The sequence below is a fragment of the Barbus barbus genome, assembly GCF_936440315.1.
Source record: "Barbus barbus genome assembly, chromosome: 1".
Taxonomy (NCBI): Eukaryota; Metazoa; Chordata; class Actinopteri; order Cypriniformes; family Cyprinidae; genus Barbus; species Barbus barbus.
Genome location: NC_136729.1, coordinates 11,176,640 through 11,320,818, shown reverse-complemented (window position 1 = coordinate 11,320,818; position 144,179 = coordinate 11,176,640). Strand labels below are relative to the sequence as shown.

The 144,179-nt window shown below is 38.9% G+C and overlaps 5 protein-coding genes across 5 annotated transcripts; all 5 read left to right on the top strand.

The window, feature by feature from the left end:
* Positions 1-24,031: 24,031 nt before the first annotated feature.
* LOC306861182 (E3 ubiquitin-protein ligase DTX4-like) lies at positions 24,032-45,986 on the top strand. Its single transcript, XM_079403317.1, has 8 exons — positions 24,032-24,324; positions 26,065-26,126; positions 26,273-26,434; positions 26,871-26,932; positions 27,038-27,358; positions 27,535-27,624; positions 28,358-30,139; positions 45,899-45,986. Exons 1-7 carry the CDS (start codon positions 24,302-24,304, stop codon positions 28,583-28,585), a joined length of 948 nt encoding a protein of 315 aa, XP_079259443.1. The 5' UTR covers positions 24,032-24,301; the 3' UTR covers positions 28,586-30,139; positions 45,899-45,986.
* A 1,423-nt stretch (positions 45,987-47,409) lies between these two features.
* On the top strand, positions 47,410-51,707 carry LOC306869159 (myb/SANT-like DNA-binding domain-containing protein 1). Its single transcript, XM_079415788.1, has 3 exons — positions 47,410-48,083; positions 50,212-50,490; positions 50,570-51,707. Exons 1-3 carry the CDS (start codon positions 47,827-47,829, stop codon positions 50,856-50,858), a joined length of 825 nt encoding a protein of 274 aa, XP_079271914.1. The 5' UTR covers positions 47,410-47,826; the 3' UTR covers positions 50,859-51,707.
* A 1,989-nt stretch (positions 51,708-53,696) lies between these two features.
* LOC306861105 (regulator of G-protein signaling 12-like) lies at positions 53,697-98,572 on the top strand (the record flags this gene model as incomplete). The annotated part of the gene is made up of 17 exons (XM_079403196.1): positions 53,697-55,532; positions 56,692-56,793; positions 78,681-78,699; positions 80,940-81,109; positions 81,319-81,411; positions 82,317-82,460; positions 82,560-82,742; positions 83,289-83,433; positions 84,008-84,096; positions 85,963-86,169; positions 86,257-86,330; positions 86,602-86,728; positions 91,674-91,764; positions 92,156-92,214; positions 92,593-92,704; positions 94,897-95,343; positions 97,901-98,572. The coding sequence occupies 17 exons, from the start codon at positions 53,697-53,699 to the stop codon at positions 98,140-98,142; spliced, it is 4,140 nt and encodes a 1,379-aa protein (XP_079259322.1). The 3' UTR covers positions 98,143-98,572.
* A 971-nt stretch (positions 98,573-99,543) lies between these two features.
* LOC306861022 (zinc finger protein 16-like) lies at positions 99,544-105,036 on the top strand. Its single transcript, XM_079403079.1, has 3 exons — positions 99,544-100,318; positions 101,862-102,026; positions 102,683-105,036. Exons 1-3 carry the CDS (start codon positions 99,637-99,639, stop codon positions 103,390-103,392), a joined length of 1,557 nt encoding a protein of 518 aa, XP_079259205.1. The 5' UTR covers positions 99,544-99,636; the 3' UTR covers positions 103,393-105,036.
* Positions 105,037-123,531: 18,495 nt separating this feature from the next.
* Positions 123,532-124,647, top strand: LOC306860942 (somatostatin receptor type 1-like; the record flags this gene model as incomplete). Its single annotated transcript, XM_079402969.1, has 1 exon — positions 123,532-124,647. One exon carries the CDS (start codon positions 123,532-123,534, stop codon positions 124,645-124,647), a length of 1,116 nt encoding a protein of 371 aa, XP_079259095.1.
* Between the last annotated feature and the right edge of the window lie 19,532 nt (positions 124,648-144,179).

Sequence of the window (144,179 nt, the reverse complement as noted above, 5' to 3'; positions counted from 1 at the left end):
AGTTCATAAATTTAATCCAAGTCTTCTAAAGAGAGAAAAATGCTTTATATTATGAACAGATTTAATTTAGGCTATTCATATACACTGAAAACAGTTTGCTTGTGCAACAATTTTCACAGAAATTGCTAGTGAATTTCACAGATAATTACAAACAAAAGACAAGGAGCATGTTATTAAATGTGAAACTATGTATTTTATTGTAAAGCGTACTCCAATAATGTTTTTATTTACAGATTTTAAAAAAAATCACTATGTATAAACACTGCTCAATGGACATACATAGAAATTAAAATATAAACATTAAATTGTAATCTAAGCTTATAATAAAATATAGATCATCTGTGTTCCAAAGGTGAGCAGTATGGGTTTGATACAAAACGAGGGTGCCTGAATGATGACAGAATTAAAAGTTTTGGGTGAACCAATCCTTTTGCCTTCATGTCCAATATCCTGTTTTAAGGAAATACATTAAGGCAGGAATAGAAACTGTACTCATCAAACAACTTTATATCTCTGCTCTTCCTTACAGGTACGCTAAGACCCGTGCGGCGAAGCTTCTACGACCCACGGTCGGCTCCGGGTCAGGGATGGGTGTGGGAATGGGAGAACGACTCGGGCTCATGGACGCCGTACGACACCGAGGTCAGCATCGCCATCCAGGCGGCTCGGGACCGGCAACAGCCCTGGCTGGACTTAACGCCGCTGGGCTTCTGCTACCTTATAGACCTGCAGAGTATGACGCAGATCAATGGACAGACGCAGCGGCGCCGGCGCATCCAGAGGCGCTCAGACCTGGCCTACCCGCTTGTCTCCGGCCCGCTGCCTAAACCGCACACGTGGTCGTCCGCTGGAAGCGGTGGACTCCTGGGGGTGGGAGTATCGGGGGTCAGTGGAGGGAACGGCAGTGCCTATCCCAGCGGAGCTCTCCCAGCTTCTGCTATTACTTCACTGGGTCAACCGTGCTCCTGCCAGCAGTGTATGCTAGTCTTAGGTGTCAAGACCCCTAGCATGGCACAAACTCTCGGGCGAAAGCCCCCACCCGTACCCAAGCCGCCGAGCCCAAAAGTGCCATCAAGAGGACACTCGTACTCGCTTACCCTGCCTCACCCTCCATCCCTGTCCCGAGTCCTCTCGCCACATAGGAACTCCACCTCGGGTGCTAGCGGGGGCTTCGGACACTCCCTCTCCCTGCTGGGCTCAGCCACTGCCGCCCTGTCGATATCCTCCAATCGTCCTCCTCCACCTAATGTGCCGCCACCCCCGCCGCCTTCTACCACACCCCACATGACCTCCGCGTCCAACCCTACTGCACCTACACCCTCCAACGTGCTTATATCTACAGTGACCACCTGCGCTCCCACGCCCTCTGCTCGCGTTCTGGGTCCTGTGTCGACGGCTTCAGCCGCTTGTGCCGCCCCGGTGCCGCCTCGCAGCAGTCTGGCTGGCCTTAGCCGCCCCGCCCTGCAGAGAATCGCCATGGCACAGTCACGGGCACTCATTGCATCAGGGTAAGTCATCAAGACTGGAGCTGTCTGTGATTGTAAATGAAATGATACTCTGTTGTTGTGGGGGATCACGGCCATTTCTAGATGGTAATGTTAACCATAACAGCTGCGATTGAGAGCTATATTATTTTCCAGTAATCTACACTAGCCTTCAAAAGTCTGGGATCAGCAAGATTTTTTTACTCGCTCTTATTAAGCAAGGACTCATCAAACTGATCAAAAATGATGGTAAAGGCTGTTAGAGTGTTACAGAAGATTTCGATTTCAAGTAAACGTTGCTCTTTTCAACTTTCTACTTCTTAAAGAGTCCTGAAAAAAATGTGCAGTGGTGGCCAAAATGATTAGAACACTAGTATTTTCACCAGCTAAAATATGGTTTTAAGTCAGTTATTTCTCTCTTTTGCTGTAGTGTGTCAGTAGGAAATATCAGTTTACATTACCAAACATTCATTTTGCAATTAATTGTAATAATCCAGTGAGATTTTTGTTTGCACAAGGAGTCTGATAACAGCCAGTGGTCAACACAGAGATCTGATCTAATCATCATCCAGTCTGTCTGGAATGACATGAAGAAACAGAACAAACTGAGACAGACTCAATCCAGATGAACTGTGGCGACGTCTCCAAGATGCTTCAATAGACCTGCCTGCAAAGCTACAGTACTGTTAAAAGTTTTAAGCACTTGTGTAAAAATGCTTTAAAATGAGGATGCTGTCAAAAATAATGTCATAAATTGATTTTCTTTATCAATTACCTTCTATTAACTAAATTAAATCAACATTTGGTGTGGCCATCCTTTGCGTTTAAAGCAGCATTTGCCCTTGGTTCACTTGTGCATAGCTTTTAGGTAGCTTTGCAGAAAGGTCTCTTGAAGCATCTTGGAGACGTCACCACAGTTCTTCTGGATTCAGTCTGTCATAAAGCTGAGTTTCGCGTGAGGCCAAAAATATCCCAATTTCACTCATGTTCAAGTTGCTTTTGCAGATTTGCTGAGTTGCACAACAGAAAGCCTTTGGTTTGAACGTTACTTCTAAACTGTACTTCATGGATCGTTACACTATTTACAATGGATAATTTGACCACATCTTGCTTGTGCTTGCATCTTGCAGCATACTTGTGAAGACCAAATTTTGTGCTTGCACCTCTTTGTGAAACAAGTGTGAGATTGTAAAATGTCTTGACTTGATTTCAACCTCTTTCACTTCAAATGCCAAAACCTTGAATATTTACAGAAAGACTGTCACTCTGGGATGTGTACACAGAGATAGTTTGCTCAGATTTATTGCTCTTTTCAGAACACATTTGACTTAAACTGCTGTAACATAAACATGCCATTGGAGAACTGGAATTCAATACGTCCCATGTATTAGTTTTTTTAGTGGTTATAAAGGGTTAGATTACTAGTACATTTGTTATCTTTGTATGTGGGACTGCTGTGATGTGAAACTGTTTCGCTTCTGTAATAGTTTTGTTTCGAAGAAAAGGAACTTGTGTTTCAAGAATACTTGAAATGTAGACACATTCAGGCCTGTTAAAAGAAAGTAAGTTTTATTTAGCACTGCTGGCCTGTAGTTGTTTAAGGCTGTTTTTCTTAGCGCTTGGTCAGAACCTTAACCTGAACCTCCCCTGCATCCACTCTCTTTTCTCATTTTATTTTTGGGATCAGACCTCGGTAACTTGGCACGGCAGAATTCTCCCACTTCCTACTTGAAATTTAACATTGGAATGGCGCTCAAAGTTGAACATCCAACTTTTAACATCAGAGCAGATCAATCAGTCCCAGCTTTAATTTGAAATAATTCCAAGACAACTAAAGCACAGGTTTATCGGTTATTTTCAAGTGGAAGTGGAAGTGAAAGTGGGAGAATTTGGTGTTAGAGGTTGTCTAGAATGCAGCACAACTGGAACACTTTGTGGTTGGAAATTGGAAATTTAAACTTGAGTTTTCCCACCTTTGTCTTCGTCTGGAACAGGGTAAAAGTTTCGAGGATCATAAGTAAAATTATGTTATTTTAAACTACTGTTCAAAACTTTGGGGTCAGTGGGATTTTTTAAAATGTTTTTGAAAGTAATGTTTTTCCCATTTATGCTCACCAAGGCTGCATTTATTTGATTAAGAATACAGTGAAACAGTAATATTGTAAAATATGATTGCATTTATAACTCCTTTTTTATATATCTATATTTTAAATAAAATGAATATGTGTCACGGGAAAGCTGAATTTTCAGCATCATTACTCCAGTCTTCAGTGTCACATGATCCTTCAGAAAAAAAATCTTAATATGTTGATTTGATGCTCAAGAAACATTACTTATTGTAATCAACATGGAAAACAGTTATACTGCTTAATAGTTTTGTGGAAAACATGACACATTTTTTTTTCAGAATTCTTTAGGGATAGAAAGTTTGAAAGAACATTTTAATTTCATTCTTTTTAAAGCAACTTCCAAATGAGGAATACAACAAGCAATTCAAAAAGATATAAATATTTGGAATTGAAATCTTTTGTAACATTATAAATGTCTTTGCTCTCACTTTTGATCAATTTTATGTGTCCTTGAGAATTAATTTCTTACAAAAAATAATAAAAAAACCCTGCCAACCCAAACTTTGGAACGATAATGTATGTCTCATTAAATACCATCACTTGAAAAGCTGTGTGGTCTGTGGGTTCCATGTGAAAAGGCAAGAGAATAGTTAATGAAAGGAAGCTTTCTAGACATAGCTGGTCGATGGGAGTCCACCACGAGTGTCAACAGGTCAGTCTCGTTCATTAGAGTCCCCCTCCTTCTTTCTGCCTGTTCTCCCTGTTCCCCGTTCCCAGGCCCCGTTCATTCCTGGGGGCCCCTTTAGCTCCATTGTGCGAGTGTTTTGGAGAGTGTGTCTGTGCGCTGAGTGTGTATCCAAGGCAACATTTGTTGGCAGTCGGCAGCTTGGGTTTTGTATTTGCAACACAATGCAGTTAAAGGGTGGAATGTCAGTGGAAAGACAGAGGAGGGGGATGAGATTTGGTAGTCTGTGTGAAGGAGGTTTGGGAATAGTTGCTTGATTGAGCAAGTGTTTGTTTTGAGTGTGTGTGTGTGTGTGTGTGTGAGAGAGACTCAGACGCTGTTCTATAGACACAAACGTCTGTCTCAGACACTGAAGGAGAGCCGGTTTAAGTATATGCGTAGTGGCATATGACTGGGATGAGGAATGAGCCATGAAAAGTGAAGTGAGCCAACAAACAACATATTCAGCCATGGCCTGGCATACTGATAAGTCACAGGATGAGGTTTAGATTTTTACAAGCATGCTGAATCATAAATACATTATTCAGCAGTTGCGCAAAAAATTCAATTAAATGCTTTTTTTGTGATTCTATCAAAGAATCCTGAAAAAAAAAATTCTTCTCATCAACATTGATGAGAAGAAATGTTATTTGAGCACCAAATCAACATATTAGAATAATTTCTGAAGGATCAAAGACTGGACTAATGATGCTGAAAAGTCAGCTTTGCATCACAGTTATGAATTAAAATTTAAAATATATGAAAATAGAAAATAGTTGTTTTAAATTGTAATAATATTTCTCAATTTTGCTGTTTTTACTGTATTTTTTTATCTAATAAATGCAGCCTTGGTGAGTGTAAGAGACTTTTCAAAAACATTAAATAATCTTACCGACCCCAACCTTTTGAACAGTAGTGTAGGCATACATTTGGAAATATCAGAAATATTTCAGATTGTGCACTATTTTTAGGTTAGTGTGGCACAAGTGCTTCTGTCGTTGAAATGAAAGCGCATAAACCAAATTCTACTTCTGGAATTCAGTACTTTTCATTTCAATTTATGCAAGCAAATATGTATGCTGTATCATTTTTATTCTGTTTTAAATTCAAAATAGAACCATTTTTGCCTGTGGACCCATTGTGTATATTTATATTATCATATAATTGAATGAGTGTTGATAGACCAGGTGTGCTCATTCTACGTTTAAAGGAATGCTCCAGGTTAAATACAAGTCAAGGTTCCTTACGGCATCTGTGCTATTTATTAAAACAGAAAATTATCTGTTTGTGCTAACAAGCAAAAATGATCTTTACAGTAATGCACCTACAAAGTCAAAGGACAGGAATAAATGCACAAATATATAAAGCGTACGTGAAGCTAGTGTCATAAAATAACTTACTAACATGGTAACTTTTGCATCTTATGGGTTTCTTTTGCCAGCCACTTCCTAAAAAAAGTAATGTGAATGCTAATGGCTTACAGATGTCCAAGACCTAAACCCTCCTAAATGTTGTTGCCTTACTGCACATATGTTTTCATGAGTTATTACAGATTGTTTTTGTGTTTTTGTGCCACAGATGCAGATCCATGAACATTCCTTAACAGGTCACAAGTGTGGATATATTTGATCCACTAGAGGGTGCTAGAAAGAAAATTCTCTCACTCTACAACTTAAAAACAGTGTAGAAAGCTATTTTACTTTAATTATATTGTGTATATGTTTTTCATTTTACCAAGTAAAGGTATGCAAAATGTATATTTGCTTTGTTCCTACATCAAGATAAGTGTGATTTCAGCCGGTCAGTTTACAGATGTTTAGCTGATGGTGAAAATGATGAGATGTTTGTGGTAATGACTGCACATTTATTTGTTCTTTTTTAATTCCGTTTCAGTTGTGTTTCTGCCACCACTGGATTGTGGCTTTTCTGACTGGCGCTGATTATCCCCTTGAGCAGTGTTTTTACTTCTTCTTTCAGTCATGCTTAGTTTTTTGAGGTGGGTTTCGTTCTGTCGTGGGTACCGTGTGAAAGCAGAGCTCCCATATGGCACCTGTAGCTGGACGCTAATTGAGCTTGACGTCACTGAGGAGAAATCTCTTTCTCTAATATGACCCTTCACCTTTAAACCGCCTTGATCTTTTCCAGGTACACTTGCAATGGATAGTATGCAATTGTTGATCGTATGCTCGTTTTCTTTGTTTAGCACATTAGAGTTAAGCATTACTCTTATGGTACTGGCTTGAATTATAGTTACAGAATATACACAAAATACACCAAAACCTGCCTTTTTCAGCACAGAATCACTGTTATTTTCATATTAGGGATGCAAATAGGCCAGTAAGCACCATGATTTTGCTGATATAGTAAATAATGAGAGGCTTGTGTGATTTGTTCGAACTCAGTTGGATTGTTTTATGGTAAAAACAAAATTGAATTGTTTTATGGTGTATAGAGAGAGAGGGTTAAAAGTTTTTTTTTTTTTTGTAAATGAAACCATGCTAATATTATGCTTTTGGGCAAATACTATAGGGCTGCAACTAACGATTATTTTGATAATCGATTAGTTGGCTGATTATTCTTTCGATTAATCGATTAATCGAATTAAAAAATATTGACCAAAAAAAACACTATTTCACATTCTGCCCAATGTCCTTCAAACAAACGTGACAACTGAATGCTATGAAAACATACAGTGCTTAATTTATTAGACCACTTATCATAATAAAGAGAAAACATATTTTAGAAATTTGTCAAAAATTTGTTTAAATTTAAAAATGTTATTGTCATTTATTGGACATAATAATAAAAAATGGCCTCATAACAGCTTGCATTCTTGCTGGTATTGTTTATGTACTTTTTGACTGCAATTGGGTATCGCGAAAAAAAAATACTCAAATAAAAAATACAAGAAAAAATAAGTGCTCTGGTTTTCTTTCATAGATAACAGCAATAATGATATTATAGCATTAAAAATAGCCTACTACTGTTACTAAAGAGCTTACACATATTGGAGTACTAACCAGTACAGAAAGCCGAAAAATGATTTTGGTTATCACCAATACTGTTACTTTAGAGCAGCAGTGGCACAAACCTTACATAAACACATTGTTAAAAAACTTACATAAATTTGTTAAGCATTGTAAAAATTGAATATAGTTTAAACCTCTATTAAAAAGTAAAATAATAAAGATAATAATAAAGACGAATAAAAACACAAACTCAGTGTTAACCAACAGGTAAGAGTAATGTTCTGCAGGAACTACTTTGATCACAGTCACCTCGTCATTTCTTTATCCTGTAAAAGGCCGTTATTGAGCGTCTCATGTTTATATTCAGACAGACAATTACACGCTGTTATCCCTTTAAAGTTCCTACTCTCATAAAATATTTTAATTTATTTTAAACCTTAAATTAACTTTCAACAACAGATAATTCAGCACAGTGGATATGTTTGCGCTGAAAAGCCTATTAATTGTCTCCCTCTCTACTGTGTTCTGTCTAGGGATGGGTACCGAAACTCGGTATTAAATCGGTCTCGGGGCTAAATTATGAAAGACCGGAGTATCGATAAGCTCTGACGTTATCGGTACTTCTGTCGGTATTGGAGAAATTAAGAAAACACACATACATTTATTGTTGCTCTCTCTCTCTCTCTCTCTCTCTCTCTCTCTCTATATATATATATATATATATATATATATATATATATATAATGTCGCCAGCTGTTTTTATGTGCAATAATATTCAAACATTTGTCTATGATGCATTTTTGCTATGCGCAATTCAGAAGCGAGATCGCGCTCACGCGGAGCTTCAGCACACGCAACATGAAAGTCCTGTTAATTCATGATATCATGTCAATTATGATAGAGGAGAGAACCAACTATTCAAACATCTGCTCACACTTTAGGCCTGTGGCTGTTATATTAAGCTAAGTATTTTTTTTTTTTTTTCGATTTTGGCTTCCAAGGATTATAGCCGCATTTCTTCTAGCACAACTCCCTTCCCTTCATAGCGGCGCGGATTCGTTCCTCCGAACCGAAACTTAACATCTGAATCAGCTCAATCAGTGATTGTTATAAAATGCCGTCTTTACTGTTGCTACATTGCAGGACATATTTGATAGTAAAACGTTGAAAGTACAATCTGCTGTTCCCCAGGCTGAAATGTGTATGCGCGCGTGTGCCTGCGCGGCGGCGTGCTCCAAAACGGACAAGCACACATTGAGCTTCGGGCGCGTCGAAATAGCACACAAAAATATGCCAAATAATAAATGGCCGGTTATGAGAGTCTTCACTTTTGTTTTAAGTGGACGAGAACAGTTGGGAGAAAATCCGATGCGTGTCAGTATATTGTCTTAAAGTGTCAGACTGGAGCTTGAACCATCAATGTTAATCAAAGAACAAAATGCAAAGAGAAAATCACCCACGTGCTCTTAATCTGAACAACGTTATAGCTTTAATAAACATAAATCTATCAGTACATACAGTGAAAACTATGCAGTGCTCATTTACATCTGATTACTTTTGTAACTATTACTTACCTGAACATTAATATTAGTAGAGACCTTCATGGAAAAATGAAAGCACTGTTTATTTCATTTCGTTTGTGTGTTTGTTTTATTGTATTTGTCAGTTTGTTTTACTTTGTTTCTTTGTTCATGTTGTTACTGTATCTTATCTTATGTATATAAAACACTAAAAATACCTGCACACTGGTGCATTTACAAATTGATGAAGTGCAGGCATTTTTAGTGTTTTATATACATAAGATAAGATACTGTAAGAATATGAACAAAGAAACAAAGTAAAACAAAAAGTACCGATAAGAATACCGTTAAAGTACCGGATCGATAAGCAGTATCGATAAGAGTAGTAATACCGTTAAAACCTTAACGATACCCATCCCTAGTTCTGTCCGTCTGACGCGCGTGCTCATTCGGTATTTTAAACTTAACACAGACTGTCAGGACGGACCTTTATGCAAAAATGGATATGCTCGCGTGAATTTGTGGCATTTATAGATAAGGATATGACCGTAAACTGAACGTTTTTGCGCTGAGGACGCACACGCATCTGTCAAAGCGCCTGACAGGGCAAGCCATTACTCTTATGCATTAACTTAAAGCTTAAAATAAAGAATTATCATGTTTTGAGCAGCTTGGATCACGTGCTTCTCCGGCAGAATCTGATTCTGTTTCCTCCACTATTTTTAGATGCATTTTGTCCATAGAAATGCATTATTCAGTGCCGTAATTTGACTAACCAGCTGAAGTTGGACGTGCACTGTGGGCAGACCCGATTAATCGATAATGAGAATCGTTGTCAATGATTTTCATAATCGATAATAATCGATTTTATCGATTAGTTGTTGCAGCCCTAATATACTATGGTATTCTTTGAAGTACCATGCACATAATGTGGTACACTACTTTTCAGAAGTTTAAGTTCAAAAATATTTTAAAAATACATTAATGCTTTTCTTCTGCTAGGATGTGTTAAATTGATCAAAGGCGACAGTAAAGACATTTATTATTTTACAAAACATTTCTATTTCAAATAGTTGCTGTTCTTTTGTTCGTTCTATGCATTAAAAGAATCCTGAAAACGGGTATCATGGTTTCCACAAAAAATGTCATCAGTGCAACTGTTTTCAACATTTATAATAATCAGAAATGTTTCCCGAGGGAGCAGAAAATCAGCATATTAGAGCATATTAGAATGATTTCTAAAGGACCATGTGACACTGAAAACTGGAGTAATGATGCTGAAACAGAGAAACGGGAATAAATTACATTTAAAATATATTCAGATAGAAAATAAATGAGAATACTGTTCACAATATTACCGTTTTACTATCTTTGATAAAATAAATGCAACCTTGGTGAGCATAAACACAAAAAACATTCAAAAATTTCCCAACCCATTTCAGCATCATGATTTATAAAAAAAAAATAACATGGTATTACCATCTGATCCCACAGTATTTTAATAAAATGTGAAACTCAAAGAAATTAATCACAGTCTGCCTATAACAGAAACAAAAGTGCTGGCAAATGGGATTCAATCGACAGTGCCTCCTTCAAACAAGCTGAAAAGTTAAATGGATTGTGACCAGATCAAGGTCAAGGGTCGTGTCAGTGAGTTTTTTTCATCAAGCTAACAAAACCCCTTGACGTTAGAGATTCCCTGCCTCCTGCCCTCTCCACCTGCTCCCTGTTTCTCCTCCTTCATTGCTATCTTCATGCTCGTTAGTAAGTGACTACATCTGGCCGTGGTTTGATTAGGTGAGTTGTGCTTACGCCTGCGGCCATATGGGTTTTGTGTTAATACCGCTAGATTAGCCAGCAGCAAACGTGACTGAGATTTGCCGGTCTCCTCCTTTCACCCCCCACCCAGCACATCCGCGTCAGCTCCCTGTTCTTCCTCCTCTACTATTTTTTCATCTTGACGATGCCTTGATGGGGAAGTCGTGGCCTAATGGTTAGAGAATCGGACTCGTAATCCGAAGGTTGCGGGTTCGAGTCTCCGGCCGGCAGGGATTGTAGGTGGGGGGAGTGAATGTACAGCGCTCTCTCCACCCTCAATACCACGACTGAGGTGCCCTTGAGCAAGACACTGAACCCCCAACTGCTCCCCGGGCGCTGCAGCAATGGCTGCCCACTGCTCCGGGTGTGTGTTCACGGTGTGTGTGTGTGTGCATTTGTTCACTACTCACTGCTGTGTGTGTGCACTTGGATGGGTTAAACGCAGAGCACCAATTTCGAGTATGGGTCACCATACTTGACAATACGTCACGACTTTCACTTTCGCACCTTGCCGTGAACGCATAAGCTGATGTTGGCACACTGATCTGTGTCTCAGTGTTTCGCTTGTATAACCCTTAAACACACTCCTGCTAGCACGTACAGTCACAACGCCACACATTCACACTTCTCTCATTTATTCTGGAAGACTCCTCAGGCCGGTGTGTGGGCTGACAACACAGCTGTTCAGGACAGACGTAATGGTTAATGACTATTATGACATCATGGTGTATCCTCATTCCGTTATCAGCATCATAAAGATAAACTTTAGCACAGTGATAAAGATTTTCCCTCATCACTTTTGCTTTCCAAACATCTCGTACCAGGATTGGACAGTTACAAACCAGTGGTCTTGGAGTTTATATACTGAATGAGTAATTCTCATAAAAACATGTCCAGGTCACATTTCAGGATAAAAAATTAAACCAAACTGTCATTATTTTAAAGCATGCAGATGTTTTACCTGAAGTTCAAATGATTCTAATTATAAACTCATAAATTTAACTTAATAAATGTTTTTTTAATGCGAGTGATTTGTTTTTTTGTTTTTTTATGATTTAAAAATTATATACGTATATACACATACATACACACACACATATATATATATATGGGTCATTGACGTATAAGGATTTTCGACAGGCCAATTTTAAAATACAAAAAATAATAATATTGACTGTAATTGTTCAAACATTAAGAATGTTGTGTGTACACAAATTCATATTAAAATGTAAAATTAAGTGATTTTAGTGTTTTTTTCATCTAGATGAATTGGCCGTAGCCTTAAAAAATGTCATGTGGTGCGACCATGAGTTATATTAAAATTAAATGATTAACTTAACATGCTTAACATTTTAAAAAAATGTTCTCAGTAATTAAAGTGTTTAGAAACAAAATATTTGCATTTAATTTGAGTTTTTGTAAATAATGATCTCTTATTTTTGTTCTATAATTTCAGAGTTGCCTTCTTAAATGCAGTTAACATACTTATTTTTCCTGCAAATTGCATAAAACGGATAAAAATGTTTTAAAAGTACCATTCACCTATGCATACTCTAGCAGTGATTCATATTTCAACCACAGAAATATTTTTTTTATTTTAATACAGGTATTGCTATTATTGGCTGCACCACATGATGAGTGGTCGCTCCAAATGACAAAAATACCTTATATCATTAAAAATCTATTTAAAGAGAAATGTGTGAAATGTGTGTAACAGCAGGCATCTCTTTAGCTCCAGTTATTTCTGTACTTTGCCCAATATTGGCTGCTCAATTGACCCTTTCACCGGGAGTTTGATTAACAGGCAGTCTGACATATAACGCCGAAAAACAAACCAGACTGGAGAGTAAATTAACTTCGGTGGACTTGAACTTGAAAAATGGTGTGTATTGACATCTCTTCATGGTTGAAACAAAATACCTTCTGATGTTCATTTATGTTTATTTCATGCAATGACTAGTAAAGATGAAGATATGTTCGGTTCATGTGCCGCTTGAACTGAGGCGCTACAGCGATCTGTCACGACATGTTAAAGAGCCACAAAACAGTATTTGTTGTTTGAATTTCTTTTAAAAAAATGACAAAATTTGAACACTGAGACTTTGTTTCATACTAAAAGTAACCAGCTCTGTCTCCTCTCTGTGTCCTCTTTGCTCCATGATGTATTTTTCAACGCGCAAGAACATGATGTGTGGCATAAAAGTGCCATGGTTTGTCGGACGTAGCAACAGTAACTAAGGGGGGTGGGTCTTTGCAAAGGGTCAATTTAGACTAGGGGGAGGTTGCTGGCTCAGGTTCTGAGCTGACAACATGAACATCTTTCTTTATAGTAGAAAGTGACTTCTGGAGTTTGTGCTAGACTGCTAGACTAATACATGCATAATTACCAAAATAAAATGATATGCTCTGAATTATTATTATTATTATTATTTTTTGCATCTTTTCTCATATTGTACAAAGATTAAACACAAACAGTCTGAAATTAACCAAATTGCATAAAAATATATTCTAAACTATACTAAAATAAAGTATTTTATTTATATAAACCATCAATTGAATGTAAAAGCAAAAAAAAACTGCCAATCTGGGACATATATCTATAATGGAAAACACTCTGCAGTAGTCGCACCACATGGTATTTTCAAATTCAATCAAAATTTACAAGCACAGAATTGATCACCTAAACAAAACAAGCTAGCTTCCCACAAAAGGTCACTATGAAATTTATAATGAAAAAAAATAATTGCAGAAATAACTTATTATTCATTGTTTTTTTGAGGTCATACCACATGATATCCAAATGTGGTAACTACATACCAGCCGTTAAAAGGGTTATTTTTTTCCAAATTTGAAAGAGACTTACAAACCTGCCTGATGCTTTCATGGGTTTTTGGCAAATTGTTATATTATGTAAAGTCTTATCTTTGAATGGATTTCAACATAAAAGTCCCAAAATGGTTTCTTGATGGTCACACCACTTGATATTTCATAAAATGGAAATCATCGGACAAAGTTTGTTTGTATATTATGACAGAAATATTCATACAAATGCTTTGCAACTTTATACAGTTTTACAAAACACTTTGGAAATTATGCCAAATAGTGCAGAAAATTGATCTGAATAGATTTAGGGTAATTTCAAAGATGTTTACAAAAAAAAAGGTTATGGCCGGACGGTCGCACCACCTGATATTTTGAAATTTTGAATAACAGAAAAATTACAAATAACTAATGTTTTTGAAAATTTAAAGTGAGTTCATTCATGGGAGAGGCCCTTCATATATATGGCATCTTTTGTATGCATTTAAACCAATTTTTAACTGAAAAAATGCAATCGGGTGGAGTCACGTGACATGCTCATGAACCTAGTCGCACGCGCGTAGAGCTCTGTTCGTTTGGCCTCTTTTTGCTGATTTTTTTGTTTTGTTTTAAGTTTTATTCATTGGTGGTGCTTTACCTGATGGCATGCAGTCGTAAACAGCAGGAGTTGTCTCCATCGGCTTCTCCGATTAAGAAGAAATCCAAGTCACCGACCGCGAGCGATATGATGGACAAGATGGCGAACACTGTTACACACTTTGAGGACATTCAAAGAACCGAGTTGATGGCAATGCGGAACGAGTTCGCTTCTCACATGTCAGTTGTTCAGTCGCTATGCTCTAAACTGGATCTTCTTACAGGGGAGATGAGAGAACAAAAGAAAGTTGTTGCAGATCACGATAGGCGAGTAGCCTCGAGCAACAGGTTGCGGACTTGCAGGATTGCAATAGGCGCAGCAATCTGCATCTGGTCGGATTGCCTGAAGGTTCCGAAAAGGACGACCCTATGGGCTTTTTGAAAAGATCGCTACCGACATGGCTCCCATCTCTGAGATTGTAGTGGAGTGAGCACTTTGCGTGTACACAAGGCTGTCCTCAGATCGCGTTTAACCACGGGTTTTCATCTTTAAACTGCTGCGGGACACAGACAGGGAGCTCGTTCTGCAGGCCGCCAGACTTCATGCAAACTTCCGACAGGGAGCAACACTGTCTTTCTTTCCAGATTTTTCTCCGGTCACCGCAAAAAGAAGTGCATTTGCGCCAATTAGGAAGGAGATGAGAGATGCTGGCATCCAGAATTTTCTTCTTTATCCTGCAACGCTGAAGGTCATTCTCAATCAAGGTGAACCTAAAATGCTATACTCCCCAGAAGAAGCAAGAGTTTTTCTCAGATCCCATTCATCCACCAACTCTCAGTGAGCTTCAGCTGAACATTTGCTGTCTAATCGGAGAAGAGATGCTCTAAATGGTTGGGTGGCTGTGTCTTTCACTGTTCACTTTAATGTTCACTTCTTAATTCATAGTTCATTGTGCATACAGTATCGCTTACTGATTATATTTTATTTGTTTTAGTTGTATTCTTTATCTCTCTTCTCTTTTTTTTTGTTTTTAAATAGAGATACTACCTAGTCAATATGTGACTATGGGGCCAAATGTTGGTGCTACAGTAATATGCAGGTTTTTGTTGACGCCACGGATCATATTAAGGGGTGCTGGCAGATCAAAGTTTGTTCTTGGTTTGATCTGCCATAGTTCATGGGAATGTGCTTATGTTTTTGAATGGTAACGGGGAGGGTGGGGGGGGGGGGGGGGGGTTAATGGTAGTCTCAACTGGTTTTATTTTCAAACTTGTATTTTGTCTTATTATGCAGTAATTCTGTTTGATATCTATGACTGACCTTAATATTCTGAGTTGTAATATTAATGGGCTAAATGGCCCTCACAAACGCACAGGTTTTCTGGATTTTTTGCGAAGAAGAAAGATTGATATAGTGTTAGTTCAAGAATCCCATTTGAAAGAGGAGGATATACGCAGGTGGTGTAATAAGTTTTATGAAGTGGTATCTCACTCATCTTCAGATACTAAAACCAAGGGTGTCCTAATATTGGTGCGGAGGACTTTAAATATTACTATTTTAGATAAAGGTTGTGATACAGATGGTAGAATAACACATATAAAAACAATGTTGGAGAATAGAAATATTGTATTTCTCTCAGTTTATGCCCCTTGTACTCCTGACCCTACTTTTTTCTCTGTTTTGTCAACCTATCTCTTGAAGTTTTCAGATTTTGAAATTGTATTGGGTGCAGATACAAATTCTGTAATGTCGCATTTCCTAGATAGATCTCGACCAAAGGAATCACACTCTCAAGCTTTGTGTTCTGACAAACTTCGGCAATGTGTAACCTCATCCTCGTTGGTGGACAGTTGGCGTTTATTAAACCCTTCTGCTAAGTCTTTCACTTTATTTTCTGCTACTCATAAATCCTATTCGCGAATTGACTATATTTTCATTTCTACTTCTTTATCTTCAGCTGTTCGTGATGCCGACATCTATTCCTTGTCAGATCATGATGGAAATTTGTGCAGATTATCTTTGATCCCTCGGCCATCTCGTGCCACTAGATGGCGATTTAACCCTAAATTGTTACAGGATGAAAACTTTTGCATTCAATTCAGAAATAAATTTGCTGAGTTTTATTGAAATTCAGTGGATGATCCTCGAACACTTTGGAATGCAGTTAAAGGATTTATAAGGAATAACTCAATTTCATATGCCTCTTTCCTTCAGAAAAACCGACACAAAAAAATAGTTGAACTAGAATCACAGCTCAAGAATCTGACTAGAGATAATCAGCGTTGTTTCCCAGACAATACACTCAGTAAAAACATGGCGGTTAGGTCTGAACTCAGAGATCTAGGGCAGAATTCCTGATTCAAAGATCCAGGCAGAATTACTATTTTCAAGGGAGTAGACCAAGACACCTTTTAGCCCTAAGATTACGCAACAATGAAAATTTTGCTAATATTTCAGCTGTGAAATCCCAATCTGGGCTCATTATGACAGACCCAAAAGACATTAATATCACCTTTCACTCTTTTTACTCTAACCTCTATACTTCTTCCGCTGATGGCAGAGATGCTCACAAGTCTCTGAGCTAGAGTCCAAGTCAAGTCTCAAGTCTTTAAGCTAGAGTCCAAGTCAAGTCTCAAGTCTCTGAGCTAGAGTCCAAGTCAAGTCTCAAGTCTCTTTATTATATTAAGTCTCTGGTTATAATAAGTGTTGCATCACGTACAGCGACCCATCCAACACTGCATAGCTATATATAAAGAATTGAAAGCATGTGATATGTTATTATGACTCCTTTATCTATTAGCATACAGTATCAGCTTTGATTTTTATATATAATCAGTGTAAACAGGCTATTGCAACATGACAAAAACACCAAGAATGCTTTACTTTTAAGTTAATATTATCTGTATTTTGCCTTGTAGCATGAGAACACAGTACAGTACAGACCAAAAATTAAGAAAGACTTAATATGGTCAAACATCACATCGTAGCTAAATGCAAAACACTATTGCAACAAACCAAACGATGTGAAATATATGAAGAGTTCAGATGCAAAGCCATCTGAAATTTTCTTCAGAATCATTATTTTTATCAAGCTTGTATATTTAAGTTCAATAATTTCACTTAAATGGCAATGCAAATGCAACTAATCATAGTTTATAAACTACTGTAAGTCAACACATCCCAAACTCTCAAACCAGTGTAATGTTACATGATCAACAATAATCCTGTAACCTGTTTGCAGACAATGTTAATTAACGTGATGGAAGCCAGCGGCACGTAAATGATTACGTTAATCGACCACCACAAGTTTGGCAATTAACCCTTGTATAGTGTTCGGATCTGTAGGACCCGTTTTCATTTTTTATCAAGAGAAAAAATATACGATTAATTATTTTTTCAAACTCCGACTCATTGGCCTTGGCTCATTTTCTGTGAAGAATATATATCTGAACACATTTTCAATGACCACACTGGTCACACACTCTCTCACACGCAAGCACACGCGCGCACACACACACACACACACACACACACTCACTCACTCACTTGGATATGTGGTTTACGGGACTCTCCATGGGCGTAATGGTTTTACTAATGTACCAACTGTATAATCTATCCTTAAATCCAAAGCTAACGATGAATGGCACAGCAGTCGACATGTTTATTCGTTGTCCTCTAATGTATGGCGGCCGCGCCTAAAATAAAAAAAATAAAAAAAGTGTGGCCGCACCGCGCGCAGCAGATACGTAGTACGTCACGTGTTACATGGGCAGGTTATAGGTAACGGAGGGAGGGGAATAACAGCGAGCTCATCATCAGTTGTTTCCTAAAAATAAACATTGTTCACGAGTCCCGCAGCTCGAGTCCGAGTCGAGTCTGAAGTCTTTCGAGGACGAGTCTCAAGTCGAGTCTGAAGTCACTGTGTGTGCGACTTAAGTCGCACTCGAGTCCGAGTCTCAAACTCGAGTCCCCATCACTGGCTGATGGTGACCATGACTCTTTTGCATCTTTTCTGTCCAACCTTGATTTACCTAGGCTGTCAGATTCAGATTCAGAATACCTGGCTGAACTCTCTTCAGCAATTCGATCTATGAACAAGGGGAAATCCCCAGGCATAGAAGGCATTCCAATCTAATTGTAAACTACTTTTTGGTCGGATTTATGCCCCCTCATGTTAGATATGATAACTTTTTCAGTTATTCAAGGCTCATTTCACCCATCCATTAATATAGCTGTTATTTCTCTCTTGTTAAAAAAAGATAAAGATCCGACTTCCTGTTCTAGGTACCGGCCACTTTCTTCGATGGGGACTGATGTTAAATTATATGCTGAAGTACTATCTCGTCGTCTAGAGAAATATATGAATAGGCTAGTTCATCATGACCAAACAGGATTCATTAAATTTCACTCAGCTTCGGATAACTTGCGCAGGTTATATCATATTATTAATTCAAAGAATAGTTTGTCCTCTCCTTGCACAGTATTGTCTCTAGATGCGATGAAAGCTCTTGACCAGCTAGAATGGAACTATTTATGGGCGGTTCTACAGCATCTGGGTCTAGGATCAAGTTTCATAAATGATGTTTTATTAACAAAGTTCGGGAGGAGCACGTCAGATACTTAGCCTAATTAAACACAAGTGGCACACGCAATCAAGTCAATCAACCCACGGATATAAATATAGCTGACATACCTCCATTCATTCGACGGTCTATCAGCATTCGGTCCGCACCTCTTGCCATTACATCGCAGACTCAACTTCTCCCGTCCAAACCACGAGACCTATGCTGGGGATCTTTTTGGATCCTACGGCCAATCTGCCGGCCCCGGGATCGGTCTTTCTCTACCAGACACGGCCGCCGAGCCCCAGGCTTCGTCGCGGCCGCTGCTCTCTGCTCAACCAGCCACACGCTCTCCTCCACCGGCGTCTTATTCGGATGCACGGATTTCATCCGTGCCAACGATTCCTCCGATCGGAAAGTAGATCGTATTTAAGCCTGAGGCAAACACTGATTAATTCCGACGCACCGTCCTCACAGAGGGTAAACAAAGCAGATTTACAAGATTTTCCGTCACCCCGCAAACCAGCCAACCTCACTCCTAAATCCACTCCAGCCGCCAATAGATCGAGGAAACCCCCGAAATCGCCTCGCTCGACACCACCACTGTCCTGCTAAAGAGTCTCTGCAGCAGGCCTTCAACGAGCCTGGACCCTGCCCTAGTTCTCACCGCAGCAAAGCCTCACTCGCTTCCTGCTTCGGCTCAGCCTTCACCGCGGCTCTGCCAGCCGCAGTGCCGTATGCAGCCGGGTCTCTAGCTTCTGTTTCCAGATGCTAGCGCGAGGCGGCCTCCGCTAGCGGCGCAGCCACCAGTATTGCCAAATAATCCTCAGGTAAAATCGCTAAAGGCAGGTAATTTGTTGATAAAAGTTAAAGGACGTTGCGACATCATTGGATGTTAATCCCACTATGTAACCATGGTGCAAGTGCTTAGGATACACACTGGAATTACTCAAACTTTCCTTATTTTTCACCAGCATTTTTACCTGTAATTAATTTACACATTGCATTTCAATAAATGGATAGAAAAGATGGATAAGATTAATTTTTGTTTTGTGGATAGATAAAACCAATAGTGGAAGAGGAAAGTTTCACAGTTGATCACAGTGGACCAACAGTAAATGATTAGCAATCACAGGTAAAGAAGAAAAAAAATGAAGGCAACAAGTGCAAACTGCAACTTAATTCATATATGAAGTGAGTACTGCTAGGCACCTCTCCCAAAGTATCTAACGTTACCAGCCGATGTGCCACTTGGCTGGCTAGCTCTTTTAATAACTTTCTTCCTTGCATGATTTTAAAACAAAAACAAAATTCCTTTACCACTTTAATTGTTAAATCACATTTGCTGCTAGTTGCTTGAAAAACAAGTTACTAGGGTAGTGCAATAAATGGCTAAATCGGCAATGCTGCAGGCTAACTGGACATTCCAGCATGTCCAGCTAAATATCTCAAGCCACTTTTCCGTGGCCTACAGCAGCAGAAGCAAGCACAAGGCTGCCTCCGCTTGCAACACAACCCCACACATATCAGTCTTTTTCCTCCCGCTACTAATAACCCCCTTTGTCCTTTTCAGCAGCCTCCAGCTCCAGTGGCAGACATTAGCGTGAGGCTACCTCCGTTAGCAGAGCAGGCTACAAAAGTTTTTCCGGACTCCCTTCCTGTGGCCTACAGCCACAGCAAGCGAAGCAAGCGCGAGGCTGCCTCCGCTCGCAACACAGACCCGCACATCTTTTTCTCATACTCCCGTTTTCTCTAACGCTTCTATCAGTTTCCCAATAGGCCATAATCATTTGTATAAAGTATCAAAAGTAAGTAAATATGGTTTTGTCAAACTTAATGTATTAAACAATATCATGCACATACACATTACGCCAAAGCCTACAGAGGGCTCCAATAGTGTGTCTCTCTCACGGGCTGCGCCCATTTCAAGTCTTGCAGTCTCTACCAACGAGCTGATGAGTTGGATCGGGCGTGTTAAGTGGGGGGGGGCATGCAGAGTGTGCTGTGGCTTGGGGTCCCCGGGATGAGTTGGGAACCATTGGTCTATATGCCACCTTGCAATCTTATCCTCGTTCAGCTAAAACATCCATTCAAATGTACACCTAATCTCTAACATTTGGCCATTTTTTTACGACAGAAACGCCGCATCAATCGTAAATTATTGAATATGGACGTCAATAGTTGTCATTTTTTCAAATTCTTCATTACGTTCAGCTGTTTCACTGAAATAATCCGTTCAGCTTTCCCCTATAGGTGGTGCAAATTCAACGAGGGTTCATGATCAGCTCTTTCGTTGACCGCCGTCTCAGCATTAGCCCATTGGAGTGGCTGATAGGAAATTCTGGGGTAAGAAATACCTAATCGATTTGTCAGCTCCGCATAACTACCCGTTTCAGCATAAACACCTCGATTCCCCTCGACAAATTCTCTCCCAATAGTAGGACATTGATCATGCAATCCATATGATAAATCATGGGTCTTAGCACATGGATGGCAAAAGTCGACATCACCTCAGCTTCCAAGCCATGCCTATCCATCCAGATTCATGGCACTTATTTGGGGTACACTAGCACAGGGAATTCTATTTCATTGTACGTTTAACCTTTGGACGCAAGCATCACCAAGATTTTTGGATGTGTTATCAGAAACAGCGTATTGGATTTGTCTTGCAATCATGCAAGTAATCATCGTAGCATCTACCTCTTTTAGACGAGTCAAATTATACTGAGTATTGAACTCCCTGTCAGATGCTGCAAGAGCACTCCCGGTGGAGCAATATGTTTCTATGTCGACTACCGGCGAGACTCACCCATCCGATGCCGTGAGTAGTGAATCCTCGTCAGATGCAACCTCGCTTTGCCGTCCGACCACCGGCAAAGCTTACACGTCCGATGCCACAAGTGCGGAGCCCTTGTCAGATGCTGCGTGAACCTTCCCGGTTGAGTGAATCCGTTTCCCTTTCAACTACCGGCGAGGCTTACCCGTCTGCTGCCGTGAGTGTCAAACTCCTGTCAGTCGCTGCAAAAGCCTCCCAGCCCAGCAATCGTACCTTTTTGTCCTACGGTCCTCCCATCCCTTACCTTCTCCATTCTATGTTCGGCGAGGCTTACCCGTCCGACACAGCGAGTATTGATCTCCCATCGGATGCCGGCGAGAGCCTCCCAGTCGAGCAAACCTTGCCTTTCCATCTGACTACCAGCAAAGCTTATCCGTCTGATGCCGCAATTATTGAACTCGCGTCAAACGCTACAACAGCCCCTGGCCAAGCAAATCGTGGCCTTTCAGGTCGTCTACCGGTGAAGCGTAACCATCCGATGCAGTGAGTATTGAACTCCCGCCGGATGCTGCGACAGCCTCCCGGTCGAGCAAACCTTGCCTTTTTCTGTCCGACTGCCAGCAAAGCTTATCCGTCTGATGCTATTAGTATTGATCTCCCGTTGGACGCCGTTTTCATTTTAGCCTTTTTTTGGGTTACTGAGATGCTCAGAGCTCACCATCTCCTCTAAATTCGATCCGGACACCAACCCCACCATCTCAAACCTAAGAGTTCTCTATAGCGAAACCATTTCATATAAAAAAAAAAAAAAAAAAATGGTGCGAGCCTTCCAGCCTTTTTTACTTAGCTTTTAAAGTCTCACGCTTGGCGATGCTTACCCGTCCGACACAGTGAGTATTGTGCTCCCGTCGGCGAGAGCCTCCCAGCCAGACAACTCGCCTTTTCCATATCACGGCCGGCAAATTTCATCTCCAGACTGCGAGTTTCATCTCCAGTCGGATGCTAGGCAAGAGCCTCCCGACCACACAACTCTATCTTTTCCGTCTTTACCTGTCCGTCACAACGAATCTTGATCTCCCGACGGACGCCAGCGAGAGCCTCCCGGCCAGACAACTTTGCCTTTTCAAGTCTCACGCTTAGCAAGGAGTTCGCGTAATAACCCCCTTTGTCCTTTTCAGCAGCCTCCAGCTCCAGTGGCAGACATTAGCGTGAGGCTACCTCCGTTAGCAGAGCAGGCTACACAAGTTTTTCTGGACTCCCTGAACGCAAGCAGAGTCGGTCTACTTCATTGTGTGGTGCGCGAGAGCATGTCAGGGGAGGCGCGCAGAGTAGTAGAATAATAATTAATTATTGATTACTAATTTGTATCCGTACTTTATAAAGAAAATCATATCTTAAAATGAAAAGAAGCAGGCTTTAGCAATCACATAATTTTAAACCGTAAACTCCTTTATAATACATTATATATGTTAACAGTTTTGTTCAATAAAACCATATGATTTTTTGCTTTTGATACTTTATTTGAACTAATTATTATTGCATCATTGCTATTATATATGAACTTTAAGTCATTTTAAAAGCTATTGTTCACTTAAATCCATTTTTTATTACCACAATTTTTTTTTTAATAATTATAGGGCCCTATGAAATCCGTTTTATTTCCAAATTCAGTTTTTTAAATTTGATTAATCAAAAAGCCTGTCTAATTAATTGAGTTTTGCAGTTTTATCTGTACCAAATTCTGTTTTCCATTATTTTCTGGATTCCATTTGAATTGTTCCATTACATTTTAATCATAAAAAGCATCTCCAATTAATTGATTTTATATTTAAAAAAATATTTTTCAGAAATACTGCACATTTACATTTTTCACCTTCATTTGTTTATCTGTTAATATTAAGTAATATATATATATATATATATATATATATATATATATTTTATTTATTTATTTTTTTTTTTTAAGTCTACCAAGGGGTGAGATGGGTTGGGGTGGGATCTAAATTTGTACAGCTGCTTTTCGTTTTGTACTACTGTTCCACAGAATAAAATTCAATAAATTCAAAAAAAAAAAAATGCAATCGGACAGAAATGTAGGCGTCACGTCATTGACCCATATATATATATATATATTTGACGCACACACATATATTTATTTAATAGTAATAATATTAATTATATATAAAGTAATTTATGTATGAAGTAATAAATATAAATAATAAAATATATTCATATAAAATACAAACAATAATACTAATTATTATTAAAAATAAAAATAACAATAATACTAATTATTTAGCATATATTTATATTTGTGTGTGGTTGTGTATGTGTGTATCTGTCTGTCTATCTATCAGTATTTTTGCAAGTCATTTTTGCAATTTGGAGTGAAATAAGACCCCCGGCATGTTCTTGACAGATTTTGTGGGATTCATCCATATATATCCTTGTGTCTGTGTCAATATAGTCACTGTCTGTGCATGCCCATATACGACCAAAATGTTTGAACTCGTGCAGGACGCACACATGGTATGGTATGGATGTTTGTGTGTATGTGTGTGTGTAAGCAACTATCTTGCACTATGTGCCAGTGTGATGGAACCTAATGGCAGTGTGTCAGTGTGTGACGTTGAGTGGTAATCCCGGGTCTCTGTGACGTGGATCACCTCCTTTCCTAGCTGCTCGTCAACAGATGGAAACTCGAGGATTAGCACTATAAGAGCGACAGCTGACAGAGCGAGCCAAGACAACCTCATCCAGCAGAAGAACAACTCGCAGAAAGAGACAGGGGATATATGTGAACAAAACTACATTGATTCCAGGCCATCTAGAGGGGAAAACAAATCAATCTGACTACAGAGACTGCCAAACATTCGTTGAAGAAGTTTGAGAGCAGAACGCCAGGCAGAATCCAAACATTACTCTTGAGTGTTTCCTATTAGATTCCATTTTTTCTTTGGAGATCATCTGAATAGTTGAGGCATGACTGTTATCAAGGTCAAACAGTGAGTATCTTTGAACATGTTATTGTCTTGTTCATTCAGTAATTGGTAAGCTAATTAAAGCTTCTTTAATCGTTTTTAAAGGGGTCATATGATGCAATTTCAAGTTTTCCTTTCTCTTTGGAGTGTTACAAGTTGTTCTTGCATAGATGAGATTCCTAAAGTTGCAAAAACTAAAGTCTCAAACCCAAAGAAATATTCTTTATAAAAGTTAAGACTCGTCCATTCAAACACGCCCCCACATGTCTATGTCACGATGTGGAAATATTTGCGTAATGCCGCCCAAATGTTCACGCAAAGAAAGAATGCGTGGTTTCAGTAACCGCAGTAGTGTTGATGCAGCCATTTCCGGGAGACACTGTGTTTCAATGCCAAAGCAAAAGCACTTTATTTGGCCTTCCGAAAGTAGATGCATTTAGGAATCATTGGATAAGATTTGAACAGCAGCACAACCCAAATGTTCGAATTTGAGCAACTCATTTTATGAACGACAGTTTCGTGAACCTAGTATAGTACAAGGCTGGCTATGCATGAAAGCTATTTCAAAAAAAAAAAAAAAAAGGGTAAATTCTGACTTTGCTATGACAATCTGGCGCTTCTGAATCAGTGACTGTAAGTATGTTTTTTGTTATTAAAGTATTTGCTATTGACTGTTCAAATGTGGAGTTTTGCGCGTAACGCGTCGTGTATCTGTGAGGGGAGCAAGGTCACATCACAGCGGAGTGTACAGCCCGTCAGAAATCGTCTTAACCGCGGCTTGTGTGCAAATACATTCAGGCATCATCACTGTCTGTCAAGCTACTCTGTTCCCCTCTCGGGCTTGAATTGATAAAACTAACTTGACAGCTGAAGCTCACGATTATGGAAAGGGGCGTTACATTTCCGACGCGCACTTGTGGTGTTCGGCCAATCACAACGCACTGTCAGCTGGCCAATCAGAGCAGACTGCACTTGTCAGAAGGAGGGGCTTTGTAGAAAATGATGCGTTTGAGAGAGGCGATGCATAGAGGACCTACAATAATGTACAGTATTTGAAAAATGTGTTTTTTGAACATTAAAGCATGTCAACATATTCTGTTACACCAAATACACACAATAATGACCTTTAAAAAAGCATCATATGACCCCTTTAACAGCCAACCCTTAATTATAAGGTGTAGAAAAGTTTCGAACAATAGAATACAGTGTCATTTATCAGTGGTTATTGTGATTTGGTTTGGTTTTTAAGTTTAACAGAAGAACAATTTTACCTTAGTTGTCTTTACTAGTAGTTTTTGGTTGTTCAAAATATCACTGTTGGTTAACTTTTATAGTTTACCTCATATGTTCTGTAATGTTGAGGTGAGATGAACTGGAAATGTTTGACCAAGTACACTCTGGCAATCTGAAAATCCCCACACAAGGACAACAGATTGTCTGGTCATGTGAGGTTTTGATGTGCGGCACACACTGCTGTTGTCTGCTGACTCAGTGCCAGTTTTGTTTGTGGCAGCAGCAGGTTTGACAGAAGGTGTGACCTCGTTTACAAACCGCAGTGTGACTCGGCATGTCTGCAGGTCAGGATGGGGGTGATACGCAAGCAGGTGTAGCTGTGACAACAACATGGTTATTTCTGTTCGGATCCAGATTATGATTATCGATAAGACCATTGAGGTGTGTGTGTGGGTGTTTCTGATTGGTGAGTGGTTGCTTGCGTAGTGGAAGCATGTTTCATGTCTTATTTCTTTTTTTGTATCTTTATAGAGTCCCCACCGTCCCAGTGAAGAACTTAAATGGATCCAGTCCTGTCCATCCAGCTTTGGCAGGTGAGAAACAATATGCAAATAAGTTATAAATAGTGACTGTGATGATTAAATATAGTATAATTTGGGATAATTTTACAACTGAAGACAGTGAACCTAAAAATAAATGGATACAAAACGGATTGAAATTGTCTCTTCTTATTGGATAGGTATCACTGGGATTCTAATGAGCGCCGCTGGACTCCCGGTCTGCTTGACCCGCCCACCCAAACTTGTGCTCCACCCCCCACCTGTCAGCAAGAGTGACATCAAACCTGTGCCAGGCCTCGGCCACTGCTGCCGGAAAACAACAAAGAAGCAGGCCCGCAAAGGCAAGGAGCAAAGACAGTTTAATGCAAATTACAATTACCTTAAAAAAATGAACATATATATATATATATATATATATATATATATATATATATATATATTTCAAAACACAATAAAAGCATTGTATTAATATTGTGAAATATTATTAATAATTACTTAATTATTATTATTATTATTATTTAATATTATTAATAATAATGAAGTGAAATAAAATTTCACACTATTACTGTTTTTACTGTATTTGTAATCAAATAAGTGCAGTCTTAGTAAGCATAAGAGATGTCTTTCAAAAGCATTAATAATCTTTATTCCAAACTTTAGACCAGTAGTGTATGTATAAACAATATCTATATATTTATATTTTATATATCATGTCACATCTTTGTGATTATTTCTCTAAATCCGTATTTTATTTCACTTTTTCTGTCATTTGAGCAGGTAGAACTTCAGAAGAAGTTGTTAGAAGATATCTCCAGAAAGTCCGCAACCCACCTGAGGAGGTAAATATACATGTTTCATATTTTTCTTATTTTAATTATTTTTCATTAGATTCAATTATTTTTTTTCTTTCTCTCTTTTTCTCTATTAATTTGATGTTTTTTTAGGATTGTACTATCTGTATGGAGTCTCTCTGTGGCCCATCTGGCTATAAAGGCCCAGGTGTCGGTGGCATTTCTCGAGCAGAGTCAGTGGGTCGTCTGTCTCAGTGTGGGCATCAGTACCACCTGCAGTGCCTGGTGGCCATGTACAACAATGGCAACAAAGACGGCAGCCTTCAGTGTCCCACCTGCAAGACCATCTACGGTGTTAAAACTGGCAACCAGCCACCAGGAAAGATGGAATACCACGTCATTCCTCACTCCCTTCCTGGACACCCTGACTGCAAAACCATCCGGATTATCTACAACATACCCCCTGGCATTCAAGTAAGACTCTTAATTTAGAGCTTGTTTAAAACCACTGCGCTGCCCAGAGCATTCATTCACATTGGCATTTGTGCCACCTACATTACATGTTGAGTTGCTGCAGTGTTATGTAATGGCATTCATACATTATATAACCATAATGTAGGTCTAAACAGCTCTGTCTACGATTGTTTTAGGGTCCAGAGCATCCCAACCCCGGGAAGCCCTTCACAGCCCGTGGATTTCCAAGACACTGCTACCTCCCTGACAGTGAGAAAGGCCGCCTGGTGAGTCTCCAGACATTGGCAAACACAATCTCGTTCATCCTCTAATAGGGTTACTGAGTGTCCTTCAAAATCTTACTTTTAGTTAGTTTTATCAGAGTTGTTCGCAAGGTTGTAAAAAGACTATATAGTATATGAATAGTTCACCAAAAAATAAAAATTCTGTCGAGCTGTATGCATTTCTTTCTTCTATTAAACACAAAAATGTTGGTAACCAAACAGTTGCCGGTAGCCATTGACTTCCATAGTATTTTTTCTCCTTGATATGGAGGTCAGTGGCTACCAGAAACTGGTTTGGTTACCCATATTCTTCAAAATATCCTCTTTTATGTTCAACAAAAAAAAGAAATTCATGCAGGTTTGGAACATCATAAGCGTATGTAAATGATGACAAAATATAAATTTTTGGGTGATGTATCCCATTATATATCGTAGATTGCATAAGAAAAGTGTTCATACTTTCAAAAGTCTTAAATTTAGGGATGGAAAAATAGGAATCGCAATATGGCTTAATGTGTTATTAAACTTCAAAGGCAATGATTGAATTAAACAGAAATGAAATACAAGTATAAAATATAATCTCTCTCTCTATATATAATTTATAATCTTGACTCCTGGGGCTGAAATGGGGCTTTTTGACGGTTTCTTTTTTTTTTTTTTTTTTTTTTTTTACACATTCCAACTTTAACATTTGAGGTTCTTCAGCTTTTATTCTAAACAATTCCTGCTCTGATAGGTGTTGAAGCTGTTGCTGGTCGCTTGGGACCGCCGGCTGATCTTCTCAGTGGGCACATCCAGCACCACGGGCGAGACGGATACAGTCATTTGGAACGAGGTGCATCACAAGACCGAGTTTGGGTCCAACCTGACCGGCCACGGTTACCCTGACTCTGGTCACCTTGACAACGTCTTGGAAGAGCTGAGGGCGCAAGGCATCACTGAGGAAGAGTGTCTGAGGGACTGAAAATTCAAGTCGGACGACAAAGACTGAATGTTATTTTGTGTTGGTGTTGCCAAATCTGAATTCAATTCCCAGCTCTTGTTTCTCAGAATACCTGAGACACTTTCGAAATGAAAAAAATACAAAGTTTAAAGGTTTAGAAGTCATCATTGCTCCTTTTTTTCAGTGATATTAGCCCTCCTACTGCTAAAGAAATTGTACGAGCCTGTCAGAAGTGGGACGGCCAGCTGCAAGAGCTGTCATTTACAAACAACATTGCACTGTGCGTGATATTGTGGTGGAGGCGTTGTCTTTTTGAAAATTCCTGTTAGCGTCCTCCCCACAGAAACTAGATTTGGTACGGTGCAATTTTGCGGCTAGTGGGCTGCAGACATGGACGAAAAACCGAACTGCCGGTGTATTGTCAACCATTTAATGTATTGTAGTTCTGTGAAGGGTTCGCAAAACAAAGGTACTTCTGTGCATGTAGTTGTATCATTCGGCACAGAGGCGATTACGTCTCGGTGTAACCGAGGCCGCCACTTGTTGCCAACTTTGAAGCTCCAGTTGCAGTTTTAGATGCTGGAACGTGAATGTTTACTGCCTCATAGTGGCACTTGTTAACATATACATTCCAGTAATAACCACGGTATTTATTTGACGACATAGTTTTCGAAATGTTTGCAGTATTTACATTAACCACTTATATTTGTACTTATTTTATTGTATCTTACATTATTTTATAATGTCAAAACGAGAAACCTGCATTGTCATTGATTTTGGGATGGAAACCAATCTCTGTCCAGGGATGAAAGAGACATTCAGTGTAAACTGCTTTGTTGATCAGTATTAAAGAAATGTTGAGCCAAGATGAGATTGGAGGCCAACGGATGGACAATGCACAAATTTAGTGAAAACTCATTTCTTTGTGATTGGATTTGCTGTCGGAGAGTGAAGAATTACAAACCGGGCCTGTGCGCAAACTGAGCCAAGCTCAATTATAGTGTTTTTTTGTTTTTTTTTATCACCAGTTTAGGAACAATCAAGGTTTAGATTCTCCAAAGTTGAAGGTTTGGGCCTTTTAAATGGTCATGAAGAGCAACTAACCTACCCTGTTAAGTCCGTTGAAGTTGTATCCTGTGGACAAACTATCTCCGGTTGCCTTTCTGGTCGGTTTTCGGTAGGTCTGTGGTGGACCTGTTTACAAAGCTTTTGAAGAAAAGACTGCATGTATGTACATGCAAATGTGTAAACTTACATTTATTGTTGATGTGCTGTATGTATGTGTTTTATGTACACAATTATTTTCCCCCTGCATCCAGAAGCATGTTGTGGAAGTAAATGAGTATTTCTTTTTGTTGTATCATTTTTTATAATATACTTTTAATTGATTTAACTTTTTCTTATAAGCTATTAGGTTTTTTTCCACTGTGAAGTTTTTAATTCCTTTTATTGCACTTGTATGATTTGATTTATTGTCCAGCCAAGTTCCTCATGATAGTTGCTATGGAGACAACAGTGAAAATGGCACCGCTGCCAGGATGAAAACTGTGAATTCAGAGAACGGAGCTAGGAGAACTAACCCAGCAGGCACCGGACGTCAATATGACGTCAGATTGACGTTGGACCCCAACGTCGGAGAGACGTTGTATTTTGGTTGAAAGTGAAAATCGGGTTGACGTCAGAACCCAACGTCAGATTGACGTCAGAACCCAACGTCAGATTGACGTCGGAACCCAACGTCAGATTGACGTCGGAACCCAACGTCGGAGAGACGTTGTATTTTGGTTGAAAGTGAAAATCGGGTTGACGTCAGAACCCAACGTCAGATTGACGTCAGAACCCAACGTCGGAGAGACGTTGTATTTTGGTTGAAAGTGAAAATCGGGTTGACGTCAGAACCCAACGTCAAATTGACGTCAGAACCCAACGTCAGATTGACGTCAGAACCCAACGTCAGATTGACGTCGGAACCCAACGTCAGATTGATGTCAATCTCCAACGTTGGACAGACGTTGTATTTTGGTTGAAAGTGAAAATCGGGTTGACGTCAGAACCCAACGTCAGATTGACGTCAGAACCCAACGTCGGAGAGACGTTGTATTTTGGTTGAAAGTGAAAATCGGGTTGACGTCAGAACCCAACGTCAAATTGACGTCGGAACCCAACGTCAGATTGACGTCGGAACCCAACGTCAGATTGACGTCAATCTCCGACGTTGGACAGACGTTGCATTTTGGTTGAAAATGAAAATCGGGTTGACGTCAGAACCCAACGTCAGATTGACGTCAATCTCCGACGTTGGACAGACGTTGCATTTTGGTTGAAAATGAAAATCGGGTTGACGTCACAACCCAACGTCAGAATGATGTCAGAACCCAACGTCAGATTGACGTCAATCTCCAACGTTGGACAGACGTTGTATTTTGGTTGAAAATGAAAATCGGGTTGACGTCAGAACCCAACGTCAGATTGACGTCAATCTCCAACGTTGGACAGACGTTGCATTTTGGTTGAAAATGAAAATCGGGTTGACGTCAGAACCCAACGTCAGGCTGATGTCAGAACCCAACGTCAGATTGACGTCAATCTCCGACGTTGGACAGACGTTGTATTTTGGTTGAAAATGAAAATCGGGTTGACGTCAGAATCCAACGTCAGACTGATGTCAAAACCCAACGTCAATCTCCGACGTTGGACAGACGTTGTATTTTGGTTGAAAATGAAAATCGGGTTGACGTCAGAACCCAACGTCAGATTGATGTCAGAACCCAACGTCAGAACCCAACGTTGGACAGACGTTGTATTTTGGTTGAAAATGAAAATCAGGTTGACGTCAGAACCCAACGTCAGAATGATGTCAGAACCCAACGTCAGATTGACGTCAATCTCCAACGTTGGACAGACGTTGTATTTTGGTTGAAAATGAAAATCGGGTTGACGTCAGAATCCAACGTCAGATTGACGTCAATCTCCAACGTTGGACAGACGTTGCATTTTGGTTGAAAATGAAAATCGGGTTGACGTCAGAACCCAACGTCAGGCTGATGTCAGAACCCAACGTCAGATTGACGTCAATCTCCGACGTTGGACAGACGTTGTATTTTGGTTGAAAATGAAAATTGGGTTGACGTCAGAATCCAACGTCAGACTGATGTCAAAACCCAACGTCAAATTGACGTCAATCTCCGACGTTGGACAGACGTTGTATTTTGGTTGAAAATGAAAATCGGGTTGACGTCAGAACCCAACGTCAGATTGACGTCAGAACCCAACGTTGGACAGACGTTGTATTTTGGTTGAAAATGAAAATCAGGTTGACGTCAGAACCCAACGTCAGATTGACGTCAGAACCCAACGTTGGACAGACGTTGTATTTTGGTTGAAAATGAAAATCAGGTTGACGTCAGAACCCAACGTCAAATTGATGTCAGAACCCAACGTCAGATTGACGTCAGAACCCAACGTTGGACAGATGTTGTATTTTGGGTGAAAATGAAAAATGCAACATCTATCCAACATTAGAGGTTGACGTCAATCTTACATTAAGTTCTGATGTCAACCTGATTTTTGTCAGCCTCCAACAGTGGACAAACACTGCATTACATCCCTATCGAAACTGGCCATTACCACATTTGTTATCAACCTGTGAATACAAAAGGAAGAGGAGTTAAATGTCCAAATAATTAATTATACATAACACATTATGAACCGCTTGTTATAGTTTGTGTTAGGTTTGTCATATCTAATGTAGATGTCACATTGGTTGTACTGTGGTGCTAGATGGAAGATCATGGGCCCACCCAAATTGCTATGCTTTTATCTTCTGAAGACAAAACTGATATTGCGAAACCTAAAACCTTCCTGGTGTTAATGCTAAAAGGCAGTGAGGAAAAATCTCTAATCATTCACTTGGGTCTGTTGTATGTACACAAAAGTGAGAGAACAAACAACTGACTGAGCAAATTATGACTCTTATATGGTACCAAAAGCAATGTTTTGGGATATTTCACAGTATGAGTTCAGTAATATCAGCAGTCTGTCATTATTTTGTAAGTTGGCAATATTAGCACACATTTGCAAACAAGGCTTGACATTAACATAGAATCATCCCGTATTTAAGGCATATGAATGGTATTCCACATTACATCAATATGAGCGTGGTTTGTCCCATTTTTTTATTTACTTCAGTTTTATGTTTTTTGTTTGGCAACCGTTACTGCCAGTCATTTGACCGTTTCTTTATTTTTTTAACAGTGTAAAACTTACTTTATGGATTTTTTACTGACCAATTAAATAAAGTGATATCACTAAACCGTGTACAGAGGAACACTGTCCTTTCACAGATTTTCCTAGATTATTATGATCAAACGCATTCAATAAAGTGCTAAAAGTAAAATACTAGCCTAAACGTTCTACAGAGAAACACTTCTTATTTTACAGCTTATTAAAAAACAAAAAATTATAGTGTTAAAGGATGCTGACAATTGTAAATTAATAAAAGTTTTATTTTGAAAGACAAAATACAAAGTCTCTACATATACTGTACAAAACTGAAAATGCAATCATTCAGTTTTTGAAGTAAAACAGTGCAAATTTGAAAGGAAATACATTTCAACATTTAAAATACTGTACCAATTAACAGAACAGTTTGATGAGAAGTTAATGAGTTGAATTAAATATTCTCAGCACAAGAAATACAAAACATCTACAAGTTTCAAACGACTATTAATTCTAAAGGCTGGATTACACTACATGACTTTTCAAATCTGAACAGATTTTTAAAACACTAGGCATCATACATACAGTCAGGTCCATAAATATTGGGACATCGACACAATTCTAACATTTTTGGCTCTATACACCACCACAATGGATTTCAAATGAAACGAACAAGATGTGCTTTAACTGCAGACTGTCAGCTTTAATTTGAGGGTATTTACATCCAAATCAGGTGAACAGTGTAGGAATTACAACAGTTTGCATATGTGCCTCCCACTTGTTAAGGGACCAAAAGTAATGGGACAATTGGCTTCTCAGCTGTTCCATGGCCAGGTGTGTGTTACTCCCTCACTATCCCAATTACAATGAGCAGATAAAATGTCCAGAGTTAATTTCAAGTGTGCTATTTGCATTTGGAATCTGTTGCTGTCAACTGTCAAGATGAGATCCAAAGAGCTGTCACTATCAGTGAAGCAAGCCATCATTAGGCTGAAAAAAACAAAACAAACCCAGAGAGATAGCAAAAACATTAGGCGTGGCCAAAACAACTGTTTGGAACATTCTTAAAAAGAAGGAATGCACCGGTGAGTTCAGCAACACCAAAAGACCCGGAAGACCACGGAAAACAACTGTGGTGGATGACCAAAGAATTCTTTCCCTGGTGAAGAAAACACCCTTCACAACAGTTGGCCAGATCAAGAACACTCTCCAGGAGGTAGGTGTATGTGTGTCAAAGTCAACAATCAAGAGAAGACTTCACCAGAGTGAATACAGAGGGTTCACCACAAGATGTAAACCATTGGTGAGCCTCAAAAACAGGAAGGCCAGATTAGAGTTTGCCAAACGGCATCGAAAAAAGCCTTCACAGTTCTGGAACAACATCCTATGGACAGATGAGACCAAGATCAACTTGTACCAGAGTGATGGGAAGAGAAGAGTATGGAGAAGGAAAGGAACTGCTCATGATCCGAAGCATACCACCTCATCAGTGAAGCATGGTGGTGGTAGTGTCATGGCGTTGGCATGTATGGCTGCCAGTGGAACTGGTTCTCTTGTATTTATTGATGATGTGACTGCTGACAAAAGCAGCAGGATGAATTCTGAAGTGTTTCGGGCAATATTATCTGCTCCTATTCAGCCAAATGCTTCAGAACTCACTGGACGGCGCTTCACAGTGCAGATGGACAATGACCCAAAGCATACTGCAAAAGCAACCAAAGAGTTTTTGAAGGGAAAGAAGTGGACTGTTATGCAATGGCCAAGTCAATCACCTGACCTGAATCCGATTGAGCATCCATTTCACTTGCTGAAGACCAAACTGAAGAGAAAATGCCCCAAGAACAAGCAGGAACTGAAGACGGTTGCAGTAGAGGCCTGGCAGAGCACCACCAGGGATGAAACTCAGCGTCTGGTGATGTCTATGCGTTCCAGACTTCAGGGTGTAATTGACTGCAAAGGATTTGCAACCAAGTATTAAAAAGTGAAAGTTTGATTTGATTATTATTCTGTCCCATTACTTTTGGTCCCTTAACAAGTGGGAGGCACATATACAAACTGTTGTAATTCCTACACCGTTCACCTGATTTGGATGCAAATACCCTCAAATTAAAGCTGACAGTCTGCAGTTAAAGCACATCTTGTTCGTTTCATTTGAAATCCATTGTGGTGGTGTATAGAGCCAAAAATGTTAGAATTGTGTTGATGTCCCAATATTTATGGACCTGGCTATATACTGACTTTGTAAATCGTGACAAAGGAAAACTGGGCATCATACACAACATGACCGAGGATCATACACTACCAGACTTTAAAGTTGTTCAGAGCACAACAAACTCACTCAGAAACATGAGCCTTGGAGACGCGTGACAAATGGAAACAATATACGTTCTAAAATCGGCTGAAAATATCAAACATTTTTGATATCCTCCAACTGGATAGAATCTGAGTCTGAAGCTAAAAAACCGGAGTCTGTGACTATCAAATCTGCAGACTGGCTCTGACTTTCGGCAACTAGTGTCAACTTCTCCAGACTGTAAATTGGCGGAAAATCAGGACAAAAAACGTGTAGTGTATTCCAGGCCTAATTATATATGATGCCCAGCTTTCCTTTGTCATTATTTACAAAATCGGTAAGTGTATGATGCCTGGTGATTTAAAAATCTGTTCAGATTTTTAAAAGTCGTGTAGTGTATTCCAGGCTTAAAGGGATACTCCACCCCAAAATGAAAATTGTCATTAATCACTTACCCCCATGTTGTTCCAAGCATGTAAAAGCTTCATTCATCTTCGGAACACAATTTAAGATATTTTGGATGAAACCCGGGAGGCTTCTGTCTGTCCCATTGACTGCCAAGTAAATTACACTGTCAAGGTCCAGAAAAGTATGAAACACATTGTCAGAATATGTTATGTAATGTTATGAAGCGATAAGAATACTTTTTATATAGAAATACAACAAAAATAATGACTTTATTCAACAATTAGGCACCGTAACGTCTCCTCTGCATCAGCACAGCGCCATTTTGGAGATTATGCCCTGGACGCAAAACACATACACTCTTCTGTATCAGCCTTGACACAGGGATGCGCTGTTTGCGTTCAAATCAAAGCATAAATCAACGCAGAAAACGCATCCCTGTGTCGAGGCTGATACAGAAGAGTGTACACATTTTGTGTCCAGGGCATAATCTCCAAAATGGCGCTACGTTGACACAAACAGTATTCTCGTCACTTCATAACATAATGATTGAACCACTGATGGCAGACGGAGTATTCTGGCGATGTGATTCATACTTTTCTGGACCTTGACTGTGTAATGTACTTGGCAGTCAATGGGACATTGACAAGCCTCCCAGTTTTCATCCAAAATATCTTAAATTGTATTCAGAAGACGAACAAAGCTTTTATGGGTTTGGAACGACATGGTGGTAATTGATTAATGACAAAATTTTCATTTTGGGGTGGAGTATCTCTTTAAAACTGTTTCATTATTCAGATGTAAATTTGTGTAAACAAATTTCCTGAAGAGGAATTCTTGAGAAGCAATTGAAAAAATTAGGGTTAGTATCATAATTTTTTTCTTTGAAAAAGATTGTGCAGGGAACTGTACTTAAAGTCGTGACGTATTGTCAAGTATGGTGACCCATACTCGAAATTGGTGCTCTGCGTTTAACCCATCCAAGTGCACACACACAGCAGTGAGTAGTGAACAAATGCACACACACGCACACACACACACCGTGAACACACACCCGGAGCAGTGGGCAGCCATGCTGCGGCGCCCGGGGAGCAATTGGGGGTTCGGTGCCTTGCTCAAGGGCACCTCAGTCGTGGTATTGAGGGTGGAGAGAGCGCTGGACATTCCCTCCCCCCACCTACAATTCCTGCCAGCCGGGGGCTCGAACTCGCAACCTTTCGATTACGAGTCTGACTCTCTAACCATTAGGCCACGACTTCCCCACATCCACGACTTTATTATCCCAATCAGGTTTATAGTGTTTTTATCAATATTCGATTGACCCTTTTGGGCTCCAATATAGCTCTGATAATATATGTGGAAAAAAATTACATTGTATTTTAATCCTGAATACTAGCTACACAAGTGTAATAAAAAGTAAAATCAAAACATACAAATAAAGGTCCATGATTCTGCACCAGAAGTGACAGACACAGTAGATAAAGAGCAGTCCTCCAAATCTGAAGTAATCAGCTGGATCCTTGCTGCATCTGGGGGTTAAATAAATGCAAAAAAAAAAGACAACAGATTTATTGAAAAGTCCTTAAAAAGGAGGATTCCATTTGTGTACCTTTTCTTTAAACAACATTTGACATTATGAGATATTCTGACTAATTTAATTATTTAGCTGTGACCTAATCGTTAGAGAGGCAGACTTGTAGTCTGAAGGTCATGGGTTCGAGTCTCAGTCCTGGCAGGAAACCCACTAGTGTAAACAGGGCTTGAGGTACCCTTGAGCAATTGAGTAATTATAAAGACATTTACATTTAGCAGACGCTTTTATCCAAAGCGGCTTACATTGCATTCAAGTTACAGTTTCTACATTTTATCAGCTCTTGCTTTCCCTGGGAATCGAACCCATGATCTTGGCGTTGCTAGCGCCATGCTCTACTATTTGAGCTACAGGAAATACAAATAAAGAAATGAGTATTCACAACAAATAACTTTTCCCAGATGTAAAAAATGGCAATTAGTACACTAAAAAAAAAAAAATTATATTTTTATCAATTGCTAAAATGCTAATACCTGTATATTTATAACTAATAAAATTATTAATCTGTTTACACTGCTTTTCTATCACACGTCGGTGATGTCTAACAAATGTACTTGAGGAGATCATTAAATTACTCAAGTATCTTCATACTTCATCCACCTTATTCCTAACCGCAGAAGTAAGCCTATGGGCGAGACTTCAAGTTCATTAGCCTTAAATAACAATAACAACATGCAGTAAATAGTAAAACTGTTTGTATTACAAACCAGTGTGTTCATAATTAAGATAATACACTAAAATAATATGGTATGACAAACCAATTTGCAATATCAAGCAGCAAAACGAGCAGTTCTGTACAGCTAAAAAAGTAAAAATATCTGGAAGCAAGACCCATAAAATCTATAAATGGGCCATTTTTATGTGAAGAATAAGGTGAATATGATGTCATCATTTACTCACTTATGTCTTTTCCAACCTGCATAACTGACTTTTTTTTCTGTGGAACACAAAAGAAGATTAAAAAAGACATGAGGGTTAGAAAATGATGAGGGAGTTTTGATTTTGAGTGAGCTAAACTCAAGAATTAAGTTTGAATCAGAGTGGTGCCTTGGTGCAGAGTTTGCCTGCTTTGCCCATGTTCACATATAACGGCACATGATCATTAAAGTATTATGAATACTCACTTTTACAGAAGATCATATGGCAGAAGATTTTCAATCCCAAAACCTCTGGACCATGAGAGGGGAAACACACACACACACACACACACACACACACACACACACACACGAATATTTAATAGGTTTAATAAAACAATAGTAATTGTTGACTTACTGACAGAGACAGACAGGCTTACAAAAAGTTTGGCTAACGTTACTCACCAGCTTTATAAACACTTAGCAGTAAGTTGGATCCGAAAGCATGGTTTACATAGTATTCTTCAGGTGGTTTCATGATCTCTCTGTTGAACACATGTCAGTTGTTCATGTTCCAGAGTGAGACATTTTATTTGACAATAAAATAACAATATTGTTATTTTTACTATTTCATTCTGTTATTAAAAATAAGATCAGCAAAAGGCGGCCTTCAGTACTTAACTCATATTAAGGTCCAGCTCCCGCTATTTATTCTGTCATTCATGTATATGTATCTATTACATGAACCTCCAGAACTTGTAGTACTAACGCTACGCGGATATATTTACATTTCGCGATATAACAACAACAACAACGAGTCACTTTTAATCATGCCCAAGACATCGTCACACAGCCTTATCTGGACAGTATTAAAACATAATAACAAAACACAGAAACAGATTATGTCATCGCGATTATCATATCACTTTAACAGTAACAAAAAAACAATTATAAGAGGTACTTACCTTCTGTGTTTCCATTATGTGTCCATAGCCATTGTGTCTGTGTTCTCAATCGACACCGCATAACTCAAAATCGGTCAAAATAATAACTCATCTGTCAGATATGAGACAATCATGTGAAAGCCATTCCTAGAGCACTGAACGGAGCAGGACTGCAGATAAACAGAGCTGCAGTAACGACTGAGCTCAATATTCAAATCTGAGCGGGAGGAGGCGTGCCCTGCTGTCATTGGTCAGATTCCTGGATGACATTCAGATTAACCAATCACGAACAAAGCAACATAGAGAGACGTCAAACAACTTTGTAACTGTAGAAAAAAATGTTTTAAACAAAAGATAGCAAATATGTATTGATTTTTTTTTTTTTAGGCTGTTACATGTAAGTAATTGGTAAAATTGTGTTTTCACTTATGCTCACAACCAGGGGCAGGCACATCTGTGCCATTCACTATTCACCTATAATTTCCATATGAATTTATAGTTAAAATAGGGTTGGGTTTAGGAGTACAGAGAAGGTGTGTACATGTCTGGCTATACTTGTAAATTACAGTTTCATTCACATGACCAATGATGACCCTTTTGAACTTTAACAAATCCCTTGCCTCAACTGTATAACCACTCTTATGCCTAAATGCAGCTGTGCCTACAACTGTGGCATTTTCTATATCTGACCCTTTGCTGTAAGTGTTACACCACCTGTTGGTTTAGGTTTATTCCTTTGTCCACAGTAACACTTACTAAAAACACTGTCATAATTGCAACATTTGTCTACAGATTACACTGTTGACTGCAGTGGCAATGCTGTTACAGCATTCGTGGTATGGGAAAATGTAAACTAAATGTTGATGTGCGACTAATTCAACAATAATTGAGGCCTATGATAATGAATGTACTCTTATTCATTTCATCACTGTATTGCTTGCAACAGCAAATGACTCCGTGGTTATGCAGTCACCTCACAGCAAGGTGTTTCCATAACGCAGACATGCACATTTGACAAATTGAGGATTCTACATTTTCCATATTTGAATGAATGTTTTCTACAAATTGCATGGAATGTATGCATTCCAGTCCTCTCAGACCCTTTTCTCTATGCTCTTGTTTTTTTCTCATTTCAAATTTCTCAGTAGGTATAGGGTTTCTCTCACACAAATAACAAATGCATACTCTGATCAGATAACATACCAATATTTTTCGATGGCTGTATGACGTGATTGTGAAGTCAACATCTAATGATGTTAGAGTTTGACACTGAGTGAGCATTACCAATATGATGTCTAGGAGACGTTGGGTTTTGGTTGCCATACCTGACGACTGTATATGAGTATTTGACGTCAATATGAACCTGGCTTTAGATGTTGGCTTGATGTTGGATTTTGGTTATTTTTTGCCACAACCTAATACTAACTATAGATCAACGTCAAATTATGTTATAATTTGACGTTGTGTGGACGTTACCATTATGACGTCTAGGCGACGTTGGGTTTTGGTTGCCATACCTGACGACTCTATATCAGTATTTGACGTCAATATGACGTTGGCTTAAGAAGTTGGCTCGACGTTGGATTTTGGTTAGTTAATGCCACAACCTAAAAACAACGTCAAATGATGTTAGAATCTGACGTTGTGTGGACGTTACATTATGACGTCTAGGTGACGTTGGGTTTTGGTTGCCATACCTGATGACTGTATATCAGTATTTGACGTCCATATGACGTTGGCTTGAGACGTTGGCTCGACGTTGGATTTTGGTTAGTTAATGCCACAACCTAAAAACAACTGAAGATCAACATCAAATGATGTTAGAATCTGACGTTGTGTGGACGTTACCATTATGACGTCTAGGCGACGTTGAGTTTTGGATGCCATACCTGACGACTGTATATCAGTATTTGACGTCAATATGACGTTGGCTTAAGACGTTGGCTCGACGTTGGATTTTGGTTAGTTAATGCCACAACCTAAAAACAACTGAAGATCAACGTCAAATGATTTTATAATCTGACGTTGTCTGGACGTTACCATTATGACGTCTAGCCGACGTTGGGTTTTGGTTGCCATACCTGACCACTGTATATCAGTATTTGACGTCAATATGACGTTGGCTTAAGACGTTGGCTCGACGTTGGATTTTGGTTAGTTAATGCCACAACCTAAAAACAACGTCAAATGATGTTAGAATCTGACGTTGTGTGGACGTTACCATTATGACGTCTAGCCGACGTTGGGTTTTGGTTGCCATACCTGACCACTGTATATCAGTATTTGACGTCAATATGACGTTGGCTTTAGACGTTGGCTCGACGTTGGATTTTGGTTAGTTAATGCCACAACCTAAAAACAACGTCAAATGATGTTAGAATCTGACGTTGTGTGGACGTTACCATTATGACGTCTAGGCGACGTTGGGTTTTGGTTGCCATACCTGACCACTGTATATCAGTATTTGACGTCAATATGACGTTGGCTTTAGACGTTGGCTCGACGTTGGATTTTGGTTAGTTAATGCCACAACCTAAAAACAACGTCAAATGATGTTAGAATCTGACGTTGTGTAGACGTTACCATTATGACGTCTAGCCGACGTTGGGTTTTGGTTGCCATACCTGACCACTGTATATCAGTATTTGACGTCAATATGACGTTGGCTTTAGACGTTGGCTCGACGTTGGATTTTGGTTAGTTAATGCCACAACCTAAAAACAACGTCAAATGATGTTAGAATCTGACGTTGTGTGGACGTTATCATTATGACGTCTAGGCGACGTTGGGTTTTGGTTGCCATACCTGACCACTGTATATCAGTATTTGACGTCAATATGACGTTGGCTTTAGACGTTGGCTCGACGTTGGATTTTGGTTAGTTAATGCCACAACCTAAAAACAACGTCAAATGATGTTAGAATCTGACGTTGTGTGGACGTTACCATTATGACGTCTAGCCGACGTTGGGTTTTGGTTGCCATACCTGACCACTGTATATCAGTATTTGACGTCAATATGACGTTGGCTTTAGACGTTGGCTCGACGTTGGATTTTGGTTAGTTAATGCCACAACCTAAAAACAACGTCAAATGATGTTAGAATCTGACATTGTGTGGACGTTACCATTATGACGTCTAGCCGACGTTGGGTTTTGGTTGCCATACCTGACGACTGTATATCAGTATTTGACGTCAATATGACGTTGGCTTAAGACGTTGGCTCGACGTTGGATTTTGGTTAGTTAATGCCACAACCTAAAAACAACGTCAAATGATGTTAGAATCTGACGTTGTGTGGACGTTACCATTATGACGTCTAGCCGACGTTGGGTTTTGGTTGCCATACCTGACGACTGTATATCAGTATTTGACGTCAATATGACGTTGGCTTAAGACGTTGGCTCGACGTTGGATTTTGGTTAGTTAATGCCACAACCTAAAAACAACGTCAAATGATGTTAAAATCTGACGTTGTGTGGACGTTACCATTATGACGTCTAGCCGACGTTGGGTTTTGGTTGCCATACCTGACCACTGTATATCAGTATTTGACGTCAATATGACGTTGGCTTAAGACGTTGGCTCGACGTTGGATTTTGGTTAGTTAATGCCACAACCTAAAAACAACGTCAAATGATGTTAAAATCTGACGTTGTGTGGACGTTACCATTGTGACGTCTAGGCGACGTTGGGTTTTGGTTGCCATAACCGACGACTGTATATCAGTATTTGACGTCAATATGACGTTGGCTTTAGACGTTGGCTCGACGTTGGATTTTGGTTAGTTAATGCCACAACCTAAAAACAACGTCAAATGATGTTAGAATCTGACGTTGTGTGGACGTTACCATTATGACGTCTAGCCGACGTTGGGTTTTGGTTGCCATACCTGACCACTGTATATCAGTATTTGACGTCAATATGACGTTGGCTTTAGACGTTGGCTCGACGTTGGATTTTGGTTAGTTAATGCCACAACCTAAAAACAACGTCAAATGATGTTAGAATCTGACGTTGTGTGGACGTTACCATTATGACGTCTAGGCGACGTTGGGTTTTGGTTGCCATACCTGACCACTGTATATCAGTATTTGACGTCAATATGACGTTGGCTTTAGACGTTGGCTCGACGTTGGATTTTGGTTAGTTAATGCCACAACCTAAAAACAACGTCAAATGATGTTAGAATCTGACGTTGTGTGGACGTTACCATTGTGACGTCTAGACGACGTTGGGTTTTGGTTGCCATAACCGACGACTGTATATCAGTATTTGACGTCAATATGACGTTGGCTTTAGACGTTGGCTCGACGTTGGATTTTGGTTAGTTAATGCCACAACCTAAAAACAACGTCAAATGATGTTAGAATCTGACGTTGTGTGGACGTTACCATTATGACGTCTAGCCGACGTTGGGTTTTGGTTGCCATACCTGACCACTGTATATCAGTATTTGACGTCAATATGACGTTGGCTTTAGACGTTGGCTCGACGTTGGATTTTGGTTAGTTAATGCCACAACCTAAAAACAACGTCAAATGATGTTAGAATCTGACGTTGTGTGGACGTTACCATTATGACGTCTAGGCGACGTTGGGTTTTGGTTGCCATACCTGACCACTGTATATCAGTATTTGACGTCAATATGACGTTGGCTTTAGACGTTGGCTCGACGTTGGATTTTGGTTAGTTAATGCCACAACCTAAAAACAACGTCAAATGATGTTAGAATCTGACGTTGTGTGGACGTTACCATTATGACGTCTAGCCGACGTTGGGTTTTGGTTGCCATACCTGACGACTGTATATCAGTATTTGACGTCAATATGACGTTGGCTTAAGACGTTGGCTCGACGTTGGATTTTGGTTAGTTAATGCCACAACCTAAAAACAACGTCAAATGATGTTAGAATCTGACGTTGTGTGGACGTTACCATTATGACGTCTAGCCGACGTTGGGTTTTGGTTGCCATACCTGACGACTGTATATCAGTATTTGACGTCAATATGACGTTGGCTTAAGACGTTGGCTCGACGTTGGATTTTGGTTAGTTAATGCCACAACCTAAAAACAACGTCAAATGATGTTAAAATCTGACGTTGTGTGGACGTTACATTATGACGTCTAGCCGACGTTGGGTTTTGGTTGCCATACCTGACCACTGTATATCAGTATTTGACGTCAATATGACGTTGGCTTAAGACGTTGGCTCGACGTTGGATTTTGGTTAGTTAATGCCACAACCTAAAAACAACGTCAAATGATGTTAGAATCTGACGTTGTGTGGACGTTACCATTGTGACGTCTAGGCGACGTTGGGTTTTGGTTGCCATAACCGACGACTGTATATCAGTATTTGACGTCAATATGACGTTGGCTTTAGACGTTGGCTCGACGTTGGATTTTGGTTAGTTAATGCCACAACCTAAAAACAACGTCAAATGATGTTAGAATCTGACGTTGTGTGGACGTTACCATTATGACGTCTAGCCGACGTTGGGTTTTGGTTGCCATACCTGACCACTGTATATCAGTATTTGACGTCAATATGACGTTGGCTTTAGACGTTGGCTCGACGTTGGATTTTGGTTAGTTAATGCCACCACCTAAAAACAACGTCAAATGATGTTAGAATCTGACGTTGTGTGGACGTTACCATTATGACGTCTAGGCGACGTTGGGTTTTGGTTGCCATACCTGACCACTGTATATCAGTATTTGACGTCAATATGACGTTGGCTTTAGACGTTGGCTCGACGTTGGATTTTGGTTAGTTAATGCCACAACCTAAAAACAACGTCAAATGATGTTAGAATCTGACGTTGTGTGGACGTTACCATTGTGACGTCTAGACGACGTTGGGTTTTGGTTGCCATAACCGACGACTGTATATCAGTATTTGACGTCAATATGACGTTGGCTTTAGACGTTGGCTCGACGTTGGATTTTGGTTAGTTAATGCCACAACCTTAAAACAACGTCAAATGATGTTAGAATCTGACGTTGTGTGGACGTTACCATTATGACGTCTAGGCGACGTTGGGTTTTGGTTGCCATACCTGACCACTGTATATCAGTATTTGACGTCAATATGACGTTGGCTTTAGACGTTGGCTCGACGTTGGATTTTGGTTAGTTAATGCCACAACCTAAAAACAACGTCAAATGATGTTAGAATCTGACGTTGTGTAGACGTTACCATTATGACGTCTAGCCGACGTTGGGTTTTGGTTGCCATACCTGACCACTGTATATCAGTATTTGACGTCAATATGACGTTGGCTTTAGACGTTGGCTCGACGTTGGATTTTGGTTAGTTAATGCCACAACCTAAAAACAACGTCAAATGATGTTAGAATCTGACGTTGTGTGGACGTTACCATTATGACGTCTAGCCGACGTTGGGTTTTGGTTGCCATACCTGACCACTGTATATCAGTATTTGACGTCAATATGACGTTGGCTTTAGACGTTGGCTCGACGTTGGATTTTGGTTAGTTAATGCCACAACCTAAAAACAACGTCAAATGATGTTAGAATCTGACGTTGTGTGGACGTTACCATTATGACGTCTAGGCGACGTTGGGTTTTGGTTGCCATACCCGACGACTGTATATCAGTATTTGACGTCAATATGACGTTGGCTTTAGACGTTGGCTCGACGTTGGATTTTGGTTAGTTAATGCCACAACCTAAAAACAACGTCAAATGATGTTAGAATCTGACGTTGTGTGGACGTTACCATTATGACGTCTAGGCGACGTTGGGTTTTGGTTGCCATACCCGACGACTGTATATCAGAATTTGACGTCAATATGACGTTGGCTTTAGACGTTGGCTCAACGTTGGATTTTGGTTACTTCCCAACACAACCTGAAAACAACTAAATATCAACGTCAATTGACGTCGGTCTTGGACGTCAAATCAACGTTGTCATTAGACGTTGGCTTGACATTGAATTTTGGTCACCTGACGTCGCGACCTAAATCCAACCTAATATTAACGTCATATGACGTTGTGTGCCTGCTGTTGCTGTATAATATAAAATGTACAAAACAACTCTTGCATATTACATAGCTGCTGGAACACTGAATAAATATTAAAGGCACTCAAAAAAAGGAAATGCTGGTTTGGGTTCTTTTTTTTTTCTCTCTGGTTAAAAATGTGGCCCTTTTTGCTTAGTTTACTTGTGTCAGTCAGGCACTAAATATTTGACTCAGTGGGGGGCGATGTTCAACTAAAATAATCAAAAGAATAGAAAGGATCCACACTTAGTCTATGGCCTATGACTGATAAAAGTACCAATATATAACACAATTTAATGATATCAATTTATTACGCACCATGCTGTAAATATTAAACAACTGTTTTCCATCATTTCACAAAATGTGCCAAAAAAGCATTATTACTTGACAAGGCTCTTGGTAGACAGCCATTTTACTGCAATATTCTCAAAATGGCCCAAAATCAGCACTAGACTCTCAAGTTGGCATCAGGATGGGCTGCTCTCTCTGAATTAAAATTTGATCATGACACAAAATCAACAGAGCATGTGGTCCCCCCTAAGACCAGGGCATTTCCTCTACAGGCAGATGATCCAGCTTGTTAATTAATGCTTTCATGTTATACGTGTTACATAACCTTGAGTCTGTATCAGAACAAATTCAAAGAGCAAAGGGTTTGGTGGTATGAATCTCAAAATATGTATATATGTGTGTGTGTGTGTATATATATCTAATATAATATTTAATCATTTAATCTATCTAGATAGGATTTGGTGTAAATCTGGTTTCAGCATAGATAGATAGATAGATAGATAGATAGATGTTTTTAATATATTAACTGATATATTAATTGGTGTAACGTGGTTTAATGATTATGAAGTCAAACTGTCCTTCCCCGTAATGTATATCTGTGCTCATGTCAGTCTGGAATGTATCCAAATGTCTTTTAACAGAGTGAAGTTGATGTGAAGGTGATGCGTCTAGACAGATGGGCGAAGCACATAATGCGGTTATCACTGAGTTAGCCATAAAGAAGCACATGCACCGTGTGTCATCTCAGCTGGTAATCTGTCAAAAAATAACCCTGCCCCCCAAAATCCTGTCCGAGACCCCCTGATCTAGTAATCTGAAATACTCGGGTGCGGTCAGAGTCCAGGAAGTGTTTGAGGACAAATGTACTGTGGTAAAAAGGGCTAAGGGCCATTATGCATTACAGGGGTAATTACGCTAACCTAAACAAGCTTCATGCTGCAACATGCCTGAAAAATGAACATGCGTCTTTCCAAAACATTTTTAGACCGTGTTTAAAGCCAAATCGGCCTGACTGCTCATTTTTGGATCTGACACCAAAACAAACTAATTTTCTTTCTCAATTTTCTTGTAATTTTAAAAGCATTATATCAAGTGCAAATGCACTTTCTCTGAGATGTTCCTCTAGTCCCTTCTCTATTAAAAGCTTTTAAGCTCATAAATGCTAGGACTAAGTGGTCTGGAGAGAGACCGGTTGCCTGGGCAACAGCACACTCTGCTGCTTCAGGTCCCCAGAGGAGTCGTGTTTCACATGCAGATTTTCTGCTTGCCCGACCCACTTTGTTAGCTTTCAGCTAAAAGCTTTTTGCTGCAGACTGACAGAGACAAAAGAGTAGAGGAGAAGGGGAAGGGTTTGGCTAGAAGAGGAGGGCCTTAAAGGCCTGTTGCCAGGGTAACTTGACATCATGCTGACGAACTTCCCTCTTTAAAAGCTTTTAAAGCGATTGCTCCAGCCCTCCAGGTTCCATTTTGAGGCCTCTTAACTAAGCATGGGGGGAAGGGCAGCAGAGGCCTGTCTCTCGCACACACAAGCACATGCTTGAGAAAGCAAAGTAAGGCCAGGAAAACAGACTGCACTGAGAAAGAACCGATCTTAAATCATAAAACCGAGCGAAAGGTACATAATCTGTTCTTAAAATGGCCTCTGAGGACCTCTGCTTTAGTTACACGGTGCCGGGCTCGAACGAGAAGCACAGGAGGGCTCGTAACTGGACGGATTCAGAGATGAAAGCTCTTGTGTACATTTGGGAAGAGTATGTGACAGAGCTAAAGAAGGCTAAGCGCAATGCTAAAATCTACGAGACAATGGCTAAGCAACTTTACGAATTAACTGGCGAACAGCGACACAGGGAAGAGATTAAGATGAAGATTACCAACATGACTTTCCAATTCAGGTCAGTAAATACTACACTATCTATCTATTTGTTGGTCTGTCTTTCCACTTGAGGGCCAAACATCACATCAGTAATCTGTTTATCATTGCACAAGCGTTTACTCTTACTAATTCGTAAACTGCAAGTGCATTAAATTAAGATAAATGCCTAGGTATACTTAGTTTTCTTCGTTTCGCACAGCTTTGCGCACGCTTGAGCGCGCAAGTCTCTCAAAGCGTACCGCATTGGCTTTAAGCTCGGATACAAGCGATCTACGCATGCGCACTACCTACTTGCGTTGCATGCGCATTGCGCTGTTGTTCGCGCACAAGTCTGCGCTGAAAATCAGGCAACACGCGGCAGCAGCGTGCTGTGCTGATGAGGACATTACGTCAGGCGCAGTGTCCGCAACAAGCGAAGTATGCATGCTTTCGGTTTGAGAAAACAGTGAGGTATATTAGTTCTGGAGAAGCGCTTGGAGGACGGCAATGGAGTCAAAACCATTATAAAACAAAACAGCGTGCCAGTTCGACAATCTCAAGATATCGGATTCAAGTAGTAACAAACAAAGACCGCAAATACGCAAACACACACCATATGACAACATAAAACCCAATAAAAATCACTTTGTCACATCGCAGTAAACACAAATGTTGCGGTGGGTAAAGGTTTTAGGTGTAGTGGTGTAGCCTACTGATACATAAACATAATAAACACTATTAATATTGTAATATTGCAACGTTGGGCCCTTGGGTAACAGAATTTCAGTGATTTTACTCACTGTCTGAACAAATGTAGAGAACATCTAAAAGTTCATTTGCAGGGTGTAATGCTTCTATAACCCCATACAAATAGTATATTATACACACACACACACACACACACACTAATAATCACACAATAATTATAAAATAAGTAATATTTTATGGACAAAAACATTATAAAAATATGTTCAGATTATATTTACAAAACCTGATGAACTGAATGAAATCTTTAAAACATTCATCATGACTTGACTTTAAAACTCTCTTCTCTTGTATCAGAGTCCATCTCAAAGTCACTGTTACCATTTTGCACGGTATCAGTATTGTCTCATCATATGATGAGACAGTCTTTCTTGGCTGGTGACACTGAAATGAAGAAGAAAAAAAAAACTGATTATTTTCCAGGCTAAAAATATCAGTGCAAATTAACCAATCATACTTACACATTTTTCACCCATTCACAGAATTCACACAATAATGTCTGATAGCTTATGGTGTCCTTTAGTTATCATGCTAATAGCACCGATACTTCCCACATTACAGACCATTATCACCTGTCCCTCATGCAGCAAGCAGATATTTGGGCAAGCAAACAATGCCTAGAAAAAAAACAGGACATTTTATAAATTATAAGATACAAATAAAATATTGCTACACAAATACTTTAACATTTTCAAATAAATAATTTATTCTTAAACTTGAACTTCTTTAATAATCATAAAATCTTGATTGAATCTCAAAATGGTAAAAAACAAACAAACAAAAATTTCATCCATGTAATGTGCAAGGTGCACAGGCTACCCCTTTAACCCAGTGTTGTAAAATTATAATACTGACATAACAAGCTCAAAATCTAAAATGATCAATGCATTCAACACTATCTTAATATCTACAGAACAAAAATATTTTAGGCATTTTACTTGAATGTAGATTTATCCAGTCCAGTAAAACAAGATGATGTGTTTCATGGGAAGTATGCAGGTTGTGTGAGTTTATGCCCAGGTAAAAATGTCTATTTTTTTAAATCTAGCATCCAATAGCATTTCAAGGGTAAACAATAGGACCTAACAATAGTTGTGTAAAAGTGGTCTTAGAGCAGGGGTGGCGAACATCGGTCCTGGAGAGTTTTGCTTCAACCCTAATCAAACACACCTGAACAAGCTAATCAAGGTCTGAAGAGTACTAGAAAGCTACAAGATTAGGGTTGGAGCTGAACTCTGCAGGGCTGTGGCTCTCCAGGTCTTAGAGGGGAAAAAAACATGAGCAGCTTTATTTTAGTCAAGCTAAAACTGATATATTATAACATGTTGTAAAAGTTCATTTTTACAACAATATGTAGTACTTGGTGCACAAAAAATTACTTTAACAATATCTTTTTTAAACAGGAAGCTGAAGTACACAGCAAATGGAAGCAATGCTACACCTGACTGGCCGTACTACAAATCTATTGAGAGGATCTTGTCAAAGGTACCAGACCATGCTCATATGAGCCCACCGAACCTCTCGAAGTCTGGCCCGTCCACTTCTCAACTCGAGACTTCTGTGCCCCAGTCAGTTCCACCAAGTGGGTTTCTACCCGAGTACACTGGCTCCTCAGAGGAGAGAGAAATCAACGACGAGGAGGAAGGTCTAACAGAAAACTCAGAGAGTTCTTTTGAGACCAGGTAACATGTTCGATCTGATCACAGATCCATTTCAGATTCATAATTGTGGAATTATAAATGCATGGCTGTCCATCTGCAGGTCCCAGCCACATAAGAGACGGAGGCTTTCACATGTGTCACTACGCCGAAAGAAGCTGCGTGTCCTGGGCGCAATGCTGCAGGAGCAACGCAGGATAAGCCGTGCCGTTGAGGAGGCATGTCACGAAGTTCGCCGTGTTATGCATCAGCAGAACTTCCTGCAGGTGCAGAGCCTCCAGCTTCAGGAGCGAATGATGAACCTTCTGGAGAAGATGATCCCTGCTTCGCCTGCCACTTCTTGCCCTAACCCACCAGTCTCAAAGGGTTTAGGAACACCTACAACTGAGTGACAGGACCTCAGATACGGGATATGGACCTTTTTTGTCTTTGCTGAGAAAGTGTTGCTATATGCTAAGTATAAAAGTTATAACCAACTAGTTAGCTGTACATTTTAGACCTGTTTAGGCACTGTTTAGTCTTCTACAATAAATATGTTATTCAAAAATGTTGACAGATGTAACCTACACAAGAAACTTTTGAAGAAATCACTATTTATCCACATCAGATTCAAACTATCTGAATCAAAACGTAGTTCTCAAAAGTTAAATGGTGATTGTTATGTGACACAAAATGTGTTGTTTATGAAATCTGAATTATTTGATTTATAAATTGATGTGTTAGTTGCTAAGAGTCTTGGATTCCTGGCTAATTATTTAGACATTGTAATGTCCGTCATGGCTGACTGGCATCTAAAAGATTTCAGATTTCAGATTTCTTTTAAGGCATTCTTTAAAAGGATACCGTTTTCAGGAAGACTCCAGAAGGTCAGGTCAGATAGATAACACCAAATGGTTGGTGATAATGCAAACTGAATTAGTCTGACAAGGATTCAGAATGGTAGAGGACAATCTTAGTTTAGTTAGTAGCATTACAGTTCAGCGTTACAGTGTTATAGCATAGCACAATTTAGCAAAATGTAACGTTACAAAATGCAGTTGTTTTAGTAGCAGTTTATATGCTGACACTCATATTTAGCTTAGATCTGTTCAAATAAACAAAAATAGAACAATGCACCCCTTTATGAATTTCTGAATTAAACGTAATTTTGATATTTTTGTGAGGTGTCAGAAATGTCTAGGTGGTCCAAAGATTGTAAAAGAGAAAAAACGTTCCATTAAAAATGTGAGGGCGGGGGGGGGAAACAAATGAATAAATATAAAAAACTAATTTATTTATTGGTATCAATTGCCTGTCAAATTAAAGTTAGTGTCTGAACTTAAAATAGCATGGCATACAACCTACTATATCTGCAATATTTTTACATAAAGAAAGAGTACATTTTTAAGAACTTGGCATGTGTGTTTAAAATCTAGAGTCTTCTTTGTTTATCATCTCAGACTATCCTTAACTGTCAATTAACCTTAAAGACTCCCAAAAGTAGCCAGATAGATTGAACCTGACTTGCACCCAAACATTATAATGGTTAATGCACCACCACATGCTCTTTAATTCTTCTTAATGTGCAGGCAAGATAGTTAATCCATTCTGCTGTGTCTTAAATTGTGCACATGGTAATTAATAGCAAAAAACGGTGTACAAATATGAATTTCATCACCTCTCTTCTTTGTCTGTGATGAACTGGCCCGTCAGGGCTTCATGAAAGCTAGCTATCAGTTGATAAGAAGAAAGACGCTAGTGCTAGTGTCATGAATAGAAACCAACATTTTAAAAAATGCACTGCAACTGTAAACTTGTATATATCAAATTACTGTATTTTAGAAAGATTACACTGTCTGAATGCAACTTTAAGAAGCCGTTTTTAATCTTGCCACAGTTTACATGTAGTAGTTGCATTTGTTTTAAATAGGCTACTTAGTGTGTCAGTGAATGCACGTACGTTAAGTCCCTACTGTCGAAATAATCGTCTACTATTAAGTGCACTCAGTCACAAGCATCAGTATTAGTAAATAGTAAATATAAAGTAAAAGCATGGTTTTTCAATCCGCCAATGAGAGCGCCGTATGTTTTCGAATATTGAACATGATTGACACGTCTGTCGACCAATGAGAAGGCTGATGTCAGTTTGAAAAGGTTACGGTGCCATAGCGACAAGAGAATGACGCTTTGTATTCCCAACAATAGTGAATGGCAGTCGTTTAAGTCCGTCGCGCGAAGGAAGTTCCAAAATAAACCAAGAATAACTTTGGAATTAAACAGAGTGCAGGTAAGCGCCGATGGATACATTTGTTAATAAATACGCGCGCTTTAAGTGAAAGAAGAGCGTTTGGAACGCAAGTTTGTTTACATATGCTGTGAATGAAACGTGTTTGACAGAGCAAATGGATAGTTTTGTATCCGACTTTTCAAGACCATTCACGTTTATCATTTTGTCATTTTTTTGAGTAACTTTACATTTTTCCACTTGTGAATAAAAAAAATACAAAATACAATTCGTAGAAATGTTTATAAAATATAATGTTTCATTTAATATAGTTTAAATAATAAAAATATATTATATATTAAAGTTCAGAACACTGCATGAAATAAAATTGTTAGTTTGTGATTGATTGAAATTGTTTAAAATAATTCAATAGTAGCCTACTAATAATAACATGCCACACTATGTGTATTAAATAAAATACAATAACATTTAATACATTTCATATCCTTGTAATACATTCTGTCTCCTTGTTGTTTTTAAAAGATGATCAGAATGGTCAAAGCTTTTTCATCAGATTGATGCATTTGTCTTTATGTAGAAATGAACTCTCCAAGTTTGTGCTACAAATAATAAAATACGTGTGTGGTTGAAAAATAGTCTCCCTGCAGGCCACTGCTTTAAAATTAGGTATGTTTTTGTGTGTTTGTGGTCAAGGTTTATATCTCTAATATTATTTTTCATATTATAATTGAGCTGCTTGAGCTGTTTATCTCTGTGAAGATGCTTAGACACAATCTCTCTTGTATTAAACGATATAGAAATACAGTTCACTTGACTTGACATATATTTGCCTTCGTAATAACTATTTAAACAAATGAAAAGTCTCATATTCTAACCTTAGTCATTTTACTCCCCTCAGGTCTGATCCTTAGCAGTGCAGCAAGATGATTGTTCATGGTTGGAACTGTATCTGAACGAAACTACTACACCAGTACAAAGTACTAATATTGTGAGTTCCAGCCCCAAAATGAGAGTTCTAAAGTCAGCTGAGTCGACTATGAGGCATTCGGATCGCCCCTCCAGCCCGGCAGTGCGCAGGGTGGAGATGGAGCGTGGCAGAGCTGGTTACGGATTCACCATTGCCGGCCAAGCACCTTGTGTCCTGCAGGGAATAATAAAAGGGAGTCCGGCATGCAGTGTTGGACTGCGGCCTGGGGACCGCATCTTGCGTGTGAACGATACAGACGTGTCTGAGGCATTGCATGAAGTTGTGGTGAAGCTGATTGGTACGTCATCACGATCACTGTGTTTGCTGGTCACATCAGGTTACAGGCCGCCCATGGCCTCCTGCTCCAGTGACGAGGAACTGGGTTATCAGAGTAAAGGTAAACTGCCGTGGCTCAATCCTGGAAAAAAGGATCCTTTCCCCAACAGTATGGACATGAGGGAGCCGATGCTTCAGTCGGTTGGAAGTTTTGATACTGTCTTTGAGATCTCTGATCAGGGCACCATGACCGCCCATCAGATCTCTGATCAGGGCACCATGACCGCCCATCAAGAGAAGCAGAAAAAACAGAGACCTTTGTCTGAACCAGATATGTCTTATTGGTTGCAGCAGTGTAGGTCAAATAGTCTTTCACAGGCTGAGACGTCTCGAGTCGTAAGTGAGGATTCTGTGTTTTCAGACCTTCAGAGTCAGAATGACTTTGTACCTGACTCCAGCATTCTGAACGTTGCAATGATTGTGGGATACATCAACTCCATGGAACTGGAGCTAGTAACGTCACAATCTGAGCAGGAGGCATTGCAAGTCATCCGTGAATGCATCAGTCAGATTGGCATTGAGCAGAAGACCCATTCGCTGGTCATGATGAGGGTCAAATGCAACTGCGTTCAGCTTTGTGACGACCGAGATGTCGCTCTAGCATCTTACCCAGCAGAGAACCTGGCACTTTGTGTCATTTGCACAGAGGACAGCAGGTTCTTTGGCCTTATCTCGGTTGATATAACCAAAAATATTGATGCTGGGATGCAGAAAAGCACCCTGAAGGCATTATGTCATGTGTTTTTCATAGATCCGGAGCTTTATGAACACAAGGAGCACCAAAGCATCATAGGGCACTTTGGGATTCCCTGCACTCCAGATCCAGACACTCAAGGCTGTTTAGAGTTTCCTCAAACTCCACACTCGATTTCTCACTTCGTGTCCGTCCTCTATACAGACATGGGGGACTATATCGAAAAACTGAGACTGAAACTTGACAGAGAGAATCCTGAAGAAGAACCACAAAACGCACATAACAATGGCAGTGGCAGTGACAGCGGGATCGGGATTGGAAATGCTTCGCCGGAGGATAGAGACAGTCTCAGTGGCCAGTGGAGCGTCACATCTCCAAACATTTCCAACCCACCACCATATTATTCCCAGCACAGAAACAGTGCACTTCTCAAACCAGAGTGCAGGTGCCTTCTGTCCGAACCGCTAACAGGAGCTGCTCAACCTGTGACTCAATCAGGTGTCTCAGCCAAGGCAGACAATTCAGCTTTTACTCCTCTTCCTCTTAGTATGCAATCTAACTTGCCAGCTAAACCGAGAACCAGTCAACACAGACCTTCTATCGGCTTAAAGGCTCGCTGGCAGAAGTCTCGTCCCAACAGCATTGAATGCTTGGTGGAAAGGGACAGCAATGGGCCCACAAGTAAATGTAGCATGCTTCCGCCCGCTATGGAACAAATCCCGACTCTCCGATACAAACCACTAGAAGATCTCAAACATCCTCAGAGAATGAACTTCACCCCACAGCTTGAGCTGACCTCCAGGTTCTTCAGCAGTGCAGCCAAGCATAAGGATGGGGAAAATAAGGTCAGAATAAAACAAATCTCTGATGACTTGGTATCTGAATATATTCTAATACTACACCATACAACCTTGGTCTATATTCTATATGCAGTTGCTAAGGTGTTTTGGGTGGTTAGCAAAATAATGTAATTAACCTAAAGTATGAGTAATAATAATAATAGTGATGCTTAATAATTTACAATATAATATTACTATGGGCTTTTTACAGCTTGTCCACTATTGTTTTGTGAATCAAACGAGACAATCTTTGCTTTGTCTTTGCTGTCTGCCCTGTGGTCAGTCTTATGGCAGGTTTACTGCCAGTTTGCCACCATGCTAAGTTAAAGGGCTTAATACAATGAGCCAAGGAACAGATGGTGCTGCAAGTAACAGGCACAGCAGATGGAGCTATTGGGTTGATTAGTGCAGTTCAATATGATTATGCCGGATGGATCAGCTTTAGCTCTATTAACAATGTCGAGAGTCACCTAGCAGCAATTTGTCAGCCATGTAAGGGAACAGAAGAATATTATTATTTCCTTCCTTTTTTATTGCGAGGCATCTGTCTCTCTCTGACATGTCTTGCCCTTCGGATTTAATTTTGTAGCCTAAATCAATTATGTATTGGAAAGTTTTTTTTTTAAAGATGCAAACCGTAAAATAAAATTAAACACTTTATTTAATAATGTACATAATAACATTTTAACCAATTGTAATGCCAGTGGTGTTGCCGTTTATATATCATTGATTATGTGTTAAATTGATTTTGTGAAAGTACATAAAAAAATCAGACTTTTAAAAAAGCCATTTTGCATTTTCAATGCAGTTACCCCGATTTCCTGTTTACAATCCATAAGATAATGTATTGAAAATATTAATAATGAATTAATATTATGGTCAATGGTAAAATTTTTTGTTTTATGCTCCTTTATTTTGAAAACTTCCTATTGAACTACAAATTAATTTTAAATTAGGAGTAACACAACTGATAAAAGAGCATGGTAGCCAATTGTAAATTATATAGTAATACTTTTTTTAAATTCTACAATTATATAGTGTGACCTGGAATGAAATGAGTTTTTTATTTATATAGAAATGCCGCTGTATTGTAAGACACCCCTTTGCTATGTCAGTCACTCTTATGAAACTGTAACTGTAAACTGGTTAATGTTTGTCTTCTCAGGGGTCTTTATTTTGGGCACTCACAAGGGGACGTTCCTCTGTACGAAGACCATCAGGTCCCGCTAAACGACTCAGTCTGGCTCATTCACTTAATGACCTTGAGGTAAGATATAGCAGTTTCTGTTTTGCCTTCAACATCATACTATTGCGCACCCACATCACACTATTAAATCATAGTTTCTGTAAGTTTTGTATTTGCTGCAGTGCTCATGCCTCATATGATGGATGAAAACAGAGATACAGGTGTGTTTAATTGTTTAGCAGGGTCAGTCAGACTGTATTATGCTCTAATCCAATTCAAACTCCTGCTTCTTTCACTTGAGAAACTCAGTTCCTTTCTCTCTCTGAATACACAGAGTAGCCTTTGTGGCGTTGCATTATTCTCAAGCACAATCATGTTTTTCAGTTTTCAGTAGACAAGGATAACCATGAAACTATTAGAAACGCATGGTACTCTGCATGATAATGATGGTACCATTAGTATCCTCTCCCAAATGTAAAGAAGCCTTTATAATGTGGGACAGTCTGAAAACACGCATTACTTTGAGCTTCAACCTTCACAACACTTCTTTTTTCGGCAGTTTTGCTGTGTTGATTCAAAAGAATAGTTCAACCGCAAATAAAAATAATTTACTCCCCCTCGTGTCTTTTCAGCCCATATGTTGCTACTTTTTGAGAAACACACAAAGAAGAATTTGCACTGCTTCTTTTTATATTAGTCTCTCCAAAATGTTGAAAAACCATTAAAGAAGATTTCTGAAGTCACGTGGTAGCTTTGTGTGACAAACAAATTTAACTTTAATTAGCTTTAAGTTCCTATTCCCTGAAAATCTTCCCTTCAGTTACTAACTTGACACGATGCATGAATACAGCATTAGTATTTTAGTCTTCAGTGTCACATGATCCTTCAGAAATCATTCTAATGTGCTGATTTGGCAATCAAGTAACAATGTTTCTTTAAAAAATCTTACATACCCTAAATCTTAGTGTATATTCCACAAGTCAGCGCAAATGGTGGCCATCTTTGTTGTTGTAGGAACTATTACTTCAAATCTTGTTTTTGTTGCATTCTTCAAACAAAACTGTTGCTAGGTTGAGTATTTTGTACTCAACAGGCTAAGATTGATGTGTACATTTCATACCTTTAAATATTATTTTGTGCACACTAATGGAGTCGTGGGGATTTTAACTAGCAAATTTTTTGAGGTTTGAAGCTGGAAAACTTTGTCACCTCTCCAAATGTGGAATCTGAGAGGAGTAGGATTTCCCTTTGGCTTTTCCTGGAACTTGAGGCAGCCTTTTTCACGGACCTAATGCCCCTCTGGTGGTCAGGCAGACTGGAAAGTGTGGTTATGAGAACATCGGTCACGCTGGTGCTCACCAGGAGAACAAGAGCGAGAGGGAGGGGATGTGAAATGGAGAGGTTTGTTTGGTTGGAAAATGCCTTGTCTAAGCATGTTTTTTGTTGCCAGATAACATCTAAATGAAAGGCCATTCAGCTCATTTCAGTAATGAACTCAGTTTTGTGCTAAACTAAAGGAGCTGCAACAAACTCAACCTCAGTTTTTTTAATATTAGTAAATGTATTTATATTTTGTAACCTGGCTTTTACATAGACATGTATACAACTCTGACAGAAGAAGAAGAAATCAGAAAATCAGAAAGAGCTTTATTGCCAAGTGTGTTTGCACACACAAGGAATTTGTCTTGGTGTTATGAGCTTCCAGTACAGAAAGTACAAACATAGTGCCGACAACATATAATTAAGGTGATAAAGAACACTAATGAAGAGAATATACAATAATTAAGAATAACAATAGTAATAAAAATAAAAAATATACAGAAAAGAGACATGACCATAGACAGAACTGTGAATGTGCATGTGTCCTATGTACAGATGAAGGTTTGATGAGTTATTTACAGATGTACAGTACCGGGGTGCGTTATGTGTTGTTCAGGTGGGATACGGCCTGGGGGAAAAAACTGTTCTTGTGTCTGGCTGTTCTGGTGCTCAGTGATCTGTAGCGCAGGCCAGAGGGCAACAGTACAAAGAGAGAGTGAGCTGGGTGTGAGGGGTCCAGAGTGACTTTCTTAGCCCTTTTCCTCACTCTGGAGGTGTAAAGTTCTTGGAGGCTGGGCAGAGGGGCACCGATAATTCTCTCAGCAGTCCTAACTGTCCGTTGTAGTCTTCTGATGTCTGTTTTGGTAGCTGAACCAAACCAAACAGTTATAGAAGAACATAGGACAGACTCGATGATTGCAGAGTAGAACTGTTTCAGCAGCTCCTGAGGCAGGTTGAACTTCCTTAGCTGGCGGAGGAAATACAGCCTCTGCTGGGCCTTTTTCGCAATAGAGTCAATGTGATTGTCCCACTTCAGGTCCTGGGAGATGGTGGTGCCCAGGAATCTGAATGACTCTACTGAAGTCACAGTGCTGTTCATGATGGTGAGTGGGGGGAGAGCAGGGGGGTTTCTCCTGAAGTCCACTATCATCTCCACAGTTTTGAGCGTGTTCAGCTCCAGGTTGTTAAGACTGCACCAGACAGCCAGCTGCTCAACTTCCTGTCTGTAAGCAGACTCGTCACCGTCCTTGATGAGGCCTATGACTGTAGTGTCGTCCGCAAACTTCAGGAGCTTGACAGAGGGGTCCTTTGATGTGCAGTCATTCGTATAGAGGGAGAAGAGCAGTGGGGAGAGAACGCAACCCTGAGGGGCGCCAGTGCTGATGGTGAGAGTCCTGGATGTGAGTTTGCCCAGCCTCACTAGCTGCTGCCTGTCTGTCAGGAAGCTGGTGATCCACTGACAGATGGAGGAGGGCACAGAGAGCTGTCTCAGTTTGTCTGAGAGAAGGTCAGGTATGATGGTATTGAAGGCCGAGCTGAAGTCCACAAATAAGATCCTTGCATAATTCCCAGGTTTGTCGAGGTGTTGCAGGATGTAATGCAGTCCCATATTGACAGCGTCATCCACAGACCTGTTTGCTCTATAGGCAAACTGAAGAGGATCCAGCAAGGGTCTAGTGATGTCCTTCAGGTAGGCCAGGACCAGTCTCTCAAGTGACTTCATGACCACAGACGTGAGTGCGACAGGTCTGTAGTCATTAAGTCCAGTGATTTTGGGCTTTTTGGGGACGGGAATGATGGTGGAGCGTTTGAAGCAGCAGGGAACTTCACACAGCTCCAGAGATCTGTTGAAGATTTGTGTAAAGATGGGGGCCAATTGGTCAGCACAGACTTTTAGACAGGCAGGTGAAATACCGTCTGGTCCTGAAGCTTTCCTAGATTTCTGTTTTCTGAAGACCCGGTTCACATCCTCTACACAGACTTTAAACGCAGGTAGAATTGTGGGGGAGGGAGTAAGGGGGGTTGCAGGGGGGGAAGGTGAATGTGTGAAGTGCAGATCAGAGCGGGTGCTGGGTGTCAGTCTGGCCTTTTCAAATCTGCAGTAAAACACATTGAGATCGTCAGCCAGTTGTTGATTCTCCACAGACTGTGGGGGTGGTGTCTTGTACATGGTGATGTTCCTCAGACCAGTCCATACCGACGCCGGATCGTTGGCTGAAAGTTCTTTTTTCAACTTCTCAGAGTAGTTCTTTTTAGCCACTCTGATCTCCTTTGTTAGTCTGTTCCTGACCTGGTTATACAAGATTTTATCCCCACTTCTGTAAGCGTCCTCTTTGGCCTGACGAAGCTGTTTGAGTTTCCCAGTAAACCACGGTTTATCATTATTGAATGATAAGAATGTCCTGGTGGGGATGCATATATCCTCACAGAAACTGATATATGATGTTACAGTCTCTGTGAGTTCATCCAGATCGGTGGCAGCGGCTTCAAAAACACTCCAATCAGTGAGGTCAAAACAAGCTTTTAAATCTTGCTCTGCTTCATTATTCCATCTCTTAACAGTTCTTAATATAGGCTTAGAAGATTTGAGTTTTTGCCTATAGGTCGGTATGAGATGAACCAAACAGTGATCAGTGACCATATAATGGTTTTTCTCTTGTTGAATCTAATCTTAGTCACTGATAGGTTGTAAATTTGCTTCAGCAATCTCATATGTACACTAATAGAATACAGATTCATTGCCTGACGCAATTCTCAGATCCGTATGTCCTGATATCAGCAAGGAAGGAAGTTCACCACAGTACACTTTAGAACACCATTGACGTTTTCTACTGAGCAGTAACAGATTTATGGAGTAAATGTGAAGCGTCCTTAATGACGGCTAAGAGTTTGGGCAGCGTCCACCCCTCAGACAGCATCTCTCTTAGCACCAAGACCGAGCCAGCCGTCTTGATTAAGCTGTGAATGTTTTGGCAGATCTTGTCTTGATGCTGCTTCCAGCACACAACCGCATAGAAGATTGCTGCTGGCACTACTGATTGATAAAGTGTGTTGTTGAGTCCTGCACACAAAGAGTTTGTGTTTGTGACCCAGTATGTGGAGCTCTACTAGTATTCAGCAACTGGACCAGGGCTCGCAAAATTTCTAAATCCCTGGTAGCCCTTCGGGCAGGTACTCTTCAGATTTTGGTAGCCCAAAAATGAAAACTAGCCCAAATAAAGAAAAACATTTTTTTTAATATATTTTTTTTAAATATAGAAAATCAGATAGGAGTCTAATTGTCACTGAAAAATATTTTCAATACACAAATATCAACAAATATGAAGGAAGGAATTTTATTTCACTATTTACAAGGTATCTGCAGAATTTTTAAAAATAAATTTAAGGCAATTTATGACCCAGTTTGAGAGCTGATCAAGTAAAATGAACACAGTATGAGCGGTGTTGGACAATGTCTATGGTAACATATACAGTATTAAGCCATAAAATTACATGATTTACAGTTCACATACAGGTTTTCACAAAAACAAAAATCTTATACAACAGCATTTCAGCCTTCGACTATTTTTATGAAAAGGTATAAATCAAGCATATAAATTATTATATTAAATTAAAACAAATAAATATTACTGTCTAATTGTTTAGATTTTTAGAAGGCACATTAGCTTCTTTCTCATTTACAACTCTATGTGTTTGCTGCTTAAAAACATGGGTCACCATTTGCATTGATCTGACAATAAACAGCAAGAAGGGCTTATTGGAAATGCAAATTCATTCTCTGCCAGCAGGAGGCGCTTTAGGAGCGGCTTAATATAGCGGTTTCCAGTACACTAAGCAGCACCGTCCGCGCTCAAACGCTGCTTTATCAGGCATTATGGGTAAGATGAAATGTAAATGCCAATGACACGTTTCTGAGGACAGTCGGTTCCCTTCAGATACATTCACATAAAGACGTCCGTGCCGTGTTTTGACTTGAAATGTGCAGTGCTCATATTTATTCAATGACATCATTGCCTTTCGAAGTTTAATCCAGCCGTATCGCCATTCTTGTCTTTAAGTCCCCAACTGTAAGACCTCTTGAAATTATAATTAATTTCTTATACCATTTAACATTACAACTAAATTGAAGAGTTTTTAAGGACCTGGGGGAGCCCTGTATTTTAAGGTAGCCCGTCGGGCAGGGTTTTTTTTTAAACGATTTTGCGAGCCCTGTGGACAAGGAAATAATCCCAGTTTGGACTTTATCATCTAAACTATTATCAAATACTAATGAACATAATTGTATGCTGTTGCCGTTGATAGTTTTATAGCACACGGTAGATTTATTTCCCAAGCAACTGGGATTTACAGCTGATTTATAACAGCTGTTGGTTTGTATATCAATAATGAAGAAATTTAATGTTGTGGAAAATCCATCCAGTATTGTTTTTGTTTTTTTTGTTCCAAAAACTTTTAACAGATAAATAACTTGTAGCTCATAGTGCAAGTGACAGATATGAAAACTGAGACCGTCAAGGATTGAAGGTTTGGTTACCCTGCTTGTATGATGCAACTATACCCCCCAAAAATGATTTTTTATTTTACTGGATTAAAATGAGCCAGTGCATCACAATTTAACTTAATTGCATTGTTTTCACTGTATAATGAAAGTTTTCCTATTCCATTTGTGGTAATATTTTTGGTTGCATTTAACAGGGAACTTGATTTCTAGTTTTTAGCATGCTTTGCATGTGATTTAAATATTGACATTAAGTGTTATTTTATGTGTTTCTGAGAAAGACAAGAAAAAGAAAGGCTGGTTTGTGTTCTGTTATGTGAGGATTTAAAAGAGTTTCTGTTATGTTAGAGTTAATGTTGTTACGACGTGCTGAAGAGTGGAGCTTGTGCCTATTGAAGATGGGTGTGTGAAAACAATGATCTATTTTACTTTGAGCAATTACTGTGCTCATTGCATAACATATATGCTACATTTTAACATACATTTTAAGGTATACTAAATTTAGCTAGCTAGTAGTTAACCTGTAAGAGATTTGTTTTCACAAATGTGGCAATTTTATGTTAAGAAAACATTTTTTGATTGATGGCCATTCAAAATTAGCCTTGTATTTTGCTGAATTTTTTTAAAGGAAATGTAGGCCTATTTGATGTTGCTTGCCAGTTTTAATGTGCGGTCATATCCTACGGACTTACACTCTATGTGTGGTGGCTCTTCCCCTGGGGGAAATATATGTAAATATAAAACTGTAGACTGGCTTATTGAAAAAGCTAATTCATTCTCTGCCAGCAGGAGGCGCTTTTGGAGCGGCAGAAATAGCAGTTTCTCTTTTAACAGCTGTACACAAAGCAGCGTTGCGCTAATGAGTGATGCATTATTGAGCGTTATATAGGAAATATTAAATGAAAATGACATCGAAAATTTTCTGACAGTCAGTTCCCTTCAAAGCAGAGGTTGCGTTAACCGGAATTTTCCATTTTTATCAGTGACGGAAAAATCTGAAGGCTGTCCGTCACTTTGACAGATTACACTGAGGGTGATCTATTGTAATTTGTAACTGTAATTTCCACCCCTATCCAGTTGGTGGCGAGTGCGCTCCAGTGTGGCAGCAGAGCGCAGGATCATCAGCTCCAGAACAAAAATAAAACTGTCACAAATCTTTTGCAATGCCTTTGATTACGCACAGACGAGAATCCACTAGTAGTAAAGCGAACGAGATGATCAGTTCATTAGTGCTGCCGCTTCGCTTGATCTGAGGTGTCTACAGCAATCTATTAAGGCACATTAAACGATATTTATTGCTTGAATTTCCTAAGAAAATGGACAGAATTTGAAATCTGTGACTTTTTCATATCAAAAGTAACAATGCACAAAGCGATTTATTGGATGGGAGGTACACTATATGGTTTATTCATCAACTGAAAACAGCATAGCTTAGGATTTAAGAATTGTTATTGGTTCATAAAAATGAGAATCTATTAAAATTGAGAAATTGATTTTTTTACCCAGCATGTTTTGTTGTTTTTAGTGGCCTCCGCTGTCACTGTGGTGTTGAACATGAAAAGTTACGCACAGTCTCTGTTCATCTGTTCTCTTCATAAATGAAGAAATGCATAAGCCTATATGCTTGAACAAAAATACAAGCATTTAAATGTGTTATTATAATTAAAATAGGAAAACTAAAATAATGGGTAATAATAGATTATTTTATTAGATTATATAGATTATATATTTGTTTGGAAAATCTATTTGTGGCGGTCAGTTTTGATATTGTGGCGGGCTGCCACAGGGAAATCAGTGTATGGGAAACACTGCTATTGTTTGTCAAATGTATTTATTTATTTTTTTAGCTCACAAAATTTTGCTGAAATTGTTCTGATCTTACCTCACCGTTACTGAAAGCTCATCGACAATTACAGCAAACCCACTGATGAATTGCAAAGTTGAAATTGATGCTCCATAATGTGACAAAATGTTGAGAAAATTCAAATTCATAAACATTTTCTTCAGCCCGCTCTTATCTAACGAGAATTTTTGATAGATGTATCCAGTTCTGCTTTTAGTAATTCAGTTCACTGTATTCATGCTTGGTTTCAAACTAACCTGTCTCTTTTCACAGTCACACTCACCTTAACCATTCCTGTCTGTCAGATGCTCCATCAGAGCTTTCTCTAGTGCATGAGAACTTTATTTTAAGAAAACATTATGCAAGTGAGAGAGTCATTATGAATTTATTGAATCTGAGATTCAATGAATGTGTCCAAAATTAAATCTGATTTTTGAGTTCCTTTTTCAAATCAACATGACATCACAGCTTTTTTCAGTAGGTCTGAGGGAGTGAGGGTTTACTGCTAGCGGAGTCAGTGGGAGGAGAATCTGTCTGAAGTGGAGAGTGAAAGGAGACGGGAGGAGGGAAAAGGGACGGAGCGAAGGCAGGGAAAGTCAGACAGGCTGAAATCAGGGACAGAGCTGGAACTCAGAAGACAGACACATTCACTCCAGCTGGATCCTGTGAACTCACAGAGCGTGTGGCTGAATGGACATCTTTATTTACACTGGGTGTCTACAGAAGAGCTGAGGACTAATAATACTTACTAATGGAGCCAACTTTAACTCTTCACTCTGCTGTAAGTTTCCTTCTGTAGTGACTGCATCAGTTTTAGATAAAACTCTGCATGAGGCTTGTTTTTCATATAGTGAGAATAGGTAGTTTTTAGAAATTCATTGTCCTAAGTGTTTCTGTGCTTTGACAGAAGCATCGCTTTGGAATCTATTGGTCGGTTTGGAGTGACTCTCTGAAATGTTTGGTGAAATCTTTATACTTAATAAACTTTAAGTAAACCATACTTGAAATGGATGACATCAGTGCAGGATTTCTCAAATGGACTCAGTCTTTCCTCTTGTGTCTTTGGGTTGGTCCTCTACAATGAAACTGCTTTGTTAAATTTAGCCTAAAACGATCTGTCAACACTTCTCTAAGTGTATTCTCGTTCACACACCTTGCTGTCATTGCAAGACACACAGTGTAATGCTTATGTACAGATACCATTACCTTATTTGTTGTTCTTTTTTTTGCTTTTTATATAGATGGTGACAGTTATCTGTGAGGTCACCATTATGACTTAACTTTCAAATATCTACTACCAGATGAGGCAAAACATGTTCAGTTCTTTGACGCAAGTCTGTACTTGGTGTTCATTCTTCTTGGATGATTTTCCTTCCCAGTATTTGTCCTTATTCTGTGTGGTTTGGCAGTTGCATTGCGGATTCTTTAAGCAGAGGCCACCTGTTCTGCGAAAGGGCGATGTTTTCTTTCTCTAGATGCGTGTCCTCCCCGTGCTCCCAGGTCTGGTAACCCAAAACCACAGGCTGTGGTTCTGTTGGCCATTATTCCTCTGGCCAACAGAAATGTTTCCTTTGACCTGATTTCACTTTAATTGACCATTCACACAGAGGATGATAACTATAACTATAAAGTTTTAATAATTGTTGTAATTCTATGAGAATAGGTAAGTCCACACAACAGATATAATGATAATGTCAGGAGAAACAATATGATTGGACTCGCTTTCAGAATTGTTTTTTTTTTCCAGATGATGAGTGATAAAACCATTGACAGCCAAACAGATTTTCACTTGCTTTAAAGAGCTTGAGCAGGTGTCAAAACTGCAGTGTGTGCTTATTTTGATTGTCCATTCGTGTGGATGCTAATATCATTACAATATTGTTATCGTTCTTCGTGTGAACGGGCTTTAATACTTTTTAATAGGTATGCCAAGCAAGTATCTGCAAATGCTTGATATTTGCAAGTGTGATGTGATCTATATCAGTGGTTCTCTCTTGTTCAACACAGTATCCAAATACTATAATTTGTATTAAAATTAATTATTCAAATAATATTCACCAGGGGAATGTTTTCTTTTTTTTTTTTTTTTTCAATTTAGATAGTCAAGAGATTTTTTTTTGCTATTTCCCTTTTGCGTTGCAGGAGAAGAAACAAAACACAGTTTGTCTGAAACATAGAACATATTTCTTACAAGACATGGCATTACAAAATGTTTTATGTTAATGTATTAATAATAATTTATTAAATAATCCTTTGAAGCCTCATTGAAGTTTCCTGAGGTCCCCTAATGGGCCCTGGCCCCCTGGTTGAGAACCACTGCTCAGATAGACAATGAAATTATCAATAAGTGTGTTCAGGCACATGCATTTTCTGCGTGAAATGAACTCCAAGGCTAACACCTTTCTCACCCTCACCTCCACCTGCATTCACTGTATCCACCGGCTGCCCCACAGCCCTCTCCTTCACCCAAGAGCTGGTGCATCTGACGATAACAGCATGTCTACACTGGGCACGTCTGTTATTGTATTGTCCGGTGTAGACAGGGTGTAACACAATAAATGATCACATGAAAGCTTTCGAGGAGTGTCTGGTTCAAATAGGCATACACCACTTTTGCTCATTAGTGATGGCAGAAACTAATTGTTTCAAGACATTGACTTATTCACATGAAAGAATGAAAGCTAATGTAAAATGTTTGATGTGGGTTATACACAGATTTTTGTTTATTTTTATTTGTTGGAGGACGCAGCCAGGGGGCTAATTTTCTCTCTTTAGCTCAGCTTAGTTTATCTTGTTTGAGCCATTTAGCAGCCATTTTCAGCTGCGTGTTACCCTTCATTATTAACCTTTTCGAATCAGCACTTTATGCATCAACAACCTTCAACAACTGCTGGCATGGATCATGACCCGCCATCATTTACATTTATGTACTTGGCAGATTTCATGCAAAATAAAATGCATTAATCACATTTGTCAGTTAATCAATTTTATGATCTCAGTTTTAGTGAGCTGCCTATATTGCTGTCTCCTCTGTAAAAAAAAAAAAGAAATCATAGAAAATCAAATTTTTAATTAGATTGAAGTATATGTTATTATCTGTATTGAATAAAATATATTTATAATAAAAAAAAAGATATCTTTGAAGGCAGAATTCCTGAAAATGGAACCCCTTAAAATATTATCTAGGTAGGCAGCTTACTAAGTTTTAGGCCCTGTTTACACTAGTGCGTTTTTTGTTTTAAAATGAAAATAATCCTCGTCTACACTGGCGATTTCACTGCATTTCAGAAACGATCTCCGTCCACACTACACAACCTAAAATGCATGTCACATGGCCATTGATAAACACTGGGCATGCGTGTAAAAGTGTAAGCAGGAAGCTGTTTGCTAGTCACTGGCAGGTATATGTATATATAGGCTGTGTCCAAATTCAGGGTCTGCATCCTTCGGAGTACTCATTTGAAGGATGTTACGTCACAGCGCCGCGACGAAGGCTGTCCAAATTCGTAGGATCCTTCAAATGCGGCCCACAAATACGTCCTCCTTTTCCCCGAATTGGAAGGATGGGTGTGGTGGATCCTTTCCCGTCCTACCTATCCCATAATTCTTTTCGGCAGAGCGTAATGGCGGACGAAGCGAGCGGTAGCGGAGTGGGAGAGGAGTTTCTCTGACAAAACAAGCTAAAGTTTATGCTTCGGCTCAATGAATTTGTAGGAGAAATTAGTAGAATACTTAAAAACAAATAAAAATAGGCTATAATGGCTTACCTGGATGTGACTGTCGTGTAGTCTGATATAAAAAACTCTCCGACAACGAGCAAAGAAAGTATTTAATTTATTTAATTGCTTTATTTCTTCCAAAAGAATTAAAATGAGGAGAATAACTCTTTGTTTGTCCATTTTCCCGCTTCTTGCTTGGCGCTGTCACGGTTGCTAGGCGACAGGATATGAGCAACGGGTAAGGGAGGGAACTGAAAGAAGGGTAGGCTGTCCAAATTCACAAACACCGACTTCCGGGTTTTGCGGACGTCGGAGGATCCCTCCTCCTTCAACCGGGTAGGAAGGATCCTAAGGAGGATGCAGACCCTGAATTTGGACACAGCCATACACTCGCCGGCCACTTTATTAGGTACACCTGTTCAATTGCTTGGTAACACAAATTGCTAATCAGCCAATCACATGGCAGCTCAATGCATTTAGGCATCTAGATGTGGTGAAGACGATTTGCTGAAGTTCAAACCGAGCATCAGAATGGGGAAAAAAGGGGATTTAAGTGACTTTGAACGTGGAATGGTTGTTGGTGCCAGACGGGCTGGTCTGAGTATTTCAAAAACTGCTGATCTACTGGGATTTTCACACACAACCATCTTAAAGCCCAATTCTGCGTCGGACCTACGCCGTAGCCTCTACGCCTTAAGATGTGCGTCGGCTTTCATTTATATTTCTGCGGTGACGTCCGCGTCGACGTGCAGTACACATGCTAGTCTGCAGTGTCCACGGGCATGTTGCTGGTGAACCCGCAGTACCACGGCAAAAGCCGAAGAAGAAGCGGCTCGTCAGAGAAGCAGAGCTGTGAAAGAAATATTAAATCATTATTTAAAACTACAAAAAGGAGACAACAACGGAACAGGAGAAGATGGCATTCTTTCAATCTCCACAAGGACGTGTACCATGGCAGATCAACATTGTTTGTCACGGACAACTACTGATGTATAATGCTTTGTAGTATAATAAATGACAAGACACTTGTTCTTTGCTTTGTTTTATTTTAAATAAGAAGGTGTAACATTAAACTATAATACAGTGCTCATAAACGCATACAAAACTGAAGTACATACGGAGGGAGGGGTTCTAGCAGACCAATCAGTGCTTGCGATCCACGAAGAATTGACGCGCTGTTAGATTGTTGGAGAGGTGCACGTCCGGTGCGGCGTAGGTTACGGCGCAGGCCTGTGCATCTCTGCGTAGGCTACAGCGTAGGTTCGACGCAGAAGTATAAATTGGGGAATGTAGGGTTTACAGACAATGGTCCGAAAAAGAGAAAATACCCAGTGAGCGGCAGTACACTCACTAGTGTAAACATAGTCTTACTAAGCTTTAAAGAACATAGAGACCAAATAGACTGTTCTAAAAACTATAATGTAAATCAAGAACTTATTCAGTCCCTTTGCATTTAAAAAAAAATGTTTTTTTGAAAATAAAGAACCTCCATACATCCCATGAACTATTTCCTTGATTCCCAAGCCTGACTGAGTCATTTAACAGGTCGTCTCCTTCCAATACTCCACGATAGCTTTGAAAGCGGTTGGCGGGTATACACTTGGTCACAGGGAACTATTTTTGTCAGGAAAGAGATCTACCCGCTTATAATTATGAGTGTTAGGTTTCAGTTTGAAAGACTACTGGTTCGGTACAAAGAGAGGGAGGAAAGAGAGAACGGTTGAAAGTGTATTTTGGTGGGGTCATGGGTTAAGCTTAGATGATGATGGATGCTTTTCCTCCAAGACTTACCCTTACACAAAGGAGTGGAGAGATGTTTATCCTGTGCAAATCACAGATGCAAATGTGGAACTGTGTAAACGCTCACAGATATGTCCCTTATGGGCATTTGTGTTCAAGCTTTTATACTACAAATTTGCTTATGATTGTTAATTGGAATTGCCTCATGAAAAATAGTTCTGGCAAAACTGAGAAAAAAATCCATAATATTTTTACAACTTTTTGACCATTAGTGTTGTTGGCCATGGTTAATATTATTCTGCTGTTGGTCTAAACTTTAATTAGATATTTAATAAAGCTTAGATATTAAAGTAAAAAAGCAATGTGCATAGCCAAATATGCAGACTGCCAGTTAATCTGATACACAGGATTCACTTTCACTGATTCACAAAACAGTTTCAACAAAAACTGGTTTACAAATTTCTGGTTCATGCACTCTGAATGTGGACACAAAAACATCAATGGAAACTAGAAGGATGACTGTAACTATAGATCGCAGGTTAGATACTGTACTGTATTGTAGTATATTGTATTGTAGGATGTTCTGTCCAGAGGCCAAATATTCCGACACTGTCCTCCGGTTGTGACCTCTTATAAGTGAATGTGGTATCATTTACACCTGGAGACGAGCCAATCATTGTTCCTCATAAGATCCAGGTCAGTGCGAGTTTTGCATTTTGTCCTGATGATTACAAGGAAAGTCTTGCACAGGCAATGTATTCAAAGAGAGCGGTTAAACTATTGCTGTGGTTTGTTTTATGGTTGGGAAGAGAATACGTGGCCTTGGTAAACAATATTTTGTGGTTTCCATTTTGCATCTGGTTTTGTTTTTCATCCTTCACTGTAATCCTGTGGTTTCATTGAGATGTTACTGCTTTTTATTAGGTGAATAGCAAACCATGTGATGTTTTTTCTTTATTTTTAATTTTCTGGGCTTAGAAATCGATGAAAATGGGCAGCTAGTATAATGAACACTTGATGTAGACACATTTTGCTCAAGCAAACCATCTTATCAGGCTTTCCCTTCCTCCGTCGGGCACAAAGGAAGTTTCCTCCAAGGTCTCTGATGTTATTTTCAGGCAGTTTGTTTTCTGCCAGAGATAAAAGGAAGAGATTTGTTTTGCCCCCTTGAAAATGAAAGTCAGATCAAGCCTGCTCACCCAACAGAAGGGATCCTTCCCTGGAGCTGTTTGCTGAGGATAAGCAGAAACTAATATTGTAAATCTACAGCCCTCTTTATCTCTTTCTCTCATACATACACACCCAACCCACATACACACATTCATGAGCTCACGGTCTATTCTCACTCAGAAACATACACACCATCCCAGCCTATATAGAGCTGGCAAACTCTAATTTTTCCTACCACAGAATCCCCAAATGCAGTTGAGAACTGGTTTGAAACCAAAATGAAGAAGAAAAATAGCATATAATATAATCACCCTTCCCTGGTAGCTTTAGTCTGGGAAAGGCCCACCCATCATGCCCAGTGCTAAAACATCTAAATTTATCGCCAGACACTTCTTTAAATAATCATTCACTTTGTCAACAGGTTTGCCGATGAAAATGATTTTTGATAGTGATTACATCAATGATAACGAAAACAATGCACTATATTTAATTCATCATATGTAAATGAAAATAGCTATATGATTTAAACTTCACTTTAATGCTTTAATTCATTAAATGTATTAATTGTAACACTTTTAAATTGTTTTTAAATAAATCATGATATCATTTTGTATTTTAATGATTTTTTAGTCTTATTTTCAGAATTGTTGTCACAATGTTATTTGTATTAAAATGGTAACACATTTAAAAAAATATTTCTGTAGATGGTACAATGGCCTGAAGTGAATTAATATCACATGACAAAATATTAACTGAATTTATGGGACATTCTTTGTCTAAAAGATGAAAACTAATTCCCTCACTAAAAAAAACTGGGAAAAAAACAAAGACAGGGAACAGTTTGATTACAGAGCTGATTGGTTGGAAGAGGTTGAAGACGTATCAGTTGATATCACAGGTTAGTTATGATAACTACAGCAGAAAACATTCAGTTAGTCTGTTGCATATTGTCGTATGGTGGGGGCCGACTGAACCTGTACCGACAAGACTTTTTGTGTCGCTATCTAATCCTGGGTGGAGATTTTCAGGTATTCACATATACACACAATCACCCACACATGCAGTTGCAGTAATGAACCCAAAATCACAGACAAAGAGGAGAAGCCTCCTCACTATGAGTCTCATTAGGAGACTTTCCTTCAGGAAAACGCGTCCCCCAAGAGCGGTGAGTTTGTGCTACAATCTTTTTCTCATGTTTTGATCGTTTTTTCTTTTTTCCCCAAATCCAAATGATCAGGCTTGGTTGGATCAGCTGCTTTACTCATTAGCTGTTTTATCTCATTCCTGCAGCTGCGGCAGGGAGTCTCTGGCTCAGCTGGACTTGAGACTGTCGTTTCATGCTCTGATGTTTCCACAGTTGTGTGTCTGGACATCTGTCCTCACTTACTTTAGTTTCAATTTAGCTAATTAAAATGAGTTACAATGACACAGTTGTTGAACATGTAGTCACAACTTAGTGGCATTGCATTTAATTTATTTATTTATTTGCATTAATAATTTCCGTTGGCCATAACTGGATATACAGAATCCAGAACAAAATCTGTACGTAGTAGATTTTAATTTGATACTTTACTAAATTAAAGTATGATTAATTTTTTTTTTTTACATTTAAATTGTAAAATATATTAAATATATGCATTTATATTAATATTTGAAATGTTTTGTTAGAGTGGTTTCATCAGAGAAGCAAATACAGTGCACATGGATATCTTTAGATCTGTAAAACAAATAAGAGCGCAAGTTGTTTTTTCTACTGAAGTTTATTGAACATTTTAAGTGTATTCTCGCATGTAGTTGTGGCTCCTTTTGATTAGTCTTTGTCTTAATATGTATTACAAGCCAAGATATTTTGTTTAGACCAACTGCTTGCCTTTTGTAATGGTGTTTTTAGCTGTAGCCTAGAGATAGTGTGCTCTGGCTGTGGGTTTTGTCTTCCTTTTATCAACAATGTCACCAGAAGAAGCTAGAATGTGTTTGTTTGAATTCACAAAACATCCTGAATGAGATGAAAGACTGTACTTGACAGCCTAGATGCATGTAAATCCTCATCAAAATACTGATACAGTTGGGCAAAAAAGTATTTAGTCAGCCACCAATTGTGCAAGTTCTCCCACTTAAAAGATGAGAGAGGCCTGTAATTTTCATCATAGGTACACTTCAACTATGAGAGACAGAATGGGGGGAAAGAATCCAGGAAAATCACATTGTAGGATTTTTAATGAATTAATTGGTAAATTCCTCGGTAAAATAAGTATTTGGTCAATAACAAAAGTTCATCTGTTCTATTTTGGTTTCATCTGACCATATGACATTCTCCCAATCCTCTTCTGGATCATCCAAATGCTCTCTTGCAAACTTCAGACGGGCCCGGACATGTACTGGCTTAAGCAGGGGAACACGTCTGGCACTGCAGGATTTGAGTCCCTGGCGGCGTAGTGTGTTACTGATGGTAGCCTTTGTTACTTTGGTCCCAGCTCTCTGCAGGTCATTCACTAGGTCCCCCCGTGTGGTTCTGGGATTTTTGCTCACCGTTCTTGTGATCATTTTGACCCCACGGGGTGAGATCTTGCGTGGAGCCCCAGATCGAGGGAGATTATCAGTGGTCTTGTATGTCTTCCATTTTCTAATAATTGCTCCCACGGTTGATTTCTTCACACCAAGCTGCTTGCCTATTGCAGATTCAGTCTTCCCAGCCTGGTGCAGGTCTACAATTTTGTTTCTGGTGTCCTTCGACAGCTCTTTGGTCTTGGCCATAGTGGAGTTTGGAGTGTGACTGTTTGAGGTTGTGGACAGGTGTCTTTTATACTGATAACGAGTTCAAACAGGTGCCATTAATACAGGTAACGAGTGGAGGACAGAGGAGCCTCTTAAACAAGAAGTTACAGGTCTGTGAGAGCCAGAAATCTTGCTTGTTTGTAGGTGACCAAATACTTATTTTACCGAGGAATTTACCAATTAATTCATTAAAAATCCTACAATGTGATTTCCTGGATTCTTTCCCCCCATTCTGTCTCTCATAGTTGAAGTGTACCTATGATGAAAATTACAGGCCTCTCTCATCTTTTTAAGTGGGAGAACTTGCACAATTGGTGGCTGACTAAATACTTTTTTGCCCAACTGTATAAACCAGTTTTATTTCTTGGAGGTTAAAAGGGCAAGTCGTCACCTCACGTAGTCCAGAAGGTGGAAATATAAACAAAGCGAGTCTCTGCAGCTTTTGCCACACATGTAAATGTGGCAAGCCCGGTACACACCAAGCTGACGCCGACGAACTAGTGGCGACGAAAGCAGACTGCGGGGTCGGCTCAGACACACCAAGCCAACGCTCGACACATGACGGCCAAGTAGCGTGTCTGTTCTGACCTTTTCTCGTGCACTGGTTCGCCAGCTGAACAGCCAATCAGAATGATCAGATGGCCCGACTGACCGATGAGCTCCGACGCCAATTCAACATGTCGAATCAGCCGAAAAAAAGCCATCGAGGACCAACTTCAGCCGACGCCACGGAACACACTGAGAAAACTTAGTCGGCCGACGAACAAAAACTGCCAGACGGCCGAGCGTCGGCTTGGTGTGTACCGGGCTTAAGGTTGACTGCGTAACGTCAGTGGAGGTGTGAAGATTCACGAGAAGTATGGCAGTTGTGCAAAGACTTCAGAAGAAAGTCATTTATGGTTGTAAGGAATATTTGCTGCAGTGTGGTCTGGAAATGCAATGAAACTGTTTCTAGTTAACCCCAAAATTAAAATTCTGTCATCATTTACTTGCCCTCATATCATTCCATACCATTTTCTTTCTTCTGTTGAACACAAAATAAAATAATTTGAAAGTCATTGGGGTAAAAAAAAAGGACACTGTTGGATGGCAGATGATGACAGAAATGAGTTTTCTGGTACCAGCTGGATGATACTTATGGATACCTAGGAACCAGAATATAATAGTACATTGTAAAAAAAAATGGTAAATAAAACATTATTCATTATAAATTAAAGATTAGTGGAAGATATAATACAAAAAAAATACTATTTCAGTATTTCTACTTAAATCTCATGTTAAATAAAAGGAAAGGAAGTGAGGTGTGGCAACCCATACTCGGAATTTGTGCTCTGAGTAGTGAACACACACACACCGTGAACACACACCCGGAGCAGTGGGCAGCCATTTATGCTGCGGTGCCCGGTGAGCAGTTGGGGGTTCGGTGCCTTGCTCAAGCGCACCTCAGTCGTGGTATTGAGGGTGGAGAGAGCGCTGTACATTCACTCCCCCCACCTACAATCCCTGCCGGACCTGAGACTCGAACCCATGACCAAGTCTGACTCTCTATCCATTAGGCCACGACTGCCCTCACAATGCGTTGCTTGCCATTTCTTTGTTATAATTTTTGAAATTTATTAGCAATTTCTGAGTGAAAGTTGTTTCAAAGCAAAAAAATTTCAAGAAACAGCTCAACTATATACACACTGAAGGCAATTTAGTGTAGAAACCATTTTCACTCAGAAATTACCTGTTAATTTTACAAACAATTAAAAACAAACAAATAACAAAACTGAACTTCTGTTTTGAAGTACAAAATGAAATATCATTTTTAGAGTGTAAGTCTGATACACAAACACAAGTTTGAACCAAAGAGAGAAATTGAGCCTTATGGTTTGATGATATGCGGTGAGATTTTCCCTTTGCTATTCTAGTGAACAGGCTCAAACATGTTTTCTTCTAATCACAGAAATTACCTCATCATTTCCTCTTAGAATCCATAAATACAGTTCCATGGTTTTACTTCTCATAAGTTCCAAAGTATCTGATTAGTTCACAGAAACACCAATCAGTCAAGCAGCGGGTCACAACAACCAGATGTCTGTAAGCCACCGCTGAACCCTGCCACGCTGTACGCCTACCAGATTTTGCTGCTGTGAAACCCTGTCTAATAACACGTTTGGTCATGGGAGCGTGTGATATATATATAGAACGCCCCTGCCTGAGACGCGTGTCATTGGTGGCCTCACAGTCTGTGGTCTGAGATGAATTGTTGCCATAGTGTTTCTGACCAAATACACCAGGGTGGTGGCACAAACCAAACAGTATTCAGGCTCCACCGTTTCATAGCTTCTCATTTTCTTCCCTTCTCTGTCTTTCCTCCCTCTGTTTCCCATTACTAACTTCATCCCTCACTACAATTAGAAGCATAGAAGAGGCCACTTCTGGTCTTATAAGGAGTGAGGTTTACATCTTGATGGAACTTCATGTGTGAAAGTTCTTTATCTAGGGGTCTCGGTTTGAGATTGTCACAGTAAGGACTCAGACTCATGAATCATATCAGTAGACTCTAGCTCGAGTTGTTTAACGTAAGCCGGCCTGTGCAACTCAACATTTTAAGACACATTTGCGCTTTGAAGTGGCCTGGAGGCTTGTGGTTTTTCAAGGCCGTCCCTCTTGTGTCTGTACACTGTGTTAAGAGCATTCTTGGACTGGGATGTGATGGAAAAAAGACACATTGCAAATGAGGCTTTAGCAGTGTTTATATGTTTATATTTATAGAATGGAACAATATTTGTATATTGTTAGCTGTTGTCACCAAGGAAAGCATCACTTTATTATTGCTTTTACTACAGGTTAAGGATTTTAAATTTACCTCAAATTATATAGATATTTAAATTTGTTTTATAACTTGTCTTGCTCTGTTTATGCTATACAGATGAATTATTGCTCAAATCAAGCAGCTTGTTGAGGAGAGCTGTGCTATTACTTTTCTAAATGTGTGATTTCTGGTGATGGCTGACATATTCAATATATTTTTCAGTTTATTAAGGAAAACAAGCTATCTGGGGTATGGGGATATCACTTAAAATATCACTTAGAATATCATCAGGGACTCAGAGCAATATAATATGAAACAAATGTTTAAAAAAAATGGTTGGAATTACTTCATGTTCTTATTTGACTTGTAACATTTTTAATAATTTGAAGATTCTTTTCTGTCTTATATCATCACTAAAGCATCCATGCTTAGCACTTCATGTATCACTGGTCAGACCCATTATAAGATAACAGAAAGATGTCCTTCACATGAACCACAATGAATCAAGTCATATGTGTCTGCTTTTGGCTGTTCTCCATTCTCAGAATCCTTGGCTTTTATTAGCATATAAATAGCTCTCCGTTAGTCATGCTGATAGTGTCAGAAGAGCTCAGATTTGATAATGGTGATGTACTGGGACTGGAATGTGCCATTTCTGAATACTGATGAGCTGCTATTTTAACTCATTACCATTAAAGACAGATATGAATACTCCTTACTTTTGTGATTTCAGCACAGCTAAATGACAACATAAATGCAAACAATGAATACATTAACATTATACATATTTTTTTAGTTTCTGTACCCAGTATTTTTAAAAATGATAAATCCAATGAAAATACAGGTATCAGTACTTGGTATTGCCAAATACCAGAAATAAAAGTATTGGTATCTGCCTGTTCTGTGCATCCCTACTTGTTATTTATACCTAATATTATATCTATTTTTTTTATATATAATGTGCGCTTATAATAATCTCATCTACCTAGAACAATTTTTCCAAAAAGTATTAACTTCTGCATATGTAATTGCTCATTTCTGATTTTAAACGCTCTGTGATGTCTTGCCTGGTAGACGTCCATTGTAACTGCATTACTGTTGAACCAGAAACATTCCTTTAATGCAATGAGGGCATCTGTGTCTAGAAGGAAATATTTTTTGGACGGCTATAAGTTTGGCATTGGTTTAGTGGTGAATGCAATGAAAAGTGCCTGTGGCTGAAATTAAAACTGTCTACACAACAAATCCGTCTGGTTAAATGGCACCAGACAGAATAGTGCATGTTCATGCATGATATCACTCGGTAAACATTGTCCAAAGGTTCTATGAGTCATGAATCTGATTCTATAATTTTATTATGTGCCAACAAAGTACTTCTATCTCCCACCTTCACATTTGTAAAATCTTATTTGTATTCACCTCGTAAAAGTCTCTGTTCCATTGTATGTCCATATGCTGTCCCAATAACTGCCCTCATTCCGTTACACTTCCTCCCACTGAACAAACATGGTGTGTGTTTGTCCATGTGCTTTGCTCCCAGCCCACGCACATATACACACACACACACACACACACACACACACACTTACTTCTGTTGGTCTCTGGGATGTTAACGAATAAATTAAGTTATTATATTGTTCTACCATATTGGTCAACTTCCACATACCTGGGACTTGTATATTGAGTTGCATTCCTCTTCTCATTCAGGTTTCCCTCCATGCTCTGCAGATGCAGGAGTGTTTTTATGACCTATAAAGCTTGACTAAAGCTCTTTGTTTAAGTTATGGTCTTTGCAAGTGTCTGGACAGGCCTGGGTCAGGTCATTTGATGTGTGTGTGTGTTTTTGTGGGCGGTAACCAGAGAAGAGGTGCGAACAGCTGCGTGTTACTACACACAGCTACATCAACGACCATATGTAAAAACCCTTCCCTCTCGACAAACACATATCACACACATTTAGTTAAGATGAGAGAGGCTGCAGAGATGTCTGCAGGCATTTTCTCCAGCTCTGTAACTTTACCTCTCTCCTCTTTTTCTCCTCCTTTACCCCACCGAAGTCAGGATGGCAATTGCTCATTCGTGTCTTTTTTTCTTTTCTTTCAGTCGGCTGCATCAGATGGAGGTGAGTACACTGTTTCAACCCTTATTCTAATAAGCAAAATCAATGAATTCAGGAAGTTGTTTAATGAATTTTGCTGACAGTTATCTTTATGTAGAGATTGTTATTATAAAAATATTTTAGATTCTGTTGTTCTGTTTATTGTGTGAGCTTTTGAATTTTATTTGTGTAGTCTTAAAGTGTTACATTTGTCTATAAGGAGATACAGGAAAAATGTTACAAGAGAAGTACGACATCATAATTTAAGCAAGTGCACTTCATTTGTACACTGAAGCAAACACACCTTCTCCAATTAAATATATATTGATGAGTTTGAATGACTTTTAGATACACTTTTGTTCAAAAGTTTTGGGTCAGTAAGATTTTTTTTAAATTAATAATTAATACTTTTATTCATTAATCAGAATCAGAATCAGAATGAGCTTTATTGCCAGGTATGTTTGCACATACGAGGAATTAGTTTTAGTGACAGTAGCTTCACAGTGCGACAGAATGACAGCAACGGGACAGGACACAGATAATAAAAAATAAAATAATGTACAAATACACAAAAATGGACAATGTGCCAAATGGCACAAACACAATATACAAAATAGAAAATTCGGTATGTACAGGTATGTTAGGTGAAAATTTGAAATGTAATAAGTATGTGTGTAAAATAAAATAAAAAGTATGATAGTGTTGTGTGTTTCATGTTTATTGTTAAGAGTTCAAGTGTTCTTGAGATGGATTGCCTGAGGGAAGAATCTGTTCCTGTGTCTGGCCGTTCTGGTGCTCAGAGCTCTGTAGCGTTGACCAGACGGTAACAGTTCAAAGAGGGAGTGTGCTGGATGGGAGGGGTCCAGAGTGATATTAGCCCTTTTGCTCACTCTGAATGAGTACAGTTCTTGGAGAGTGGGGAGGGATGTACCAATGATTCGCTCAGCAGTCCGGACTACCCTCTGTAGTCTCCTGAGGTCAGATTTGGTAGTTGAGCTGAACCAGACAGTTATTGAAGTGCAGAGGATGGATTCAGTGATGGCAGAGTAGGTCCTGAGAAATAGTGGTGAAATGAACGATGCATTAAATAAATCAATAAAGAAATTAATAATTGAACAAAAAAAAAATATTTCAAATAAAATATTGCAAAATATTGCGTTTATATATTTATTGTTAAAAATTATTGTTGCTCCTCTATGCTCCGCCTTTCTGAAATGCGCCAATTTTTACAAAGCTCATCGTTCTGAGAAGTGAGGTGTGCTCTGATTGGCCAGCTATCCAATGCGTTGTGATTGGACGAATACCTCAAGCATGTGATGGAAATGTTACGCCCCTTACCGCATTGTGATGCCGTGTCCCGGCGCGACGAGACTAAAACAATAAAACCCATTATAAACGAGGCATTTTTTGCATTCAGTGAGGACTTAATTACTGATTATAATGACTCATATGGTCTTTTTACGCGTTGCGCTGTGCCGTGTAAACATAACACCATGTCTGCATTTGTGATCGTAGAAACGCCAAACAACAAGCACTACTCTACACTGCTCAAAACTCACATTTGAATAGTCAGTAGCAAATTCTTTAAATATCGAAACGTACTTACAGGCTGAGTCAGAAGCACCAGACTGTCCTTGCGACATTGGAATTGCCCCATTTTATAATGTTCACAGCCATTCATAGTGTTCACATTGTAGGCTACTCTCTCCCAGGATCAGGAAACAGTCCTCCGTAAAATGCGCTGCACACACTGGAATATTTGCGTTGTACTGTTCTGGAACAGTGTTGTAAATATAACTTAACCACTGATTTCTAGTTGTGTACTCATTTGGAAGCCCAAACAAAGTACTTTCACTTTCACAACGAAACACACAGCGTCTCCACAATATGGCAGCGGCAGCAGCAACAATACTACAGCCAGAATAAAAGTTCCACCTTCTTTCTTTGCGTGTATGTTTGGGTGGTGTTATGCAAATCTTCCCACATCGTGACGTAGACGTGGGGGTGTGTTTGAATGAGCCGTTTTAGGGGGGCATGGCAGAGTCTTAACTTTTATAACGAATATCTCTTTGGGTTTGAGACATTTCTTTGCAATTTTACAGATCTTATCTATGCACAAACAGCTTGTCGCTTCATATGACCCCTTTAAAACATCTCATCTCAGAACAGAGAAGTGATCTTGTTTTAGTGATCCAGACTAGAACAGTTCAAGAGTCTGAATCTAAATCATCTCATCTCTCATATTTACACTTTGCCTTGTCCAGAGCGCAGTGGTCTTGAGCGTCATGACTGCGGCAGCGTGAGCAGTTTGGAAAGTAATGGTAGTCTGCCCAGCGTCACCAACCATTGTCGCTTCTCAGAGCGCCGTGTTGCATCATGGGCCGTCAGCTTTGAGCGTTTGCTCCAGGATCCTGTGGGTGTCCGCTATTTTTCTGTAAGTACTGGAGTGTGTCTTAGACATTTGCTTATTGTTAACTAAATACAATTCTTATGGCCTGTGAGCTTTTGACAGGCTTGCCTTTGTGTATATCAGATTGATGGTTTGTGTTGTTTCATTTGTTGACACCATATCATAAAGCAGAAGTGTATTAATGTCACAGGATAGTAGTTTAGAACCAAATGTACTTCTCTGTGTTCCTGCAGGAGTTTCTAAAGAAGGAGTTTAGTGAGGAAAACATCTTATTCTGGCAGGCCTGCGAATGCTTTAGCCAAGTTCCAGAACATGACAAAAAGCAGGTAATCATCTGTAACACGTACACGGTTCCCTCAGTCATACATATTCAGTCATCTTGCTCAATGACACTTAAAGTGATATTTCACCTGAAAATGTAAATACTGGCATCATTTAGTTACCCTCATGTTGTTTGAAATTTAACGACTTTCTTATTCTGTGGAAAAATAAAACAAGTATGAGAAGTAGAATATCTTGGTTTCTCAACAACAAAAAATCATAAAAGCACAACAAAAGAAGTCTGCACTATAAACAAAAGAAAATTTGTGCACTATATTCCAAGTGTTTTGAAGCAGTTTAATAGCTTTGTTTGAGGAACAAACTAAAATTGAAGATGAAGGGTGTGAGTGTATTTTAGTATTATTTTATACTGTTACAGAAAGTATTCATATTTTGAATTAGCTTTTATTTTTATATTTTACATATACTTTACATTTAGTTATTTAGACGCTTTTATCCAAAGAAATCACAAATTTTCTTTTTCATTTTTTTTTTAAAGTGTTATGTGGTTTTATTTTTATTAGTTGGAGATTGTTTTGTATTTCTATTTAGCCTTAATTTATGCTTATTTTAGTTTTAGTATTATTAAAGATGTTAAAGTCAAATTTTGGTAACACTTTATTTTAGGGTCTCTTAACTAGTTGCTTACTAGCATGCATATTACTAGAATATTAGCCATTTATTAGTACTAATTAAGCACATATTAATGCCTTATTCTACATCCCTAATCCTACCCAACACCTAAACTTAACAACTACCTTATTAACTATTAATAAGCAGCAAATTAGGAATTTATTGCGGGAAAAGTCGTAGTTCATAGTGAATGAGTGTTTTCTAAGTTAAATGATGAGTGAATTCTCATTTTTTGGGGTAGGTTTTTGATCGTATTTTAATCATAGTTGTTTTTCAGCTGTCCCAGAAGGCCAAAGAGATCTACAATCATTTCCTTTCAAGTAAAGCTACCATGCCGGTGAACATCGATAGTCAAGCTCAGCTTGCTGACGACGTCCTGACAGCTCCACAGCCTAACATGTTCAAACAGCCACAGCTGCAGGTCGATGCACACATGATTAAACTCCCACATTCACATAGCATTTGTCATTGTTTGACTGAGCACACCTAACCTTCATTAAACCTTGACTCATCCCTGCAGATCTTTAACCTGATGAAGATGGACAGTTACGCTCGGTTCCTGAAATCCATTCTCTATCAGGAGTGCATGCTGGCTGAGGTCGAGGGCCGACCTCTCCCTGACCCCTGCCCGATTCCATGTAGCCCCACCCCCTTCAAACACAGCCTCAGCTCTGACCGTTCCACTTTCTCCACACCTAAGAAGGTACTAATCTCACTACAGCAGCAATATCTCAAGAAAGCTTTGTGGCGGATAAATTATGAGTAATATAATTAATGCTTTTAGTTTTTGTTTACACCAGTTCTTTATTAGTTGTCCATGGTTGCCAAGCAACATTACCATTTGCTGTGTTAACATAGAGCTCAGCTGTTTCAAATTACATGAACTACCTTCAATTTTAATGTATTTAATTTTTGTTATGAAAAATAGTCCTTACTATATCAGTTTTTAAAAAATATATTTAAAACAATATTAAATAATCAAACCATAACCATATCAAAATATTAATATGAAAAACGAACATGTTTTGCATTTTTATTATTAACTCTTTTGAAATATTTGTAATACTTTTATATAAAATAATATACTGCAATTTATACAAAACAATGCTATAAAATTTTGGCCATACTGCCCACTGCTTAGTTCCATGCTGGCTGTACAGAATGCATTTAATGGACTTAATGTATGCTGACATTTCCTATAGCTTTAACCTGATTCACTGATATAATATTCTGTCTGATTGTGTTACAGGAAAATAGGAGGCCCAAAACAGGCAGGTCGAGTGATGACCTCAGAGAGAAACACTCTGATAAGAAAAACGGCTTCTTCTCCTGGTACAGATATCCAAGTATTGGGAAAGGACAGAAGAAAAGAGATGCACCAGATTTACCTTACAGTGAGTCTCAAAACAATATCTCATCTGCAGTTATTTAATTTCCTGTATATATAACATTGTTTATTTCTGTAGATCTGACCCTCTCTGTTGTTGATGTATCAGTGAGTACTGATTATGCTCAATAAGCTGTTTAAGACATGTGAACACTATAAAGAGTGTTCCTTCAACAGGAAAAGATCATTAACAATATTAACAAAACTTGATCAACCTTGAGTGACACCTTTGCTTATTCAATGTTCACACATCTATGTATGTGTTTTGTATCTTCTGTGAGGTTGATTTTTATGTTTCAGTATTTATTGCATAAATTAGTTATGTCATTAATGTCCACAGCAACCAAAATTTTTGTCAGTGTCCATAATTGAAGAAACACCTTTTTGTTTGACATCGGAAGCGGAGAAAAACTTCCTTAATTTAATATATTGATTTCATGTGACAGCTTTTCTTACAATATGTTTATTTCTGGTAAATATTTTTTTGTACATTGTAAACATATGAAACCAGTTTAATGTATGGTAATATGTGATATGTGACATCTGCTATGTTTTGATTGGTTATCCATATGTATGGACAGACTGTAATGGGCGGAGAGAGTCTCAGGGTTCACTGTCTTCTGGTGCGAGTCAAGAGCTCAACACTTCGCCTTCCGGAGGAAAGAATGAGGTAAGAGGATTGGGAGGTAGGGAGTGCACCATTTAGGACACTAGGGAGTTACAACAATACTTAGACATTAGATATGCCAGGGGAGGCTTTTTCAGAAAATCAAAGCAATAATTGTGATCATGCATTACTGTGAGTTTTACAGAGTGCTTCGTTAACAGAGCTGGGTAGTAACTGATTACATGTAATCTGGATTACGTAGTCAGATTCCAAAAATGAAGTACTTGTAATCAGAGTAAATTACATTTTAAAATACTCGTAATCAGACTACAGTTACTTTTTTATGGATTACATGATTACATATTATTCACACAATAGCAATAAATTAAATCATTGATTCCCCCTAATTTCTCTTTTTCATCTTTTAAATTTTCCTTTCTAAAATAGCCTACTGATTATATACTTATTATATATATGTATAAATAGTCCAGTCTTGCGGACATTCAGACAAAGATCAGTCATTAGTCGGGTGGCGACAGCATTTGACCACTGGATTTACAAAAATCATTTCAGGTTTAAGAAGGGTTTCAACATTGCATCAACTACTGATGAACACATTCATTTTTATTTTAATTATTACTCTGTAGGTTTTTTAACCATGTATTATTAATTATAACTAATTCAAATGCACATATTCACGTTATTTCTTAGATGCATGTAATGCAGGCATTCCAAAACTTTTTGTCATCTAAACCTTATTCACCAAATATATTTACTTTAAGTACCCCTGAGATTTTAAAATAAATATTTCAATAATTAAGTATCACATTTGCATGTTCACGGTTTCTTTGATTAATGATCACATGGCATGCAGGTAAATAAAAATACTGAATCTTTTTTAGTAAGTGTTTTATTTAAAACAAAGACTATAGAAACACAAAGACTGTTCACTCCTATACTTATGAATGGGAGAAACTGCAACACGCAATATGGAGGAATAGTCCCACCTTCGAAATGAAAGGGCCAAATTTCCCATAGAAATCTGACTAGACTAACCAATGCATATGCACAGTAGAAGCAGGTTATGATTCAGCATGCGCATTGCCTGGTCTAGCCTGAAAAATAAGCTTTTTAAACGCTATTTGAGCATAAGAAACAACATTCATGGGGCAATTAATTTCAGTTTTTTTTTTCTGATTTGACATAATGTGAGTTCAGCGAGCAGTTTTTGAGATTTCAGGATTCCCCTGTTCATTAAGATTGTATTGTATGAGCTGACTGGAGGCGTTGCAAATATGGCCGCCAAGTGACGAGACTTTCCTCAAAAGGGAGTTCAAATTAAAAAAAAAAAATTGAATAAAAAAGGGAGTTTGTTTTTAAAATGATTTATTTTAATTTTATTTTTTATGATTTAATTAATTGTCAGCTTTTCATTAAACTCACAACCCCCCTGCAGTTCCATTACGAACCCTAGTTTGGGAAACTGTAATATAATGTTTAATGCTGTAATGTTGTAAATTACAATGAAGGGAACAAGTTTTCTTACTCTTTGCATTTTTTACATCATTATGGTACAAGATAATGCTATTTAAATCAATGTGATAAACGAGTTAAATCAAAAGTAATCTAAAAGTAATCTGATTATATTACCTAAAATGTGTAATGTAACAGATTACGTTACTGACTACAATTTTTGTCATGTAATCTGGAATCAGTAACGGATTACAATTTGTAAGTAATCTACCCAGCTCTGTTCGTTAATGAAAATAATCAGAATATACAAATTTTCCACACTTCCACACAAGTAATTTGACATAATATAATTCATTAAACTGATTAGAGTTGCCAGGCAATGTAGCAACATGGCACATCAACAAACTAACTTTTTTTGTTTCTTTGATTGTTTTATAATGTTTTGTATGTGTAAAGCAGTGTGAGCTGAGAAGTTCTAGTTCTGTTTGGGAAAAGGACAAAGAGCGATGTAGCAGGACGTGTACAGTAATGCTACCCGACGGCTCCAGCCGCTCCATTCCTCTTCGACAAGGTGCCTCCATCAGACAGGTGCTGCTAGAGCTCTGTCAAAAACAGCACATCAACCTGGCTGCTGTCGACCTCTTCCTCACCGGAGGAGAGAAGGTAGAGAGACTCTTCACAGCTTTTATAGCCTTTAGTTATTCTGTGAATGCTAAGATTTCTCTTTTCCCCCTATTGTTCCCTGCTTAGCCTTTGGTGTTGGACCAAGATAGTATTACTCTCAGCGCCCGAGAACTTCGTCTTGAGAAACGCACTTTGTTCAGGTACATTTTATTATTATCATCTCTCTTTCACACAGACTATCTGGTCAGTTGAAAGTTCACGACAATCCCTAAGTGTTTAATGAACCAAATAATTGCACCCAAATGTAGTTATGTTGACTTTCGTATTCAGTAGGAAATGCTCTTCAATACCAGCATGATCTCTTCTCTCCAAAAGCACCATAATTCATAAATGAAGAAAAGACTACCAAACAAATGTGTGCTGTGGTTGCCACTAGACTATAAATAAATCCACCCTGTTTGTTATTTTCAGACTGGACCTGGTACCCATTAACAGATCAGTTGGGTTGAAAGCAAAGCCCACAAAACCTGTGACTGAGGTTCTGCGTCCTGTGGTTGCCAAGTATGGACTCCACCTTGGTGACTTGGTTGCAAGAATAGTAAGTGATTGACTGTGACCAGTTACAGATATGGCTGGCATACATTGTGTATTTTTGCTGTGTATACTGTGAGTACAGATCTGAATTCAGTCTTTATACAAAAGTCTCATCTAATCTGTGATTTAGATTCAATCTTTTTTAAATGTTATGTCAAAAAAAAAAGAAAAAAAAAAAGGATTTCCTGATGTGAAATGATGTGAAATGTACATGCAGCTGGGTGTGAAGTTATGTGGTATGCAGTTTTCCCCCTCTTAAACGTCAAACAGTGGTCATCTGAGCTAGCTTTTAGAAGTTAATGGAAGACAGCACTAAGCAGAGAGAAATGACTGTAATGGCTTGAAACAAAGCCAGCTCCGCAAAGCATGAAAGCTAGTTTATTTTTAGCCAGTGGTCTATGTAGCTTTTACTATATCACAGAACACAGACGTTCAGCATTAGCCTTCAAAAGCATTGAAGAAGATTTATGTGACACATAGCTGAAACTACAGATATAAAGCTAGGCTAAAAGCAGGTGCTAACATTTCAGTCACATAGAAGAGTTTAGTCAGTGTTCGAACTATACCGTGGACTTTGGGGGAGCCCACCTTTTTTTTTTTTACGGGGGTGGGGGTCTATGGGATTGTGTGCTTGCGCGTGGACTTAGAGCCCTGCACGGGCCTCAAATTTAGGCCCTAGCCCGGCCCACGTCCGACAGTTTATCAGAATTACCGGCCCGAGCCTGTCTTTTTTTTCCCCCTTCTCCTAAAACAGTTTATACTACTGTTTCGGCTATTAAAATAGTTCAGTTTTGTGTGTAATGGCAAAATTATTATATTTCGTTTTGTATTTTATTAAGTTAATTTAGAAAAACGTTTGGAGCATTTTTGTTCGTTAAATAGCCTATAGAATAATCTATATATATACTATCTATCTAATCTATAGATATACTAAAACAGTTCAAGCATATAACAATGTTTAAACGTTAAACCTGCGCTATAATAATAATGTGTGTAGCCTATATCTGAGTTTGTGTGGAGAGTGGAAGCTAAAGCGCGCTCTGCAGGACATGCACCAGCGCAAACACCTGGATTGTTTTCAGTGGAAACAAATTAAAATAGCCTACGCCCTCATTTTTTTTTTTTTTTTTTTAATAAAGGTAAGAGTAATGCATCATTCGGACCTGTAAAGGGTCTACTTGTATTTGTGTGCACTCACAATATCAACAAAAGGTAGTTCTTTTATAAAACAAAGAAAACAAACATGATGTGCTTTCTGCCGTCTTGAACAGGAGCGCTTCACAAAAATGAACCGAAGCTGAGCGAATACATGCCTCACAGACATGATAAATATATCTATAGAAAACTTTAAATTATTACGTAACGAAATAAAAAATCGAAAACAAAAACTCTTTCATTATAATTTAATCATAATCAATCAAGATGCATTTCTCTCTAAAGCAACTTCATCCTTGCGACACGGACTCAGAAAACATTAGTTTATTAGTAAATAATTCAAATATCTCCTTACTATTTCCCGCAGACACATTCATGGTTATGTTTGCTGGGGTTTTGCAGCAAGCTTTAGCCTATTGCGTGCATTTGAACGCAGAACTATTCAGCTGCTGCTGCTGCGGGACACTAAACACCGTCGAGCTGCTCTCAGTCGCGGCGTGGTCTCGTGTTGTTTCCACCAGCCTACCAATTTTTTTCATCACAGTTTCATCACATGGATGTCTACAGTATAAAAATAATGAGAAACCCAAAACCGGCACGAGGCCCGGCCCACGTCTGAACTATGACGTGGAAATTAGCCCAAGCCCGGCCCTAGAGGTGTAAAAAAGTCGGGGCCCGTTGGGCCCAGGCAGAAATCCAGGGCTCTACATTGACTTACTTCTTGCATTGTCATCCCGGAGGGAGGTGTGCTAACAGGGCTTGCAGCAGTTGATTCGGTCATGCCATTAAACTGCACTCTTAGAAAGATGACACAACCTGTGTTCTGGGACGTTTTTCGTGTTCATTTTTACTCATTCACTGTGTTGATGGTTTTAACACAGCGAATGTGTCAGAAAGGTTATCATAAAGATGTGTAAACGTGTATAATTTAACACATTATGTGCTGTCCTTCACTACATTATGTTAAAAAACACATGAAATTCTAAACAAAATGTTCACATTTGACAAAATGAATGGAAAAATCATTGGTTGTTTAGGTTGTCAAAATATTTATTATGATGAAATATCAACAATTACATTCATAGAACTGCAGAATATATATACAATTTTAAGCAGTCAAAAAGGAAATATCCAACATAGGGCAAAACAGTTATTTTCATCTCATTAGGTAACATGATACATAACCCCACCTTCACAGTCATTTCACTTTTTTCCAAACTTTGCTGGTGGCCATGTGGGACTCCAACATGGCCAAAGTATTTTGAAAGAAGTCTCTTTTGATGCTCAAAAAACATTTCTTATTATCAATGTCTGTACTCCTCCATCTTTTCCACAGCATAGGAGTAAAAGTCATTATCTAAATAGCCTTTTAAAAGCCAACACAATGTTTTTGTCCACCTTTGGGAATACATTAACTTCTCTGAAGACTGGATCCTGCTCAGAACTTTGCCAACATCAGAATGTTCCCTGGTCTGTACGCGCATCCACAAACACACATTTGAGTGAAGTGACATTCAGCCAAGTATGGTGACCCATACTCGGAATTCGTGCTCTGCATTTAACCCATCCAACGTGCACACACACAGAGCAGTGAACACACACACACCGTGAACATACACCCGGAGCAGTGGGCAGCCATTTATGCTGCAGCGCCCGGGGAGCAGTTGGGGGTTCGGTGCCTTGCTCAAGGGCACCTCAGTCGTGGTATTGACAATGACCGGGTTTTTGCCCACACAATTTCGCTGTGACCGCACGTTTAAAACAGTATTAAAACAATAAGCAGCAGGAAATATTGTTTTTGTTAATAAATGTAAGCAAAATATGATTTCAAGTACATCTTACTTCAGAAATCTTGCTAGCAGTCTCCTCCGCAGTAAAAAAAAGTGGTTTTGAGAGCAGTTTTGACGCGAGGGTTAGTCGCTTAACATAGTAAAGCGATTATGGTATAAATCCGATACTTTACTTACAACAATACAGCAGTAAAACGAAATAGCATGTCTCATCATTACAGACTAAAATGACTATGGGCTGACTGGATTCTGTTCAAAGACCCTAACGTTATCCTATTGGTTGACACACCAGCTCATTTAAATAACGGACGTCTTTAAAAACTACACATAAAGTGTTCGCACATCGGTCCACACATATTGTGTTAAATACTGTGTGTAAATACACAAGTTGTGTTGATTTTTAAACTACACATAAATATGTGTAAAAGACGTTATTCTTTTCTACACATTTTTATTTAATATTGACACAAAATGTGTAAATTAGAAACGATGTGTTAAAAAATTACACACTTTTACTCTAAGAGTGTGCCTTGTGTTCTTTTTGCCATGGTGGCTATATGATCTTATATGATGCTAACTGCAGAATGGATTTCAAGGACTGCGCGCATAGATCTACGGCCAATGTTGAATCCAATGTTTATATTTTTCCTACGAATCTTTAAGTTAACATGCACTAAACATGAGTGGAATGAATTTGCACCGCAGCGCCCCCACACCTTGATGCTCATGACAAGAATAGCATGTATAGTTATCTTTATTGAAGTGAATTAGGTTTAAATCGCCGTCGTGCATGAATTAATATTTTTGCAATTTTACACATAATAATCCACGATGATCACATTACACAAAACTGAAATTGTACGTCAAAATAACACATTGTCAATATTTTTTGAGACCCCCCAAAATTTCACAAATTATGTTTTCAGGGGAGCCCATGTCTTATTAAGGGGAGCCGAGCTCCCCCGTAGTTCGCACCCTGAGTTTAGTACCAAAAGGAATGTTCTGGTTTCAAAACTAGTTAAGTTAAAAACAAGCACAAGCTGTGTTGGTGGTGCAAGATATTCCAGAAGACTGAAAAGCAGCTTGTATTTTTCAATTGCTTATTTAAATTCTTCCATATAAATAATTTGTGCTATTTGAGCTATAAAGTTGTCTAAATAATCCTTAAAGCAATTGGAATGCTGTTCAGGGTGCATAAACCTCTAGTCTTGAGTTACCGTAATTCTTGTAAATGAAGTTTGCACATTTAAATTAAAAGTACTTTGTGGATAGTAACATCATATAGTCACGGCAGGATTTGAAAAATATCAGATTGTACACAGACAAGGTTATTAATCAATTTAATTAGCAGTCACATGTTAACATGTATAATGTTCAAGTATTATGAGCAGGAGTATTCAGTATTCCGTTTTGGTGTGAGAAACCGATGCAACAGATTCAGTGAACTGTTCACGATTCAGTTTGATTCATTTTTAATTTCAGACCTTATTGCAAACCCGTTTGATCAAAAGAGTGATTTATTTGTGACTAGCATCACTAGTTTTGATTCTAAACAGCTTGCAGAAACCACTAATGATATGATTGTTGGAGTATTATAACATGGGTAACATGATTATCAGGTCGATAAATTGTAATCTCCTCCATCAGAGAAGTATTTATCAGTAAATTTAAACTGGGGCACAGCTGTATTTCACTGGGACTTGTGCCACAAAAAGTTTCAATTGATGCCCCTGGTAATGGGTACTGTTTCAAAACAGTATGTAGTTTAATGTCCCTGTGCAGTGTCTGGTCCCATAGACTTTGTCCCATTGTGAGTGCATTACTGTACACACTGAGAGATGCACAGAAATTATTTTCTGTGGTTAATCAAGCCTTAAATTGTATTGAAACTTGAACAGTAAGCTGTATTTGCCAAAGAAAAAATAACTGCCATCAATCAAAATTAATTTGTAAAGTCACATTTCCTGAGAAAAGAGTCTAATGCTAAATGTTTGAAATTTTTAGAGTGGAGAGACAGAGGTTCTTGATCTTGGAGTGCCCATATCAAACCTCGATGGCCTACGAGTTGTACTGGAGAGGGCTGATCCAGCCAAAGGTGCACACACACACACACACACACACACATTTTGGGTTTTCATGTTTTATTGGAACTTTTCATAGACATAATGATTTTTATAGTGTGCAAACATATTCTATCCACTAACCCTAAACCTATCCCTCACAAAATAAATTCTGCATTTTCACCTAAAAAAAAAAAAAAAAAACACACTGAGGACATTCCATAGATTAGTCTTGTTTTTGATATACAGCTAACCTATAACCATAACAGAACACATTCTACATTTTTTAGAAATGTTTTATCAAAACGTACACACATGGCCTTGTGCACTATCAAGTTCTCCACTTCTCTGATTATATCAAGTAATTGTGTTCAGGGTCATTTCAACATTCCTTTGGGTAATTGTTTTGTTGTACTCCTCTACCAGACAAGTCTAAAACACTCAACTGCAAAACACCAGCTGCCAAGAAAAGTCTGCCAAGAGAGGTGAGATTGATTTCAGTAAATACAGTAGTGTGTGAGATGTCATGCTTGCTTCAATCCTCTACATATACAATATACTCAAATTGCAGCCATCATGCAGAAACGAAATGCATCTTAAGCTAAATAACATTCTCTTTACGTTACTAACTCTAAGCGTGCATGGATGTGGTGAGCATGAACTTGTGGTTACATGTATGACTTGTGTTCGTGTTGTTTTGAAATATCAGTGTGCATTAGAAATGGCTTTGTACACTGTTCAGACATGATTCCTATTATATAAAGGGAATAAAAAAAACCTTCATAAACATGTCAGTTTATAAGACACTCAGCCCAAGAGTCATTCATCATAGCTCATCATATCTGTCTTTACTGCATTGCTAGAGAGATGAAAGCTTGGCAGGAAAACCGTCGAAAGGAGATGGTGAAGACAAGCATGCCCGGACAGCTGCAGAGAGGAAGAAAGGGAAAAAGAATCATATAGATGAAGCAGAGGGTACATATTATCTTTCTTTGACTTTTCAGTGTTTTCTTGTCAATTGTTTTGGTCAAAAAGTATTTGAGGACTTAAAACCTGTTAAGACCTAGTAGATAAAGAAAGTTTGCCTCAATTGTTAGCTTAAAAAGAGTTCTGTCATGACAACTCTCGGAGGGATTGGCATGGTAATGTACATGACAATGTTAATGTACTGTATTTGGTCTATGTGGAATAGATCTACTACGCAGCTGCGAAAGAGCAAGTACCAAGACTTCCTACTGCCAATTCATCCACAACATGCTGCTGCGAGCATGTAGGAAATACTGCTGCTGCACATATATATGAATAACCCCCATATAGCATACATGAATCACCCCTAGCAGATCTATACAGGTGGAGCTGGGGAAGGTGGAGGGTTTCTGATGTGTGCTGCTAACTGCTACAGCAAACAAAAGCCAGGCAGTGTTGCCAAACCCCTCCCTCAGAAAATCTCTAGAACCATCCTCAAAAGTCTCCATTTTTCACAAAAAGTCGCCAAATATGAAAATAAAATAAATACAGGTAAATTTGGTAAAGGTAAAGGAAAGTAAATATATATATATATATATACTTTACAAATGATAGTATAAAAAATATAACAAAAGATGAAGTAGGCCTATAACAAAAAAATCTGAAGTGAAATTAGGAAATGCTTAGGCCTACTTTTAACTCTACATGACACATTTGAATCAGTAAATTCTTCCTGTGATCTGCAAGCACATCAAACTTGATGGAAATGATGTAAAGACACATAATGTTGGGCATTTGTTTCATGTGTCACCAAAGTGCATCCCTGTCCTGCTCAAATACAACAGGTAAGAAATATTATGATTCTCCAAAAACAAAACCTTTATTCATACAAACTTATTTCAGTCAACACACTAGTACTAAAAAGTAAGAGCAAAATACTGCATCCCAGCACACATGACACGATGATGCACTGTCTCTCAGTATCTGGTTGACATGATTGTGCATGAATTGTGGTATAACTTTTGTGTCTGTGGTTAAAACAAGATGTTCATGCACTGAGTCGTTGGTGCCTTGATGTAATCATATTTTTTTCTCCGATATCTTGATGCTTATAATGAAATGGTGGTGTGTGTCATCATATCTGAATGGCAGACGTACTGATGTGTGTTCACTGCGCAGACTCTTAAGCGACGCAGAATGGTCAGTGTATGACATCAAAGTACTGCGAGAGCGATAAGAGAGCAGACGGATCCTGTGCTTTCGAATGGCTCTCACGGTACTTTGATGTCATACACTGACAACGCGCCTATTGGCATGATTTAGAGCAAACGTGAGAGGTCTGGGCCTAAGGTGTGGCCAAGTAAAAAATAAAAAAATTCCTAAACAATCGCTATTTTTATTTAAATATAGCTAAAATAGCTCCTTTTCGCAAAAAAAAGTCGCAGCAACAATGAGAAAGTAGCTAAATTTGGCGACAAAATCCCCAAATTGGCAACACTGAAGCCAGGTATTTGAATATTGAGCAGTGAGCTCATTGGCGATAGTAACGGACATGAAAACAGGTTAAACAAAATATTATACTAATAAATAAGGTGCATTAAAAGTCAATAAATCCTTGAATAATTTGATTAATATGAATATTTTAATTAAAAACGTGTCTCCACGTTTTATTCAATAACAATCTAGTGCATTTAATCTATTAAATAACAAGTTTAGGGATAGGGTAAGATTAAAGGGTTACTCCACCCCAAAATGAAAATTTTGTCATTAATCACTTACCTTCATGTCGTTCCAAACCCGTAAAAGCTTTGTTTGTCTTCGGAACACAATTTAAGATATTTTGGATGAAAACCGGGAGGCTTGTGACTGTCGCATTGACTACCAAGTAAACAAATAACACTGTCAAGGCACTGAAAAGTATAAAAAACATCGTCAGAATAGTCCATCTGCCATCAGTGGTTTATTTAATTGTTGAATGAAGTCGTTATTTTTTTTTCTTTACGTACAAAAAGTATTCTTGTAGCTTCATAGCGTTAGGGTTGAACCACTGATAGCTAATAAATAAAAGTTTTTGTTTACATAATGTATGTGTGTGTACTGTGTATATTTATTATGTATATATAAATACACGTGCATGCATGTATTATGTATATATTATATATAAACCTAACATATTTTCCTTAAATATTCTTCTTTTCTAGAATTTTTCGAGTTGTTGAGTCGTGCTCAGAGCAGTCGTGTCGACGACCAGAGAGGCTTGTTGAGGAAAGAAGACCTTGTGCTCCCTGACTTTCTCCGTGTGAACCCTGATCACGAACCCCAACCCCCTGCTTCCTCAACCCCCACCTCTCATAAACCCGGCCACACCACCACCTCCCCCCAACCTCCTAAACCCAGCTCCTCGAACGGACACCAGTGTGCACCCAGCCCTGACTCGCCCCCTTTCACTGCCCCACTCTCCCCCATCCTACACTCCTCTGGTCCGCAGGGTCAGGAAGAGGATGGGCTGGGTGACCTGACTCTTGTGGGGGAGGGTGACATCAACAGCCCTAACTCCACTCTGCTTCTGCCTCCGCCCCCTTATGAGGGCAGCCTACCTGAGGCCAACTTCACTCCTCTGGCATGTTTACACAGGCATCCCAGCCCAGGTATTTCTCCCCCCTGACTAGCCGTGAGTGTGGCTGTGTGTGTGTGCATGTGGTGGGTGGCATGTTTGAATGGATTCATGTAATATTATAAACACACATCCCAAATTCATAGTATTGATAGTATTGATCTGACTAGTGTCAACTTCATATTTATACACATTACCGTTCAAAAGTTTGGGGTCGGTAAGATTTTTGTTTTTAAAGGTCGTTTCTTATGCTCACAAGGCTACATTTATTCATTTAAAAATTTTGTGAAAACAGTAATACCGTGAAGTATTATCACAATTAAAAAGAACTTTCTTCTTATTATTATTATAATGTTGAAAACAGTTGTACTGCTTAATATTTTGTGGAAAGCGTGATAGTTTTCAGGATACTTTGTTGAATAGAACTTTTAAAAGAACAGCATTTATTTGAAATAGAAATGTTTCGTAACATTGTATATACCTTTTATTGCCGCATTTGATCAATTTAACGTTTCCTTGCTGAATACTTTTTAAAAAAAATCATACTGACGCTAAATTTTTGAACAATGGTGAAGCTGTGCTTGAAATGGAAAGCTGGGTTACTGCATATGTACTGTACTATAAACTACATATGCAAAAGTATGTACTATAAACTGTGAAAAAATATGGATTATGCACTTATAAATATTGTGACATGACATTGCATTTGAATCATAGCCAGTTTCTCTGTACTGTAGACTATGTAATGTGTATGTGTTGAAAACTTTAAATTAATGAGGCATTAATTTGTCTTGTTTTGACACATCCTTATGAAAATAAGACTGTAGATTATGTTGTAATCTGAAAGTGTTCAAATGGGTGTATCAAGACTGTGCTGTTTACAGTGTTTCTGAGGACTGTAAATAATCATTTCATTTATAATCATTTTCATTTTTGATATTTCCTTTCAATACAAACTGTGCAAATGTGTCTCTACCCATCTAATCATTGCCTAAAGTGCGATTCAACAATGCTGAATGTGAGACTTTAATCACAGTTGTTCTGGCAGGAATACTCTTCCAGTATTTCACAATACACTTTGTAAACACCTTAAGATTCAAGCTATATGCTCTGCTCTCAAACAGTGGCATTGTTGATTTGCTTGCCATCCTGTTTCCTTTGTAGTGATCATGTTGATCCTGTGTCAATCTGATTAGATCTAATAAATGTTAGCAAAATCAGTCTAGACTTGCCTGTGATCTTGTTTCTCATCCCTTTACTTTCCTGGTGTTATCATGTTTCTTTATGCTCCTTTCCTTACTTTTCTGCATCTGAACTTTTTTCATTCATGATTGCCTTGATTGCATTTGAAAAACATACTGGAATTTGTTGTTCAAGATGTCTGCAGACCTGAAACCTCAAAGCATGTTTTTACACCAAAAGTATCTTTCCAACCTACTGGAAGCTTTAAATTAAGATGACTGCATGAAATGCATTAGTAACCTATCACAGCATGAAGACGAAGAAAGCTCTTCCATCTCCATTGTTTGTCTGTTAACAGTGATCATGGACTAGAAACATTCTACTCGCATCTAATTCTGATTCCTCTGTAAATTTGTTATACTCATTTTTTACACTAAACCACTTGCTGCAATACTAGGGAGTAGATTTAGATACATGAATAATAATAATAATAGTAAAACAAATGAGAACTATAACTTCCCGCTCATGTCCACTGCAGTCATCATAGCCTTCATATTCTTTCTGATTTGAGTGATCCTTTTCTGTCTAGCTAGCTAAATATGTTTAACGTGAATTCTTGCTAAATATGCAGATACATTACGGGCTGTTGGCATGAATTGTACTCGGGATGGAGCGGTGGTGGAGCGCACTTGGAGCGAGTGAAAACTTTTAAAAAATCCGCTCCTCGTTGCAGTCAAAATCACACCGCTCCACTCTGCTAAAGCAATATTATTCTAAAGCATATCCATGTTCAGACTTGTGTGACGTGACAATCATGTCAATAAATCAAGAAGTAATTTGCAGAGAGTTTAAAATGGAACTTGAACCTGACTTTCCTTTCCCAATCAACCAAATCTGATTCTGGTTCCCAATTCCCAAATGTGACCCTGGATCACAAAACCAGTCATAAGTTGCACGGGTCACAATAGCCAACATATACATTCTATGGGTCAAAATTATTGATTTTTCTTTAATGCCCAAAATCATTAGGATATTAAGTAAAGATCATGTTCCATGAAGATATTTTGTAAATTTCCTACCGTAAATATATCAAAACTTAATTTTTGATTAGTAATATGCATTGCTAAGAACTTCATTTGGACAACTTTAAAGGCAATTTTCTCAATATTTTTTTTTTTTTTGCACCCTCAGATTCCAGATTTTCAAATAGTTGTATCTTGACCAAATATTGTCATATCCAAACAAACCATACATCAATGGAAAGCTTATTTATTTCAGCTTTAAGATGATGCATAAATCTCAGTTTAAAAAAATGTACACTTATGACTGGTTTTGTGATCCAGGGTCACAAATTCTCTGTATATTCCTTTATATGTGCTGTACTGACTTGATTGCAAAATTTTCTCCAGGTACACAAGAAGGAAACACATGCACTTCAGCTGTCAACAACCATCCCTCTTCAGCAGCCCAAGTGCTGGACAAGGGGGTCACTCTGGAGGACAGCTTCGAGGGTTATGCAGCTGAGCTTCGCCAGTGCCAGAACAAAATGCGAAATGGCATTTACCCCTCCACAGAAGTGCCCCGTCCCCTCAGTGGGGTGCTGGAAGTCGATGAGAGCGACACAGTGCAATACAAAGCAACGTTTGTCTGAAGGAAGCTGCTTGCTGGACATTTTCAAAGACTGATATGGAGCCAAAATGAGTATGTGGAAAATATTGTGTATGTTAATAATGTAACCTAAGATTGAAAGGGTTATTCGTTAATATGTTGTAACTTTAGACCATTTTTTATTTAATGATAATGATAAAAAAGAAAAACTGTGTTCAGTGTTAGATTGGGATCATAGAGCACATCAGTGTAACTAGATGGAAAATTGTAGTGGGAGGTAAATGCAAATGGTTTCAGTAGTTATAGTGGAATTTAGTCCATCAAGTCACATCAGTTCCTTTAAATGGAATGTTTGGTTTTTTCAAGGCTGTCTTGTACTGTAATTTTGGAAAAACAAACACATCTAGTCTTAAGTTAAAAAAAAATATTCGGTTTTAAAAGACACAAATAAATTAATTATTAAATAAGCATTTAATTTTTTTTTTTTGAGTCATCTGTTTTATTCTAAGTGTGGGGTTCACTGTGTTTATACTGTAACTATTTTTTTTTTTACTATTTTTTTGTCATTAGTGAGGTAATTTTATACTTCAAAGAGGAACTTTTAGGAGAAAGAGCAAGAGCATGGCAAATTACATATATACATATTTGCATGCGTGCAAAAATATTTGCTGAAAAGTTCACATCGAAGAACAGCTGAAAATTGGGAAAGAACCAAAAACAGTGTAAAACGAAGCAAACCAATACAGTTGTAAATGAAGTCTAAAGTCTAAAACACGTCTAAAGAGCGACATCTACTGGCCATTATACAAGACAGAATTTCTCCTGCTTCAAAAATCTGCTTCTTCATCATCTTCTTCTTCCTCCAACCTGCTCAAATAGACCTTTCTAATTTTCTATACTAGCTTTGACATACTATGTTGTGTGGGCACAACTAGTCTTTGAAGACAAATATTTTAAGTGTAATGACAAATTATGTCGTTTATAGGCTACTTAGTATAGTATTAAAATAATATTAAAATAGCCTGCCTATTTAAGGATGCAGCAGTTAATCATTAAATGACCTCAACTTCAACCCTGGACCACAAAACCAGCCATAAAGGTCAATTTTTTTTTTTTTTTTTACTGATATTTATACATCATTTGAAAGCTGAATAAATAAGCTGAGGGTGCAAAAAAAAAAAAAAAAAATATATATATATATATATATATATAATATATATAAAAATCGCCAAATAAAGCCCTTAGCAATGCATATTAATCAATTTATTTATTTATTGAAGTTTTGATATATTTATGGTAGAGAATGTACAAAATATCTTCATGGAACATGATTTTTATTTAGTATTCGAATGATTTTTGGCATAAAAGAAAAATCTATCTATCTATGGCTACAGGATGGCTTTGTAGGGGGCGCTGTTTATTTTGTCAACTTCCGAAGTGGGAGGAAGTTCGTCTGGTGTCTCTCTCTGCTGTATCGTCAGTGTCCATCGCGATCAAAACACTGTCCCATCGGCGCTGAGTGCCTGCGCTCTTCAGCATGAACCGAAAGAGAAACCACTGCTATATGGAAACAGGCCCGTCCTCGGAGTCCCAGGCCGCTTTTATGGACAACGCGGGGTCCTTCAGCCGAGACGAGGAGGATTTGTCCGAGCTCGAGCCCGACGAGCAGCTGGTGTGCTCGGTGACCGAGATCACGGAGCACCTGGGCAGGAACATCACGGTGGTGCTGGAGTCCGCGCTGTCCGAGATACGCAAGCTGGTCAGCGTCCGGATCAGAGTCCTAAAAATGGAGCTCCGCGAGAAAACCGACGAGATCGAGCTGCTCAAAGCCAAGCTGGAGTCGACGGAGAAAGACGGGAGGGGGTCTAACTCCAGCAGCCTGGACTTTAGGAGAGCAGAGCATCAACCGGGCCAGAAACACGGCGCCGACTCGAAGAAAGCCAAACCCGGGACGCCCGTGGTGAAGAAGGAGAACATCAACGCGATTTGCGACTATCTGATGAAGGATAAGAACCAGCGGGGCGCTGCTGAAGTGGAGAGCGACCAGGCGTTTGGATCTGAAACGCATCCGCACGCGTCTCTGAGCCTGTGGACGGACAGCGGAGCCGCGGACACCGACGCTGACACGGACATCTTCAGCATGCTGCCGTCCGCCAGCAAGCGCATGTATGACTATGAGTGGATGACAGGAGTCGAGCTCAACTCAGCAGAGTTTAAAGGTACTGCTTTGTCATATAACCTAGAGTATTGTAGACACGGACTGTAGTGTGCATGTAGTTGTTTGTAATATGCATGAATTGTATCTTACATTTGTTTGCATGCATTGCCGAATGACTATAGTGTGTATAGTATGCATGCATTCTAGTATATAGACGAATACAGTTGTTTAAAGTATGCATGCACTACTGTAGCATGTATATAGTTTGCATGCCATGCATTGCAATATGTATATAGATGCATATAGTTTTCATGTATCGTGGTATAGCCCATGTTTTCTTTTTAGTATGCGTCTAGTTGATTCTTGTTTGTGTTCTAATCGAAATACAGTAGTGAACATTTGAAGTGGATAAAAAAAAATCATCAAAGTTGTCCTAAGACAAGAACACATTTTGGTTTTAGGACAACTTTGATGCAAGGTTTTGATCCACCTGAAATGTTGACTACTATGCATGTTGTTGCATATAATATGCATGCATTGTGTCTTATGATTGCATATAGTTTATAGTGTGCATGCGTTATGGTATATAGATGAATGCAGTTGTGTAACGTATGCATGTGTATAGTTTGTATGCTGTCTTTGTAGTATATATGTAGTTGCATATAGTATGCATGTAATATGCATGCATTACATGCGTGTTTGTAGTATATATGTAGTTGCATATAGTATGCATGTAATATGTGCATTACATGCGTGTTTGTAGTATGCATTCATTGGCGTATGCATACATTTAATAAATTACATACATTACAAAATATATAGATGCATATAATTCTATAAAGTATGCAATCATTGTAGCGGGGGGGGGGGGGGGTGTTGCAGATGAAAATAACGATTGGATCCCCTAAAGGACAACATTCGGTGTAAGAGTAAAGAAACGACATAATTTATAATACGTTTATTTGATTCACAGCTGCTACATATAGTGTTTTGACAACCCAACTAGGCTAGCCTACATTTTACCGCAAACTTGCGACTAGTTAACTTTCTAAAGAGGGCGCAATCGCGTTTGCTAAGTGTCGGGACTTACAGTAACATCAACACACTGAAACTATTGTATTCAGAATATAAACTATTTTATAGCACATTTTAATCTGTGATTGTGTGTTAAAAGTGTTCACGAGATACCAACCTTTCGCCAGCCGTCTTCTCTCCACAGATGATCCAGACAGTAGTGGTGTGCACGGAGGGGAGGGGCTGTGTGCGTGTGTGTGGGAGAGACGCGTGAGTGACAGAGAGATGAAGAGAGAGCAGGGAAAGGAAATGCAGTTGAACGAATTCGCTGCGTGTTTTAAATAGCGTACAAAAGAATAACGAAACGCAATATGTGACGGTCGGTATTGATTTTTTTTTTTTTTTTTAATTTAAATACACTACATCAAATTGAATTCTGCCTCGCTTCAGTTATACATTTAATTCTTTGTTAATGACTGCTGACATTTGAAAGGTGTTTGAAGAAAAAATCTAAATTTCAAGTTCAACGTCATCTGAATAAATTAACAACACCCTGTTGTTTTTGTCCATGTTCTCTTCTGCTTCTTTAGGTGATACTGAAACTAAATGTGAAGATGTTCCCACTGTGGATGACGAGGATGAAACCGAAGGAAGTCTGAGGTCAGTGTCTGACCATTTTCCTCTGGACGCTCAGGGCTCCCCGCGGGAAGACAGGAGCAGCCCAGCGGAGGACAGTATGGACAGAATGGAGCCAGGTCAGTGTTTCAATGCAAACTCTACATGAATGCAACTGGGAAGCATTAGGTGTTGTGCACCTCTGACCCTGATGTTAGCATTTAATTGATCTTTATTTTTTTTTATTGAATTCAATACTTGATCCTTACCCTTAAACTTGTTTACTGTGAGTTTTTAGTCCTAGTCTTGAGATTTTCATATATTTTAAAAAGTAATTAATTCCTGTTTTGCAAAGCTGAATTTTCAGCATCATAACTCAAGTCTTCAGTGCCACATGATCCTTCAGAAATCATTCTAATATGATGATTTGGTGCTCAAGAAATATTAAATAATAATAATATTTTTCTAGAAAACATAATGCATGTTTTTCAGAATTCTGTTGAATAGAAAGTTGAATAGAACAGCATTTATTTGAAATAGAAATATTTCATGCATTATAATAATAATTTATCAATTGAATGCATCCTTCCTAAATAAATAAAAAATAGAAAAAAAAAATTATCCCCAAACATTTGAACTAGCGTGTATGTATGACAACGTTAGTCATAATGCATTGTTTAAAAATAGATGCAATGATAGCAACCTTATCTTTTGTGATCTGCTTCACAAACAGTCCTTTTAAATCCTTTTGATATGATTTGGAAATAAGAATTGAATTACTGACCGTCTTTTCCAGGTCAGCAGTTCTCCTCTCACACCTTCATCTGCCCCTTCTGTGGAACCCTTTGCCCTGACTCCTCTTTCCTGGAGGAGCACATCAAACTCATGCATCATGACGAGAGCACTCTGCAGTCGGCCCCGGGCGGTTCTTCCTCTTGCGGAGAGGCCGACTCGGGCGAGGTGGGCCGAGCTCTGGGAGGCACAGAAAGACCTGTTGGCCGGGGTGCACGGGAGAAGAAAGTGGAAGGTGGATATGAGTGCAGTGACTGCGGGCGTCATTTCAACTATCTGGGCAACCTGCGGCAGCACCAGCGCATCCACACCGGCGAGAAGCCCTTCGTTTGCCCCGAGTGCGGAGAGCGTTTCCGGCACGCCGCGCGTCTCAAGAGCCACCGTCTCAGTCACAGCGGAGCCCAGAGCCCCTTCCCCTGCCCGCAGTGCGGTAAGGGCTTCCCAGTGCTGTCCGGACTGAAACGCCACCAGCGCGTGCACACGGGAGAGAGTCCCTACGCTTGTCCCCAATGCGGACGCAGATTTAAAGAGCTGGGCAACTTATACACACACATGCGCATTCACAGCGGCGCTACGCCCTACTCTTGCTACCAGTGTGGGCGGAGCTTCAGGCATCTGGGCACATATAAGAGTCATCGCTGTATGCCAGCTACCCAGTTAGCCAGTGGCCACAGTCCAGCATGGGCACAGGAAGACAAGGTGCAAACCGGGTAACGAGAGTGACGGATGTTTACTAAAAGTGGTTTGTTACTTCCTCGACTGCTGGTTCAGGATCCATTTCAAGTCCGAGAAAGAAGCTCGGTCGAAGAGAAATGTGAGAGAGGTCGTTATAACAATAAAACAACATCAGGTTTCATCGTAAATATTAAGCTGTATGAATAAGGACATCTGTGTCATTCAAGTTAATTAACGTCATCTTTAACGGTAACTTGCTGCTTGTTAAATGTTCATTTTTTTTTTACATTTTGCAATAATTTCTTCAAGCGTCAAACATAAAAAGAGTTTGAGTGTCCATACACAGTATTTCAAGACTGCACTAAATATCATTTGATGTGTTTTAATTGTTCATTTTTGAAAATTCTGATTTTCTCGCAAAAGGTTATTCTGACTCTGTTTAGAAGCAGATAACAGGGCCCCAGGGCCAGATTAACAGTGAAATATGTCTTATAAAAACTAATTAAACAATAGTGAGTCTTTTAAGTTAAATAATTATACATTAATAATGATTCAACATGACATTCCCTATTCCACCCTTACAAAAATGTACCATGGTGTGAGATTGTAATACATTATTTAGATACATACCTATTGTATTGAATAATTACCAATAATTTTATTCCAGTTTTCAGTGTCACGCGATCCTTTAGAATTCATCTAATATGATGATTTGGTGCTTAAGAATAATTTCATATCAATTTTGAAAACAGTTGTGCTGTATGTTTCTGAAAACGGTGATACGTTTTCAGAATATTTAGTTAGGTTTTTTTTTTCTTCTCATTTGTAGACCAACTTGATGCATCCTTGCCAAATGAAACTATTCCTAAAAAACAAAAACAACTAACTTACCGTAAACGTTTGATCAATTGTGTACATCGCAGTTGGTAATTGATGTTTAAAAGATATTAGTTTAACGTTAAAAACGGGTCCAAAAACAAGTCAAATATGCATATCAAACTGACGTCAAAAACTTGACATGACATTGATTTGATGTAAATTGAACATCAAACATATATTGGCCTACATATACATTAAATAATATCAGTAAGGGATTAACTTGCTGTTTTTACACAATTACCACTGGAAGCAATTGCAGTCCAAACTGGATTTAAAGTTGTTACAGCAGTCTTGACTACTATTTAACGTCAAATTGATATCAAGGTGCCAGCTGAGATGGTACTTATAAGAATACCACGGTATGCATCCAAATCCAATCATTAGTATCTAATAATCAAGTCTGATCATAAATGCCTGTGAAATGAATAAGATAAAACAGGAAATATTATTTGATATATTTACAAGTTACATTCTAAGTGTTATTAGGGTTGCCCAGCATACAACTAATGTATCCATTTTTGATATAATTGAAAATGGTTACAAAATAATGATACAGAAATGATTAAACTGTACTGCAGTGTCATTTTGAAAAGATACTACAAACCTGTAGTCGCGAGTGGTTCTGTTTTGAGTGTGTGTGTGCGCCATCGTGGGGATGACTTACTGCATCACCGGGACAGTCAGCGTATCTGTATGTTTTCAATTTGTTTTAATTATGTGATCGCACTATTAACTTTTTTATTTATATATGTCTACCTGTATTTTAACAGCTTATAAGTTTGGAAAAATATAACTAAATGGGGGGGGGGGGGGAAATATGGATTTAGAAAAGATGTGTCATTCAGGAAATGAACCTGGACACACTTCATGGAAATGACTGTATGAGGTTTATTAAGTGTTGGAAATCCAAGCAATCCATCAGATTTATTTACTTTTACATAGCGGTGATCTCAAAATAGCCTGCATATTACCAATTAAATAGCATAAAAAGGTACAATTTGTCATTTCTCTACCTTGAATGGTCTGCCCAAGGCAAACTGTACTGAAATAAACTAAAGTGTAATTAATAAATACTCTTAAGATATGGTTCAAGTTGTTGTATTTGTAAGTAAGCGGTTGTTGACATCATGACACGCGATTGAAGCACATTAAATATAACACTTGTGTATGAAGTCATGTGTTTGTTTTTTAACCTGCATTGAAATTGCTATGGACCCAGACATGTATGAAGTGCGCTTGACAGGCCTAATCCTGTTGCGGTCATTCCTCCTGTAAACGTCTCTCAGAAATGCATGAGAAAATGTTGCTGTGACATTTAAGAGACGGGAACCTGTATGTCAGGAGAGACTGAGAGAAAGAACATCCTGCCAACTATTTTTCTTTATCAGAGGGTGACAAGTCTCCGTCAGTAATCACAACGCCTTAATAACACACTGCCAGCTGAACTTGTCATTTCTCCAGGAGATTGCAGGGCTGTGTGTGATTGCAAGACTAGGAAAACACCGAGGAAAAGCAACAAATTCTCATGCAGAGATTACAAAAGTTGCCTACACAAAATTAATTTTTGATTATAGATGAAATCTAAATTATTTGAGTAATATATATATATATTATTGATCAAATAAATCTACTCTAAATTGTGTACTTTTTTTAGCAATTAGCAATTCATTTAAGCTTATACATATCCAGTGTATACCAGTTTTTCATAAATTGGTCAAAATATTCTTCACAAATTGACAAAAACGGTTTGCTTTACATTTAGATTTAGTCATTTAGCAGACGCTTTTATCCAAAGTGACTTACAATTTGGGGAATACATCAAGCGATCCATCTTAAAGAGGCAAATAGACACAGGAAGTGCTCGTAATACCAAGTTTCAGCCATTGTTCAAACAAGTACAATAGACTGGGGATTAAGTCGAGAAGCAAAGGTGGTTTTTGTTTTTGTTTTTTAGGATGAGGTCAGATGCTGCTGAAAGAGGTGAGTCGCTTGAAAATTGTCAGGGAATCAGCATTCTGGATAGGGGCTGGAAGATCATTCCACCATCCAGGAACGGTGAACGAAAACGTTCTGGAAAGTGATTTTGTGCCTCTTTGTGATGGGAGCACGAGGCGTCGTTCACTAGTAGATCTCAGACTTATGGAGGGAATGTAGATTAATAAAAGTGAGTGGAAGTAGGCGGGTGTGGAGCCTGTGGTGGTTCTATATGCAAGTATCAGTGCGAGCCGCTACCGGGAGCCAGTGCAGGGAGATAAAAAGACAAAGTCGTGCCGTTGCATTTTGAATCATTTGTAGAGGTTTGATTGTGCATGATGGAAGTCCAGCCAGAAGAGCATTGCAGTAGTCCAGTCTAGAAATGACAAGGGCCTGGACAAGAAGTTATGCAGCATGCTCTTTTAGGAAGGGCCTGATCTTTCTGATGTTGTACAGTGCAAACCTGCAAGACTGAGCAGTTTTTACAATGTGGTCTTTGAAAGTCAGCTGGACATCAAAGATTTCTGACCGAACTTGATGGGGTAATTGTTGATGAACCTAACTGGATGGTGAAGTCATGCTGTAGATTTGGAGTGGCATGGAAGACAATAAGCTCAGTTTTTGCCAGGTTGAGCTGTAGGTGATGTTCTTTCATCCATGCCGAGATGTCCGCCAGGCAGCCTGAGATTCGTGCAGCTACCGTTGGATCATCTGGTTGAAATGACAGATAGAGCTGTGAGTCATCAGCATAGCAATGGTAGAAGCCATGTGCCTGTATGATGGGTCCCAGTGACGTAGTGTATATAGAGAAGAGGAGGGGTCCAAGAACTGATCCCTGAGGAACCCCAGTGACCAGGGGGCATCATTTATAAAATGTTGCGCAGAAACAGATGTGAAATCTGTGAATCATAAATGATCTTGAACTCCTGTGCAACTGAATGGTTTCAGCGCTCTGCCTTGTAAATGACTCCTAATTAATGTCATTAACATAAAATATCACCAATCATCATAATTTAGAACAGCGAGCTGCAAGAACAGCTTACATTTTCAAAAACATGCAGTACTCAAACAAGAAAAAGTGTGTACGTCTGCTCAGACCCTGATGTGACACTAAGCACTTTTCCACGTCAAAGGCCGTTTTTACAAATATGAGCATTGGTGTGGATTTAAGCGATCAAATCTGTGCATATGCACGCTTTATAAATGAGGCCCCAGTTGATGTGCTTTAGATACCTCTCCTCCGCAGGTCACCCTGAAAGACCTACCTATATTTGCATTAAAATATTTAATTCAAATGAAATTTTACATAACATATCTTTATTTAAAAAGCCTTATGCATAGCAGTTGCCATTGGACTAGATTGTATTTTCCTAACCATACTTTCTCATTATGCACCTGTGATGATTTATTGAACATAATTTTTAAAATAGTTTTGTGTTCTCAAACAAACAAAACAATTTTAAGTATGTCCAAACTTGGTTGTATGAGAATGCTTTAAAAAGAATTAGCTATAAAACGAATCCTACCATTCATTCTGAAGAACTTGTTAAAAAGTGTACACATTAAGACACCTAATTGTTGTGTAACCTTGCTGTTTGCACCTGTTCTGTTCTGTTCTTGCTGTTTGGAAGGTTCTGATTTGAAGAGATGTTTTGTGCACTGACATGCATTTCTATAGGTTTTCTTTTTACCTGAGTGTATTGAAAGCATGAATTATTGGATTGCTGTACTTCCATTTAATGTTGAATTTTCACCTACACACTGACACAAGCATCACACAATGACAGGACCAAGATCAATTTAAAGCGTGACTGCTCTTTGATGTAGGTATGAATGCTTGCACTGCACATCAGCACTCCCATGGTTCAGCTACATGGACATATTCAGCTAAAAATACACCATAACATCTATTCCTTTACACTCAGTATCAAAGGACATCATCATGTCTGTTAAAAACCATCATTTTCTGCACCTGACTGCAGTTACACTCCATTAACTGATACTAAATCCTCAGTGGTGCATCAACATGCCACATTGGCAGAGCAATCATTTAAGGCTGCTTTCTAGCCTTCATAATTGTTGAATTCATCTGATAGAATCCACTGGAATTGTGTGGCATGATTACAATAAACCAGACCATAAATGTCAGGCTTGGTTGATTTCACACACTGGGCATGAAGACCTTTTTTTATGCCATTATCTGTAGGACAAAGAGAGTGCCTTTTCATTAAGTCTTGTTTTAAATATATATATATGTATGGTGCAGATATGGTTGTATAAGACACATAAAACTAACACAATGTAAGAAACAATGGTCAAAGGTTCAGTTTAGCTATTATGCTATATTTCACAACAGACTATCACTGTTTTCCACAGACAAGCATGTTTGTTTCCTCTGGGCATTTCCAGTACTATACATTATGGAATCATAAATTAATTGAGGTTGTTTACTAAGGTAGATGATGAATATTGAAGTGTTTATCTTAAATAAGTAATAAAAATCCAACCAACCACCGGAGTTATCTGCAAAAGACAGAATTCTTGTTCTAAAATGGCATTCTTCAATTATACATACTGCATTCATTCAACTGAAGGGGGTAGATGCATGCAAACTAGAATACATTTGGGAGAAACAATAAGAGTAGTTCCACTGGTTTCCCGTAAAAAATCTAATCTTCAAAAGGTGCAATTAGGACATGAAAATTCATCTGTAAAAATGTGCTCTTCCCACAAAATACGCCCGAGTTAGTATTTGTACTGTTCTACATCGTATATAATGCAGCTTTGGCTAATAGACACCAGAAGTAGACAGAATCATTAATCCTTTGCATTTTCATGCATTTCTGGGAAATCTGAAAGGTTACCGCTGAGCATAATTGAATGTATTTGCTTTTAATATTACAGTAAGCCCAAACACGCATTGTGTTCTTTGGGAAAAGCTCTGATAATGCCATAAGCCTTAAGAATAGACATTAACCTATGTCAAGGAAAAATGTGCCAAGATTCATTTTATGAATTAATGATGAATTGTAGCTATTTATTAAAAAAAACACAACTTCATAAACTATAACAATACACCTCATTAAATCTGTACCTGATATCTATTAATTTGAATGAAATAACACATTACTTTTTCCTTTTTTCACATTATTTACATCCTTTTAAAACAATCTAAAAGGTTTGAGTAGATGAAATGTCTTACAATTTTGTTCATCACTTCTTTGTAAATCCAGACCTTGAATTGACAGTAGGAAGTTAATTATTTTTTTCTGAAACCACTTTTCATTTAAACACAAAATTATACAAGTGAAAGCGTCAAAGCTATAAAAGAGATGTGATGTAGAGTTGCAAAGTTCCCTTCTTGTAAGATCAGGCACTTGTGCTGAAACAAAAACCTCTGTGTTATAATTTAATTTAAATTCTGTTCAATATTTCATGTTGAAATTCTGTCCAACATGCAAATCTAAGTGATAAGTTGCGTTAAGATACACATAATTTTTTAGTTTATGATATATAAAATAATACTATATATATATATATATATATATATATATATATATATATATATATATATATATATATATATATATATATATATATATATATATATATATATATATACACTGTATATATGCAGAGCTATAGAGCAGAGAGGAGGATATTTAACAAATAATGCAACATTTTAGCCTATGTCACGATCATATGTCATATTTAGCCCAGTTTTTTTTGGTGATTTTCTGTTTGTTAGGTAAATAAAAATATGAGAAGAAAGAAATTGGCACATAAGAAACAATATCGAATAATGCAACATTTTACTGCTTTCACTATCATACAACCATTTTTTTTTTTTTATCTTAACAACTGTTTATTGAATTTGCTTCAGGGAACAGTAGTATAAAACAAAAAGCAGCTGTACAAATTTAAAACTCACCCCAACCCATCCCACCCCCTGGTAGACTTAAAAAATAAATAAAAATAAAATAATAATAATTAATTTATATTAATAGATAAATAAATAACAATAAAATAATTTTTACAACGATTTTAGAAAGGATGACACAACATTAAAAGCTGTATGCCATGAATTTACAGTTTTCACATTAGATCCATGCATACCATACAAAATTTCTTTACCGATTTTTATGTTTGCTACTGTAAGAGTGAACTTGCAAATTAAAAAAGAGAGAGAAAAAACAACTGGCACCTCATTTTTGACAGAACAAATACAGTTTCCCCAGTTCAGTATCAAACTGTCCAGCCATCCACTGCCATTATCTTGATCTATTTGTTATATCCTAGAGACAACCAAAAAACACCTCCAAAAGAGTCATTTATTAAAGGATAGTTTGAGTTTTAACATGCCTTGGCACAATAAGTTTCAGGTGAAGGTAGGTGATCAATCAAACAATCAAACCGGACAGATATACCAGTGTCCACAGCCAAAATAGCTTCTGGACTGAGGTTTGAGTATAGGGAAAACAAATGAGAGCTATTTGTATTGAAAATAGAATACAGGTGTATGTAACGAGACAGAAAGATTAGAGGGAGGATAGAGAGAGAAAACAGACAGATAGAGAGAGACGCACACGGGCGAGAGAGAGAGAGAGAGAGAGAACATCAGCACACAACCACTGCAATCAAGGAGAATATGTGAAGGCAGCACAAGAACGAGGGAGAGAGAGAGAGAAACAGACTGATGGACACACAGAGAGGCTGAGTGATAGTGAGTTGGCGGGTGGATGAATGAAAGAGCTGGAGACCAGAAGATGCTTCAGCTTTGTGAGTGTTTCCAGCATCAAGAGGACGATACAGAACAAGCTGCACAAACAGACTGACATACCAGCAGCTTCCTCCTGATTTAAATCAAGCAGGATCACTAACCAACACAACTGTACTCATCTAGATCACATCAGGTAAAAAATACAGTATTTTTACACTACATATACTTTAAATGGAAATGCAGATTGTTGAGTTATAGTAAACTAAAACTATAAACAATTTAGCACTTTTTTTTTTTTTTTTATTATTCGAAGACTTTCAGGTTTTGTTACATGTGAGGGAAATAACATTTATGAATGATTCTGATTTTATGTCTATGGAGTATAGAGAACTATACTGTCCACAGATATAAAATAATTCATAAATGTTATATCCTTCACATATAACAAGACCTCAAAATCTTTGAATTATATTCAAGAACACGATGTTTTAGATCTGTAATTGTGTGTGAAGAAGGGAGAGAGAGAGAGAGAGCAAGCAGTTTCCGTCATTCATACAAAAGCATCAGAAACAGGCTTAAATACATCAAAAATAAACAACACATCATCTAAAAAATATAAACACTATAATGTTACCCAGTATGAAAATATGAGTTAAAGGAAACACATTTCTGTTCCAATGAGCATGATTTATAAGTTTGTAATCCTATTAATTTTATATAAAATATACTTGGTTATATATCATATATGAGGGACTATCGGAAAGGTAACCTCATAAATGTGTAACAGTCTGATAGAACTATATATATATATATATATGTGTGTGTAATATTGTATGATATGATATCTATATAATATAAAGTGGCCATTATAAGAGTAATTCACTTTGTACACTGAAAAATGAGGGAAAACAAGTGAAAAACAGACTCACTGGTAGCTGCTTTACATGTTTGTTTGTTCACGTTTTGACAGTTCTGACATTCCATTGTTGTGAAGATGAGATAAGTGTGAGATATTACTCATGATACTGTAATCTGATTACATTCCTGCAGTTTTGTTTAAAGTCATAATTTCTGTTTTACTTCTCAAAACATCTTAAGTAACTCGTTTGCATATCACTGAATCACTGCTGTAGTTTTCACCAGTATGAGCTGCATGTGTTATAAGTGGGCAGTATCTTTCATATGTCATTCTCAGCTATTATCAGTAATAATGTGTGTTTAAAGCAGCACTTCATGTGACCTGTTCAGATGCTTCAGTATTTCATCACCATTGAAGAGAGGAAATGAAGGGAAGGTGATACTTCTGACCTCTTGGAAAGATACTTGTCTGCAGGATTTATTAATTATATGTTTACTATTACTATTATATCAATGTAAGTAGAGCCACTCCTTTTAAACATGAAGACATTTTCAAAGTCTGAATGTTCCCAAAGTTATAAAGACAGATCGTTTATCTGATATATTAAGTGTTCACAACTCAATCACATAAGTATTTAAAATAATTTATCAAGACCTCAGAAATTATGAACAAGAAAATTCCATATATTGCTTTTTATTTTTACGTAAATTATTGATATTGGTATTGATATTGATGTTAAATTTAGTCTTTATTTTAAAATCAGTTTTTAAAACTTTGCTAATTTATTTTTGCATATAATCATAGCAGACTTCATTAGTAGTTCATTTTATATATTGATGTCAAGTAGGTTTCGCTTAAAACATCTTTAGCAAAAACTGACAGACGTCATATATTATAATGATCTGAGCTCATTTTACAGGCTGGAACTTTAGTAACAATATACAATTGTTAGTGTATTTGAAGACTGAAAAATAAACATCTGTTGCTGCCTGTTAACCTTTGCCAGAGCGACGGCGCACTGAACGCTCTTTGTTTGCATGTGTCATTGTTTTCTAATCGAATAAATGAAACGGGACAAAGTTAATCTTGACAAACTATATATCATTCTGAAGGTCTAAGCCTCAAGCATCGACGACAGATCGCTGTTTTCCGATGGAAAGCTTATAAGCAATGTATTTGCTACATTTGTGTAAGCAGTACACATCAAAACAAGCAGAATAAAAAAGCAGTACGTACCAGATTCATTGTAATAACGAGCCACAAACGCGTCCACTGCTGAAATCCCAGTTTAGTTAGAGACGTAAGGGTCCACAGAACAACATCCCAGCGAGCACTTTTAGTCCAGCGAAGCAATGACGTTGTAATAAGGATGAATATTCCTTTGTTTACATTTCATTTCTTCGGGAGAGTTATTGCTTGCGTCCGTTATGGAATAAATTACGCTCAAAAACAGTGTCTTGGTGGTAATAAAACAACACGGTGTTGTAGCATACAGTTTTACAAACAGAATGAGACCGTCCACGGAAAAAAAAAAGTCTCAGAAAAGCGGAATATAGTTTATTTGAATTTGGCGCTCTCTCCTGAAAGCGTGACGCAGGCTGTGACGCAGCAGTCATCTGAGAGGGGCGTAACTTAGCGATCTGCTTTTTCCATAAAAAAACATTCTTTTTTTTTCCTTCAACATTTTTTTATATGTGTGTGTGTGTATTGTGTGGGGAATGTGGCCGTATCTGCATGATTATCATATGTGCGTGTTTATTACCGACTCTATGATGGCTATCATTGTGATTCATTGATCAGCTATTATTGAATTATATGGCCCATCTGTATGATTATCATCTGAATGGAAGCACATCAGGGTGTGATTACTGACTGTATGACCATGTCTGCCAATATCAGTTTATGTCTGGCAATCAGAATATATACATACATACTATATACAAATATTTTTTTTCTATTTTTTTCCCTTTTTTATTACTCAAATAATTATTTTTGTATTTTTTAGTGCTCAAATAAATCACTTATGTGATGTCTAAAATTCTGTCTATTATTTTATAATTGAAAAACTATGCATGAATATGTATAATGACTAAAATAGCTTGTATAATTCTGCAATCCATTTGGTGGTTATTTTTCCTCAAACAGGGGGGTGGGAGGACTATAAATAGTTTCAGAAAAAATATTGCAGGAATCTCATTTTTCATGGTATCTTCTTCAAATTTGAAATATAAACTCATGAGACGTGGCGTTCAATCCATTACTTTTCTGGATTGCTCCAGGACTTATTTCATCTATTTGTATATGAAATAAAAAAACATTCAGTGTGGAAAAATATTTTTCAAGGCACGTCAGTGTCTATAACTTTTTAAAAGTTAAAAGTACCCCATGTGTACAATGAAATATATTGCTGTATTTTTTTATGTTGTGGGCCTATATTTCTGCTGGAGGTCCTGGACATCTTGTTTAGACACATGGCATCATGGATTCTATCAAATACCAACAGATAAAAAAATCAATAAGTGACTGACTCTGTTAGAAATCTTATAATGGCCCATGTTTGGATCTTCCAACAGCACAATAATCCAAACACAAACCTCAAAAACAACACAAAAATGGGTCACTGGGCACAAAACCAAGCTTCTGCTGGTCATTCCAGTCCTTTGACCTGAACCCTGTAGAAAATGAGTGAGGTGAACTGAAGAGAAGAAGCACCGTCATGGAGCTGTGAATCTGAAGGATCTGGAGTGATTCTGGATGAAGGAATGGTCTCTGATCTCTTGTCAGGTGTCCTCTAACCTCATCAGGCATTATAGGAGAACATTTAGAGCTGTTCAACTGGCAAATGGAGGTTTCAAAAATTACTGTTAATTGTGGCCAATGTGTATTAGAGAAAAACATTTATTTCATAATGATATTTCCCCCGTTTTAAATTCTTATTATCCAATGAAAGGTTAGATTTTTTTTTATTTTTTTTTTATAAAAGATCAAAAGGATTAATAATGCAGATTAATTTTCACAGCCTTCTTTGATCATATCTACCAAGGGTGTCGATATTTTTGGCCATGACTGTATAAAATTATATATTATATATGTTATATAAAGATTAATAGTAGTGAAAATAGGACTGAGAAATATGCATAATAATAATGATAATAATAATAATAAATATGATTCTATTTACAGTAACTATATGTGTGTGCATTTCTAAATAAGTGCATTAAGAAAGTATTCAGACCCCCTTTACTTTTTTTCATTTTTTTTATGTTGCAGCTTGATACTACAATTGTTTGAATTCATTTTTTTCCTCATTAATCTACATTCCGTACCACATAAGTGAAAACAGAATTTTAGAAATGTCTGTAAATTTATTAAAAAGAAAAAACTGAAATACCACATTTACATAAGTATTCAGACCCTTTGCAACAACGCTTGACGTTTAGCTCAGGTACCTCCCATTTCTCTTGATCACTGCTGAGATGTTTCTACATCTTGATTGGAGTCCACCTGTGGTAAAATAAATTGATTGGACATGATTTGGAAAGGCACACACCTCTCTATAAAAGAACTCACAGCTAATAATGCATATCAGAGCGAAAACCAAGCCATGAGGTCAAAGGAACTGCCTACAGAGCTCAGAGACAGGATTGTATCGAGGCACAAATCTGGGGAAGGTTAGGAAAAAAAAAATCTGCTGCACTGAAGGTTCCCAAGAGCACAGTGGCTTCCATTATTCTGAAATGGAAGAAGTTTAGCAAAACCAGGACTCTTCCAAGAGCTGGTCGCCCAGCCAAACTGAGCAATTGATGGAGGAGGGCCTTGTCTAAACTGGTGACCAAGAAGCTGGTGGTCACTCTAGTTGAGCTCCATGATCATATATGCAGATGGGAGAAACCTACAGAAGGACAAACATCTCTATGAAAACCCTACTCCTGACTGCATTGGCCTCGATCAAGAGGTTGGGGGTCCTGCAGGCATTTTTGGTCGACGAATAGTGCCTTGAGTTTGGGCCGGCTGACTCCAGTGCAACTTTGAGGCCCCGGCCCGGCTATGTGCCCAAGGTACCTACCACTCCCTTCAGGGACCAGGTAGTGAACTTGCAAGCGCTGCCCCTGGAGGAGGCAGACCCAGCCCTAGCTTTGCTCTGTCCTGTACGCGCACTGCGTCAGTACGTGGATAGAACTCAGAGCTTCAGGACCTCAGAACAGCTCTTTGTCTGTTATGGAGGACAGCAGAAGGGGAAGGCTGTCTCCAAGCAGAGGATGGCCCACTGGACAGTGGATGTCATCACCTTGGCCTATGAAGCACAGGGTGTGCCCTGCCCGCTCAGGTTGCGTGCTCACTCCACTAGGGGTGTCGCATCGTCCTGGGCGCTAGTTCGTGGTGCCTCGCTAACAGACATCTGTAGAGCTGCGGGTTGGGCGACACCCAACACGTTCGCTAGGTTTTATAGCCTGCGTGTCGAACCGGTTTCCTCCTGTGTTCTAACCTCAAACGGGTAGTGGCACTGAGAGGCCCGGCTCAGAGTCGCCTTGCGGCGTCCTTACGCCTATTCTCCAGAGAGTTCCTTAGCCAGGTGAACCCTGTCGAGTCCTCCAGCACTCCGGCGTCCGGACGTGGCGGAGCGTCCGGCACCAGGCCTTTCAGCCAATGAATTCTTGAAATCTGGTGTGAGGCTAGTGCCCATATGAGAGACACTGTCGGGATCCCATATGTGTATCCCACGGTATGCTTATTAGAGCCGTGTTTCCCCTGGCAGACCACGTTCTGCCATCTCTAATGATGTAGCCTAAGCCATCTCAGAGACTTCCATGTGCTATAGGGCCCTACGGGGTTACTTCACATGTCTAAATGTCACTTAACCCCCTCTGGGAGGAGGTGACTCCGCAGTGTGCCTCTTCCAAGCGGAAGGGCACGCATCCCAGTGTTATCCATGTCCTACTGGTGGGTTGCTCAAGGAACGAACAACAGTAGTTGACCTTCTCTGTGTAGAGCCCAGTCTTATCGTCTGCCTTATAGGAAGGATCAGGAGGCCTACACAGGGCACTGGAAGGGGCAGCTACTGTGGCGCTTTGGTAGGGATCCCAATTTCGTCGGTCATCCGACGTGACTCGGAGTGACCTACTGAAAGGGAACGTCTCGGTTATGTATGTAACCCTCGTTCCCTGAAGGAGGGAACGGAGACGTCACGTCCCGTCGTCACAGTCGCTATACCACCGCTGAGCTGCCGGGTCACCGGCTCGGCTCCTCAGCGAAAGCATGAATTAATGCGGTGCACCTGCTGCCTCTTACGCTCACACTGTGATCAGCGGCAGCTGGATGCAATGATCGCATGTCAATGTCCATTGGCTCGTTTAGTTACACTCAAAGTTGATTGGTCTCTCTGGCGAGATCCCAATTTCGTCGGTCATCCGACGTGACGTCTCCGTTCCCTCCTTCAGGGAACGAGGGTTACATACGTAACCGAGACGTTTTCACTTTGTCATTATGAGGTATAGAGTGTAGATTACTGAGGGAAAAAATTTATTTAATTCAATAAATCAAATTTATTTCAGGCTGCAACATAACAAAATTTTTAAAAGTGAAGGGGGTCTGAATACTCTCTGAATGCACTCACTGTATATAATATACAACACAAAATAAATAGGCCTACAAGAATTAATTATCAGTTATGATTATTACAACAATAATAGCCACTGTATTACTACTACTACTACTTCTACTACTTTCATTAAAATAGACAGACAGACAGCACATTGTCAGTCCCCAAGGCCATGCACTTTACAATCAATGTGCATATAAATCAACCAGCAAATTACAAGTGACAGAAAATAAAATTAAATATTGCAAATCATATAGTTCAATGCTCTGTGAAAATAAAATCCGAAAGTAACATGCATTCAGTCTGATCTTCATTGATCGATCCTACAATATCAAAAACAATATTATGTAGTGATAGTTTCACTCTATGTCAATAAAAGAGTCAACAGCAATTTTGCAAAACTGAATCACTCTTGTAATCCAGTTCAGACCTCTTGATGTTGCCACAAGGTGGAGTCTGTGTGTTTGCTAGGAAGTTTTCTTAAACGCTCTATTTAAATGCACATCAGAATGCGGTTTCATCGATCACGTTCACGTTCATTTTTTTTTTGTAGCTGCACACTCACTAAATAAAATACCCTCCCTCCCACAGCCAGTACAAGAGTAGAGTGGTGTGAGGCACTGTACGGAGACGTGACATGAGTACAGATGCAGGGACGAGCTCGTTTAATATCCTCCGCTGCGGCTCGCGTTTTCTGACTGATTCTGCGATGGTCAACTGGTGCCGTGCAAACCTTTGCGTTATTAATGGCATGTGGAAATTACATTAAAATTTCAAAAGACAAAAAGTAATAGCTTAACATTACAACACATGACCTCAGAGAAGAAAAGAAGCAACGACAGTATTTTACCAAAGAAAAATGTCCAAAAATGGGGTGTGGGAAAATGTTGGCTTCAAGCATCATTATAAATATGCACATGAAAACTCACGTACTAATGCTTTCACAAGCAATAATTTTTTTAGAAGATTTTATAGATTTATATGGAGACATACCAGCCATATCTAGGACCAAGAATGTCCTACACTCTCAGGAAAAAAGGTACAAAATAGTGACTGATGCAGTACCCTTTCAAAAGGTGCATTTTTGTACCTTATTTGGGGTACATATTAGCGCTGCCCCAGTGATAGCTTTATACCTTTTTTTTTTTCTGAGAGTAAAGATTGATGGAGGGCTCTTTTGGCTTCCATCAGTAAACACTCACTTAGCAACCACGCAGAAACACCCATCTTATCACATAGAAACCATCCAAAACATGATAACAACCTCATAGAAATACCTTGGTAACCACCCACAACACTAGTATTGTGACAATAGACAAGCAGAAGTCACATTTCCTTCAGAAAAAAAGTTTAAATGAAGTTAGCAAACAGCAAAATATTTATTTTAGGAAAGTAACCACAAATGAACCAAAAATGAACATTCGGTCATCATTTACTCACCCTCAAGTTGTTCCAAACATGTATGAGTTTCTTTCTTCTGTTAAACACAAAAAAAAGTATTTTGAAGACTTTTGGTAACCACACGGTTGCCAAAAACATTTATTTCATAATGATATTTCCCCCCATTTTAAATTCTTATTATCCAATGAAAGATTCGATTTTTGTGAATTCTTTAAATAAAAGATCAAAAGGATTAACAATGCAGATTAATTTTCACAGCCTTCTTTGATCATATTTACCAAGGGTGCCGATATTTTTGGACATGAGTGTATGTGTTGTATATATATATATATATATATATATATATAGAGAGAGAGAGAGAGAGAGAGAGAGAGAGAGAGAGAGAGAGCTGGGTAGATTACTTACAAATCGTAATCCATTACTTTTTCCAAATTACATGACAAAAATTGTAGTTAGTAACGTAATCTACCATGAACATGCAAATGTGATACTTTATAATTAAAAAATATTTATTTTAAAATTTAAAATAAAAATATATTAGGTGAAAGAAGATCAGATGACAAAAAAGTTGGTGAATTTGTAATTTATTTGTGCATTTTAATATGTTTGAAAGACAAACGCCTTCAAAAGTAATACATGGTACCTACTGAGTGATAATTCAAATAAAAATGAATGTGTTCATCAGTAGATGATTACTGAAAAATTATTGATATTGTGCAAATAATATGTAAATCAAGTAATCCATAAAAAAATAACTGTAGTCTGATTATGAGTATTTAAAAATGTTATTACAAGTACTTAATTTGTGGAACCTGATTACGTAATCCAAATTACATGTAATTAGTTTCTACCCAGCTCTGTATCTATGTATATAAGATGAGATACAAATTTAAATAAGATGTACAATGTATTCAAAGCGTAAGGATCAAGATCTCTACTTGATGGCTACATCACAAAAATGGTAGCTATAAATGTGTTTCTGGGGGGGCAAAAACATTGATGTGAAAATTGCATTTCTAAAAACTTTGCTCTGTTAAAATAGATTTATGAAGGATTTCTCCTGTTCATCATCTCAGACATCCTTATTTGTCATTGACCAGCTACACCCAATTTTCACATACCTCTTCTTCAAGCGACATTACTAACTTGTGCCACTATTTGAAACATTACTGTGACCTGAGAGAGAGAGAGAGAGAGAGACAGAGACAGAGAGAGAGGACAGAAACTCTGGAGCTGGAGGAAAATGTCAGAGAACAGTGATGAGAACAGTTTTCCTCTCCACTGTGAACTCATTCTCACTTATTCTTTTTCCATCTTTTTCACTCCCTTGATCTTTGTCTCTGTCTTTCATCATGAGCTCCTCCAGCATGTCTTAACTCACTCTCGGTTGTATGTGTGAGTCGGTCCACCTGTGACCTGCTCCTCTTTCACAATCCTTTCTTTTTTATCCCACTGTGTATGTGCTCCTGCTGGTTCTCACTTTTTGTGTATCTTTTCAAAGTTCATTTCCCATGTCACTATTTTCTCTTCTCTTTCACTCGCTTCACTTTCCTTTTCAATCGTTCTTTCATTCTCCTTGCTTTTTAGTATCATCCTCATTTCTATTCCATCCCATGCTTCTTTAAACCTTCTAGCATTGCTTCTCCTATATGAGCAGAAGAGCACATCACAGACAGACAAGAAATGCCTATTGCGTCATTAAAAGGCTTTTGCTTTGGCATCAGCAGGTGTCCTTATGGAGATTACAATAGTGAACGCACTATTTACCGGGTGAGAGGGCTTTGAAATGCTTTGTAGATAATGTAATTTCCCTTTCTCCTCCATTCGATACATCAAGGTTAAGTATGTATCATTAAAGCACAGAATTTTTAAACTGATAATATTTATTTAAGAACCATTTCACTGTAAACAGGGAACAGCTATGATGAAAAATATAGGAATTAAGCTTTTGGAGTCCTTTCACCTGAAAAATATTAAACAAAAGACAAGTCACATTTATTTATACAGCGTGTACAAAACGTAGATTGCAAGCAGCTTCACAGTAACAAACAGAAAAACTATGCAACATTAATTATAAAACATTAAATTTAGCTATAATGCAGCTCTATAGAAGACAATAGTGTCATTATTTGGCTCAGTGTTGATTAAATTCAGTTTAATAACAGTGTCAATGTCCCAAAATTCATTAATTAGGAAATAATTTCAAAGGCAGCTCTACAGAAGACAATAGTGTCATTATCCAGAATCAATTTACTTCAGTAACAGTCTCAATGTTGTGTTAATTGATTTTTTGATCTAACATTCAAAGCAGAAAAGTATTGAAAGCAGAGAATCGGGGCCTTTTTTATTTGAGGATATTACCTGGGTGGTCATTTTCATAAAAGAAAATACATTTGGGCTATAAATACAGGTACAATTTAAAACCATTTTGGTTTAAAAATGGCTTCAAAAAGTCCCCAGGAAAAACACAACATAGTGATTGTTATTAGCAATAACACAACTGGGCGCTTGGACTTATCTAGTTTTAGCAAAATGTTCCATCTTTCCAAACAGAGGTCTTTATCTCTCTCTGCTTGAAACTGTAAAATTTAATGGCAGGGGAGAGGAGCAGCTTTATTTATTATCTGGGCGCCTGTGTTCAAAATTCTGCTTACAGTATTGTTTTCTTTCCTTTAAGCCATTCGTGTTATTAGCTTACCAGATTTGTGCCTAACATTGCATTTGCCTTTTGGATGATCAGGGGCACTAGCTTGTCATCTTGAGCTGTAAGGAGGTGCAGGGGTTAGTGTTTTTTGTCCTCTCCTTTTCATTACTTTCTCATTTAGTTGGCATCACCATGGTCTAGTCCTACAGCAGGATGTTTGCTCTTTGTGAGCAAACAGATTGAAGTCAAAGGTGTCTCTGTGTTTTCATGTCTTCTAATTGAAGAGGGGGGTGGCTGAGAGAGCTTTCGGACACACTCGCACATGCTCATGCATCCACAATGACACGGATGACAAATATATCTCACTTCTAATCTCTGAATCCATTTTATATCCAGGGCAAATAGATATGCAGACACACACACTCAGACAGGGATTAATTTTCTCAATTAGTAATTCCAGCTTTTCCATTAAAAAAGCTGAAACATTCTTTAAATAAGATAAATGACTATAGTAAATGACTAATTATTTACTACAAATTGCAAATTATTCTTGATAGTGATCCCAATATGCCGTTCTCCTGAGAAACTTTGACATTTTGTGAGGTTTATGCTTAAATGAATCACTATCAAGAATTATTAGCAATTTGTAGTAAAGAATTAGTCATTTACTATAGTCATAAACCTCACAAAATGTCAACGTTTCTCAGGAGAATGGCATATTGGAATGCAGAATACAAAAATTTGGTGAATGAACTCTAAACCAATTGAGCAAAAATAAATAAACTTTAATTATTTGAAAAAAAAAAAAAAAAAAAACACCTTTGTGCTGTGTTGAAAATTCTTTACCCAAAGGTAAAAAAGGGTCAACAATGTAAATTGCTTATAAATCTGTCATTGACATATTATCACCAAATCTTGGATTCAATATTTTTATGCACCTTGGTTTTTGAGTTAAAAAAGCATTATTTTGGATAATTTAAGCAATATTCACTCAAACTCTGAGGTTCATAAGCTCAGTTCAATGGAGCCGACGATTAATCAGTGCCATAAAGAACAACAAAACCTGTGCTAATTTAAAGAAAACAAGTTGATAAAAATATTAAATCCAATATTTGGTGATAATATTGCATAACATTTTTTTGTAGGCTGGTAATTTTTGATTGGGAATGCCACAAGTGTAACAAGCTTTTTTAGAAAATCCCTAAAAAAAAAAGTTTAGTAAGTTGTTATACTCTGTCCAATGCGATAACATTAACTAGAATTTTTTGGGAAAAAGAAAATACTCCCCAGGTCCAAATGAAACACATGAGGGTTAAGGATGTTTAGATATTTTCACTTTTTTTGCAGTAAACAGACACCCCTTCAACCTTATGATTGCCATCAGTGCCTTTAACTAACATGTTTTTATTATTATTATTTTTTATAGACCTTAACGACACCTGGAACAAAGGAACAAAGGAAGACCAGCAAAACAAAGCAAACTAAATATATTTAACCTAAACTCCTCTAGCCATCTCTCTGTTTGATAGCTACCGCTTCAACTCCAGCTGAACTAATCTTTATTTAACAATATGCTGTGGATCATGTTGTCCACTGGGAGGCTGTTCTTGCGGCAAGAGCACATGGAGAGTGACGTCGTAATACTTCGATTCACAGACTCAATTTCTTTTAAATGAGCTGGAATGCCTTCTCTCTGCCAAGAATGAGAAGTTGAATGATGGTCAGCGAGCCATGCCCCTCAACAGCTGCACACTCTCATAGACGAGCACAGGTTTGCTTAGGAATCGAAGAGGAATGCCCATACTTAGAATTCTGCAGATGCAACAATTCTGCCTTCGCATTTCAATTTTTCTGCTTATTATCTCCGGGTTCTGAAGGAACTGGAGTCTCTTAGGAGATGGAGATGAGACCCATGTGACATGAGTTGGTCACAAGGACCTGCCTATTGGTTTGGTGCAAACAATTTCAAGGACACTTCAAGGAGAAAAACAACACTTGTGACCATTTGAGAATGTCTAACTTTAGAGCAACATTAAGACATTGAGTGACTTTTGGAAATCACATTTAGAAAAGTACCCAAAACAAAGTCAATACAACAAAAAATGGCAGAGCTTGCTGGATATAACGGCAGCGAGAGCTTTGTGTACTCAACCGGTCTGCCTTTCAACTCTACTGGCGACTATGAGTATTACGAACCTGAACCCGATGCCAGCAAGATCATCATCCCCTCCATCTATGCACTGGTCTGCTGCGTCGGCATCACAGGAAATGCCATGGTCATCTACGTCATCCTCAAGTACGCCAAGATGAAGACAGCCACCAACATCTACATTCTCAATCTCGCCATTGCGGATGAACTCTTCATGTTGAGCGTCCCCTTCCTGGCGACCTCAGCCGCGGTGCATCACTGGCCGTTTGGCTCGCTCATGTGTCGTTTGGTTCTTAGCGTGGACGGCATCAACATGTTCACGAGCATCTTCTGCCTGACCGTGCTGAGCGTGGACCGCTACATTGCAGTAGTGCACCCAATCAAAGCGGCTCGCTACCGTCGCCCAACCGTTGCCAAAGTGGTCAACGTTTGTGTGTGGGGACTTTCGCTGCTTGTAATTCTGCCCATCATCGTCTTCGCGGACACAGTTCCGGCACAGGACGGAGGAGTGGACTGCAACTTTCTATGGCCTGAGTCCTCGTGGTCAGAAGCGTTTGTGGTCTACACGTTCCTACTTGGTTTTTTGCTCCCCGTGGCTGCCATCTGTCTGTGCTACTGCTTGATTGTAGTGCGAATGCGAGCGGTGGGTCTGAAAGCGGGCTGGCTGCAGCGGCGGCGCTCTGAAAAGAAGATCACACGCATGGTGCTGCTGGTGGTCGCTGTTTTCGTGCTCTGCTGGATGCCGTTTTATATTGTGCAGCTGATTAGCGTGTTCCGCAAGCCGCTGGACCCCATGGTGACACAGCTATTTGTCATTCTAAGCTACGCTAACAGCAGCGCCAACCCCATTCTCTATGGATTCGTGTCGGACAACTTCCGCCGCTCGTTTCAGCGTATCATTTGCTTTCGTTGGCTGGAGAACGGACTGGATGCTGAGCAGGTGGACTACTGTGCTGTGGCCCTGCGGCGTCAGACCACATGCGGCCCACCGGACTTTCCGAAAGAGTGCTTGGCCTCCGACATGGTGTTTCGTAATGGAACCTGTACCTCTCGTACAACCACTCTGTGATAGGGTATTCAGTGAGAGTGTTAGAGTTTAAAGGGATAGTTGACTCAAAAACGAAAATCGTTATTTCTTTCATTTTGGGTGAACTACCCCTTAATCATATCATTCATTGAGACATGAAGTGCAGTACCATTTGGCAAATGATCGTTACATTGGCTAAAAGCTCTTAGCATTGATTTTTAAGAAAAATTAACACAGAGGTAGACCATTCTGGGCAGCATTTCCCAAAAGCATCGTAAGCTTAAGTACATTATAGACCCATTGAAACCAATGGAGCTACGATTAACTTAGGCTTGCGATGCTTTTGGGAAACACAGCCCTGAGCAGTTGTATGCACAATTACTTTTTAAATGACTAAATTTTTCAAATAGAATAATTTCATTTACATTAAGTTAAAATTGTTACAGTTCCCCAACATTTCATGAACATGGCAACTCATACATTTCTTGTCTTACATATTCAGATATCAAATATAGGTATCTAAAGAGACGAGGCAGTCCAGTGCATCTGTATAGATAACAACCAAAATGTTTGTTGAATCTTTAAATATCTTTCATTTCTAATAGATGTGAAGACATTGTTTTAATTCAAATGTACTTAAGGGAATGGTTAACGTCAATCAAACAACATGATATTGTAATTAGGATACATAAATTTACTCCTTATGAAAGTGTGGTTGAGCAAAATTTCATGCTCAAAATCCACTCACGTTTCCTCACGTAGAGATCGTAAGACAGAAATTCTCTGTGTTGACCAACAGAAAGCTGCTTGGTTTGAAAGTGACCTCTACACGAGTGATGTTTCATGCATTCCTATACTATTGACTATTTGTGACATGTGACTGCAACTTAATAGTAAGAAAAAGGTCACCAAAGGTCAGAATGTTTGGTACTCAGCATGAAGTAATGAGAGAAGAAGGATGTGTTATGTTTCAGTTTGCCTTTAAATACTACTGAATTTCCATCAAAACTCTATTTATGTGGTGAAGATTGGCCAGCAAGACCTCATTATGAACAACCAATATCCCCCATACTGTTAAATTTGTGATCTTTATGTAATAATGTTAATTGTAGATTAATTGTGGATTAATGTTTATATGAAACATATGTTTAAATGGTTCTATGATTAGTTTGTGGATTCTAATTCTGTGTACTTCTGAATGCACAATATCACCATAACAAAATATTCCATTTGTTTTTGCTTAAATCATTATTTACTTCATGTTTGTGAGTCAAATGATTTGCACAAGTCAATGCCCAAATTTTACTTAGTTTACCCTGCTTTGAAACTGTGTTGTGGGTCCAAATTGTTGATATTTTAAAGTAAATTAACAAAGACAATAAAAGTTGAGTGAATCTGGTCAGGCGTCTGCTATTTGTCTGGAGCAGTGCTATTGCATAGTGAAGAATTTTTTCAGCTGCAGCTGCATCGTGAACAAGGTGCTCACTGGAATCGTAATTAAATTCACTTGAACTTGACACAGACAGATCCTTAAGTTTCAGACAGGAGGAAGCAGTGGCTTGAAAGTCTGCCAGCTTTCAAGCCACTGACTAAAACCACTGTTATCTGTGCTTGTTGCATCATTCTCAATCACTTTGAGGCTCTCCATCTGCTCAACCAATTCATTGCCATGGATTGGTTTCAGACTAATAACAGCTGAAATGACACAGATGTGGAAATTTGCCCATTCCTTTCCCTTAACCTTATGACACACGTTTGTGCAATGCATTAACTCTTCTTTCAGTATGGAAGAGTTGCTGCCACACAAAAAAACAGAAACTCTGAATCCAGCAAAAACAGCTGATTCTGTTTAATGACATGATTCATTTTTATTTCTTGACAGACAAAACTGCCTCTAACTAGCAAGAAATTGACACAGCTTGACCATAAGAACATTTCATGAAGAGACTTAAAGTAGAAGTGGATATGCAGGTTTCATACTTTACCATGTGTTCAGCCAATAAATCAGGCCAGCCACAAACAAATGAATAAATCACACAAAAGCAGAAAACTCAAATAAAGAACACGTCAGAACATGCATTGTTTTCATGATGATGAGAATATGGAGGAATAAGCATATATTTTTGTGTCCGCATGCTCCACAATTATGTGTGCACATTTTCGCCTACAAAGAATGTGCATTTGAACTTGCAACATCAATTTGAAGTCCTATCAAGTTGCATGCAGTGACTCATAACTACTTCTTTAGCATGTGTGGTGATGCAGCCAAGTGCATTGAGTTCCAGATATATATACAAGTTTCAATGTTAACTTTTAATGCAAACAAGCTATTCATGCACTAAAGCACAAAACATTAAACTAGCATTCTTAAAATTGAAGTCAGCTATCTGTTCACTATACTACAGCATCAGTCAGAAAAGACTGCTCCCAAATGAACCTCTATGAGTAGAAACACATGCATGCTTTACTGCCCCCTGCTTTAGCCATTATGTTTCATAAGCACATTTAAATACACTAAACACTGAACTGACCTTCACAGCCGAAAGATTAACTAAAGATTAAAGAACCCACATCATTTGAAATCATCTACTGCAGGTGACTCAAATCACAGTGTTAATATTACTGTCAGTATCAACAAAGACAGAAATAAGGACACATGGCCACATGAGTGAATAAATACTGGAGACATCTGGGAGAGAGCGAGAGAGAGAAGGGGGAAGGGAGAGAGAAGAATGGAAAGACAATAATAGCAAGTATTTATTTGTCACAGAATGGCCCGTCTCCACCGTCATTACGATCACTTTCACCTGCACCTTTTTACTAATCATGCGCACCTGCTCCTTATCACCACCGTCATCAGGATCACATAAAAGCACACACCTCCAGTCACTCAGGGTCCGATCTCGTTGATCCAACGTGGACTCCATTCCCGCAAGCCTAACTCGATGAGTATTACCGCCAATCCTTTACCTGTTATACTTACCTCCTGTTCTCCGTCCCGTTGTCTCCCTGTGTCCAGGGAGACACAGGGAGACAACTGTTATTTAGAAAAATCTATTTATTCAGTTCATGTTACTATTTATTAGATGACAATAACCATATGCGAACATCTCACAATGACTGAGTTTCTTCCATTCAAACATTGTCTACTGGACAACATTTGCTGTTTAAAATAGTTTACTACATACATTCCTGTGAAGGCAAAGCTGAATTTTCAGAAGCCAATATTTCTTAAATATTTTTTATGCAAACCATGATACATTTTTCAGGATTCATTTTCATAAACAGAACGTTCAAAAGAACCACATTTTTGCTGAATAAAAGTCTTGTTATTATTTTTTAAATCTTACAGATCCCACACCTTTGAACAGCAGAGTAAGCAGGTTATCTGTGTATTCTATGCATGCAAAAATACTGTGCACAAAATATATAGTATAAACTGCAGATATAATCAGAGTAGTATGGCATCCTGAACATAGCTAATAAACAGAAAACTCCAAATGTGCAGTAAACACTTTTTCACATAGTGCTCGGATTATAACTCACTGCGTTGTTTAAATTTTCCTTATTCGATTTCCATGTCAGTAAAACCTCTGAGACCAACCTCTATCAAACTTTAACAAGGTGTTCACTTTTACAAAACTTTGCTTCAAATAAAAGTTTCTGGGAGATTGCATTGCTGAACTACTTTTATTAAGGTGAATTTATAAAATCAACATAAATGATTCATGTGTTGAGAAACTGCAAACTATTATTCATTTTTACAATACACAGCCTTCTTTGCCTCATGCCAAATCCATTTGGTAGAAATATAGGGCATAAAGTTCTGTTACTGAAACTCTCTTTCACACTGTCAGAAAAAAATGTGCATATACAGTATTGTAGCTTTAGGGTGTAAGATTATTGATGCCATTTGTCTGGAAGAGACCACAGTCTGAAAAGACAAAGAACCCTTACGAGAACCAACACCTGAACTCCTTCTCGCAAGCCTAAGACAACACACCCAACTAAGAGAGACAAAAGTTCCGCACCTTATACATGACCCTCCACTTCCTCTACTCACTCCCCCCCTCTCTCACCTCATTTCCATTTAAATACAGGACTACAGAGATCACAAAAATCCATCTTTCTTAATTAGAGTTTATAGCAATGCATGTTTGATGTCATTTGAAAGGCACCTGTGTGTCTGGTAAAGGGGTCTCATTCTCTTAACAGTAATAGCCTTGAATATTGATAACCAAATACTCCCTTTCATACAAATGACCTCCTGTATGTAAATGAAGTGCAGCCCCCCGCAGAAATCAAAGTTATTTACTCGAACCCCCCAGAAGTCACCATTTGGTAACTTTGGGGTTCTTCTGGATATTTAAGGGAGAGTGACAAAGAGCTCAAGGAATCTGTAGACAGATCTCCCACATACTTGCTGTGTGTAGCCTTTTGTTCTCAGGTAATATTTCTCTCCTTTCAGTATTATTGAATGTTTTGTATGATTGATCAATTTGTGTCTGTTTAAATTGAACTTTAAAGTATTATCTTGATTACCTGAGTAATATGTTATGTTTGAATTTATTCTGATTACTCTGAAATTATTTTCTCAAGTAAATTAGGTGAAGATGTATGTCTCTGCAAATCCGCGTCTAGGGTAACTAAGTGTTTGACTTTAGTTAAGTTGTACTCAGTTGCGTTAACTATGGGGGGCTAGTTATAATACTGGTCATAACCGCTGGTTACTGTCTCAGTTTTAATTAAGTTGTACGTAGTTATATAACTATTGGGGGCTAGACAAAATAGTACTAGCATAACTTCTGATTATTGTTTGTGCTTTAACTAAGTTGTACATAGGTGACTGTAGGGGGCTAAACATAACTACTATTAAAAGAATGGTGAGCATAGGCAACCTATTAAATAGTATTAGCCATAACCTCTGACTAATGAATAGACTGACATCACTGAGTTTGTGATTATGGGGTACACGTACATCGGCCGGCGTGATACACCTTGAGCAACATAGATTCCTAATGAATGAGTAAATATAAAGTAAGAGTTAATCAAATAGAATGATCGAACATTCATTGAAATTTACTAACCAGTACCTTTTACAAACCTGTTCATTTTTCGAGTCAGATGAATTAAGGAGGTAATACCTATGATAAAGTGTATTTATTTTATTGTTATTGTGATGCATAAAAGGAAAGACAGTATCACGCAAGGACCGTTCTGCCGTGCCATTGGCTGCCGTCGTTGGATCAGTGGGCGGACCAAAGAACGATAGTAGATTGGGGTTCAAGGATAGAAAACAGATGGAAATCAAAGGCCCTCAATATTGCATCTGCACAGGGGTTAACAGAAGGGAATTCTAACAGAAATGGGGCTGAAAATGTCCACCTCTTGGAAGAGGTGACTTGCTGTGATGACTCTAGAACTTTTAGTTCAGAGAAAGCATGTGCCACTGCCCAAGATAGCTTGCCAGTTTCAGTTCTTAAGGTGATGCAGCACCATAATAGCACAGAGTCATGTGCCAGAATGCATGGTGTAAAGAAAGCATTAGGAAGTAATGAAAAACTTCAAACTCCAGGAGAACACAGCAGACAATCATATGGTGAAGACAGCAGGTTTTGTAGTTCCCGTCTCAAAACAGGCCATACAGAGGAAAAATGTTGGTCACTGGGAAGGGGTAGACCTCGACATTATTTTCTGAAACATAGAATATCACTTTCTAAAGGCAAAAATCAATTGTTTACATGTAACAAGTCATTCTCAGGTAAAACTCTTAGTGAGTTAACTGCATTGCTCATGCAAGGCCTCCAGATACTGACTTCACTTGCTAGTGGGTTAGCAGCTTAATAGCGATGACTTTAATATGTAAACATCCCAATTTCAATGATCCTGTTTGTATTTTCAAACTTGTAAATGTGCTAAACACAATGTGCACATATTACACACATTATAGTTGTTTGTGCTACTATATGTGCACATAGATTAGTTGAGTTTATTCTTTATAAAACACATGACTGCTTTACTGTAAGTGTAAGAAGCACTTAGGTTTAAGGTTGTAGATGCTACATACATACTAGACCATGTGTCTTGTGTGAAATTAGAATAACTGTAATACTGGAATTGCATAGCAATTTTAAGTTACATGTGTGTGTCTATGTTGAATTTGTTTGTCTCGAGTGGTACACTGTGCTATTTTCCATATAACTGCAGTTAAACCAGATACAGGAGCATAGAATTGACATGTGGCCACAGAATGATTTCACAATTGTCTTAACAATGAAAATGATCAGCAAGACTAAATGAAATAAATAGTCCTTTGAAACATAAACACAGTGATTGTGCATTGCATCAGATCTGAACCTGCCCAGCTCCTCAACACCTTTCCATATTTAAATGAATTAACATGTAAATTCTATTTGTGACAACTTAGATCTTGTTGCAGATTGATATGCTACCCAGTGCCAAGAGGGAGGAGTAGCGTTTTCATTTTAATAGTGTTGCACAAGCAATAGCAAACCAATTCACTCTTCGCTGGGTAGCCCCAACCAAAATTTTTATCTGACCAGAAGGACTGATTAACATTAATATTCCACAGTTAAATGCAGCCACATAACACCACCTGATCTTCTAAATTTGCTAGAAAAATAATGAAAGGGAGGTGAAAAATACTCAAAATTAACTGTGGTTCTCTCAGTATTTGTTTCTGTTTCAGATTGACCACTGCAATTCCTTGAAAGTGTGATACCAGGAAGGCACCTGATTCCAGCTACATCAAGCCAGGACAGCGGAATTGTTAGAATATAACCTGAAATTGCGGGAGATGGGTGCAATGACACTTCAAGAGGCCAGTCACACCTCACAATAGTTACCACACAAATATCCGCATGGCCTTCCGGATTAGCACCGGAACTCAATTTCTGATAGATTAGACACCACCCATCTCCCAGACATGAGCACAGAACACAAACTTCCACCATCGCATAGATTGTCCAGTCTGAACACTACACATCACAGAAGACAATGATGGCTTAGATTCCAAACGTGGTACCCCACTAAAGATCTATTGTCCATCTTCACACTGACAGAACTACATAGATTCTCACACTAAGGACATAGTTAATCCCATGATGGCTGTCTCAGAAAGACACACATAATAGTTGTCTTTTACAACCATCTGCCAACTCATGGACAACATAATACATTTTCATAGCTACTGTCACAAATCGATGATGTATAATTCTGAACGCAGAGTCAAATCTGCCATGAAAATTCAAAAGATTTAAACTTTCTGATTGTTATTGGGATGTTTTGGCAAACCAGAGGGCCCGCTGGTTTCCCAACAGATCACTAATAACAGAAACTTTATCAAAATCATAAAATATGAAGTGCGGGCACTTCTGTTGATCAGCTACAAAATGTACAACTTGACTATGCCATCGAATATAACGTAGCTTGCATGATGTACACACACACACACACACACACACACACACACACACACACACACACACACACACACACACACATGTTGGTTTTTGTGGTTTATTTTTTTTGTGGGACTCTCCATAGGCGTAATGGTTTTTATACTGAACAAACTGTGTGTGCTATTGCCCTACACCAACCCTACACCTAAACTTAGCCCTCACAGGAGACTTTGTGCATTTTTAGATTTTCAAAAAAACACCATTTAGTATGTTTTTTAAGCCTTTTGAATTACGGGGACATAGGCAGTGTCCTCATAAACCACCTTCATATTGTAATACCTCTGTCATTATACAAATTTGTGTCCTCATAAACCACATAAACATGCACACACACACACAAACACATACACTAAAGGATCCAGGATCTCCATTCTTGTATAAAAACCTAAGCACACTTTAGATAACTACCTTGAAATCTTAGGTGATTGCATTGGAGAATTATATATGTCTGTACCTTTGTAATTGGGATTGAATATTTATTATTATTGTCATATGTTTTAACGATGCATAGCATCTTTATAAATGTAAATTACACTGACTTTTTGCTACTTTACTTTTCATTTAAGCCACTCAGACCAAGCATTCTTTAATTCCACTACCATCAAAACCTATCAGAGTGGTAGTGAGGAACTGGCTGTTTTAAAATGGGACCACCTTATGACATAAGACCTCAAATGACACCAGAGACCCAATGTACCATTCGCACTTGTGGACATGAACCTACCTTATGTTTTTTTTTTTTGCTTTGTTATATATTCTTGTGCCAAATCTCACAGCTTTCTTCCCATTTTCAATGACATCATTGTTCAATCGTTGAGCCATTAAGATGCTGTTTAAGTGTCTCACACAAAGCAGTGTGTAACCAGCGAGAACCCTTCACCTGTTGGAGTCTGCCCAGAAATCTGCACAATTGGAGGTGACAAGATTCAACAAAAGAGGCAAGAAAGTCCTAGGGACGGTGTCACTAGAGATTTAAGATTTTTTTTTTTTTATTTGTCACATACACAATTATACAGAGTATAAACAGCAGTGAAATGTAGGTCAGGTCTGCTCCAAGGACAGTGCAATTATAAAGTATACAAATATTAAGAAAAAGAAAAGTAGAAAAAATAAGATAATAAAATAAAATAAAAGCTAAAAAAATATAAATATAAATGTGCAGGTCAGTATGTTGTTGACTTAAATAGTGATAAGAGGAATGTGCAAAAAGAATGTGCAAAAAGTTGTACAGGGTATTTAAATAGCAGCAATATGAGGTAGAAAAAATTATGAATAGCTATTGATATGGTGATATTTACAAGGAGTCATGTGATGTCATAACACAGAGTTAGAGTTTAGGAGCCTGATGGCCTGGGGGAAGAAGGTCCTCCTAAGTCTCTCAGTCTTTGCCATCAGGCTACGGAAGCGCTTACCAGATGGAAGCAAAGTGAATAGACGGTTCCAAGGGTGATTAGAGTCCTTGATGATTTTGACAGCTCTATTTTTGCAGCATTTGAGGTAGATGTCCTGCATAGAGGGGAGAGCAGACCCTGAGATGCGCTCAGCTAAGCACACAACTCTCTGTAGTGCTTTGCAGTCCTGATTTGAGCTGTTTCCATACCACACTGAGATGCACTGAGTCAATACACTTTCTATGGTCCCTGAATAGAAAGTTTTCAGGATTGCTGGTGAGACCCTGAATTTCCTCAGCTGTCGCAGATGGTACAGTCTTTGCCTGGCTTTCTTAACCTGTGTTTGGATGTGTGTAGTCCAAGTCAGGTTCTCGGAGATGTTTACACCGAGATACTTGAAGCTACTCACCCTCTCCACAGGGGTCACACTGATCATAAGAGAAGTGTAGGGCTGCTGCTGTCGCTTCCTAAAGTCCATGATCAGCTCTTTAGTTTTGCTCACATTCAGAGAGAGACAGTTGTCCTGGCACCATGATGTGAGTCTCTCTACTACCTCATCCAAGTATGCGGTCTCATTGTTGTTGCCCAGAACCACAGTATCATCAGCGAATTTGACAATAGATGTGGAGCTGTGAGAGGACACGCAGTCATGCGTGTAGAGAGAATAAAGCAGGGGACTCAGGACACAGCCCTGTGGGGCTCCTACGTTCAGGGTGATGGAGTTTGAGGTGAACTGGCCAACTTTCACCACTTGAGGTCTGCCGGTGAGGAAGTCTTGAATCCAGTCACAGAGTGAGGAGTTTAGGCCGAGGTCTGTGAGTTTAGATGCCAGCTTGATGTGGACTATAGTGTTGAAAGTTGAGCTATAATCAATGAATAGCAGCCTTACATAATTCCCATTGTTGCTGTCTAAGTGTGTGAGGGAAGAGTGGAGGACGTGAGAGATGGCATCGTCCATAGATCTATTGGGGCGATAGGCAAACTGAAGAGGGCCCAAAGTATCAGAGATGGAGGAGCAGATGTGGCTCTTTACAAGTCTCTCAAAAACCTTCATGACTATAGATGTGAGGGCAACTGGGCGATAGTCATTCAGGCAAGAGGGTTTATTGTTCTTTGGCACAGGGATAATGACAGATGTTTTGAATGAGGTGGGAACCACGGAGGTAGCAAGGGACTCATTAAAGATAGACGTGAACAAACCAGAGAGCTGAGCGGCACAGGACCTCAGAACACGGCCGGTTATCCCATCAGGTCCGGCTGCTTTCCTGACATTCACTTTCTTTAGCGCCCTCCGAACATCATCCTCCGACACGGTGATTACAGGATTATCGCTGCTCTGCCTGCTGCTTCCTGACGCGCTGGACGGCAGAGACGCGCCGCCGCCGTTACAATCGAAGCGGCCGTAGAAGATGTTTAACTCATCGGCCAGCAACGGATCTGCTCTCACCTCCGTGGAGGGTTTGTTTCCAAAGGCACAGATGGTCCTCAGTCCCTGCCACATCCGTCGAGAGTCATTGAGCTGGAAATGAGACTCAATTCTCTCTTTGTATCGGTGTTTGGCGGCTCTTACTGCGCGTCGGAGAGCATAGCACAATGCTTTGTACTCGCTCATATTGGTGGTGATGGCGCAGTGGATAAGACACATGCCTTTGGTGTGAGAGACCTGGGTTCGAATCCACTGTGAGACACCAATGTGTCCCTGAGCAAGACACTTAACCCCTAGTTGCTCCAGAGGCGTGCGACCTCTGACATATGTAGCAATTGTAAGTCGCTTTGGATAAAAGCGTCAGCTAAATTAATAAATGTAAAATGTAAATGTAAATATTCCCGGCCAGAAGAGCCTCATTATAAGCTGCAGTGCGTGTGTTAACCGCAGCACGGATTGTTCTGTTCACCCACGGTTTCTGCTTGGAGAATGTCCTTATCGTTATTGTTTCTGTAGCTTGCTCGGTTAGCGTGTTTACAAAGCTTAATGCTACATCCGTGAACTCGCTGACGTCAGATGAACTCGCCCGGAACATGTCCCAGTCGACGTCATCAAGAGCCTCATGCAGCATAGCCTCTGAGTGGGAGGACCAGCACGTCACTACTCTCTGCACCGGAGGTTCCTGAACGAGCCTTTGTTTGTATTCCGGTGTTAGGAAGATGGCGGCATGGTCCGATTTGCCAAAAGCCGGTAGTGAGCGGGCTTTGTAGGCATTCTTGAACTGAGTATAGCAGTGATCCAGTGTGTTTGGTCCTCTAGTTGGACAGGATACGTGTTGATAAAAGTTCGGCATGACCTGTCTGAGGTTAGCTTTGTTAAAGTCTCCCACGATGATAAAGGCAGCGTCAGAATGTTTGTTAATGTAGCCGCTGAGCACAATGTGAAGTTTAGACAAAGCCAAGCCGGTGTCTGCCTGTGGTGGAATGTACACAGCAGTAACTATGATCGATGGAAACTCCCGGGGCAGATAAAATGGGCGGCAAATAATGGAAAGATGTTCCAGAAGAGGCGAGCAGGAACGCGACAGAATGGAGATATTCCTGGGATCACACCATTTCTTGTTAATCATGAAACACACTCCTCCGCCCCTGGATTTACCGGCCTCTGCTGTTCTGTCCGTCCGAAAAACAGAAAAGTTCTCACTCGGTATTACAGCAGTGTCCGGGACCGAGGATGAAAGCCACGTTTCTGACAAACATAGGATGTTGCAGTCCCTTATGTCCCGCTGGAAACTAATCCTGGCTCTAAGATCGTCCATCTTATTTTCCAAGGATTGGACATTTGCTAGCAGAATGCTCGGAAGGGGAGGACTGTGAGCCCTTTTCCGGAGTCTATCTCGAATCCCAGCACGTTTCCCGCTCTGTTTCTTGATCTGTCGCCTCGGGGGGTTATTGTTCATCTCTGCGTTCCAAAGAATCTCCAGAGGCCATGAAGGATTCCTGGATAAAGTGTCCTGGAACAGGTTAGTGTAGCGGTTTCCAATGTCCAAAAGTGTTTCTATGTTGTAGGTGAGGAGAGACAGAGGTTTCTCCATGATGGAACGACTCAAGTAATAAAAGGACTGGATTGATTCAATGAACTATGCACACGGGTTGTTCTCAACCAGACAGAACCTGACCCTGAACCCGTTCATCTACCTGCTGAATTCAAGCTACATGCACCTGCTGAGACTGGTGTACACAAAGGACTTTCTAAATGCATCTACAACTGCAAATACTACATCACAAGGACCACAACAGGGTGGGTCAGTTCCCAGTACCTTTCATGCAAATTACCTTCTGTCCCAAAAGGAGTTAACTCGACTTGATCAAAGCAAATTCCAATTGTTAGTTCCTGTCTCCATTTCTGGGGATGTTTATCTTGGTCAGAGTACTTAAGGAAATGTTGCAAAAGGACCGGGGCGATTTTTTGTAGCCAGAAGCCCGTAGTGTGATGTGTCTCGATACTTCACACTATGTATTTCTATAAAGTCAGGTATGCATCTTTTACTCGTAGATTTATCTTTGAGAATTCAATGTTTTTTATTGATATGATTTGATCTCTTGGAATTGGCTATGTAATTGGCATAACACATGCAGTATTTACCTGACTGATAATAAAGTGTTACATTTGACCTTATTCTGTTTTGCTCTGTAATTATTGACTCTAGTAGATTACGTTGTATCCTTGTTAGCAACATGAGCAACCGAATGAATGAGTAAAGTAAATATAAAGTCAAGCGCTAACTAGAATAATCAAATATCAGAAGAATACTAATTAGGAATAGACAAACAATCAATTTGCATTTCAACCTAAATACGAGGTCATAATAAAATGGAGTCAGATTAGATAATAAAATGGAGTCAGATTAGAGTTTAACTTAAATTAAAGAACTTTGTGCATTGAAAAGACCAAACACGCAGGAAACCTTCAACCACCATTGGATACCTTCTTTGGGCCAAATGTGTGGACCTTACAAGGGGTACAGAACCTTGTCACTGGGGCAGTACCCTCAAAGGGACACCTTTGTACCTTCTTTACCCCTTAAGAGTGCATATTAGTACCCTTGAGTAAGGTAGTAATATGTACTCTTTTGCTATTATTATGAACCCTTTAGTGGTAAAGAAGGTACAAAGGTGTCCCTTTGAGTGTACAGCCCCAGTGACAAGCTGCTGTACCCCTAAATATACAGTACGATATTTGTACATCATCTCAATATTTTTTTGGCATGAGGCAAAGAAGGCTGTGTATTGTAAAAATGAATAATAGTTTGCAGTTTTTTATTTCTGAGTGCAAAAAGAAACTAAACGAAAATAAATATTTTTTTATACAGCCTTGATGAAACTTTTGAACATACAGTAGCACATACAGTATTATATACATATTTTCCATAAGACAAAATTACTAAATTTACATAAATTATCCTGTTGAAGTATATGCATATCCTTGGCTGATATCATGGGTTGCCTTCTTGTGCATCTATAACTATTTCTAAATAGCCTTTTGTGAATTGCGTCTGGTTTGTTATAAGCAGTAAAGCTGATTCTTGACAAAAGCCTCAAGCTACTGTGATTTCTTCAGTTTCCTTACTCTGCACATTTAAAATCTTTCCAATTTGTATAAACCCGTATATAACAAAAGGTTGCAAACAGTTATTGAAGATAAAAAATGCTATATTTTGTTTTAAATATCATGTATATAAACTTTCAAAAAATATATGTGTAAATTAAATTATTTTGTCTTTTGGTATATACCTTATGTAAAGGAATGAAAAAATAAAACAAAATGAAAATGTATTATTTACTCAGACAGGGATTGTGTGTGTGTGTGTGTGTGTGTGTGTGTGTGTGAGAGAGAGAGAGAGAGAGAGAGAGAGATTAAATTAATTAATTATTATTTTATATAGAGCATGAAAACAACAGTTTGGGAAAAAAAAAAAAAAAAGAACAACTATGATTTTGTAGTCATATAGTCTAGTATGCATGATTTTATAGAAGCTGTCATGATTCTGCTGCCACAGACTCATGTATGCTGTGAACCACAAAAGGATGTAATTTTTTACTATAAAAAATATTTTATATCTGAGAAACTATGTATTATTGTTTAGCACTTTATTTAAATCTATTTTTTGAACAGAGAAGACTATTAATAATAAACATGTTGTAAACATACTTAGACTCGTAGCATTCATCATGTTACAATATACTCTCATATTATTGTTTTATATAGAGTATGAAAACATCATCGTGCCGTAAGAAATTTAAATACAATGAATTGTCCATCATATTCAAACACTGTAGTCTGGAATTACAGTTTGGGAGAAAAACAACTATGATTCTGCAGTCATATAGTCTAGTATGTATGATTTTATAGAAGCTGTTATGATTCTGCAGCCATAGACTCACGTATGCTGTGAACTACAAAAGGATGTACTTTGTACCATTAAAAAAAGGATATTTTATATCTGAGAAACTAATTGTTATTGTTTAGGACTATATTAAATATATTTGTGAACATTAAACATTCTTAGATGCGTAGCATTCATCATGTTGTCGTTTGGGGGAAAACCCAACTAAACGTGTTCAGGTTTGTCACAATAACACGCTAACTAATGCAAAAAAGAAGCATTTACTTACTTATCAGATCGATCGATGTATTCTGGATGAACTCTCGTCTCATTCTGAGGTAAATCCAGCCTTTACTCAGCGCGTCTTCTTCCAGAAACTAACAGCAGCAGAGATGAACAGAGTCTCGTGACTGTTTGTTTGTTGTTGGGCGTCTCCAAGCGCGCGCGCGTGACGTGGTTATTTACATGTGAACACGAGGGGGCGGGATCACATTAGAAATAATGAGTTAGACTGGACAGACTGAACATCGTGTCGGTTTCATACGGATTACTTTATCACAGAACATTTGTTTTCGGCAACACTTACTTCAGTTGAAAGCAGACACTTTAGGCTTTCTATAGATATAACTCTCATGTTTCTGTGTTGAGTATTTGCTGAGTTACACTTCATTTTAGTGACGCGTTACTATAAACATATCGCGGAGAAGAAGACAGAGAGCGCACCCTGTTTGTTTTCTTTTTTCCCCAAAACCACAAAGTTTTGTTGTAATCGTGAGTGTACTGAAAAAAAGTAGACACTTAACAGTTTCGATTGATGTATAACGCTTATTTGTGTGACCAAAATCAACAGAGCATTTTTAGCGTCTTTTGCACTTATCTTAAAAAAACCGAGTTCGTATCGCCGGCGATACAGCCGACCCCAAAGGGTTAAATTAAATTAAATTAAATTCAAATGAGCTTTATTGCTCATTATTATATGTGACTGCGTAACATATCATGTTAACCTCAGCATGTTAGGTCAGGCCTCACCTGCTCCACCACCATCACACTCAACACCGGCGTACCACAGGGCTGTGTGCTGAGCCCATTTCTCTACTCCCTCTACACCCATGACTGCAGGCCTGTGCATGGATCCAACTCCATCATCAAGTTTGCTGACGACACCACAGTGATTGGCCTCATCAGAGACAACGATGAGACTGCCTACAGGGAGGAGGTACAGCACCTGGCTGCATGGTGTACTGACAATAGCCTGCTCCTCAACACCAGCAAGACAAAGGAACTCATTGTGGACTTCAGGAAGAAGAAAAGTGGAACGCATGACCCCATCCACATTAACGGGATGGTTGTTGAACGTGTCTCCAGCTTCAAGTTCCTGGGAACTCACATCTCGGAGGACCTGACCTGGACCACCAACACATCCAGCCTAGTCAAGAAGGCTCACCAACGCCTCTTCTTCCTTAGGACACTGAAGAAGAACCACCTGTCTCCAATCATCCAGCGGAACTTCTACCGGTGTGCAATTGAAAGCATCCTGACCAACTGCATCACAGTCTGGTATGGGAACTGCTCAGCTGCTGACCGCAAGGCACTACAGAGGGTGGTGAAAACCGCCCAACGCATCACAGGGACACCACTCCCTGCCATTGAGGACGTCCAGAGAAAACGCTGTTTACGTCGAGCTCGCGGCATTCTTAAGGACTCCTCTCACCCTGACCATAGACTGTTTAACTTACTGCCCTCTGGGAGGCGCTTCAGGAGCCTCCGATCAAGGACAAGCAGACTCAGGAACAGCTTTTTCCCTACAGCTGTTTCCCTACTAAACTCTGCCCAATGATACCCCCCTCACACACCACTACAAACTCTTCACCCCTCCCCATCATTAAATCGATTAAAAAAACGAAACAAAAAAACAACCAATCTACACGGAGTACTATGTACTGTAAATTTTTATTTCTATGCACTTCAATGTTCATTGCACTAGTGTCTATATATCTTAATTTATAGCTCATTCATATCCATTTGTAATTATTTTCATAGTTTTTGCTCATAGTGTACATACATTTACTGCACAACCCATCTGTATAGTATGTTCATATCACCCATCTGTATATCATACTGATAGTATTTAAAAACTTGTAAATTATGTCCATAGTACTACTGTACATACATTTACTGCACAACCCATCTGTATAGTATGTTCATATCACCCATCTGTATATCATACTGATAGTATTTAAAAACTTGTAAATTATGTCCATAGTACTACTGCCTTATCTGTATATTTCTGTACATATGTAACATATTGTAGGCACTGTATATCCTGTACCTCTGCTTATTGCACTTCTGGTTAGATGCTAACTGCATTTCGTTGCCTTGTACCTTACATGTGCAATGACAATAAAGTTGAATCTAATCTAATCACAATGTTGCCAAAGCAATAAGTATATTATACAAACATACAGATTGATAAAAAAGGGGGAAAAATAAACACATATACAGGTCCAACTTCACAATGAAAAGAGAAGAAAAAAACTGAAAAAAAAACAGATTAAAAGAATACAGAGAGTTATTGTAAATGGTAAAGAGGGTTCAGCCTTTGTCCCTCATTTGATGGCAGGAGTACACATACTGCGCTGCCAGGTGGATGCACTTTTCCTTATCTACCAATATATACAAGAGTTTCTCTGTGTTGCTCGTTTGCTGGAATTCAGGTGACCCTAACGCTATTTATCTGAAATAGGCATCTCTGATGTGTTTATATTTGCTGCACTCTGTAAGGAAGTGCAGCTCGTCCTCTATGAGTCCCTCTGTGCAGTGAGAACACAGTCGGAGCTCTCTGGCTCTCCAGCTCTGCTCGTGTCGGCCCGTCTCTATACTCAGACTGTGTTCAATCAGACGATACTTCATCAGTAGCTTTCTCTGAACATAGTCTTTAATACTGCTCAGGTATGGTATGGTATATTATATAGTATAATTATATAATTTATAATTAGCTTTTATACTGTGGAAGTAAGTTCATTTCTTTACTTGAGTTACTTTTTGTTGCCAATCATGAATGTATTCTTACTGGGTTATTTTTTAGTTTCTTTAACTTTTGAATGTTTACACCGAATTGTGGAATTGATTTGATGTTTTTCCACTAAATAGTGCATGGTGTCACTCTCTGGGTGTTTTTGCCGATAAGTGAAAGCACTGCGATTGTAGCTATCTGTGGGCGTGTCTGAAAAAACAAAATGGCGGCGCGCACAATCGCAGCGGCTTCTCTCTCTCCCGACAGAACAGTGTTTTCGTGTTTTTTGTCTTGTAAGTCGCAATGTTTTTGCACATCTTCGTCTCGTCTACCTGTCTGTAAGCGCGCATACAGTCGTGAGTTTCTGCTCGATGTCGGCAGAATCACATTTTTTGAGTTAAACTCAGCACACGCCGAAGAGCTGCGGGACCTCGGTCTGTTCCGAAAGCCTACTACATCACCGACCCCCACTACTGCATCTCGCCCACAGCGGAGGCGCTACAAGCAGCGTGAGAGGAAGCAGAAGAGGGGTAAGCGCGGAGGTATCCGAGCTAGGCTAGCGGCCAATCCACACAAGCCAGCTATCCCCACCATCGTACTGGCGAACGTACGCTCTTTGCACAATAAACTGGACTACATCCGACTACTCCGCTCCACTCAGAGGACTGTTGTGTTTTTGTGTTTACGGAAACATGGCTTAACAACAGCGTACCGGACTGCGCCATACAGCTCGACCAGCTAACATGCTATCGAGCTGACAGAGCTCTCGTCGAGGGAGGTAAGATCCACGGTGGCGGGCTTTGTGTTTACATCAATGATGCATGGTGTCGCGACGCTGTTGTGGTCTGCAAACACTGCTCACCCCTGGTGGAGTTTATGATTATTAAGTGCCGGTCGTTCTATCTACCGAGGGAATATTCAGCCATACTGCTAGTTGCTGTATACATCCCTCCCAGCTCCAACAACAACATCAGGAGTGAGGCGCTAAATGAACTGTACCAGCACACCAGTGAGCAGCAGACAGCCCACCCAGATGCTTTTCTTATCTTGGCTGGGGATTTCAACCACGCAGACTTAAAGAGTGTGTTCCCAAAAATTCACCAACACATAGACTTTCCAACAAGGGGAAAAAATACGCTGGACTTTGTTTACACCACCCAGAGAGGAGCTTACAAGGCCCTCCCCCACCTCGGAGCCTCAGACCACATCACTGTCATGCTAATGCCTGCATACAGACCGCTCGTCAAAGTCATCAAACCAATACACAAACAGATTCAAGTGTGGCCGGAAGGGTCGTCAGAGGCACTTCAGGACTGTTTTGACACCACTGACTGGAATATGTTTAAACAGGCTGCCACATACAACAACACTACAGACCTCCAAGAGTACTCGGAGACTGTCACTGCCTACATCTCCAAGTGCATTGATGATGTAACGGTCACAAAGTCCATCACTGTCCGGGCCAACCAGAAGCCGTGGATGACTGGGGAAGTCTACAGACTGCTGAAGGCTCGGAACGCTGCCTTTAGAGCTGGAGATGAGGAGGGCCTGAAGACAGCTAGGGCCAACCTATCCCGCGGCATCAGAGAGGCCAAGAGACAGTACTCCAGGAGGATAGCCCATCGTTTCAGCGACAGCAGAGACACGCGGAGCCTGTGGCAGGGGATACAGACCATTACGGATTACAAGCCCCCACCACAGACCTGTGACAGCACCATCCCCCTGCTGAACGAGCTGAATGCCTTCTTTGCTCGCTTTGAGGCACAAAACAGCACCACTGCACAGAAGACTCCACCTCCTCCCGGCGACCAGGTGATGACGCTGTCCCCGGACAGCGTGAGGAGGTCCCTCAGCAGGATCAATGCACGCAAAGCTCCGGGTCCTGACAACATTCCTGGGCGTGTACTGAGAGACTGTGCAGTGGAACTCACTGATGTCTTCACAGACATCTTCAACATCTCGCTAAATCAGGCCGTTGTCCCCACATGCTTCAAAGCTACCACCATCATTCCAGTCCCGAAGAAGTCATCTCCATCCTGTTTCAATGACTACCGTCCAATAGCACTCACTCCTATTCTCATGAAGTGCTTTGAACGGCTAGTCATGCACCACATCAAGTCTGTCCTCCCCCCCTCACTTGACCCCTTCAAGCTCTTTTTGCACTACACATATAGACCTTTTTCATGGAACGCGAAATTACCCATTATGCTTTGCGCGTACATGTAGGCAGGATGCTCCGAACTTCCGGTTAGCGGCTTGATGAGTTACAGAGATATGCATCTATGGTTACAGAATTGTTTGAACAGCTCTGAAACGACGGTTGTAATCTGTTTTACTTGTACTTTTAACGTCAACAATGGCAACAAGCAATGACAAT

Coding starts and splice junctions, on each gene's coding strand:
- LOC306861022 (XM_079403079.1), top strand. CDS start 99,637: ATGAACCGAAAGAGAAACCACTGCTATATGGAAACAGGCCCGTCCTCG. Junction 100,319..101,861: donor CAACTCAGCAGAGTTTAAAG/GTACTGCTTTGT, acceptor CTGCTTCTTTAG/GTGATACTGAAACTAAATGT. Junction 102,027..102,682: donor TATGGACAGAATGGAGCCAG/GTCAGTGTTTCA, acceptor CGTCTTTTCCAG/GTCAGCAGTTCTCCTCTCAC.
- LOC306861182 (XM_079403317.1), top strand. CDS start 24,302: ATGACTGTTATCAAGGTCAAACA. Junction 24,325..26,064: donor ACTGTTATCAAGGTCAAACA/GTGAGTATCTTT, acceptor GTATCTTTATAG/AGTCCCCACCGTCCCAGTGA. Junction 26,933..27,037: donor TCCGCAACCCACCTGAGGAG/GTAAATATACAT, acceptor ATGTTTTTTTAG/GATTGTACTATCTGTATGGA.
- LOC306869159 (XM_079415788.1), top strand. CDS start 47,827: ATGGCCTCTGAGGACCTCTGCTTTAGTTACACGGTGCCGGGCTCGAAC. Junction 48,084..50,211: donor AACATGACTTTCCAATTCAG/GTCAGTAAATAC, acceptor TTTTTTAAACAG/GAAGCTGAAGTACACAGCAA. Junction 50,491..50,569: donor GAGAGTTCTTTTGAGACCAG/GTAACATGTTCG, acceptor GTCCATCTGCAG/GTCCCAGCCACATAAGAGAC.